At 42.4% G+C, this 140,655-nt stretch overlaps 12 protein-coding genes, 1 non-coding gene and 1 pseudogene across 21 annotated transcripts in view; 9 read left to right on the forward strand and 5 right to left on the reverse strand.

Annotated features, from left to right (window-relative positions):
- The window catches only part of LOC139421342 (GTPase IMAP family member 4-like), a 6,637-nt gene extending 4,743 nt beyond the window's left edge, over positions 1–1,894 (forward strand). Inside the window, exon 2 of the mRNA XM_071172120.1 lies at positions 1,062–1,894. Within this exon, the coding sequence (XP_071028221.1) occupies positions 1,062–1,894 (833 nt within the window). The remainder of the gene's footprint in view (positions 1–1,061) is intronic.
- A 2,721-nt stretch (positions 1,895–4,615) lies between these two features.
- LOC139421344 (sterol regulatory element-binding protein 2-like) lies at positions 4,616–19,416 on the forward strand. Of its 4 annotated transcripts, none has more exons than XM_071172125.1 (19): positions 4,616–4,956; positions 9,166–9,696; positions 9,881–10,035; positions 10,212–10,361; positions 10,593–10,868; positions 11,140–11,251; positions 11,342–11,493; positions 11,627–11,831; positions 12,027–12,202; positions 12,387–12,636; positions 12,774–12,943; positions 13,072–13,243; positions 13,355–13,472; positions 13,565–13,668; positions 13,939–14,071; positions 15,727–15,901; positions 16,439–16,615; positions 16,710–16,824; positions 16,988–19,416. In XM_071172125.1, the coding sequence occupies exons 1-19, from the start codon at positions 4,857–4,859 to the stop codon at positions 17,206–17,208; spliced, it is 3,492 nt and encodes a 1,163-aa protein (XP_071028226.1). In that variant the 5' UTR covers positions 4,616–4,856; the 3' UTR covers positions 17,209–19,416. The 4 variants fall into 4 exon arrangements, with proteins under 4 accessions (XP_071028226.1, XP_071028225.1, XP_071028228.1 ...); XM_071172124.1 differs by having other exon boundaries at positions 4,636–4,956; positions 10,212–10,355; positions 16,988–19,018; XM_071172127.1 differs by having other exon boundaries at positions 4,638–4,956; positions 9,881–10,029; positions 10,212–10,355.
- A 908-nt stretch (positions 19,417–20,324) lies between these two features.
- LOC139422240 (nucleolar protein 12-like) lies at positions 20,325–22,666 on the forward strand. Its single transcript, XM_071173416.1, has 6 exons — positions 20,325–20,524; positions 20,859–20,964; positions 21,118–21,166; positions 21,335–21,495; positions 21,582–21,676; positions 22,087–22,666. Exons 1-6 carry the CDS (start codon positions 20,412–20,414, stop codon positions 22,298–22,300), a joined length of 738 nt encoding a protein of 245 aa, XP_071029517.1. The 5' UTR covers positions 20,325–20,411; the 3' UTR covers positions 22,301–22,666.
- Positions 22,667–32,478: 9,812 nt separating this feature from the next.
- On the forward strand, positions 32,479–50,442 carry LOC139421345 (TRIO and F-actin-binding protein-like). Of its 2 annotated transcripts, XM_071172128.1 has the most exons (13): positions 32,479–32,879; positions 34,425–34,481; positions 35,054–35,122; positions 35,242–35,331; positions 35,466–35,575; positions 37,065–37,497; positions 38,176–38,410; positions 38,560–38,671; positions 43,899–44,058; positions 44,203–44,316; positions 45,264–45,350; positions 49,939–50,135; positions 50,263–50,442. In XM_071172128.1, exons 1-12 carry the CDS (start codon positions 32,874–32,876, stop codon positions 50,098–50,100), a joined length of 1,635 nt encoding a protein of 544 aa, XP_071028229.1. In that variant the 5' UTR covers positions 32,479–32,873; the 3' UTR covers positions 50,101–50,135; positions 50,263–50,442. The 2 variants fall into 2 exon arrangements, with proteins under 2 accessions (XP_071028229.1, XP_071028230.1); XM_071172129.1 differs by lacking the exons at positions 32,479–32,879; positions 34,425–34,481 and adding an exon at positions 34,715–34,804.
- A 2,482-nt stretch (positions 50,443–52,924) lies between these two features.
- On the forward strand, positions 52,925–56,958 carry LOC139421348 (NADH dehydrogenase [ubiquinone] 1 alpha subcomplex subunit 6-like). The gene is made up of 3 exons (XM_071172132.1): positions 52,925–53,086; positions 54,474–54,589; positions 54,856–56,958. Exons 1-3 carry the CDS (start codon positions 52,948–52,950, stop codon positions 54,985–54,987), a joined length of 387 nt encoding a protein of 128 aa, XP_071028233.1. The 5' UTR covers positions 52,925–52,947; the 3' UTR covers positions 54,988–56,958.
- LOC139421346 (protein FAM234B-like) lies at positions 55,907–64,463 on the reverse strand. 2 transcript variants are annotated; one of them, XM_071172130.1, is made up of 13 exons: positions 64,225–64,463; positions 62,606–63,145; positions 62,077–62,199; positions 61,570–61,821; positions 61,298–61,413; positions 60,951–61,110; positions 60,711–60,849; positions 60,432–60,632; positions 59,916–59,997; positions 59,655–59,819; positions 58,725–58,845; positions 58,389–58,618; positions 55,907–58,270 (listed from the first exon to the last, which is right to left on the reverse strand). In XM_071172130.1, exons 1-12 carry the CDS (start codon positions 64,259–64,261, stop codon positions 58,389–58,391), a joined length of 2,166 nt encoding a protein of 721 aa, XP_071028231.1. In that variant the 5' UTR covers positions 64,262–64,463; the 3' UTR covers positions 55,907–58,270. The 2 variants fall into 2 exon arrangements, with proteins under 2 accessions (XP_071028231.1, XP_071028232.1); XM_071172131.1 differs by having other exon boundaries at positions 58,057–58,270; positions 58,725–58,841; positions 59,651–59,819.
- Positions 64,464–68,227: 3,764 nt separating this feature from the next.
- Positions 68,228–68,382, reverse strand: LOC139423269 (U12 minor spliceosomal RNA). The gene has a single exon (XR_011635821.1). It is a non-coding gene; the product is annotated as a U12 minor spliceosomal RNA (small nuclear RNA).
- Positions 68,383–69,054: 672 nt separating this feature from the next.
- On the forward strand, positions 69,055–74,584 carry LOC139421349 (polymerase delta-interacting protein 3-like). 2 transcript variants are annotated; one of them, XM_071172133.1, is made up of 10 exons: positions 69,055–69,171; positions 69,932–70,038; positions 70,451–70,863; positions 71,191–71,253; positions 71,413–71,487; positions 71,683–71,910; positions 72,834–72,911; positions 73,055–73,184; positions 73,324–73,390; positions 73,569–74,584. In XM_071172133.1, exons 1-10 carry the CDS (start codon positions 69,104–69,106, stop codon positions 73,774–73,776), a joined length of 1,437 nt encoding a protein of 478 aa, XP_071028234.1. In that variant the 5' UTR covers positions 69,055–69,103; the 3' UTR covers positions 73,777–74,584. The 2 variants fall into 2 exon arrangements, with proteins under 2 accessions (XP_071028234.1, XP_071028235.1); XM_071172134.1 differs by having other exon boundaries at positions 69,086–69,171; positions 71,194–71,253.
- Positions 74,585–75,023: 439 nt separating this feature from the next.
- On the forward strand, positions 75,024–77,022 carry LOC139422241 (ribosomal RNA-processing protein 7 homolog A-like; annotated as a pseudogene).
- Positions 77,023–77,114: 92 nt separating this feature from the next.
- On the reverse strand, positions 77,115–83,890 carry LOC139421350 (zona pellucida sperm-binding protein 4-like). 2 transcript variants are annotated; one of them, XM_071172138.1, is made up of 13 exons: positions 83,830–83,890; positions 81,618–81,729; positions 81,404–81,525; positions 81,185–81,305; positions 80,933–81,067; positions 80,594–80,766; positions 80,359–80,438; positions 80,094–80,221; positions 79,763–79,946; positions 79,505–79,649; positions 78,361–78,430; positions 78,136–78,267; positions 77,115–77,336 (listed from the first exon to the last, which is right to left on the reverse strand). In XM_071172138.1, the coding sequence occupies exons 4-13, from the start codon at positions 81,213–81,215 to the stop codon at positions 77,167–77,169; spliced, it is 1,248 nt and encodes a 415-aa protein (XP_071028239.1). In that variant the 5' UTR covers positions 81,216–81,305; positions 81,404–81,525; positions 81,618–81,729; positions 83,830–83,890; the 3' UTR covers positions 77,115–77,166. The 2 variants fall into 2 exon arrangements, with proteins under 2 accessions (XP_071028239.1, XP_071028238.1); XM_071172137.1 differs by lacking the exon at positions 83,830–83,890 and having other exon boundaries at positions 81,618–81,862.
- On the forward strand, positions 83,354–89,249 carry LOC139421351 (WW domain-binding protein 2-like). The gene is made up of 8 exons (XM_071172139.1): positions 83,354–83,587; positions 84,403–84,511; positions 85,869–86,007; positions 86,404–86,496; positions 86,739–86,924; positions 87,196–87,279; positions 87,736–87,812; positions 87,926–89,249. The coding sequence occupies exons 1-8, from the start codon at positions 83,529–83,531 to the stop codon at positions 87,998–88,000; spliced, it is 822 nt and encodes a 273-aa protein (XP_071028240.1). The 5' UTR covers positions 83,354–83,528; the 3' UTR covers positions 88,001–89,249.
- A 935-nt stretch (positions 89,250–90,184) lies between these two features.
- On the reverse strand, positions 90,185–95,788 carry LOC139421352 (heme-binding protein 1-like). The gene is made up of 4 exons (XM_071172140.1): positions 95,635–95,788; positions 91,332–91,470; positions 90,589–90,769; positions 90,185–90,448 (listed from the first exon to the last, which is right to left on the reverse strand). The coding sequence occupies exons 1-4, from the start codon at positions 95,710–95,712 to the stop codon at positions 90,271–90,273; spliced, it is 576 nt and encodes a 191-aa protein (XP_071028241.1). The 5' UTR covers positions 95,713–95,788; the 3' UTR covers positions 90,185–90,270.
- A 492-nt stretch (positions 95,789–96,280) lies between these two features.
- LOC139422242 (protein FMC1 homolog) lies at positions 96,281–104,808 on the reverse strand. Its single transcript, XM_071173417.1, has 2 exons — positions 104,678–104,808; positions 96,281–97,939 (listed from the first exon to the last, which is right to left on the reverse strand). The coding sequence occupies exons 1-2, from the start codon at positions 104,804–104,806 to the stop codon at positions 97,736–97,738; spliced, it is 333 nt and encodes a 110-aa protein (XP_071029518.1). The 5' UTR covers positions 104,807–104,808; the 3' UTR covers positions 96,281–97,735.
- Positions 104,809–129,680: 24,872 nt separating this feature from the next.
- Positions 129,681–140,015, forward strand: LOC139421353 (activating transcription factor 7-interacting protein 1-like). Of its 2 annotated transcripts, XM_071172141.1 has the most exons (14): positions 129,681–129,949; positions 131,684–131,784; positions 132,242–132,449; positions 132,645–133,486; positions 133,893–134,092; positions 134,313–134,441; positions 134,556–134,630; positions 134,756–134,826; positions 135,110–135,291; positions 135,425–136,423; positions 136,549–136,674; positions 136,798–136,911; positions 136,995–137,062; positions 138,051–140,015. In XM_071172141.1, exons 4-14 carry the CDS (start codon positions 132,652–132,654, stop codon positions 138,558–138,560), a joined length of 3,309 nt encoding a protein of 1,102 aa, XP_071028242.1. In that variant the 5' UTR covers positions 129,681–129,949; positions 131,684–131,784; positions 132,242–132,449; positions 132,645–132,651; the 3' UTR covers positions 138,561–140,015. The 2 variants fall into 2 exon arrangements, with proteins under 2 accessions (XP_071028242.1, XP_071028243.1); XM_071172142.1 differs by lacking the exons at positions 131,684–131,784; positions 132,242–132,449 and having other exon boundaries at positions 129,682–129,949.
- The last annotated feature ends 640 nt before the right edge of the window (positions 140,016–140,655 follow it).

Genomic DNA, 140,655 nt, shown 5'->3' on the forward strand with positions numbered 1-140,655 from the left:
GGCCAAAGTGTTGCATTTCGCTTTAGCCCGCCATCCACACACAGACAGTTTTGGTCCCAGCCACAGGGCTCTATACAGAAACAAACAAGTACAAGCCTATATATAGTATGACAGCAGTTAGCTACCAGCAGCTGGCAGACATGTTAATTTGGTTACTTTAGCATGAATAATTTGACTGAAGCCCTCCTTTCATTGTTGGTAGCCATGGAATGTGCCCCGCAGATTGATGAGTAGATGCCAAATTTGCCCCTCTCATTCTCACAAATGTATCCCACTTTTTACGAAGTGTTTCATTTGCGTCGCAATAGAGGCATACTCACATTTGCATAGTAAGTGTTGCTACACCCTGCTACCACACAATGCTTGGCCATCATGATGAATAAAAATGCAATTGCTAGCTAGCTCCATACCACTAACACACAAGTTGTTTTTTATTATTATTTTGACCCACAGATATATGAAGGCTGAGCATGCATTTTGATTTCCTCACTGTGACAATGACCGCGGGGAGTTGTGGGATTGTTTCTGACGTTAGAGCTGATTTTGAGAGAACCTCTTTAACCCAACTTTTAGAACAATATTACAGTATTTTAAAAATTGATTTAAGAGTTTGTAATTTGGATAGGTTTTCTTGGGGGGCCTCTAAGTGACTATTATATGCGTTTCTATCATTGAGAAATAGCTGCTACATGACTTTGAAGTTTACTTAAAAAATATATATAATCTTACTTTCCCCGCTAGAACAACAAAAAATACTTAAATACATGTAATTTTGTCCTAGGAACATTTAATTGAAATACTGTAGAAGTCCATTCATTCCTATGAAGGATTGCTTCTTCTGGGGAGTGCCAATATGGCTGACCGGTGGCTTCAAAGCCTTTCATTGGCCAATATATATCTATATCCCTGGATTGCTAATGATATGTATCTATCATTGATGTCAACATATTGTTTTTATATGATACATGTATTTTCTATTTGTTTGCTAAATCTGCAGCTAATAATACTGTATAGCTGTTTAGTGTCATTAGAAATTAAACTGTATTTCCATGTCCATCCAGGAAGGGGAAGAGGGGAGGGAAAAAACCTAGATTACTTTTCGGAGAGCAAGGAGGAGGATGTGTCCTTAGCCACAGAGCTCCGTCTTGTCCTAATCGGAAAGACAGGATCAGGGAAGAGTGCCTCTGGGAACACCATCCTGGGCCGCAGGCACTTCCTGTCAGAGCTCCGTGCCAGCTCAGTCACCCAAGTCTGTGAACAAGGCAGCGCAGACCTGACTGAGGAGGAGGAAGGACAAAAGGTCAGGAGGAAGAGGACAACAGTGGTGGTGGTAGACATGCCAGGTTTTGGAGACACACGCTTCAATGCTGAGCAGACTCATTCTGAAATAGCCAAGTGTGTGGCACTGTCTGCCCCAGGCCCCCATGCATTCCTCCTGGTGATCCCACTGGGACGCTACACTGAGGATGAGGACCGAGCCATGTGGGAGATGGTCCATATATTTGGGGAGGGGGCGGTCCATGACCACACACTAGTCCTGTTCACTCGTGCTGATGACCTAGAAGGTAGGGGGATGGAGGGGTACCTCGGAGCCAGCGCCCCGGTGGAGCTGAAGGCTCTGATAGAGAGATGTGGGGGCAGGTACCACGTCTTCAACAACAGAGACCCAAGTGACGTGCACCAGGTTGTAGGGCTGATGGAGAAGGTGGAGAGGATTGTGGAAGAGAACAATGGAGGCTTCTACACCAACTCTATGTTCAGAGAGGCTGAGGCTGCCATTAGGAAGGAGCAGGAGAGGATGGCGAGAGAGAGAGGGGAGGGAGAAGGCAGGGAGAACAAGATGGCCAAAAGACGGAAGTGTGATCTAGAACGGAGTGAGAGTGGGTGGGATTAGAGGAGGGGGGCAGCTGTGGGAGGTTCAGGATTAAGGAAGAGAGACCTGGAGAGAGGAGGAGTAAATGAGGAGGGATGGAAGGTGGAGAGATGGACAGAGGAGAGGAAAGGAAGTGCTGCTAGCCTCCCGAGGGACAGAGGGGACAGGTGGAGGGAGCTGTTCAGGACCAGGCAGCGGGGCAGCGACAGGGCCTTGAGTAGGAGGCAGTCTTTCCTCTCTGCCCTGGGGCAGTTCAGGAGAGAGGCCGCCCTTTCTGAGAAGGTCCTAGAGAAAGTGAAGATCCTGGTGGCTGCTGGAGCCACTGGCATGGTCGTGGGGTCAGTGTTCGGGGCGGCTGCCCCTCTAGCTGCAGCGGCGGGAGCTGCAGCCATGGGGAACACTGTGGGCTTTGCTGCTGGGCAGCTGGCTGGGATGTCGGTGGCAGGCAGCACAGGGATGGGAAAAACTGTGGGCGCCATATTGGCAGCAGCCACAGGGAAAACAGCCATGGCTCTCGGGGCAGCGACCGGAGGAGTGCTGGGGGGATCTGTGGGCGCCCTAGCTGGGGCAGAAGCTGCCAGTCCTGGGGCAGCTGCATTGGATGCTCTAGGGCAGGTGAGCCTGATTGGGACTGCAGCAGTAGGAGTTGCAGCAGGGGTGGGGGGTGCCATGGGGGCAGGAGCGGCCCTGGGGGCTGCTCTGGAAGGTGCAGCTGTCAGCACAACTGCCCTGACAGGGGAGGGCACCGCAGCAGGGGCAGTAGGTGTGGCTAATGCTACTACTATTGGCTCAGTAGCAGCTGGGCAGCAAGCAGTGGCCACTGGGAGCAGTGTTGCAGCTCGAGCTGTTCAGTGTGCAGCCACCGCTGTGGCAGATGGGGTGGCTGCGAGTGGGCCTCTGTTCCAGGCCGGTGGGGTGTGTGGATCTGCAGGGCGGGTTGTTCCTGGTGCCTGGGGCTCCATGGGAGTGACAGCATGCATTATGATGGCGGTGGCAGAGATAGGCAAGGCTGCAGCGGGAATTGCCCAGGCAGGATGGCTGGTGGTGAAGGTAGTGAAGGAGAGGGTCAGGAACAGCAACAGCTCAGCAGACGCCAACTACACAGAGAAGAAGTCCTATGAGATCTACTGGAACAAATAAAGGACAGTTAGGCCTGCAACACCACCAGACCACAGAAGAAACAGACACTCTCAGTACCTTTCAAAATGTGGATTCAGGTTCAATCATTAAGCAACTTATCACAATTATCAATAAAAGCACATGTTGCAAGTCTTTGTTCCTTTTACTGGCAGTGGATGGTGTGATTTCCTCTATTCACTGTTAATAAACTATAACTCTTCTGCAGTGAAGTATCTTCCCACAATATTACTGAACTATCGTTTTAGCTTTGTTCAAGCACTTACTGTGGTTATTTGAGCTTTTTAGTATGCACTTACACCATTTGTATGATTACTTGTGATCCTATAGTTATTTTTAATTCATTATAGAATATGGTTTTCCACTGTATTCAATCAAATTAGTGGTAACTGTCTTTCATTAAAACAGCTATCTATTTCTGTATGCAGATTTTCATAAATCCGCCGATATAATCTACGACTAAGGGTCCAGTATTACAAAACATATTTTTTAGCTCTTATTCACAACTGAAATTATGTACTGTATGACACACATTCACATGATGTATTCAGTTGCGGTGTTGTGGCTTTTTGAAGGGGAAAGAATTGAAATGCATAATAAAATGAAATCTGATAAAAATGTCTGTCCTTGTCATTTTTTATTTTATACAGATCAACATTAATATTGAGTGCACATAATAAATATTCATTAATACAAGGATGTGGTTTTTAAGAAAAAATATGTCACCCTCAGCTCAGTTGACACACCAGGGAATTAGACTTTAGGCACACACACAGAAGTGACTGTGTTTAGTAGCAGTACTGAATCTAATCAAATGTAATTTGTCACATGTGCCAAATACAACAGGTGTAGTACTTACAGTGAAATGCTTACTTACAAGCCCTTAACCAACAAAGCAGTTTAAAGAAAAATACCTCAAAAATAAATGAAAGTAAAAAATAATCAAAGAGCAGCAGTAAAATAACAATAGTGAGGCTTTTTACAGAGGGTAGCGGTACAGAGTCAATGTGCGGTGGGCACTGGTTACTATTTCATTTATCTTGATATCACACTCCAGTCCCTGACGTACTAACAGTCATGCAACAAGCAACTTTTTTTAATGAAACAAGGCAGTATTTCTTGACTTTTTTGAAAATATGTATAAAATGTTACTTGTGTTTACAAAATGTAACTAAAGTATTTATACTTGAGGTCAGTTTCATACCGTCTAACAACTGGATTTTTTTCACACAAACGTGAGAATATTAATTTTTAATTAGTGATCTTTTAAATTGTTATTGTGTAATTCACATCCTGATGGTAGGTATGGCGTAACATCTGGGGATAGCCAGAACATTAATAATGTTGTTCAGATGGGGCGGGCTCATATATAAAGTCAGATATCATTAAATATTTATTAGGGTGAATCTCTTTGGATAGGCTCTTTCTTTAAAGAAAATATTTGGGCGGAGTTAATGCAAATTTCAAGAAAGCTTCTGATCGTTGACGTACTATCAGGCCACGGTAAATGTGAAATTTCTATTGGACAATGGTGCCTGGTCTCACGACAACAACAGCCAGGATTAAGCCAATCAGGAGTCGTCCTGGGTCACAAACGCTGTTTGTAAATGACGTAAGTAGTGGAAACAAGATGGCGACGTCTAAATTCTAAATGAGTTTATCTAAATAGAAATCGGCCTCTGGGGCATTGTTGAGGTGTTACCTGTCCTCTGATAGTTTAATAAACTTAGAGCTAAGATAAAGTGACGTTATGCGTTGTTAACGCTTCAAAGATCTCTGGACATCTTGGTTCTTTCCTTCAGCAACCTCCGGTTAAAGCCGGGGAGGCGAAGTTCTGAATTTTATTATGGACAGTAACGTTAGTGGGGAGTACATCTCGACCATGGAAAATATGGATCCGACTTTGTCAGAACTAGGGGACGAATTTACACTGGGCGACATCGATGGTGAGTTACTGTTTATGTCATAATTGATGAGAGAATATGGAATTATTTTGTGTGTTTGTCCACGAAAGTTTGTGTCCTATTTCTGCTTTCTGACAGTATTGTGTGTCGTCGTCGCGGTAAGGCCGGGAGTGGTGATTTGTATAATGTGTCAAGCAAGCCCGCTTGTTGATAGTCAATTGGTTACAATTACATATAGGTACTGTATTTAGACTAGCTAATTATGGTGCACATCACATTAAAGGAATATATAAATAATTCTATACTTTCTATCTGTGTCAAATATTGGCAGTAGGACAGTGTCGTCAACCATGAAACTATTGTGGATGCCATAGGATTGGAACTTGTTCACCCTTTATTTTGGGGCGTTGCATAGGATACTTATATACACTTAGCACTCCACAATTGTACATGTCTAAACAATAGTTTGCTTAAATGATTCTGCGTCACTGATTTAATATTGCAATCGCATTTTACATCAGTGAAGATTCAAGCATATTTTAAATGGGTGGTTGGCCTACAGAACAGTGGTCATGCAAAAGTTTAGTGTGTGCGTGTGAATAAACAACTCCTCAAATGTAACTGAGTGTGACTCAACTGTGAGCTGTGTCATTCAATTACCTGTAGGCAAAAAGTTCCTTATACTTTCCCAATGGCTTATTAGCCTATTTTTACTTGTTTCCTATTTATCTATATTCTTCATTACATTTTGTTCTGAGATGTTTTTTTTGTCATGCTTGTCTACCCCTCTCCTGGCTGTCATACCAGGGTTTGTTCATCAATAATGGAGAAAAAAGTGACTCACAATGTCTACTGGCTCATCATTAATACCCCTTCTGTTTTTTGACTGGAAAACATGTCTGCTGCACCCTGCTCATTCATAGGCTCAGCACATTGACTCAGTATGGAGATAACATCACCGTTCCCATCTTATCAAAACAGCAGTTTTACCCTTGGCACACTGTGAAAGGATGGAGCTTTAGACACAGAATTGACCAGCGTAGGTCACCAGATTCCAATTACTGAATGCTAAGTCACCGAAATGATGTGACGCTGTCATACAATATGGGATAAATGGGACCTATTGCAGTGCAGGAACTAAGAGAACCCAGGGACTATGCTATGTAATCCCTCTTTAGTGTTAAAAAGAGAAGTATGCAAAGAATTATGACCCCTTGACTTGGGTATAACAAAATAATGTGAAAAGGAGAATGTTGTGTATGAGTCTAACTCAATTTAGTCTTAAATTATTTATGAAAAATGTACTCCTCCCCACAATAAAGATCTGGTAAGTTGAATTGGTCAGATGTTATACCTATGTAAAGGAAAACATATCGGTAAATTGGAAATGATTGGGTAGCAATTGAAACTTTTAAAAAAGGGTACCCAGATGTAGTCTAAAGCTCTTAAATAGTTTGATGGTGGGCGACTCTGTATAATCTTTTGTTTTCCTCTGTAGGTTAGAAACTAATTTGTGTTTTAATGATACCTTTATATGAGATCTAGGCTATTTAAGTCTTGGAACTAAGGATCCCCTCAGAAGGTCTCTGCATAGCCGTATCTATCCTGCTGTTTGGGAAATATAGTGTGTCAAGGCTTGGAAAATAATTCAATAAGATGTTTGTTTCCAACATTAGGGCTGTTTTCCTAAATAAGTTAAATCCGCTATCTGTTTTGTTTCCTTGCCACAATACTAAGGAGTGATACTGGTATCATCCTGGCCCCACTATTCCCAATGCAATAGCTGCTCTGGTTACATAACCTATTTTCTCTGCTCTGAGCAGCCCTAGGAAACTGTCCCAGTTTTGACAGTTTTAGTTCTTTGTGTCACAATTGGCTTGGGGCTCTGTTTTGTTTTGTACCTCTGAAAGCAAAACCCCTGTGGAGCCTGTGCGCATGTGCATGTGAGTCTGTCTTTGGTGTGGTCGATGAAGCAGACAATTCTAATAAATGATTAATATTAGACTCTTATTATTTTTTTCCAAGCCTTTTTGAATGTGAGATGGACCCTATAAGCCATTTCTTCATCAATCGACCCATAATGTTATTACAGTAATGTTACTCTACAGTAATGTTATTATTTATTTAATAAACTTTTATTTATTCAGGGGAGGCCAATTTGAGGCCAGGGTCTCATTCCCAATGGTGCCCTGAAAACAAACTACTCACATGATAATTCAATGCTAGCATGCTAGTAGATACCCATAGACTTCAAGTCATTACTACCTCTAACTTCCTTCATACTGGACACAGAGACATGCAAATGGTATCCATGAGTTCATCTGACTCTGGGGAAGTAGGTAAAGGTCATCTTTTGATAAATGGTGTCCCCATAATCATAAATGCGATGCATTTATTGGCCTAGGTGTCTAGCCTTTCTTTATCGCAAGTGTGAGTTCAAGGTTGCAGCCCCTCATTGATAAAAGTTTGAATATTCTTTAACCCTGCATCTTCTAGCAGCGTTGTCTATACATAGGTCCCTACAGGACACTTTTTCCTCCTGTCACAGTGGAATCTATAAGACCATTCCAAAGTCCTTTGAAGCCCATGCTCTGGACATGCTTTCTGTATAAGGTGACATGTCTTTGACATTGTCATTAGAGAAGGGATTTTGGCAGTATTGCTAACAGCAGCCGTTTTAAACAGGACAAAAAGCTGTCATTTGAATAATGAGAAATGGCACCCTCTTCCCACTGATCACAGGCTTGTTATGCACCCCAGACAATGGTAAACCACATGAGAACATTTAGCCTACCATGTGGTCTTACGATAAATCGACAAGTCTTAAACACATCCTGCAGTAGAGGGCGTTCGAAACAGTTTCAACATGTAGGCTCTCATACTCTAATTTCTTGCAAGACCGGTTTGAAACTGCACGTTCAACTCCACAGCTCTTATCAGTACAGCCGTCCACAATCAAGACCTACTCCACCAGTAGCTGTAATGTTCTTACCAGGGTGCTCTTTTACCTCGTTCTCATGGTCTCTCAGGGCATCTGTACTAGATTACCATGCCATTTTTCAGGGCTAGTCGTTGGAAGGCTTTCCTCAAAGCATTAGCTGGCGCTCTCTTCCTTGACTCAATGCCGGAACAGTAGCAGTGTATCAAACCAAGGCCACCACTCCATAAACCTCTTAATTCCTTCAGTGACCTTGCCCTGGCAGTAAATAGCATTGTAACTGTTGTAAATCTCTACTGAAGGTCACTGTGGATTTTCCTCTTTCCTGTGATCTCTTCACTCAAGGCCAATTTCTAATGCAGGTTAATAATCTGCAGTGCCTTCAGAAAGTATTCACACACCTTGACTATTTCCACTGTTTTATTACAGCCTGAATTTAAAATTGAGGACAAAACTGAAAAAATGTCAGATGAAACTCCAGTTCCTCACAATAAAATGACAGTTCTTAATAAAGATTGTTTTAAAAAAACTCTATACGACATTAAAAATAATCATTTTGGGCAGTGCTAGGAACTCCAGCTCCTTAAGGCAGGCCTTTGAAGGCGTTGGAAAAGTCCCTAGTTGTGACAGGTTGTACGGCCCAGTACATCACTGGGGCCAAGCTTCCTGAAATCCAGGACCTATATACTAGGCGGTGTCAGATGAAGTACCAAAAAATTGTCAGAGACTCCAGTCACCCAAGTCATAGACTGTTCTCTCTGCTACCCCACAGCAAGCGGTACAGGAGCGTCAAGTCTAGGACCAAAAGGCTCCTTAACAGCTTCTACCCCCAAGCCATAAGACTGCTGAACAACTAATCAAATGGCCACCAGATTATTTACATTGACCCCTCCCCCTATTTACACTGCTACTCACTGTTTATCTATGCATAGTCACTTTACAAATTACCTCTACTAATCTGTTATCCTGCACATTTAACTTGTTATCCCCTGTATATCACCTCTTTATTGTTATGTGCATTTCTTGTGTTACTTTTTGTAAATATTTGATTAACTCTGTATTTCTTGAACTGCGTTGTTGGTTAAGTTGTATTTGGCTCTTGTGACAAATAAAATTTGATTTGACTGCAACAATGAAGCCCTACCTCACTAGAGGACCATATTAACCAATGGATTATGTCTAAGCCAAAGTCAAATTTGTTGTCTAGTCAATTAATTGCCATTGCACATGATTTTATGTCTAATAATAAAGTGCATTTTAGCTCACCCACAACCAGAGACTCATGAACCCCTTGAATTATTATCTCTCCTCAGAGATGCTCCAGTTCGTCAGCAACCAGGTGGGGGACTTCCCCGACCTCTTTGAGGACCAGATGGCCTCTGCGGGCTCCCTACAGAACGGTGCTGGGGCCACCCCACGCCCACCCCCTCAAGCCCCACAGACACCCCAGACCACTACCACAGTTTACCAGAACAGCAACGTGACCCCCACCCCCACCCAAACACTGGCCCCCCAGTCCCTGCCCCTCACCCCACCACAGACCCCAGTCCAGACATTCTCTTCAGGGCAGCATCATATCCGCGCCCCTCCCCTGCTCCAGCCCCGGCCCCAGATGCAGGCCATCCAGCCTCAGCCCCAGCAGCAACCCACCATCCAGGTCCACAGCCAGAGCATCCCCATGCAGACGCATAGCTTCCCTGTGCACACCCTGGTCCAGACCCACAACCAGGCTATGCCCATCCAGACCCAGGCCCAGACGGTGATGATCACATCCAGCGGTGGCCAGTCCCGCTTCATCCAGAACCCTGTCATCTGCCACCAGAGTCCCACTACAAGCTTCCAAGGTTAGAGCAACTTTTTTTTATTTTACTGAAAAGATTAGGTCACTGGGAAACGGTGGTTATTCATTAGAAATGCACTTAAAGATGTTTATCATGTGAAGATATTCAGAGTCCTACATGCTTTTCTATATGAATGGTGCTCTTTGATAATGTATCCATACTACATACCTCTCTTTTTTTCCCACAGTCCTCCAACCGCAGATGCAGAGCATAATGACATCACCACAGGTTCAACCCATGACCATCCAGCACCAGAGACTACTGCAGACGGGCCAGACCATCCAGACTCTCTCCACCGCGCCTACAGTCCACACCATGCAACAGCAGGTTCAACAGGTACCCGTGAGTATCAAGCTTCATACTTTACCATGTTTGAGTCCCTAATCAAAACTAGCTGCATCCAATCTTTATAAAGTCTCTCTAAATACGTGCAGATCCTAGCATGTTGTAACCATAGACCTTGTGTTGTGTATGGCATCACTGGTTGAAACTGATCCAGTGTCCCTGGTCTCTCTCAGCTTCTGGTCCACCAGCCTCAGATTCTGAAGACCGAGAATCTGGTTCTGACCACCCTGAAACCTGATGGGACACAGGTTCTGTCCACCATGCAGAACCCTGGGATCACCACCTTGACCCATCCTATCCAGACACAGACTCTACAGGTACCGGTAGGTCTCTATACTATCTGTCTGCTTCGCTCTCTCCCTTTCTATTCTCTCTGCTCAGGGTCTAATGGGGACGGTCACGAAGACCCAGATTAATCCTGAACTTGTACTGAAAATAACTTTAAATAGAGATGAGAAAAGAATTCCATTGAACATGCTTCTCTGCTCTGTCCCCCTCAGTATCTTAGCTGTTTCATATGTCACCACTGACCTTTACCTTAACTCTTCCCTCAGACTCTGATGGGCAGTAACATCCTGACCACTGTGCCTGTCATGATGGGGGGCGGAGACAAGCTGCCCATCAAACAGCTGTCGTCAGGCACCTCCCACTGTGTAGGTGGGAACAGGCAGGTGATGGACCACGGGATGGGAATGGTGATGGGTCCAGGGGGGGTGATGAAGGAGGGGGAGAGGAGAACCACCCACAACATCATCGAGAAGAGGTACCGCTCCTCCATCAATGACAAGATCCTGGAGCTGAGAGACCTGGTCATGGGCGGCGACGCTAAGGTCAGGAAAACCAAGTGATACAATAATCCAATATTGATTATCTTTGACCTTACAGGAACAGTGGGTTTAGTTTTATTTTGTGGTCCAAGTCCGATAGAAACTCAGAGGAGCATGCTAGAACAATTTGAATGTGAAACCTAATTAGGCTATATGCTAAACCACAGATTCTTGGTATTTCCTAGAGTACATGGAAGTCAGAGGAATGGAGTTGTACGTATAGGGCACTCTCACCAAATGTACACTGACACATTGCTAATGTGTTTGTACGCAGATGCACAAGTCAGGAGTGCTGAGGAAAGCCATCGACTACATCAAATACCTGCAGCAGGTCAACCACAAACTACGGCAGGAGAACCTGGCCCTCAAGATGAACAGCAAGAACAGTAAGTCCCCCATTTATTACTAGTTAATCCATCACAACTTCAGTTCATGTATGTAACACATTGGGCTCTCTCCCACTTCCTCTCTGTCAGAGTCAGTGGTGCTGTCTGACGATGTGGAGATGAAACCAGAGATGCTGATGATGTCACCTCCAGCCTCAGAGTCTGGATCAGGATCTCCTCGTGAGTTCTCTCCATACTGCATCGACTCAGAGCCTGGCAGTCCCTTACTGGACCATGAGCAGGTACTGTGATGATGATAGTCAAGAAACTGTAATGTTTTTGTTGTTGTGTGGAAATTGTTTGAATTGAATGTTGCAAAGGTTGAACACTTACATAGTAGTTGAACTATTCTCTCTCTCTCTCTCCTTCACTCAGGTGAAGAGTGAGCCTGGCTCACCCTCTTCTGTGGGAGTGATGGATCGCTCTCGTCTCCTCCTCTGCGCCCTCACCTTCTTCTGCCTCTCCCTCAACCCCCTGCCCTCTCTCCTGGGATCTGAGGCCCAGAGCAGCTCTAGCTTGACCTCTGCACACGGAGCCTCCAGGACACTGTTCTCATTACCCAGCCAGACCCAGAACTTTGGTCAGACCTTTAGGTTACTCTTACACTGACCATACAAGTCCTATTGCATGCATACATTCACGATAGGCTATTATAGTCAGTCAATATTTTTCTTAACAGTAGTAGTTCCCAGTAAGAGTTCCCGTTTGGGAGTTGTTTTGATGATGTATTGGAGTATATGTATCTTATACTGACTCCTCCCTCTCTTTCCCACAGCGACCTGGCTTTGGTGCCTGTTGCCATGGTTGACGGTGTGGATTTTGAGCGGTGTTGGGGCAGTGTGGGGCTGTGTTAGGGTCCTCTACCTCTGGGAGCCTGTCACCCCCCTCCACTCGCCCAAATCAGTCTCCTTCTGGAGGCAGCGTAAACAAGCAGACCTACATCTCAACAGAGTGAGTTCACATCCCTTTATGTCTGTAGGATTTTCCCCTATCTTATTGTTTTTCTCTGTACTTGTGTTTGAGTATCTCTTAAACTGGTGCCCTGATTGGGTAAAACCATCTCTTATCTATAGGTACATCAATGCCAAGTTCCATAAGTATTCATATAGATTTTCCCACCTCTCCACTCCTACAGGGTGACTATACAGCAGCCGTGGCCAGTTTGAAAACCTGCCTGTCAGTCTTGACCAGAGCCCTGCCCACCACCAGTTGGGACCTCCTCTTCTCCCTCTCCTGGAACCTAATTCGCTACTGTCTGCATCACCCCACCCCTCTGGGCTGGCTGGTTCGCCAAGTTGGTGGGAAGCACAAGGGGGAGGAGTCCAAGACCAGCTCCCGGGACGCAGCTCTGGTCTACCATAGGCTGAGCCAGCTGCAACTCACAGGTGACAACACTGAATAGTCTAGAACATTGAGCCTAGGTCAGTATCCTTTGTCATTGTAAACATGATAACATAACACAGTAGTACCCCATCCTCTGTCTGGAACTTCTCTCTCTCTCTCTCTCTCTCTCTGTGTGTAGGGAAGCTTCCCCAGAGCAGTGGCCTGTGGGCTCTGTCTCTGTCTATGAGTGCCGTCAACCTCAGTGAGAGCGCCCAAAGCAAGATGGCCCCCACCCAGCAGGCCCATATCTATGTCACCGCGGCAACAGCTTTGCGCACTGTACTGGGCCACCACCTCTCCTGCCTGCCTGTGAGTGTCTCAGGGCATCCCTCCATCCTCCATTACTAATCCTCCACATCCCTCCATTACTGCTATGGTAATGATATCTCTGATACTATCCACACACTGTCATCTTTCCCTACATGTCTGTGTCCCAGGGTTACCTTTTGAGCTGTGCTGAGGGTGTGGCCAGCCAATCAGACTCCAAGCCCATCCCTGACTGTTTGCACTGGCTCTTCACCCCATTGGGCAGGCAGTTCTTCCTCAGCTGTGATTGGTCTGTGAAGTCTGAGAGCAGAGAGGGCGTGTACACTTCCCAGAGAGACCCAGGTATGAACAATAAAGTTGACGGAAGAGCTAATAGTGTATACAGAAATGCCCTCATGCAACAATTGGGCCTTTTAATTATCTTTCCCTCCTTTTTTCTCTCTCTTCCTTTAGCTGACCCCATCGCCCAGCTGCATCGTTGTTTCTGTGAGAAGCTGCTGGAGAGAGCTGTGCACTCCCTCATCCAGCCCCACACTGACACGGAGGCAGACAAGCCCAAGAACGACTCGGGGTAAGGCCAGGGTCCTCACAGTGCCCAGTCACTCTCCTGTTTACCTATGCAAATTGTTTACTTTACTTTGTTTTCTTTTCTCTCTCTCTCAGGGAGTTCTCCAGTGCCTTGGAGTTTCTCCAGCTATTGAACAGCTGCACAGAGGAGTCCTCCTCACCTCCCTTCCCAGCCCCACCTAATCACACCACCATGCCAGGTACTGGAATGCACACGTTAGTGTGAACCACACCATGTTCTGTGTGGGACAGATTTCTTTACAGATTTATCTCATCTTTGTTTCCTACGAGATGATCTGAGGCTGTGAATGTGTATAGATTTTATTCTTCTCATATGTATCTTGAACACTAAAGAAACTCTTTATGATTAACATAATTGACTTATTCAATATAACGTGAACATTTTTTGCTTGACCTCTCGATGCCACAGTTGAAGTCTAATGTTGTCATGTAATCTCTTCTCTGCTTAGTGGCAGACCCAGTGAGTCGCTGGTGGGCATTGGTCCTAAAGGCTGCTGCCCATTGGCTGCAAGGAGATGATGTCGCTGTGAGGTCGCTGCTGGCAGAGGCAGAGCGCATGCCCAGAGCTCTCCATACCCTCGAGTCAGTATACTTTGTGTGTTTTATTAATCGTATGTACGAGATACACCTGGTATACAGTCGTGTCCAAAAGTTTTGAGAATGACACAAATCTTAATTTTTACAAAGTCTGCTGCCTCAGTTTGTATGATGGCAATTTGCATATACTCCAGAATGTTATAAAGAGTGATCAGATGAATTGCAATTCAGAGCTTGCTCAGGAATGGCAGCAGGCAGGTGTGAGTGCATCTGCACCCACGGTGAGGCAAAGACTTTTGGAGGATGCCCTGGTGTCAAGAAGGGCAGCAAAGAAGCCACTTCTCTCCAGGAGAAACATCAGGGACAGACTGATATTCTGCAAAAGGTACAGGGATTGGACTGCTGAGGACTGGGGTAAAGTCATTTTATCTGATGAATCCGGTTTCCGATTGTTTGGGGCGTCTGGAAAAAAGCTTGTCCGGAGAAGACAAGGTGAGCACTACCATCAGTCCTGTGTCATGCCAACAGTAAAGCATCCTGAGACCATTCATGTGTGGGGTTGCTTCTCAGCCAAGGGAGTGGGCTCACTCACAATTTTGCCTAAGAACACAGCCATGAATAAAGAGTGGTACCAACACATCCTCCAAGAGCAAATTCTCCCAACCATCCAGGAACAGTTTGGTGACGAACAATGTCTTTTCCAGCACGATGGAGCACCTTGCCATAAGGCAAAAGTGATAACTAATTGGCTCGGGAACAAAACATTGATGTTTTGGGTCCATGGCCAGGAAACTCCCCAGACCTTAATCCCATTGAGGACTTGTGGTCATTCCTCACGAGGTGGGTGGACAAACAAAAACCCTACAAATTCTGACAAACTCCAAGCATTGATTATGCAAGAATGGGCTGCCATCAGTCAGGATGTGGCCCAGAAGTTAATTGACAGCATGCCAGGACGGATTGCAGAGTTCTTGAAAAAGAAAGGTCAACACTGCAAATATTGAATCTTTGCGTCAACTTCACGTGATTGTCAATAAAAGCCTTTGACACGTATGAAATGCTTGTAATTATACTTCAGTATTCCATAGTAACATCAAAACAAAAAATATCTAAAGACACTGAAGCAGCAAACTTTGTGGAAATGAATGTGTCATTCTCAAAACTTTTGGCCACGACTGTACACCGTCCAAAGAAATTGTTACTGGCAGGTTCCTTCTGGACAATAAAACAACAATAAGAAATAATAAAAGATAAGAATAGGAATATAAAGTAAATGGCTCAGTAGAATAGAATAAACATTTTAGCACAAGTATAATACAGGAAGGTACAATTTAGTCCAATATTTATACATGTTTCGGGGAAGGGAGGATTAGGGGGCAAGTGTTTAAATTATGCAGTATTTAGTTATCTTAATAAGAGTCTGGTAACATCAGTTGTGCTAAGGTGTGGAGTATAAGAGCAGGTGGTCTCTGAGCCCGTTGGTAACAGACCTCATGCTCTGATACCGTCTGCCTGACAGTAACGTAGTGAACAGCTCGTGGCTGGAGTATGTGGGGTCCTTGATGGTGTTGCAGGTCTTCTTCATGCACCGTTTTCAGTAGATGTCTTGGAAGTGTGGGAGCATGGTCCCAGTGATGTGTATGTAAAGGACATTAGAAGCATTGCCATAATCCTATGTTGTTTTCCCTGTCATCCTGCAGTCATCCGTTGCCCAAGGCTGTGCTGCTGCTGTGTAAGGCGGTGCAGATGAGCCTGTCTCCTCTGAAGGGAGAGGGGGCGGTGGCCTGTCTGTCTCACTGCGACAGGGCCAGCAGCTACCTGCGCACCAGCATCTCTGTTCCCCTGTCCACCCAGTCTGGCAACTGGCTCAACAAGGTACTCTCTCCCAAAATGCGGGTGTTTGGGATGCAAGTGAAAATATGCACTCTCTGTGATTTCTATTTGAACCAACTCTAACCTTTGTGTATATACATGCAGTAAAGGTTGTAATGGAGTTTGGTTGATTCACAGTGTTCATTGGTCATATTACACATACACACCATGAACAAACATATACTGCACATGGTGACCGTTGCATGGGTGCTCGTTTGACTCACAAAAGCACAGGTACAAGCGGACTCTAGCTAGGTATAGTGGTAGTGCGTGGGTGGTAGGGGGTGGCTGTGGTGCATTGTAGTTGCATTGCATGATCCTGCAGCCCAGTGCAATGTGTCTGCAGTGCAGTACAGAGGCCTCCCAAATCTGCAGGCACCTGCAACATACCATATCCAGGTCGAGACACTGCTTACGGTGCATGTACTGTCCCATATGCCTCTTAGTTTCCATAACTCATTGTGTAGTCATTTATTACGTAGTTCAACAGTTTATTTATATTTGTTATGTCTGCCTTACTGTTGTCTTTCCTATCACAAGGGGGTGGAGCTCCTGGTCTGTGACCTCTTGCTGACCCTCAGGACCAGCCTATGGCAAAGAGGAAGCAGCAGCAATGGGGAGCCAGGCCCCGCCCCTAGCTCCCAATTGGCGGGATTCCAGCGGGACCTGAGTTCGTTGCGAAGGCTGGGCCAATGCTACAGACAGGCACAACACAAGGTAACTAGGGCTTCAGACCTGCTGGATTATTCATGGTTTATTCATGGCTATCTGTGGTGTAATGATGTATGTTCCCTCTCTTGTCCTCTCCCAGGTGTTCCTGCATGAGACCACAGTGAGGCTGATGGCTGGAGCCAGTCCCACCCGTACACACCAGCTACTGGAACACAGCCTCCGACGCAGGACCAACACCCCTGGATACACCACGAGTAAGGACACCCACACTTCAATTATTATCATGAATGATACCATTTGAAGTTGATATCAAATGTGATTTGATGTCAAATTAAAACAAATGTAGTGCTTTCCAACTGTACTGACCTTCTCTCTTTACTTTTTCCTCCTCCCCTCTTCTCCTCCTCCGCCCTGCAGCTGAGGGTGACTGTGTTCTGGGTGAGCGTGAAAGGGCTCATGCCATCCTGCTGGCGTGCCGCCACCTACCCTTACCCCTGCTGACACCACCAGGGCACCGCGCCCGCCTGCTGGCCGAGGCCAAGCGCACCCTTGAGCGTGTGGGCGACCGCCGCTCCCTACAGGACTGCCAGCAGATCCTGCTCCGCCTCAGCGGGGGCACCACCATCGCGGCCTCCTGATGATTCTCCCTCAGACAGATCTCAAATCAGTTAGACCCACACACATTAACCCTGACTTGTGATCTACTCACTCAGAGTCCCGATCAGTGGTCAGTGATGAGTTATTCTCCACCACATATTAGAAATTAGCCCACTCATACAGATCCCAGAACAGTCACCTAGCCCTATAGACATAGCACTGATAAATTATGAGTCAGCCATTTCCACACAGCATCTAATAGTCAACAACGCGAACAGTCGTATCTCATGGACATATCACTGTACAGGAGAGATACCAAAAGGGACCTTCAATCTTCACACTGCCAACCTGAACATTGACTACGGTTAACATTTTGGCAGTGTCATATTTACTGTCACACAGGCCTAACACACCCCCATATCCTCACAGAAGGAGAATGTATATAATGCAGCTCATACACTGGACCACTGCACATGGTTTCTCACATGCTCACTGGTATAATGCTAACACTGTAATGTTGCTAACACTGCTTAGCGTAGAGAGAATCTGCTTATAGGCCCCAAAGGGAAAAAGGGTCAAAATGGCTGCCATTGGGTCTCATCCACATACAATTCAGTCTCTCTCTTTGGTTGGCTAATTAGCCAACAGCTATTTTGAGTTTTGCCCCGTGATGAATGGACCTTCATCCACAAGAGGTTGAGCTCGTTGTGTCTTAAGCTTTTTTACAGAGCTGTAATGTCACAGGTAGATGACGGGCTGTACATGCACTGGCATTCCACAAGTTCTAGATGCTAAATGCTAAAATGTCATGTACGTCCAAGCTTCACAATGATACATTTAAAATGTATGTATTTTTGACAGGCCAATACAATAGTTCAACACAAGGAGACCGACTGTGACTTCAGTGCATTCTAGCTATGATAGTCACCCTCTAGCATCTACTGTAAAATTCAAAATGACTTGCTTCTCACAGTACAGTGCAGAGTAGTATCTATTTATGTCTACCTCATTGACTGTACAATGCCAGTGTACTCAAGCGCAATATACTGTAGTACCACACCAGTTGGCATGGTGACAGTTGACAGTAGTCGTACAATACACAGAGCAGCTTTATTTAGACTCAGCAGTGCAGTGCAATATTAATGGGCCAGCACTGTAAAAGTGCCATTCATTTTTCAACAAGAAAAAAGGTTCATGGATTGGAGCATCACCCTAAATGGAAAATCAAAGCCCAATTCTTTACAGGTTACACACACACATATATATACGCGCAGTCAGTCACATACACAGTATCACATTTGTGATTGTATATAGATTGTACATTCTGTAGCCATGTAGAGACAGCTGTCTTGAATAGAATGAAGCAGGATGTTCTTTTGTATGCGAGAGGGGAAACAAATGGGTAGAAAGAAGGTTCTATCAACTCTTAGAAGGTTAAATGGTTTGTGTATTGGCCACCAGCCCGGGGCCGGAGTGAGTTGACTGTTATTGACCAAACAGTTCGGTCACTGTCACTAGTAAGGTTGATTCTGACCAATCTGATTGGGAAGCTCTCGAGCATAATGGCCTTGATGTAGTTAACAATTATTTTGTTATGTTTTCAGTGTCAGAACTATCATTGTGGAATCTGTCCAATTGCTTTTAACTGTATTGTCTGTTGGCTAGACTTTGTCACTTTCGTCATTCTCATCTTTGAGTTCTGATTTTCTTATTTAATGGCTGTAATATTATACATGCTCAGTTTTTTTTTTTAGAGCAATCTTGTTTCCTTATTGTTTTATATTGTCAAGGCAACCTAGGGATATAAACTGCTGGAGTGACTTAAAAAAATATATAAAAATTATGCAGGAAGTACTGTTGTCCAAGTAATTAGTATGGCAGTTTTATAGGTCATCAATATTTGGCACATTGTAGTGTTTTTGACATGCACAGAAATGTGTTTACACTTTACCCTAATATGAGAAAGACCTACTGCATGTCTTCCAGTTCAACCCAGCCATATTCACCACTGGATGGTGTCAATTTACCCAACCATGTCCCTTGTATCTGCACCGTTATTTCACATTGAATTGATCAGACAGGTTAGTGTGGGCTAGTACGTGCTGCACAACCAACCATCTACAGTGAATGGATTTACTACGATTTCTAATGTTACAAAATATCTAATCTAATGTTTTCTCCTCTATATATTGTTTTCTGCATTTATATGTATGATTTAGTTTTTTAATAAAAGATTGCCATGGACAGAATGTGTGTGTTCGTGTCTTATTTTAAATCGCTATAAATGCCAAGCAGTAGGGATGCTACAGTAAAAAGGATGTTGCCAAAACAAGATGTTTTTAGACAGAACACTGTCAAAGCAATGTTAGTGTTCTGCATTACGCTCACACACTCATCTTGATCCTTATTTAGGTGTTTCACTGGAACTAGTGAATGGGCTGGTCAACAAAACTACATTGGTTTTGTTTATCCACCTGAAGGTGGGGGAAGAAGACCACCCACACTTTACTGGTCTCTATTCCTGCTTAGCTAGTTGCTGGTTCTTTCTCTCTGCCCCTCGGCTCCCTCTTCCTCAGTCCCTGCCCTTATTATTGAGCTCATGATGTATGTGCCCTCCTTTTCTGTCTCTATCTCCCCTTGCTGAAATCTTTTCTTTGACTTGGGCTGAATAGTGGTGTCTTACAGCCACTCCCCACAGTAGAAATAACTATTGTGTCTCCAGACTCGCTCTCTGTATTAATCTGTAGGAATGTCACAGCAGACTGGCCTGGCTCCCAGTATTTGACTACCCGGTGTCATGTTCAGAGTGGAAAGTGGTCTCTGTTTGAAACTTGCACAGCTACATACATTGGTCACACTGCTCTGGTGTAGGCAGTGTCCACCAAACAGATTATTCCACCCTGGTAGGCTTTGGTTTCAACAGTGCTACATTTTTGATAGCAGCCAATTGCTTTTTGTATTTTCAACACATTGTCCATAAATATCGTTGCAATATTAAAGTTGTTCACTTATCAATGTTTAATATATGCACGGCAATGTTATTTTACTTGCATCAGAATTCTGAATAACTAACATTTAATTTCGATGCACTTTTTTCAATTACTCTTCTAGAACTGGGCACAATTTCAAAGAACCAAAGTGCTTGGGAGGTTGTCCCAGTCGGACCACATTGTATGATGCACATACAAAGCAGGATATTCTGAAGCAAAAAGCCAGCTGAAAAACAAGCTCACGTGTTCTCAAAATGAAAAACTTGAAGAACTGGAACAAAAAGGAAAAAGGGAAGCATGATAAATTTAAACCTGGATCTAAGAAAAGAGAAAAATGTGTGGTCATGTTCAACGATAACGAGCGACAGTGAGTTTGGCATATTATAAACAGCACAGGAGTCCCAACGCATAGCAAGCTAACGTTAGCTAACTATAGAGCATCTCTGGCTAAACTAGCTAGATTGCTAGGTAGGTCTCATTTACATGGTCAGCTTGTATGATATGCCTTCGTCGTTGATAGAGAATAATACACCACATCATCCTGCCTCTGTCTTTGAGTAATGTGTTTAGTGCACCTCTAATTGGTTTGCCAAGCTCCCATTAATACTGTCAGTAGTTAAGTATTGGTGAATGCAAGAAAGTGACGACAAGTGACTTGTCATGAATGTACTCATCTGTTTGACTTATCGTATCTCTTGCAGGGATTATCTCACAGGATTCCACAAGAGAAAGGTGGAGAGGAGGAAAGCAGCAGTGGTGGAAATCCAGAACAAGATAAAGGAGGAGCAGAAGAGAGTCAAAGAAGAGGTAAACACCGGCTAAGAGAAGGCACAAAATTTAATTTAAGTGTTAAGTAGACATGGTGTGTAAAACTTGTCACTTTAGTAGCGTTTTTGATGAAGGGAATACTAACAATGTGGACAGAAGGGGGCACGAATCATATTTACTCTTTAATTCCAGAGACACAAGGAGTATTTGAAGTTGCTGCAGGAAAGAAAAGAGGCTCTCGGTGAGTTTGAGCGAAATAATCAAACATGTCAGCCAAGCTTGACAGAATATTGTTGGATGCCTTCACTTGCCCTTGTCTGCGATTTCAGGTTTAACCAGAAGTAAACATGTAGTGTGAATCCATTTCATCTGCTTACTTACTCTTATTGTTATGGTTAATTCTCCACAGATGAGGATGATGATGATGATGAAGAAGATGAATTGGAGGATGTGATAACGGGCACAACCGAGTCTGTACAGTACGATCACCCCAACCATACTGTTACCGTAACTACCATCAGTGACCTTGACCTCACAGGGGCCAGCCTCTTTGCACCAGCAACCAATCAGGTAAAGCGTTTGTTTCAGATTTCTACGTCCCTTGTTTTGAAATAGTTTCTCTGAAAGATATTCAAACTGTACATTTTCTTTTGAAGGTTACTGAGGAAGGTGAGGAGGAGGAGGTGGTGGAGGAGCAGGAGAAAATGGGCGCAATGCCAAAGAAATCTGGGAATCCCATCCTCAATAAAAAGTATGTTGTGTTTATCTTCACTCACATTTAATGAAAAACCCTTGTACTCTTTCCTTGTCAATAATGTTTAAAATATTTGAATGCACAATTTGTGGCTTCATATCCTAAAAAATGAAAATGTGTCATTTGACGTGTCTATCAATAACATGTATGTGTTATTGATAATGGTCATAATCACTGGAGGATTTTAAAAAGCGGGTAATAATTTATGCAATTTGCATTATTCCTCAACAACTGTGCTATATGCCCTGCTAATGAATAGTAATGAGCCCCCAATTCCTGTTCTATTCTCATTCTGTATTCAGTTCTGACAGCTAATTTAGTCTAATATGATGCCTATATAACAATATGAGCACTGTGGTGGCAAGTTATTCTCACACGTTATTATCCCCCCTCCTCCCTCTCTGCAGAATCTGCTCACTGAACGCCTCGCTCCACGCTCACCAGACGCAGCGGAAGGGAAGCAGGAAAGGGAAGCAGGAAGGCAAAGGACGAGGCCGGCCAACAGACAAGAAGCCAGGTGCCACAGACAAGAAGGGCAGAATTGAGAAGAACAGAGTTGGGAGGACCAGCAAGAAGCAAAGACGCAGACTGACTGGGAAGAGGGTACATCACAAGGACTGAGAGTTATGAAAAAATAGATTTGCAGTGTAAGGGTCTGTCTGGCCTCTTTGTCTGATCAGGATCCTAAGCAGCCATGATAGACATTTAGAGTTTGTATGGTACCAGTTTGGAAAGTCTACTGAGCAAACAAAATCACAAATACACAAACTGCACATATTCATTCTCATTGAAAGCCAATGTCTGCTTGATCCAGAGCGGCCGTTTCAAACACTGCCTTGTTTTAACCAATTGGACACGACCTGTCTGTTTCCTTTGTTAGGCTCTCTCCTTTCTACATGTTTGTTTATATGCTAACTGCTTTGGTAATGTTGTATTTCATACAATGTGTATATGCTCAAAGTTTGATTAAAAGAAAAGAATATATACGAATCACTTGCTTTAATATTTTTGTAGCGTTTATATCCTTGTATAAACCTATAGTTTGTGAATCCCTCTAGTTCTATAGCCTATTGTTTGATAGGAAACCTGACTCCTCAGTCAACATCCTTTTCAGAGCATCAGAGAATAGATCTTTACGTGTGTATTTCTAGACATAGTACCCCTATGCCCTCATTTGTTTGATTGATTTCAAGAAATGCTGTATAATCAAGGATTTGAATGTATGCTATTCTCATACCTTAGCAGTGTTTATTTATTTACACTAACCTGAGCTAACGCGGGCCATCTGTCACAAGCAGTTCATTTTGCTTTCTAAAGCTCATGATATCTAATACAACCTTCAATAGAGTAACTGTCATGCAACTGACTCCATATTGGTTCTAGATCTGGCAAACTGATAGGTTCTCTGTAAAATTAAGCAGAGCCAACATGGCAGTCAGAAGTGCATCAGTTTCATCCATTGTCAGAACAGCCAATCAGATCCATGTAAGAGTAAGAGCCTCAGGGGGATTGTGAGCAGAGGAAGAGGCATGTGCCGGGGGTCTGATGGACAGTATAGTATCTTTCTCTAAATGGCATATTCTCAGTTTAACTGACGGCTGAGGACTCTTCTGTCAGGTATCGTTGAAAACCTCTTCCTCTCAAATTCAGGAGAGAATAATTCAATGGAAAATAATATACATTAAGAAATCTAGCAATTAATTATTCAAGACTTTGACTTGTATTTAGATTTTCATTGCTGAAATGTTTTTAAATTGGGATGTTACCAAGTGCTTTCAGTGACGTTTAGTAATTATATTAATAATATGCTGGAAAGACTTCTATTATCTTCCTTTCTGTATTGTGTTTCACTATATCCCCTTGTGTAATTAGTTTTCACTTAGCTTAACTGTTCCGTTTTATCACACTAACCATGAAATAATGACCCTTGTGGATCAAATATGCTACAGCATTGCTTCCAGCTCGACTACAGCTACGCTGCAATAATATCCCATCAATGTCTTACACTGTGTACATTTCATATAAATGTTGAAAGGGTTTTAGCTGTTTTTTTCTCCTCATGGACTACTGTATATTCTTTTGAAATCTACAATTTTTCCTGAAGTACTACTGGTACTACTGTTTTACTACAACCACCTTTTTCTACTTTGTGGTGTTTTAGGCTCATTATTAAATACTGTGTTTGGTTATATCTGCCTTTACAGCCTGTGTTGTTCCTCAGTGATCTCTGAGGGGTGCGATGAGTGAGCGCCTGCCACCTCTTGCCGCGCCATGCCCCTCTCCGGCGATGACCTTATCTGTCCCAAGTTTCAGCCCAACATCTTCGACTCCTCCCGCTGCCACGACTGCCTGCGCCAGAAGCACCTACACTCTGGAACGAGTACAGGCACGGGTACAGCCGAAACACCACAGCAGAGCCTCACAGTGGAGAAGGAGCCAGGGCAAGCCACTGTACCTCCACCAGCACCACAGGCAGTGGAGAGGGATACCAGTGCCAAGACAGAGGGAGAGGGGACTAGAAGAGTGGTGAGTAATTATCTGGGCCTATACAGACAGGTGGAAGGTAAGATATGGGGTCATGGAAAGGGTCAGATATACATTGAGGTCAGACAGTCAAGGATCAATACACGAGAGGAAGTAAGGGAAATGGCTGAGTGGTAATGTTGACTTTGAGTCTACTTAAACTTTGGCTAGCAGACTTTTTCGTTCCGGAAGGGGAAGCTACTCCATTTAACCAGTAACACCCAGTGCTGAATTCACTACAAAGTGCTCAGTAACAGACGTTGGTGAGGCATGACCCTGTGTTGAGTGTAGTGAATAAGGAGGAACGTATGAGGGAAAAAAGATACGAAGAGGGCGGTGAAGAGAATGCTCCCATTACAAATGAATGAAGGGAGATCATTTACTGCCCTTTTGGGAATCACTGGTAACATTATACATGAAGGCAGGTTACAGAAAGCACCGGCCGGCCCACATCTACACATAGTATGTCATTGCAAAGGCGCATTCATTTATGAGGCCACGACTGTTAATTGGTAGCATAGCACTCTCCTTGTTTTGCCTCTGATCGCCACAAATTAGGCAAATATACATTTTGTGGAAGTCAGATCTTATCTCATTGCTTTTCATTGCTGTGTTACATTGCAATATCTTTTGTATACCTACCTTGTACTATAATATTATAAAGTTGTTGTTGATATTGCCATTAATTCAAGTCAAACTGAAGATGAGAATATGTATTTTAAGACAACCCAGAAGGGTTGTATATGTCAAGAAAAAAACTTATATGAAATAATAATGAGGAGAACTACAATCTAGGTAAAGTTACAACAGTGTAACTCTAATCGAGAGACAGACAGAACTTGTGAGTATGAGAGGGAGGTCTTGAGGAACAGAAGAGTGAGACAGAGGGGAGACACTATTCATGAACTTCCCCATATGGAAATTAATCTATAAAGAGAGACTTGGAGGTGTTGCGTTCAGGTTTGATAATGATGATTGTGTTAAACCTGTGTTCATTGTTATAATGTATCTGTAAATGAATGAGGCATTGTAGGCTTAGTGAGTTAAATTGTGCTAGTTCCAACAAAACGTTTAGTTTATATGGCTGCTCACTGTCTTATCTTGTCAGTGTTTGCTTTTCTCTCATAGTACAAACAGTATTTGTCAGTGTCTGCTATTTGTTTTTTGTGAAAATGGACATTGAATTTCGTTTAACCAGAATTACTGACAATTGCAGAAAGTGCTAGTTAACATGATATTAAACTTCAATACATTTAGTCACCTGTAGCTCTATTGGCTGATGTTCTGTTTTTGTTTGCCGTATGTTGTGAGTGGTATGTGTGTTCTCATTGACCTATCAGGAGGACTCTGATGGCCTGTCAGTGGTGAGCAGCTACTGTGATGTCAGCGGAGATCAGCTGGGTTACGAGGAATGCTCCTTGTGCATCCTGAGCCCTGACTGTGACCTCTACATCTGTGACGGAGACGACGACGACAGCACTGACAGGTTCTCTTCAGAATCTATTGGCTCTAGTGTGTGTCTGAGATAGAAGCTCCACTAAGGAGAAGTGCTTAGTACAAAATAATGTTTGTTCACTCTATGCACTTGTGTTGAGATATCTTTGGAGACTTGGCATTTCATTGGGCTTTATATTTAGGTATTTTGCAGGGGGGAAATGTCATTTACGAACTAGGTACGAAGAACGTCAAACAAGAAGCTCATTGAGCATGCTTTGTAAACCAAGTAGTCAATGAGCCCTATATTGCGATTCTAGTGGGACAATATATATACTTTCTCACTCCCTCATTCTCTCCCTCTCTCCAACATTATATCACGATCTCCTCTTCCAGCTGTCGGGACCAGAGTGTCTACGCTGATCTCAGTGGCTCCATCAGTGCAGAGGACGACTACCTGCCTCTCCGGCACCGCTCAACCCACCTCACCATGACCCGCCTGGACCCACCACCCCACCGAACCAACCCCAAAGCCTGGATGGAGGAGGACAACAGCAGGGGCACGATTGGCAGACACTCAGGTGAGGACTGCACTTAACCACATGTACAGTTGAAGTCGGACGTTTACATGCACTTAGGTTGGAATCATTAAAACTAGTTTTTCAACCACTCCACAAATTTCTTGTTATCAAACTATAGTTTTGGCAACTCTACTCTGTGCATGACACAAGTCATTTTTCCAACAATTGTTTACAGACAGATTATTTCACTTATAATTCACTGTATCACAATTCCAGTGGGTCAGAAGTTTACATACACTAAGTTGACTGTGCCTTCAAACAGCTTGTAAAATTCCAGAAAATTATGTCATGGCTTTAGAAGCTTCTGATAGACTAATTGACATCATTTGAGTCAATTGGAGGTGTACCTGTGGATGTATTTCAAGGCCTACCTTCAAACTCAGTGCCTCTTTGCTTGACATCAAAAGAAAATCAAAAGAAATCAGCCAAGACCTCAGAAAAAATATTGTAGACCTCCACAAGTCTGGTTCATTCTTGAGAACAATTTCCAAACACCTGAAGGTACCACGTTCATCTGTACAAACAATAGTACGCAAGTATAAACACCATGGGACAACGCAGCCGTCATACCGCTCAGGAAGGAGGCGCGTTCTGTCTCCTAAAGATGAACGAACAACAGCAAAGGACCTTGTGAAGATGCTGGAGGAAACAGGTACAAAGGTATCTATATCCACAGTAAAACGAGTCCTATATCGACATAACCTGAAAGGCTGCTCAGCAAGGAAGAAGCCACTGCTCCAAAACCGCCATAAAAAAGCCAGACTATGGTTTGCAACTGCACATGGGGACAAAGATCTTACTTTTTGGAGAAATGTCCTCTAGTCTGATGAAACAAAAATAGAATTGTTTGGCCATAATGACCATCGTTATGTTTGGAGGAAAAAGGGGGAGGCTTGCAAGCCGAAGAACACCATCCCAACTGGTGCACTTCACAAAATAGATGGCATCATGAGGATGGAAATTTATGTGGATATATTGAAGCAACATCTCAAGACATCAGTCAGGAAATATTGGTTACAATGGGTCTTCCAATTGGACAATGACACCAAGCATACTTCCAAAGTTGTGGAAAAATGGCAACAAAAAAGGACAACAAAGTCAAGGTATTGGAGTGGACATCACAAAGCCCTGACCTCAATCCTATAGAAAATGTGTGGGCAGAACTGAAAAAGTGTGTCCGAGCAAGGAGGCCTACAAACCTGACACAGTCACACCACCTCTGTCAGGAGGAATGGTCCAAAATTCACCCAACTTATTGTGGGAAGCTTGTAGAAGGCTACCCGAAATGTTTGACACAAGCTAAACAATTTAAAGGCAATGCTACCAAATACTAATTGAGTGTATGTAAACTTCTGACCCACTGGGAATGTGATGAAATAAAATAAAAGCTTAAATTAATCATTCACTCAACTATTATTCTGACATTTCACATTCTTAAAATAAAGTGGTGATCCTAACTGACCTTTAACAGGGAATTGGTACTAGGATTAAATGTCAGGAATTGTGAAAAACTGAGTTTAAATGTATTTGGTTAAGGTGTATGTAAACTTCCAACTTCAACTGTATCCTATTACATTCATAGGTGTTATTTACATGATGATGTTGTCAGGTACCTGTGTTCAATATCATGAGTTGAGGTGGGACTTATTGATAGTAGTGTGGAAGTATCTTGTAGAACTGTGTTGTGGACATCCTTACAACTCCTTGGAATGTATCACTAATAACAGTGTTTAGTATACCAGGTGATGGAGTGTTTTTCTTTTTAAGGGTTAAAAGAAGAAAGGAATCGTGAAAGTGGCTACTTCTCTCTGGGGAGGGTGAAAGGTGCCCGTTCTCTCAGGGATCAGAGCCCCCCTCCTGTTTACCGCCATTCAGAGAGGGGACACCCCCTCTACAGCAACCGGAGCCCTGAGCCCAAAGCTACCATCCCCTTCAGGAACCCTAACCTGGGGCTGGCCTCAGAGAGGTTAAACCCAGAGATACTAAACCCAGACCTGCCTCTGGAAATCCCTGAACCTCCTGACGCATTTGATCTCACCATCGAGGTTGAGGCTCAGGTGGGCCCTCGCTCCCCAAGCCCCACCCCTTTTAAGATAGCAGAATCCTTGGCCTCCACTAACCGGAGGGGTTTCAACAGCTCATACAGTAGAAGAAACTCCCCTTCCTATCAGGAGTCTGGAAAGTTAAATGCATCGAGACAAAGCTCCTCTCTGTCCCGCTCCTCTTCACCCTTACGAAACACCTCCCCATTCAAACGAAGTGAATGTACCACCTCCCTCAACAGACGGGGCTTAGACTCTGAGGGCTGGTCTCAGGGGTGGGACCAGACTTCTAGAGGTCCCCCCCAGAGCTCTTTTGGACGAGGTGTTGATATTAGAGGCTTGAATAAAAATGTAATATCGATGGCCAGTTCAGTTGGTTCCATATCACAGGTCAACTCTGTTTCAGATTTTAAAAGTGCATTGCGCAAGAATGAGGCAGACAGCTCCTTAAATGGTTGTGGACGTGACACACGAAGCTCCGCCCCTTCAAGGGGGGGTTACGAAAGCCCCAGACAATCCCTGGTCCGCAAATCTGAAACAAGTAACTCCTTAAATGGCCTTGACAGCAGAAGCTCATCTCCCTCAAGAAGGGCTTATGATGCCTCCAACCAAACCCTGCTTCGCAAATCTGATGGGAACAGCTTGATAAATGCTCATGGTCGTGAAAGTCGCAATTCTTCTCCCTTGAGGAGTTACGATGCCACCAGCCAGTCCCTCCTTCACAAATCTGAAACAAACAGTTCTCTCAATGGTCATAGTCGACACGGCGGCCGGTGTGGCTCTCCCATTAGGGAGGGTTATGATGCCGAAAGACAATCTCTGAGGAAATCAGCTTCTAGGAATGACTTAAATGTTTATGCCTATGAAAGTGGTAGCTCTTCACCTTCTAGACGTGGCTTTGACACTCCTTGTCAATTCCTGCTATGTAAAAGTGAGACACGTGGCTATGGAAATGGTCGAGGTCGTGACCGTGGAAGCTCCTCTCCCTCTAGGAAAGGCTATGATGCCCCTAGCCAGTCACCTCTGCGCAAAAGTGAATCCAACAGCTACCTGAATAGTCAAGGTCGAGACAGTCGAAGCTCCTCCCCTTTGAGAAAGGGATATGATCCCCCTGGCCAATCACTGCTTCATAAATCTGAGACGAACAGCTCTGTCAGAAGTCAAATTCGTGATCGTCCTACCCCCTCTCCCTCTAGGAGAGGCTATGATACCCCGAGCCAGTCATCACTGTGCAAAAGTGAATCCAAAAACTTTCTGAATAGTCAAAGTCGAGACAGTCGAAGCTCCTCCCCTTTGAGAAATGGATATAATGCCCCTGGCCAATCACTGCTTTGTAAATCAGAGACGAACAGCTCTGTCAGATGTCAAAGTCGTGGTAGTCGTAGCCCCTCCCTTTCAAGTAGGGGCCATGAAACCCCCGGCCAATCACTACTGCACAAATCTGAGAAGAGTGGGGCCCTCAGCGGTTGGAGCCGTGACAGTCACAACTCCTCACCATCCAAAAGAGGCAATGACCCACCAGGTCAGTCACTCTTCAGGAAAACCACCAGTGGTGGTGACTCCAGCCTCTCTTACCAGAGAAAAGACAGTTACGGTGATGCTTGGCCTGACTCTAACCCCTCCCCTGGCACCTGGCGAGGCTCCACCCACTTCCTACATAGCACCTCCACATCCAGGGAGGGCAGAGAGAACAAAACATCTGCCCCCTCTCAGAGGGCCTCTGCTGTCACCTGGGAAACCACTAGGAGTAGCAGTAGTAGGCAGGGTCTGGAGACTCGTAGCTCCTCCCCAAGCACAAAAGGATTGACCAACCGCAACCTAAGTCCCTCCCCTCAGATGCAAAGGCACACCTCGTCCCAGAGTTCCATGGAGTCCTCGGAGTCTGGCCAGTTGTCGGGGGAGTCAACGGAGAGGAGTAGGGAGGAGTACGCCATGATGGCCGATCTACCAAAGGTCAAGCCTGTCCTCCAAAGGGAACAGCATGGTCATGTTGGACAGACTCCAAACCGACCCTCAGGGAGACAGGAGCTCTTCAAACCAGCAAGGTTAGGGTTTTCCATTGTTGTCCGCAAGGTAATGCTGTGGTTTCTCCCTCTGTATTTCACCTGTGACATCAGCATTATGTCACTGACAGTTTTTTACGTATTAATATGTTGTATCTAATGTCACGTGTCTGATGTTTCAGCCACTCCCTCTCCAAGCATCCCTCCAGAGAGTGGCTAGATGACTCAGGGGACCTAGAGAGAAACCACATAGAATGGCAAAATGGCAGCAGAGGTAGACTGTCTCGAGTACACTCGTCCACCTCTTTGCACATGCAGGTGAGTTGTTCTGCCAATTTAGTGCCTTTTGAGAAGTGTACTGTAACTTGGTCAAAATAAACATTTTATTTCACCTAATTTTAACATTCTGTCATAAAGAGCACATGTTCAACTTCATAAAAAAGTAGTTCTCCCAAGAGGCTAAGTGCCAAATAAAGTAACCGGGTTGACGATTTCATCTTTCATCTTAAATCAGCCATAAATCCCCTTGTGACAGGGGGAATGGAAGCTTGTTGTGTGCAACACGGAGTGACAATTGAATGCAAACTTCACAAAAAATGACATTGTTAAAAATGTGTAGCCTGTCTCTCTATGGGTTACAGGGTTGATGTGTTATGCTTGACCTGCTCAGTTTTACACCACAAAACACCAGAAACATTTACACTAATAATTACAATCTCATCCTTTACAGAGGCCCAGCAGCCCCACTATAGAGGAGGAGGCCAGTCCATGGAGGGCACAACATAGCTCTTCTTTGGAACAAATGCAGGTACAGGTCTACTTGTGTGTGCTTTCTGTAGACTATATCAAATTGTATATTTTCTTTATGGAGGTTGTCTAATTTAATGCAGAAGGTGTCCCATGTACACAGGTCATCAGTCTACGTTTCCTTCAGTTTACATAAACTAAACTTCCTCTACTAAGGGGCATGGCATTTCTCATTTGGGTAAAATTCTGTCCTTCATCCTCTCTCCTCCGTGATCCGGAAACCGTTGTGGTTGAGGAGATGTCAATTCGTTAGTAGGCGAACAGAAGAGTGTCCTTCCCACCTCGATAGCCACCTTCCATTGAGGATAGTCATGTGTATCTTACCAGAGTCCTTCGCAGAGGAGTTTTGAAATCTGCCGCACCCCCCTTTGAACCAGCTTTCGTTTTGTCTGAGGAGAAAAGCATGCACATGTTCAAAAACAATATATAATTGTATCTATACATTCTACATGTCCCCTCTCTACACTGCCTCTCATCGATTACCTTTTTCAAAAGGAGGTGAGAGAGGATGCAGAAGTTGAGCAAATCCAATTGAGAAAAGGCCAGAGTAAACATTTACCTGCCCACATCCAAACTTCCTTCTCCGATCCTATTATAAAATGGCTTTTGTGTCTTTAATATTTATTGCCCTGTTGCTGCTTTGAATAATGGTCAACATCTAGTATTTATTTACTCACATGCTTATTAGTGTACAGTATATCTAATCTGAAAGTTTAGTTTTACAATGCTTTCCTCCTGCATGCAGTCTATTTTGTTTACAATGTTACAAACACATATCTGTCCATTTATTCAGGTTATGAATTCTAGAAGTTGCTGTAAACTGCTTGTATAAACTGGTATAGGGCTTCTCTGTTCAATTCAAATGCAGTGTGACTTCAATGCTTTCTTTTAACATTCCTACATTTAATTCAGACTTTGAAGTATGTCCGTGGGTTGTAGGTCTGTTTCTTTCACCTGAATCCTACTGGCGTTTCATAGAGTGAGCATTGTCAATTGTGGGCTGCTGGGGCATGTGTTTCAAATTCTTGGCCTGGGGTGTAATCACTAGTCCAAAAAGTTAGGAAGGTTTTTCAACTAAAACGAGAGTTTCTATTGGACAAATGCAGGGTTGGTCACTCCCGTGTGATACCGTTTAATAAACGTTTTGCATGAGAATCGGCGTAAAATAGCCTCCCAAGATTTTACCGAGTTAGCATAAATAATCTATCTACTCAACTAAGGAATGTCATAAATGCTTTAATGTGTATTTTAGTAGAAGCTATGTGGTCTGGAAGTAGGTGTCATTGGTTGCTTTTTTGGCAGTGTACAGTCTATATTTCAATATTCAAATGCTCTGAGCAGCCCACTGATCACTTGATTGGTTAGCTTGTTTGCTCAAACGATTCTTACAGATCCGCCCAGGAAGTGGCAAACAGGGCGAGAGTGCAGAACGAAAACATCTTAACACCTTAACAAACGGCAAAAAAAAGTTGTGAAATTGTGGGTTGTGTGTGTGTGTCAATGATGTCTATAATCTTCCGTTTCTGTTGAAATAGTCAATGGAAAATATATTTGAGCGATAGGATACAGTTCACCGACCCAAGAGGGGTAGAAATGGCGGGGTTTGTTTTAGTTTCTAGCCTTCCTGCTAGGCAGACACGTTTTTAAGCGAACGGATCAGCAGGTAGAAAACTGAACCAATACTTATTCAACCTCGATCACATTAATTACAAAATTCACTTTTTTGGACGAGTAGGCTATTGCAACAATATTTTTTATTTTAAGTGTTTGTTTTTCTCTCAACTGCCTCCTGGGTCCTACTAACATGACGGTACGTTTGCCTTGATGCCACTACTTGAATTGCATTTCCATTTTTTTTGGAGCCTATAACTGAACCGTGTTCCAAGACATTGTTGCACGAATGTTTAATTGTTCGCCGCAACCATTAGGCAACATGGAACATTGGTGATTAAAATGGTAACGTTTAAATTCGGGGAGTGGGTGTGTCTATTCTTGTGTTTCGTGGCCTTTAATTATTTTATAGTTTGCTTTCTGCACATAACGTTATGGGTTTTTTTGCGTACCTGTGGCTGTAATTTATGCCATTGCCAAGGGCTGCCAGGGCTAATCAAAAATGTATGCGTATGGTATGTGTAAGCGCATTAGGGTTATCCAATTGTTTACAGTTCTAGATGTCAATTGAATTAGAGCAACATTGAGCTCCATGTATTGACTGTTTGCATGTGCAAACGAACACCTCACCCCAGTCGTTTGTTTAGTTAGATCCCTTATATTTTATATACTATTTGAAATTGGTCTTTGAGGAATCTATAAATGCATGATTCTATAAACAACCTATAGTTTATTCCTTCAAATTAATAAGCAAGTGTTTAAAGGTATACTTCTGTGTGCAGGTGGGTCATCCTCATCCTGGCACTTTGTAAAACGTCTATTTGCTGAAATAACGTTAACAGCTTGCCTCCGAGGTTTCCTCTTGTTGTCAACTATTCGTTTATTGCGTCTAATTTCAAAATTATGTTAAAGTATTTATGTAGTCGAAATGCTTTGAGACACACATACATACACCAGTATGCTCATAGTTACTTAGAGGACACATTTTATCATCATAAGTCAACTCATGGGAAGGTCGTTCTAAGTCTACCTCATGCTGTAACCATACTGTAACCAGCCTGTTAATGTTCCTCAGGCCTTGTAATGGTTTGGCTGGAACAAAGCACAGTGGTGTTTACAATGTGACAACTTATGAGTTCCAGTGAGAACAGGCAGTGATGCCAGGTAGAGGGGGAGGGTTGAAGGAGATAAAGACCCAAACTGAGGAATGTAGATGGAAAAAGCTTCCTAATCTTGATCCAGGATCACCACCTCTGTAAAGTACCTCACAGGTTTTCCCCTGGCTACAAACTGAAAGGATTTCTAGAAATAGTTGAGACTGCAGTGGTTAAATGTCAGTAACATATTAGTCTGTAGATTAAATTACCTTCAAATCTCTCTACATAGTGTTCTGCTCTAGTTCCCCATGTCTCCTATGTTGATTGTTACTGTTACCTTAGCAATCATTTTTATTTCTGTCTTCTCTCTCATCACTCAAAGGCGTGCTTTTTTTTGTTTCCTGTTGTCTTTAACACTTCTAAAAACCCTCTCAACTTCCATGTCCTCACACATTTGAATGTACACGCAGGTGTTTGCCATGGTGCACTAACTGCATGAAACGCCTGCCCTTGTTTAACTTCTACATGGAAAAATGTTTGTCTTTGTATTGTGAACATCCTACCCTGGCATCCTTTGTTCTACTTTTGTGTTCGTCTCACTTCTTCAAAATGGTTCCCTTAACCTGACACTTTGTCTTTCCTTGTAGCCCGACCTCCTTAACTTCAAGAAGGGATGGATGTCAAAACTGGATGAGAATGGAGAGGTGAAGTCATGTTTTTCTTAATTTCTTATCACTTTCTTGTCTTATTTAGTCAGAAGTCATGTATCACTTATCTGTTTTCTTCTTTCTTTCTAGCTCTCTTCTGCTTTCTTGTTTGATTCCTCTCCTCCTTTCTCTCGCCTTCTTTCCCTCTCTCCTAATGAGAAAGCTTGTGCGTAAGGCGATAGCTGCAGACTATCCATGTGTTATCCCAGTAATAGCTTGGTGTGCCCAGGCAGGCACAACCGGTATGTTCTAGCAGGATAAGACTGAGTATGAAACGTCCTCATATGAGCTTGTGGCTCATTGTATCATCTGTGTGCTAGGTTTGTATGTTATGTGTTTGAACTCATTTTGAATTCACAGTACAAACACTTAGATGACCCATACATCACTTTAAGCACTCTTTTTATACTTGTCATAATGTCTTAAACACTCCATAGGTTTCATTGGTCCATGTTAACTTGATTTGAAAGATGTCTTGCTGTGAACTGTCAATTAGCTGCTTGTGTTCATTAATGCATCAGTTTGGTCGAATATTGCTGGTTTAACTGGTGGCATGTGTGTGTCTGCAGTGGAAGAAGCACTGGTTTGTGTTGACCGATGCTGGTCTGAGGTACTACAGAGACTCTGGGGCGGAGGAGGTATGTTTTCAAATGCTTCAAAGTTATTGACTATTGCAATAATTGTCTTAGGGGATACATTGTGAGTTATTGATATGTGTCTGTAGTCTTACTTGTTGGTTCCTAACTGTGTCTTACAGAAGGATGATCTGGACGGGGAGGTTGACCTGAAGTCTTGCGTAAAAGTGTCTGAGTTTGATGTAGAGAAAAACTATGGATTTCAAATACAGGTGAGTGTGTTTTTCACTGTTCCAATAATTTTCTATGATATGTGAGGATGAGTGACAGGTATTTGAATGATCTCTTTCCCTCACCACACCCTTTCCATTTCTTACTCTACTCTTCTCTCCTGTCTGTCGGTCAGACGAGGGAGGCAGTTGTCACACTGTCAGCTATGACTGCAGGGATCAGGAGGAACTGGATTGAGGTTCTGAGGAAGAGTGTTCGGCCCAGCAGCTCTCCAGACCTTACACAGTGAGTTCCTCCTCCCTCTGTGTCCCAGCTGGCAAATACACAAGTCACGTAAGGAGGCCTATTGTTTTGTTATACTGGTGTACAGGTGGGCTACTAAGTCCATGGGCAGTTGTGGATTACTTCAAGTCACAATCATGTGTAATGTTATGTTGCTTACATAGTGAATCACCAGGGATTTATTTTATGTAGTGATAGGGCTGTAGCGGTGACCATATTACCACCACACCGTGAGTCGCAGTAAGATTCCACGTGACCGTTGAGTCATGGTAATCTCCTCTTGTGCACTTGGGACGTGCTTTGGTAGTACCCAACTTGCTAACAACCATCAGGTCCTATTGGCCTGGTGCTCAGGGCTCTATTGTCCCTCTAACCACTCTGACAGCAATGCAGTTAAAAATCACATCCAACAGTCTCATGCTTTTAAAACTCACCTCGCTGTGATGATCAATTTGAAGAAAGAAGTTCAACAGCAGGTTGAAACTGAGAGTGAAACATGGTCGTTGTGGATGTTGGTTCAAAGCCTAACACAAGGAGTGCTTTCTAAGATTCATTCACAACACCATACTCATATTTGAACTTATGCGTAGGCCTATTTGAGTCCAAGCCGGAACAAAAACCCTGAATTAAAATTGATTGAGCTGTTATACAATACATAGCCTACTGCATATTACACATGGCAGAAAAACATTTTTTTAAATAATTTAAGATGTATTTGGTACGTAATTTGTCTAGCCTACAGTATACTCACTTGAGGAGAGTACTGTTGTGCAGCCTGAGGCAAGAAGCAGACTGCAAACTGTTTTTGCTACTTTCTCAAATCCTCAATAGCCTATAGTCTCATCATGCAGTCCATATATGTTTTGATTTCTAAGGCATTCTAAGTTTTGTATCATTCACAACTAAAGTTGCCAAATAACTTAAAATCTAGCGTATAGGACCTGTTTAAAATGATCGCTTTTAAGCTCATATGCGCACTCGTGCTGAATGGGGGAAAAATATACTTTCTATTTTATTCAGCTAAATTAAATTCAATTCTTACTATAAAATCATATAATATAAAATGATGGCACTGGACTTATCTTGTCAGCTAAATAAACAAGTATATAGCATGGAGCATAGCCAGATAACATACAGTAGGCCAACTCATATTCTGTTCTTCTGAAATACATTTTCTTCATATCAGGTTTCTTTAGACCTGACTAAAATAAATAATGGATTGTTGTGATGGTGTAAGTTAAATTGATTTATTACTTTATTTTTATGTAGATGTTCCAAAGGTCTGCATCAGTGGCTGGTATGCGTGGAGGCCTGGAGATGCTAAATGTGTTTAATTAACGGTCAATTACCGTGAGACAGGCAGTCTTTTGCATGACAATAACTGTCTGACAAAATGTAATGACGGCCATAGCCCTATTATACTGTCACTTTATCAATCTGCGCTCTCTCTCTCTGTCTGACTTTGTCTCTCCCTGTCCTTCCTCTCCTCCAGACTGCCTGACAGCAGTAGTGACAAGGAGAACTCTCGCTCCCTGGCCTCCACTCGTCGACCACCTTCTCGCCACGGTGATGCTGGATCAGAATTCACCACCTCCACTGTACGCCGATTTGACTGTGTCGAGCTGTCACCAGTGCCCGTCCCCTCCAGCCCTCTGCCAGCTACTCAGAGAGAGGCAGGGGAGGGGCAGGGCAGGGAGCACGCCCAATGGCAGGAGGAGAGGAGCAGAGATGTGACCAGTAGCACATGGGAGCAGGTGCTGTCGAGGAAAGGGCCGGGTGTAGGCTCAGACCCCAGGATAAGAGCAGAGGAGGAAATTGAGAGAAAGTGGTTAGAGTTTGAGCGGCTGCCACTAAAGGAGATGAGGTCACTACTGCCAATGGGCTCACGATCCAGCCATCCAGCCAATGAGGCGCTGCAGAGGGAGGTAGTGCGTGGAGATGTTTTTCAATTTGCAAACACAATAAATAAATGCAAATTTACTCTTCATCTAGATGATTCATCTACATATGAAGTGGAACTCTTTAACACTAGGCTTGCTCTATTATGCATGCGGGATGGTAATCAGGCCCTCTGCAGTAATACTGACCCTGTCATTCTTCAAAATACCAAAGAGGAGGGTGTAATAGGGGCTTAGTTAGCAATACCGGTTTGCCCGGAAAAATAAATTAAGACATTTCTCTGGTTCTAGAACTGTGAGTTTATCAGATGTCGATAGTGGAAACACTGCTGAAAGTCTCATTCCATCTTTGAGTGATGTGTCCTGTGATAACATTGTATAGTGTGCTGTTGACTACTGTGTCTTCACAGGGGTAGTTTTAGGACTCGTGCAGATCATACAATCATATCATATGGTTGTTGGAATCTGATCCAGATGAATGTACTCCTTGCACTGTCCCTTTGTCTATGATCCATACAGTCCCTAACATTGCCTTTGAGATGCATGACCTGCATGATGTGTGGGATTGATATGACTGCATGGAATATGGCATTCAAATCCCCCTTCACTACTCGCATGTCAGTTTGGTTCAACCCAGTAATTACATACCCCGCCGCCTCTTTCTTTCAGTGAGCTTTACCGCCTCTCTACCTTTGTGACACTCAGGTGGCGTCTCTGAGGCAGCAGCTGGAGCGTTTGCAGGGAGGAGGGTGTGGTGGGGGGAGGGTGGGGGGAGGTAGCTGTGGTCGGGAGGCAACGTGCGGCCGCAGCCTTCAGGCCATGGAGTGGGCCCACAAACGGGCCCTGGAGGAGCTGCAGAAGCAGCATGCCCGCGAGACCCGAGAGCTGGAGAGGGACAGGGACCGGGTGCTGAGGGAGGAGACCCAGGACACAGCACAAGGTCAGAGGTCACAGGATCATGGGGTCAGGGGTCAAAATTGTACATAGATGTCATTAGTTCCCCAGTTCAAGGACTTTTGTTGTTTTGTTTACAATTTTTGATTTTAGATCCATTAACATCACATCCTCCCTTTTCTCGCTGTGGTTTAGTTATGGAGACACTGAAGAAGGCCCACAGGGAGGAGCTGGAGAGAGAGGTGGAGAAGGCAAAGAGGCTTGGTGGAGGGAGTGCCAACACACAGACTCTACGCTCACAGCAGCAGTGAGTGCTCAAAACACAACTCGTTCCTTACACACACCTTTACATACATAGTACCCCCTTTCTTTGTATCATCAATTTAGGTGTGGGCGGTATATCGTTATTTGACTATATACCAGTGTTGATGCACGGACCGGTTTGGGTTTGTACTTCTTCTATAATGGTATTTGAATATTTGGTTTGTTAAATGTGATAAGCAACTCCAGCATGTGTAATGTCAGTTTTTGTAGTTTTTGTACTCAGTTTGCTACTTCAGTCGTCTCACTCCTCATGCTTCATGCCGCTTTCCATATCAACCCCTGCTCCCTGTCACTCAAGAAGAGAGCAATTGCTTAACCATGGAGTCACAAGCACTTTCTTGCTGTTCACTCTGCAGTCTGCATGGTCAGATGGAGGCAAGAAAATGTTGGCGACGATGTTGCTTTCCAAAAAAAAAATATGAATTTGCGTAATCTCACAAGGATCTATACTGGACCTTGTGCAAACTGGAAAACGCATATACCAAGTCCGCATTTATTATAGCTGGGGACTTTAATAAAGCAAATCTGAGGAAAATGCCACAAGCTCTATCAACACATCGCCTGCAGTACTCTGACTTTGTTACTCTCCTTTCTGGTAGGGCAACAAGCCCTCCCCCGACCTCCCTTCGGTAAATCAGATCACGATTCCATTCTGCTACTCCCTATAGGCAGAAACTCAAACAGGAAGTACCCGTGCTAAGGTCTATTCACTGCTGATCTGACCAATCGGAATCCTTGCTTAAAGACTGTTATGATCACGCGATCTGGGACATGTTCCGGGTTGCCATTGAGAAGAACATTGACAAAAGGCACCTGAAGGACTCAGACCATGAGAAACAAGATTCTCTGGTCTGATCAAACCAAGATTCAACTCTTTGGCATGAATTCCAAGCGTCACATCTGGAGGAAACCTGGCACCATCCCAAAAATGTCTAAGATCTAATCTAAATCAAATTAATTTATATAGCCCTTCGTACATCAGCTGATATCTCAAAGTGCGGTACAGAAACCCAGCCTAAAATCCCAAACAGCAAGCAATGCTGCAAGGAGTCATCATGTCAGGTAGTCCTGGGGCATGGACCTAGGGCTCAGGTCAGGCAGAACAGTTGAAACTGGAGCAGCAGCACGGCCAGGTGGACTGGGGACAGCAAGGAGTCATCATGTCAGGTAGTCCTGGGGCATGGTCCTAGGGCTCAGGTCCTCCGAGAGAGAGAAAGAAAGAGAGGAGAGAATTAGAGAACGCACACTTAGATTCACACAGGACACCGAATAGGACAGGAGAAGTACTCCAGTACTCCAGATATAACAAACTGACACTAGCCCCCCGACACACAAACTACTGCAGCATAAATACTGGAGGCTGAGACAAAAACCTGTTTTTCTTTGCTGTTATGGGCTAATTGTGTAGATTGATGAGGGGAATTTGCTGCAATGTAACAAAATGTGAAAAGAGTTGTCTGAATACTTTCCAAATGCACTGTATATACTCTGGACTTCAACATTTCTCATCCTAATATTTCTTACGTTTTAGATTTGTGTGTATTGTTAGATATTACTGCACTGTTGGAACTAGGAACACAAACAGTTTACAGGTTATTGAATTTAGCTCTGCCTGAAGTATCCCCTCCTGTGCAGTTTACCATTAAGCCTATGGTCAGGGATGGACAAAATACAATCACAAAATACAGACGCAAAATACCATAAAGGTCAATATATCAAAATAAACAACAAAATACAATTTATTTTTGTAATGTATGTCATTAAAATACATGTGCTTTAAAATACAAAAATGTATTTGCAATTAGCCGACCCGAACAGCAGCAACGTTCTCAGTAAGGGTTACCATGACTGTGATGCTAGTTGAGCAAGTCGATCTGAAAAAGTGTCCGCTAAAATGACCAAAATGTAAAAGTGAAAATGAACATACCAAAATAAACTGCAAAGCACACTGGTTATTATTATTGGCCTTGTTTCAGGGTGGAGCTCAATAGAATAATACTCAACATGCTTTGCAATTGTTCATTTTTTTAATATACATTTCTATTTAGTTCATTTAGCAGATGCTCTGATCATGCTATAGTCAAATAACATTTGGTCACATGCGCTGAATACAACCTGTGTAGACCTTACCGTGAAATGCTTACTTACAAGCCCTTAACCAACAATGCAGAAAATATTTACTAAATAAACTGAAGTAAAAGATCAAAATAAAAGGTAACACAATAAAATAACCATAACAAGGATATATACCGAGTCAATGTGCGGGGGTACGGGTTAGTCGAGGTAATTTGTACAATTACAGTGCCTTCGGAAAGTATTCAGAACCCTTGACTTCTTCCACATTTTGTTACGTTACAGCCTTTTAAATAATAATCATTCTCAGCACTCTACACAAACTACCCCATAATAACACAGAGAAAACAGTTTTTTTTAGAAATGTTTGCCCAGTATCCCCCCCACAATTATTATTATTTATTTTTTTAACAATTGTATTCAGACCCTTTGGTTTGAGACTTGAAATTAAGCTCAGGTGCATCCTGTTTCAATTGATCACCCTTGAGATGTACAGGCTTCCTTTTCATTCTGTCATTTAGGTTAGTAAATTTAAGGTACAACCCTAAATCCATGAACATGATCACCCTCATAGATATTATCCTGACCAACTTGCTCTCCAAATACACCTCTGCTGTTTTCAATCAGGATCTCAGCGACACTGCCTCATTGCCTGCATCCGCAATGGGTCTGCGGTCAAACGACCACCCCTCATCACTGTCAAACGCTCCCTAAAACACTTCTGTGAGCAGACCTTTCTAATTGACCTGGCCCGTGTATCCTGGAAGGATAGTGACCTCATCCCGTCAGTAGAGGATGCCTGGTCATTCTTTAAAAGTCATTTCCTCACCACCTTTAAGCATGCTCCTTTCAAAAAATGTAGAACTAAGATATAGCCCTTGTTTCACTCCAGACCTGACTGCCCTCGACCAGCACAAAAACATACTGTGGCATACTGCACTAGCATCGAATAGTCCCTGCGAAATGCAACTTTTCAGGGAAGTCAGGAACCAATACACACAGTCAGTTAGGAAAGCAAAGGCTAGCTTTTTCAAATAAATTTTCACCCTGTAGCTCTAACTCAAAAGTTTTGGGACACTGTAAAGTCCATGGAGAATAAGAGCACCTCCCCTCTGCACTGAGGCTAGGAAACACTGTCACTACCGATAAACCCACTATAATCGAGAATTTCAGTAAGCATTTCTCTACAGCTGGCGATGCTTTCCTCCTGGCTACCCCAACCCCGGGCCAACCGCAGCTACTTGCCCAAGACTCCCCAGCTTCTCCTTCACCCAAATCCAGATAGCAGATGTTCTGAAAGAGCTGCAAAACCTGGACCTGTACAAATCAGCTGGGCTAGACAATCTGGACCTTCTTTCTAAAATTATCTGCCGCCGTTGTTGCAACCCCTATTACTAGTCTGTTCAACCATTCTTTCGTATCGTCCGAGATCCCTAAAGATTGGAAAGCTGCCGCTGTCATCCCCCTCTTCAAAGGGGGTGACACTCTAGACCCAAACTGTTACAGACCTATATCCATCCTGCCCTGCCTTTCTAAAGTCTCCGAAAGCCAAGTTAACAGATCACTGACCATTTCAAATTCTAACGTACCTTCTCTGCTGTGCAATCCGGTTTCCGAGCAGGTCACGGGTGCACCTCAGCCACGCTCAAGGTACTAAACGATATCATAACCGTCATCGATAAAAGACAGTACTGTGCAGCTGTCTTCATCGACCTAGCCAATGCTTTCGACTGTCAATCACCATATTCTTATCGGCAGACTCAACAGCCTTGCTTCCTCAAATGACTGCCTCGTCTGGTTTACTAACTACTTCTCAAATAGAGTGCAGTGTGTCAAATCAGAGGGCCTGTTGTCCGGGCCTCTGGCAGTCTCTATGGGGGTACCACAGGGTTCAATTCTCAGGCCGACACTTTTCTCTGTATATATCAACGATGTTGCTCTTGCTGCGGGTGATTCCTTGATCCACCTCTATGCAGACGACACCATTCTGTATACATCTGGCCCTTCTTTGGACTCTGTGTTAACAAACCTCCAAATCAGCTTCAATACTTATTTTCCACCATAATTTGCAAATAAATAAATTAAAAATCCTACAATGTGATTTTCTGGATTTTTTTTTCTCCATTTTGTCTGTCATAGTTGAAGTGTACCTATGATGTAAATTACAGGCCTCATCTTTTTAAGTGGGAGAACTTGCACAATTGGTGGCTGACTAAATACTTTTTTGCCCCACTGTATTTCAAATTCCGGCTGTAACGATGTGGAAAAAGGTAATGGGATCTGTTGCGCATACAATGTTAATGAACATCACTTTTACGTGTGTGTGTGTGTGTGTCAATTATGATTTTCATTTAGCATTTGTGGTTAATGGGTGTGGGCAGAGGTTTCCATCTAAACCATTGTTGTACCAAAATCTCTTGAGAAAACAGAATTACTCATAACGAAGCACACCCACCCTCACCACCATTTTCACGGTTAAATTTTTTTGAAAGACTGTGTTGGTCTGCCATTTTAACACAACATGGCTGCGTCTGTTTTGACTGTGCACAGCCAGTGCAGTGTCAAGTTTTCTACAGAATACCAGTAGTGTCTCCAGTTAAGCTTTTTTTTATATATATATATATTATTTCCCCACTTTTTTTTCCTCCCCAATTTCGTGGTATCAAATTGGTGGTAGTAAGGCTTGTCTCAACGCTGCAACTCCCTTACGGACTCGGGAGAGGCGAAGGTCGAGAGCCATGCATCCTCCGAAACACAACCCATCCTAGCCGCACTGCTTCTTGACACACTGCACATCCAACCCGGAAGCCAGCCACGCCAATGTATCAGAGGAAACACCGTACACCTGGCGACCTGGTCAGCGTGCACTGCGGCCAGGCCGCCACAGGAGTCGCTAGTGCGCGATAAGACAAGGATATCCCTGCCGGCCAAAACCTCCTTAACCTGGACGACGCTAGGCCAATTGTGCATCGCCCCATGGACCTCCCGGTCGCGACCGGCTGCGACAGAGCCTGGGCTCAATCCCAGAATCTCTGGTGGCACAGCTAGCACTGGGAGGCCCCAGTTTAGCTTTTAATCTCAGGCGTAATATACAGTTTATATAAATTAAATGTTTATATCCTCTCTTGTCCCCTCAGGTTAGAGACCCAGGCCCTGCAGAGGGAGCTGTCCGGCCTGTCTGAGAGGTACTCCCAGAAGTGTTTGGAGCTGAACAGGGCTGAGCAGAGCAACGGGGAGAGGGATAAAGACATCACTCACAAGGAGAGCGAGCTGGAGCAGCTGAGGAAAGAGAACCAGGTGAGCCAAGAGTCTGGAGGTCAGCTGGTCCTGTGCATTTAGCCTAGTCTACCCTAACACTTGTGTTAATGACAAGCTCTGCCTATATGACACATTCAGTGGTTTGTCAGTACGTTCAATACTATCAATGTTTTCACATTTCAGGACCTACAGGCCCGTTTGACAGAGGAGATCAGCTACATGCGCTCCATCGTCACGGGCCAGGGGTCGGAGGGCGTTTCCCACGACAACCAGGACAGGCTGTCCTGTGAGCTGGAGGTGGGTCAGGAAGAGGGGAGGAGATAAATTGTAGAGCCCCTCAACCATAACAAGCCTCTCTACCTACAACAATGACATAGGGGGGGCGCTTGTCTCATGTTTGAATAGAAAGGGAAGGGTTTATGAAAGGCAGCGTGCAGTTGGTTATTATGTAGGGAAATGCTTGTGGTGTGAATTTTTATTGACTGCACACTGAAACACACTGCCCCCTGTTGGATGCTGTGCCCCATGGAGACACCAAAGGTGTTTTCAACACAAGTGAATTTGTTAAAGGGTGACTGCACATCCTGATTTGGTCTCGTTTTTTAATTTGGTTCATTTAAGAAATTCTAGCGGCCATGACTGAATTCAACCGAGAGGTGGTTTGATGTGTGTGTCGTGTGTGTGTGTGTGTTCGCAGGTGGGAAGAGTTATGTTGGCTATTGTCAGTTGGCTATTGTGCAACCGTGGCAAAATTGGTTTGACTTTGGATAGCCTACCTCCGGGGCTAGATGAATTTCTACAATTTATATTTGGAGGTTAAGTTATTGAAATTTGGAGCTATTGGACATATTTTCCCATGTACATTGTGTAATTTACCGATGGTCCCTAACTAGTCAATCCAAAGTTACCACAGGCATTACGATCGGGTTGCGTGCAGCTGTACTGCGAATTGATGAATACTTGCGCGTTGCCAGATGTGGGCAGGATTGAAACAAACCCAACCTTCATTTACGCTGTGTTGCGGTCACGACGACAAGTCTCACAAAACTCTGTTTTGGACGAGGCTGACATTATGACCAAAATTATCCTATTTACACTTTGTAGTCAATTATGACATTTAGAATACATGTTTCCTCTAATAATATGTTTTTAGGGACAGTTGCTCTTTGTCTGCTCAGTGTCTTAGATGTTGGGTTGATCACTCTTGTTAGCTTGTAATAATATTATATTTTGTTTTGTCACAGGTTCTTCTCAGGGTGAAGGAGAATGAGGTGCAGTACTTGCACAAGGAGATCAGCTGTCTGAGGAACGAACTTCAGTTCCTGAACACGGTACTGGTTCACTGTGTATTTGTGTGCAGGCATAAAGGTCTAATGTTTTCATCTGTAGACGGGTTGGCTGACAACGTCACAAATGATGTGTGTCTATTGATATGGCCAGAAGGCATGCATTATAATTCTGAACGGTCAGATGACTAGGGGCATGTCTATGTAAAAGGACCCATAAGCACCAACTTGAAGTTCATAGGAGCATATCAAATTGGGTGTCAAAAGAAAGATAAGAATCTATATTTTTGGGAAATGAAGGCATAAACTAGGTTTCCATCCAACCTTTTTATGTGAGTAAAAAATAAACATTCACGACAGGCCTGATGGAAACATAATTTTTTGCTAAACTTTCTAAATGTCGACACAACAAAATACACTAGACAAGGTGGCATCTTTTTGTGTCTGTAAAATGACGTGAGAAATGTCAGTGGAAAAGCTTTTATGTGCAAATATTGCTATAATAACCATCTTATGGAAGTAAACCTGGAGTCATGTGATGTGTGGTCTTCCTACTACGACTCATCAGGAAAGCATGCTGTTTAGTAGATTACAGATTAAATAAATGATGAACTTCAAAGGGTGGTGAAAATGCAAGGTGTTGAGCTTTATGCTGGTTTCCAATATTGAGGGTCTTGTTCTGGTGACATGATCATCAATGCTTGGCTGTTGTTTGACAAATAGAAATTCTCACTCTTTTGTCCATAATAATCTCACAATTTAGGGTAATCTGCGAGCGATTGGCTAGAGAGCATTTGCCAATACTAGAGTGGGTACATTCACTATATAACGCAAACTTTTTGTGAGAACCATAAGTAGAGTTGAAAATGTGATGGAAACTCATTTAACTTGTATTTTTTATTCGGTACCGCAAAATATATTTTCATGTGCATTACGTCATCACGCAGCCTTTTATCCGCAACAAGTCAATTTGATGGAAACACTTCTCTGATGGGAAAATTTGCATACTGTCTTGTTTTTATGCACATTTTTGAATATTCACATGAAAATCTGTTGCCAATTTGATGGGATCCTAGCTATTGATACATTTTCAACCGTTTTCCAACTTAAAAATGTGGCATAAGTGAAGTGTGGATAAACGGATGGAAAAGGGGTCTTTTAATACTTTTTCTGGTAGATGTTTTCTAAGGTATTAGAATACATCATCAAAACACAGAATGTTGAAGTAAAGACCCCTGCCAACTAATATCAACACTTTATATTTAATTTCGGAGAAATTGTTTACCTTTTGTAAGTCTAGGAAGTATTGCTTTGTAGTTTCATTACCAAAAACTAAGATATTTTCTAATTTCTCTCCCTCATGAGCAGGGAAGATAATGAAAGTTCATACAGAGCATTTGAAAAGTATTCAGACCGCTTGACTTTTCCCACATCTTGTTACGTGACAGCCTTATTCTAAAATGGTAAACATTTTAAAAAAATCTTCAATATACGCGCAATACCCCATAATTGTATGCCGTCATTGTAAATAAGAATTTGTTCTTAACTGACTTGCCCAGTTAAATAACTTTTTTATTGTATTATATTAAAAAAAGATATTTTTTTTTTGCAAGTGTTATAAAAAAATGCATAAACGGATTTACTTAATTATTCAGACCCTTTGTCATGAGACTCGAAATTGAGCTCAGGTACATCGTGTTTCCATTGATCATCCTTGAGACGTTTCTACAACTTGATTGGAGTCTACCTGTGATAAATTCAATTGATTGGACATGATTTGGAAAGGCACACACCTGTCTATATAAGGTCCCACAGTTGACAGTGCATGTCAGAGCAAAAACCAAGCCATGAGGTCGAAGGAATTGTCCGTAGAGCTCCGAGACAGGATTGTGTCGGCACATCTGGGTTAGAGTAACAACATTTCTGCAGCATTGAAGGTCCCCAAGAACACAGTGACCTCCATCATTCTTATATGGAAGAAGTTTGGAACCACCAGGACTCGTCCTAGAGCTGGCTGCCCGGCCAAACTGAGCAATCGGGGGAGAAGGACCTTGTTTAGGGAGGTGACCAAGAACCCGATGGTCACTCTGATAGAGCTCCAGAGTTCCTCTGTGGAGATGGGAGAACCTTCCAGAAGGACAACCATCTCTGCAGCACTCTATCAATTAGGTCTTTATGGTAGTGGCCAGACAGAAGTCACTCCTCTGTAAAAGGCACATGACAGCCAGCTTGGAGTTTGCCAAAAGGTATCTAACGGACTCTGACCATGAGAAACAAGATTCTCTGATGAAACCAAGATTGAGCTCTTTGGCTGAACTTCAAGCGTCAATTTTGGAGGAAATCGGGCACCATCCCTACGGTGAAGCATGGTGGTTGCAGCATCATGTTGTGGGGATGTTTTTCAGCAGCCGGGACTGGGAGACTAGTCAGGATCGAGGCAAAGATGAACGGAGCAAAGTACAGAGAGAACCTTGATGAAAAGCTGCTCTAGAGCACTCAGGACCTCAGACTGGGGCAAAGGTTCACCTTCCAACAGGACAATGACCCTAAGCACACAGCCAAGACAACGCAGGAGGGGCTTCGGGACTAGTCTCTGAATGGCTTTGAGTTGCCCGGACTTGAACCCGATAAAACATCTCTGAAGAGACCTGAAAATAGCTGTGCAGCAATGCTCCCCATCCAACCTGAATGAGCTTGAGAGGATCTGCAGAGAAGAATGGGAGGCACTCCCCAAATACAGGTGTGCCAAGCTTGTAGAGTCATACCCAAGAAGACTCAAGGCTGTAATGCTTCAACTAGGGACTGAGTAAAGGGTCTGAATACTTATGGCAATGTGATATTTCAGTTTTTTTTATACACTTGCAAAATAAATCTACAAACCTGTTCTACAAACCACTCTCTCTCCAGTTAATGTCACCTCTCCCAGCTCTTACTTACACGTGAGCCCCCTCTCTTTCCATTAACTGTAACCAGCATCCTCACCCACTGAGCACTGACCGACACGGGACGTCGAAATTTGGTCAGTCTACCCTAGCCTTGATGTTAACGTCCGCAGATAGATTCAGATTTGGTCAGTCTACCCTATCCTTGTTGTTAATGTCCGCAGATAGGTTCAGATTTGGTCAGTCTACCCTATCCTTGATGTTAATGTCCGCAGATAGGTTCAGATTTGGTCAGTCTACCCTATCCTTGATGTTAACGTCCGCAGATAGGTTCAGATTTGGTCAGTCTACCCTATCCTTGATGTTAACGTCCGCAGATAGGTTCAGATTTGGTCCGCCCATTATAGACGCATGTTTCACAAGTTTGGATAGTACAGTGAGTAGAACAGTGCAGTGAAATACAGTAGTACAGTACATTTATTTAAAAAGGTTATTTAACTAGACAAGTCAAATTCTTATTTACAATGACGACTAACACCGGCCAAACCCAGACGACGCTGAGTCAATTGTGTGCCAGCCTATGGGACTCCCAATCACGGCCAGTTGTGTTACAGCCTGGAATTGAACCAAGGTGTCTGTAGTGATGCCTCTAGCACTGAGATGCCTTAGACCGCTGCGCCACTCAGAAGCACTTGTGAAACAACATCCATATCCATAATTATGTATTTTTGTGTAGTATAGATCAGGGACCTATGATGTAATGTCGTTATTGTAATTCAGTTACCAGGTATAAATCCTCTTCACTTACTGTAGTTTAATAACCAAAACAAACTCAAGGTGCTGTGTCATAGCTGACACCGCATTCTTTCTGCAGACATCTTTGAATCTTCATTCGGAGAAGATATTTGAGTTTTTGGAAAACGTGGTCGCATATAAACCTGAGGGAGTTTTTACCATAATTCCTTTACCAACTTCGCATCTGCACAGTTCTTCCACTAAATTAGTTTATGTACAGTTTTCAGTGGAAATTGTGCATGGAGTTGTATGGTTGGTTAAACTTTGAAAATAATGTTTTTTGTTTGACATACAGTTTAAAGTGAGAAGAACCCGGAATAATTCCGTTACCGTGGAATTGGCAACAACAAGCTGCCATGTGGGGGATCACAGGTGGCTCGTTATATCTTATTGATGCCATGTTTTGACTGATGTCTATGCTAAAATGGCTCGAATTCGTTAGCTAGCTTGCCAACAACTGTAACAATGCATTTGAGAGACATTTTGAGATGGGAGTTTACATGTTATCAACAGTCTAAGCCAGGGGTAGGCAACCCTGTTCCTGGAGTGCCACAGGTATTGCAGGATTTTGTTCCAACTAGGCACCACACTTGACCTACTGAGCTAATTGATCAGCTCGGTGATTGCCTAAATTCAACACACCTGGTCTTCAGGTCAGTTCAATCAAAAAGTGTTGCAAACCCCTTCTGTTTTGTCCCATAGCTGCACACATGTTGGTTTTGTTTCTAAACAATGTTTAGGTGGAGACTACTTTAATGCTTCACACAAACTGGAATGTTAATCTACAAGTTAGCAAAGCTGTCTTGTGTGGTTGATGGTTCCAAGTCAATCACAAGAGAAAAGCAACAAGTCCTAAGGCTATTCTGTCTATCCCAACATTGTATTTCTGCCCTGAGTGGAAGAGGTATACTTTGTCCATCTGATAAACCTCTGTCTGTGTGCCCTTACCTCTATAGGAGAAGCAGTCGGCCTGTGAGCGGTATAAAGAGGTGCACGGGGAGCTGGGTGGTATGAAGAGCAGGAGTGAGCGGGAGATCCAGAGCCTTAGGGAGCACCTGAGATTGGCCATGGTTGCCCTGCAGGAGGGACAGAAACTAGGCAACAGCCTGGAACACTGAGAGACCGCCACAAGGGCTCTAGCTCAGAGACACAGAGAGGTATAGACGTAGCTCAATATTAAGAGCTACATAGTCATGCTCACACAGCTTTTAAATAGTTGATTACACCGATCTTCTATGATGAAACTGTGGTTGCCTAATAATATATTTTTTTGTTTTTCTAGTTGTGTGGGCACAATGGTGACTGAAGTAGGAGAGGAGCAGAAGTCTTCGCACCAGAAGATGCCGGCTCGGGGGACCACGATAGTGCCTTAGCTTTCAATCATTCAGCCAATGAGTGGCATAAACTAGTATCAGCTGATCGGTCATATTACACTGGGTCGCACAAATTTTAATCTGCACTTTTTAAGCTTTTTCTATTGTTGATGTGCAAGAGTGAGTGAATGAAAATATTGGTCTGAGAAACTGGATTATTTGTGTAAAGACTGTTGCTGTGATGTATTTGTGACCTGAAACAGCACTGGATTACCTTTCTCTGCATACCTACCTACATGTAGACCTACTATTTACATGTTGACAGTAGCCAACATATAAACGTTTGGTCAACATGTTGGCTACTGTCAAAAGTTGAATAAGGAAGCAGGATATAATTCTCGCCAAAAACCAAACTATTTTCATTTCAGAGCATGGATTTGTACACACTAATGAGTCATTCCATGCCATTTCAGCAAGCCATGACACCCACCATCTCAGATTGTTCTGAAATAGTTTCTGTAGTTGGCAATGGGTAAGATTGACATTCCTGAAACATTTTGTTGAAACTTAATTTGATCTCTGAGAAAGGTAAGTGATTGCACCCAAATTGGCAATTTTTTTTATATATACGATTCAGATAATATTCAATATAGTATCCAACATCCGATTGGGACCAAACATCCAACTAATGAGTGGGACATGAGGAATCTCATAACATTGTCAAAAACCCACCACACCCTATGTCTGTTTTTAACAAGTAGTATAAAGCTGCGGCTTGGGGTACTTCTCCATACTATGTAATGTATTCCCTATGAATCTGGTGATTTTTATTTTTATTTTTCTCTCTCCATGCTCAGAGAAATGAATAATTGAAGTCACTTGCGTTATTTACCATAAAGTAGTTTGAAAGTACTAGGTTTTGACCATTAGATGCCGTGGTCCTGCTATACTGCCACACTCTTATATATTTTGCTGGTCTCTTGTGTTTATTAAACAGGTCACAACATTTCCTTTGCAACTTTGTAAACAAAACCAATAGATTTGGCTCATTATGAAAATATATTGTGCGGTCATCCTCCAAATTTCAAGCCAGTCCTCTATGAAAGCAATTCAGTTTGTCATTTTATGCCTAATGTGTCCAGGAAACGGACACATTTTTTGAAGCGGTTTATTCCCTTCAAAAAAGGTCGGGATTAGTTCCTGTTTGACCGTTCCCGGTGAACAAGACAACCATTTACTCTATAGCAGTTCTAATGGTTCCAATGTTATGGTCTTCAGTGATATAAATCCCAAACATACAATGTATTGTTTTGTAATGGTATTGGGTCGGAATTAATGCTAAACGTCACTAATCGCAATGCTGTTCCCTAATAATTATAATTTTATTGAAAAACATGACTGCCATGCAATGTATTTTATTAGGGTTGTCACATTTTAGTCCCTAGCCCATTTCTCCATCAAAGTTTAGGACATGTAGAAAAAGTGTTCATATGAGAATTGCACCATAGGGATAGCCCTTTCAGAAAGCTGCCACTTGTTGGAATATTCAAGGAACTTGTTGAACATAACTGAAACTATACTGTTTGTTGGGGTAGTATTGGCATTTTGGGGGTCTTACTCACTGGTAGGAAGAAGTTAATTCCAATTTGGGCGCAATCAATAAAATCATGAGATTAAATTATATTTCAACTAAATGTTTCTGGAATGCTAATCGTATCTCTGACTAACTACAGAAACAATTTGAGACGGTGGCGTTTCAATCCTTTTTGTGCTTTTTGAGGTGGAACGACCTTAATGTTGTACGTGAACAATGATTGCTCTCGGTGATTGTCATTGTACGCATTTTACTTCGCAAACCTATTTGTCGCTTTATTCAGTGTAATATCATTTTACAATGTGGGTCTCTATTGTGAACAATAACAATTTACATTTGGGATTGATACAGAGAAAGTGGGTTGGAACTGTAAAATCCTGGGAAGCCAAATTGGAAATCGCACTCATTCCTCCAGTGTGTAGATAGATACAAGTCATCTGAATTTGCTTTTTGTTTTATATAGTGCCTTCTGTGACTGGATAATTGCTTGTAGAACTTCGATGAAATGTTGTCGTCTCGCAAGGATTCTTGATTTTTTTTTTTGATGAGGCTAAGAAGATTCATGTTGCGATCCTTTCCCAACCTCCCAACATTGTGTAGGCATGATTGATTGTGCCACAAAAATGTGTAGTGTTGCGTCAATGAGCCAATGTTTTTTTATCTTGTATTTTTAGAGATGATAAAGTAGACTGTCTTTTGACAATGTTTTTCATATTTAATGTAGGGCATGCGATATCTTTGTAAAGTACCATCCTTTTACAAGCAATAAAATGCATGTTAATACAGCCGTGTGAATCATCCATACTCAGCTGATGTACACTAGTCCCAGTTAGGGCTCGTCAAATGGCAGTAGTAAGGTCGGGCACTGATGTTGGGTGGTTAGTCCTGACTCGTAGTCGGTGTTCCAATTCATCCCAAATGTGTTCGATGGGGTTGAGATAGTGAGCCCACATGAAGCAGATACATGTCCCCATCTACACCAGGTGGCAGCACTAATACGTGTTTCAAATCAGAAGTATTAACGACATTAACCAGAGAAGAAAATAAAAGAAACAAACATGGCGTCCAGTGCGGCGACCCGGACAGCCTCTGTTGCTGCTAAAGTTGTCAAACCGATTTTCAGCAGGGATCTGGATGAAGCCAAGCGCCGAGTTCGCGAACTGTATCGTGCCTGGTACAGAGAGGTTCCAAACACAGGTAAAACCAGCTCTCCCTTTGTATTAGATCCACACGAGCTGGATCCCAGCGTCAAGGTCGTGCTAAGACAGCTAGCTAACGTTAACTAGCTGTAAGGCACTCTAGCTTCATATTTATTTAGCTCATTGGCTACATATCTTGTCGATTTAAGTGAGCTAACATATACTTTAAATCTATGGCCACACTTAGCTAACGCGATGTGTCCACTGAACAAAAATATAAATTGCAACATGTAAAGTGTTGGTCCCATGTTTCATGAACTGAAATAAAAGATCCCAGAAATGTTCCACACATTTGTTTACATCCCTGTTAGTGAGCATTTCTCCATTGCCAAGATAATCCATCCACCTGCCAGGTCAAGAAGGTGATTAAACAGCATGATCATTACTCAGGTTCACCTTGTGTTGGGGACAGTAAAAGGCCACTGTAAAATGTGCAGTTTTGTCACAAAATGCCACAGATGTCTCAAATTTTGAGGGAGTGTGCAATTGGCATGCTGACTACAGAGCTGTTGTCAGAGTTTAATGTTTATTTCTCTACCATAAGCCCCCTTAAATATTATTTTAGAGAATTTGGCTGTACGTCCAACCGGCCTCAACCACAGACCACGTGTAACCACACCAGCCCAGGACCTCCACATCCGGGCTTCTTCAACTGCAGGATCTGAGACCAACCACCCGGACAGCTGAGGAAACTGGGTTTGAACAACTGAAGTTTGTGCAGAAATTCTATCAGAAACTGTCTCAGGGAAGCTCATCTGTGTGCTTGTCGCCCTCACCAGGGTCTTGAGTTTGGCGTTGTAACCGACTTCAGTGGGCAAATGCTCACCTTTGATGGCCACTGGCATGCTGGAGAAGTGTGCTCTTCACTGATCAATCCCAGTTTTAACTGTACCGGGCAGATGGCAGACGTGTGGGAGAGCAGTTTGCTGATGTCACCAATGTGAACAGAGTGCCTCTTGGTGGGGTTATGGTGTGGGCAGGCATAAGCTATGGACACTGAACACATGCATTTTATCCATGGCAATTTGAATGGACCTTGATGAGATCCCATGGCCCACTGTCGTGCCATTCATCCACTGCCATCACCTCATGATTCTGCATGATAATGCACTGCCCCATGTCGCAAGGATCTGTACATAATTCCTGGAAGCTGAAAATGTCCCAGTTTTTCCATGGCCTACATACTCACCAGACACATCACCCATTGAGCATGTTTGGGATGCGCTGGTGTAAGACAGCATGTTCCTACATTTGCAGATAGGCCACATGATTAGCAATTTGATAAGTAGGGAGTGTGATAAGTAAATGCATTAATGTACATATTTCTTTGAGCTTGTTGTGGGAATTTTATAGGACGACATCTTGTCTTATGTTTTGTCCCACAGTGACTACCTTTCAGCTGGACATCACAGCTCGCCAGGGAACAGACAAAGTGAGGGAGATGTTTGACAGGAACAAGCACGTCAATGACCCTCGTGTGATTGACATGCTTGTCATTAAGGTTAGTCTACTCGGCTCCCCCAAGCAGTCAATGTTCTCTCATGCAGTTAGCCTAGTTTCTTAGTGGCACGGTGGGTTAGTGTTATACTGCTAGACCGAGATACAAACTGTCTAGATAACTGGGCTGTCATGCTCTACATCATTTTACATGTGACACATCCAAATCGTTCAAAGAAAACAACTTTGACAAGAATATTTACAAAGCTCAATGGTCACGTATCAAGTGTAGTGAGTGATGTTTCCTTTGCATACTTTTGTTTACAATAGGGTAAGATGGAGCTGCAGGAGACCATCAATGTCTGGAAGCAGAAGACCCACATTATGCGCTATTTCCATGAGACGGAGGTACCACGCCCTGCAGACTTTCTGTCCAGATTTTATGTTGGACATGACAATTGAACTGCTCCCTGTACTTTCCACCCTGTTTTGTCCAGTGTAACAGAGGCTTCCCCGTATTGAACTGTAAATATACACATGATACCCAATCTTGTTAAGTCCTCATTGTACAAATGTTTTCATTTTGTGAAAACAGTCATGGGACAGTTACTTCCCACTTGAAGTTGGAAGGCTCTCCTTGCACTGCATAGCTATTCCTCTGCTTTGCCACAGTAGAGGTACTTTCATGTGATACAGAAGTGTTTGTGCAAACTAGCCCTTATCATCACTAAGTTCAGAAGATGGATGCTGAGACCAAGGAATATCAGTATGGTTGTCATGGACCCTGTGTTTACCCTGTACCCACTCCAATTCAATAAGCCTCTGAATAGTTTAAATAGTCATGAATGACATGCCACTGACGGACATTACATATAGGTCAACTTTATTAGATCAGTTCATCAAAAACAAATGCAACAGGTTGGAATAAAAAGCACCAAGGGTTCTTGATAACCTATATCAGAAACCAGATAAATAGGGACACCTATGCAGGCCTGTCACCTGATTAAGGCCTTCCCAAATAAATCAATATCCCCAGAATGATTGAAAACAGAACAAATATTTCCATCAATGTAGAAGATATCACTGGCTAAATCAAAAGCAACTGATCCAAGGGTTTCCTTCTGCACACTGATCTATTTTATTTCGTAAGACTTATCTGTGCATGTATTATAACTAGGGAGGAATTAGTCCCATCACTTCTCTAAAACAGCTCTGTATCCAGGCAGGCACACATCACAATGGATGGGGAGAGAAGCACCAGAAAGGCTTTGTTGAGTTTGAGATCCTCAAGTCTTTTCAGCTGTCACACGTCTTCCCATTGTCTGAGAGGCGACACATTACGCTTTGTTGAGGGAGAACACAGTAATAGGCCTCATCTTCCGTGATGTCAAATGTCATATTTATTGCTTAAATGTTAAGAGATCGTCTGAAGTTGATTTTATTGATCATTATACATACAACATACCCAGGTCATATGTTGGAGCATACAGACCCTTCAGTCATCATCGTCATCATCCTCAGGGATGAAGATGTCATGCTCTTCCAGCAGCACAGCAAAGTTATTGCTGATCAGAGTTCCGACATACAGGAAGGGGATCACAACCACAGCAATCCGGAAAAGGCCAAATGAAGTCTGGACAATTGTCAACAATTCCATCACAAAAACATATCTATGTTAGCCTGCAATGCTGTGTGATTTTATAGACAATGACAATCAGGATAAAATAAAAAATTAATGTCATAAATAATTTACATGATGCATGCTTTACACATTTAAACAGGCATGTATTTATAACACTTCCAGTGAAATGGAGAGGTATAGGCTCACCGAGATCTTACCTGCAATTAAACATTCCTATTAAGTTATAAGATATAACGTTAATTACAAATACCTTTCAGGCACCTTTACTAAATTCCTCCCTCCGCCTCTCATTTCATAAATGACCTGCTCATATTTTCAACAGACATCACTCACCTTCTTGGGTTCTGGCAAAATACCACCAGGTGCTGAGTACACAACTGTTCGGTAATGAGTGCCTTTCAGAATGCATTAGCATAAAACCCAGAAAATGTTGGTCCATGACTGTTTTTCAACACCAACAGTCTGGCCTGACGAACCAAGCCCGAGGCAATCTTCCAAGCCTTTGACGCTCGCAGCAATACAGAAAGAGATTATTTTGGATGCACCCAAGCACCGCCCCTGAGCCTGCGCCCTCCTTTTACTCTAATATTTCTCATGATTAATTAAGTGTTTTTATGATAATTTATTGCAAACGGAGCTGAATCCATAGTACAGCTGTAGTACAAAACACTAAGAATTGCAGCAGTATATTTATTTCTTCATGTAATCTGTAAATGTTTTCCAGTATGTCAGCAATATTTTACAAGTACCAATAGCAATAAAATGCAGTTACCATACATGGCACTCAGCAATAATGTATCATCACTACAATAGTTATTGATTAAAGAAATGTAAACCTTTCAGTAAGTAGCATATCAGTAAATACTGTTGTGGAGAGTGGGGTAAGTTGAGCCTTAAGGTTAGTTTAGCCACCCCTTGTTTCTAAGAAACCATACAACATTAATCATGTGACCAAGTAGCAGAGGCACACGAGGTCTTCACCGATGACAGTCTGAGCATGCTAAACCTATCAAGAATCTTGCAGACCAGTTTCATGGGCTTAGTACACCATTAGTATTAGTATTTTTTGCATTCATGGGCTTTGTAGCCTCATGCAGAGAACTTGCCTTTGAATTGGCACATTGAAACAACATCCCTGTCCCTGACAACTGGTCAAGAAATGGAACGGTTAATAATATTGAATATAGTGATCTATATCTGAATGTAGACATACATTTCAGATATACAATATACCACACCCCCATTCCATGAATTAAACTTTGACCTACCAGCACCCACTTAACCCAAGGTAGCTCAACCTACCCTGTCCCTGTGCATTAGTAAGTTGTAAGTTGTGCCAAGAAACCACTTCTTTTGAATGAGCTGTTTTCAAAACTTAAATGTTTACATGAATTCTGATTATTTTCAGGGATACACAACATCCTGAAATATATGTAGATATCAATGTTGGAACAGATACTGTATTTCCCTTGATGTAGTGATGCTGAATGTAAAAAATGGCTCAACATACCCCACTCTACCCTACAGCCAGAATATGTACAGACCCCCTTTACATAACTGGGTAATTCTGCTTGAACACAGACCTCAATTGCCTAATTGAAAAAGTGGATATGAGAGGGGAATTAATGTATTTGGAGGAATTAACTGGGTAATTGCCTCTCATTCTGTAGATTAAAAATATACTAAACGAGTGAGGTGCCAATTGGGCAATGGACAACTTACACCTACCTACACACCTACCATTCAAATCATTGTGCTTGATCTCCAGAAGTTTCTTCTATGTACTTACTTACATATTTTGATTTCCATTCACCCCAAACAAGGTAAATAGTCATTGATATATTAAATTCAATATTCAATAAAAAGGACTAGTCATAAATAAATAAGTCAACTCATAATATATACACATATAATACAAATACAGCAAAATACATATTTTTCAGCAAGTGTGATGAGTAATAATAGTAATTAAAATCGTACTTTGGACAAAAGTGGAAATGTAAACAGCTTGAGATAAATCTCCTTCACTTGGTGTTTCCACAGGTTTGGTCCCGCCAGTGGTTTCCCTCTGATCATGTAGAACCAGCAAATGATAACTCCTCTCTACACAGGAAAACAAAATGGTGTGTTTCGTCAACCCGAAACTATACAGACACCACAAACATCATGTCATATAAAGCATATTCTGGACATACTTAGCTATGTTCCCTCCCCTTTTTACCTAATGGTTTTTGAAGGTGAGACGCCTGAAGAACTTGTTTATCTCAAATACTCCAGGTCTGACTGGTACCCCTGCGATGCTGCTCTCTCCCAGCCTCACAATCTGTCCAGCAGTGATTGCTGCCCTGAGGCTCATGCTCTTCACCACCCGAGACCCAGGCCCCAGGCCAGAGGTAGGCCGGGAGGACACGGTAATGTAGGAGGCATCCTTCTGCGGCTCCTGGTAACTCACTAAGACAGAGAAAAGGGGAGAAACAGTTGATCAGCAGTGCTACTAACAACAGCCATAATCATATGCACAATTATAAAATAATAAATACAGCACATCATGCATCACCTGCAGCAGTAAGAATGGTGTCTGTGGTGCTGGCGAGCTCCAGGAGGATTGTGGGATATGCAGGATGTAACATGAAGAGCTTTCGGATGACTGGCATGGCTTGAACCGCCCCTGGTGCTACCTGTTAACAGAGCAAGACTTAAAATAGATTTCAACTACTGAACCTCATAGTACGATAGGCACAAATATGTAATCCTTTACCTATCGGGTTGGGGTTAATTCCACAAATTACGGGAGACACCAAAAGGGATTTTCTATCTTCCGACTGCCAACCTGAACATTGACTATTGTTAACATCCTGGCAGCAGGGTTCTGGTTAATTCCACTAATTCAATTCTCTCTTCCTGTAAATTCAAATTAATTCAATTAAAATTAAATGTTTGTCAATTATCCAAAGTGTCTGCTAAATGACTACGGTCAGTCTTAGAATTCAGAGATAATTCAATTCCTTTCAATTCCAATGCTAGGTAAATTCCAAGAATTGAATTCCCAATTGAATATTATCGCTAACAATTCCACAAATTACATTCCGAAATTAAATTCCCTCAGGCTTTCAGGCTGATCATACAGCTTAGCTATACTGGAAATATTGAAATACAACTTTAAATGATTTTAAACAAATCCTGCAGTACATTTTTCAATACTAACTGCATTAATTCCATTAACTGGAAAATGTACAAATATTAAATTCCAATTCAAATAGTTCAAACAGTCTAATTTCATTTCCATAACTTGACGATTGTTGAAATTTGAATTGAATTCAACATAAATTCTCCACTTCATGAGTGAATTCAAATATTTAATGGCAATTTCAAATTAAATTGGAATTGACTCCAACCCTTGTGCCTATACTACTGAAGGATGAACAAACATAACACGTTCTCTCGTAGAAAATTTCTGCTCCTTGTCAGGATTCAACAAGGGACTCACAGTTGTCTTGGTGAGGTTCTTTGGTGGTCTGACAGGGTCACCGGCCCAGAAAAGGAAAGCTGATTGACCAGATGTCATGATTGAGGTACCTTCCAGGTCAAGGCGTGGACAAATAAACTCTGTCTCCCACAGACTACGCCCACTGGCTCCATCAACCACCTGAACCTGAGATTACAGAGAGATGGATGGTCATCTTTGTAAATATGTACAACAGTCTGAGAAGTATAATAGCTATAGGTGTGTTTGTAGAAGAGATTATACTTTTCTCATTCTAGGGGCCCCAGACTTCTGGATGAGGAGATCTGGGATTCCATCATCGTTGAATTGGCCTGGTGCTGGACGACTGAGACAATGATAAATGATTCAGGTTATTTTAGCTCTATAACTTTATAGGGCAGGGGTTTTCAAACCTCTCTTTCGGGGATCCCCAGTCGTTCCATATATTTGAACTATTCTAGAGCTAGCACACCCCATTCAACTTGTCAGCTAATTACCAAGCCCTTGATACGGTCAAGTACTTGAGCTAGTTCAGGGCTACAACTAAATTGTGAAACTTCTGGAGGGTCCCCGAGGAGAGGTTTGAAAACCACTATTATAGGGTATTTATACTTTATAGTTTTAGATATTGATATCTGTATTGTTGGGAAAAGAGCTTGCAAGAAATGCACTTCACTGCACTTGTGCACGTGACAAAACTTGAAGCTATCCCTTTTATGCTTAGTCATATACACCCTAATGATAAACTTCTCCATTTATCATGGTGACCATATTTCCTACCTGTGTATGGCTGAGGAGGTAAGAGTCCACTCGGTGTGTGCGTCCTTCTCTCTCAGCACAGAGAGCTTGCTGGAGAGCTTGCCACACACCAGCACCCAGTCACTGCGGCTGGAGTTGAGGTTGGAGATGGAGTCCAGGCTGTTGTGGTTGTTACACAAGCCAGCCACTAGGGGGACCAAGAACTCCACTTGCTCAGTTCCACTGGACAGAGAAAGTCAAACAGTTGTTCAAACAGGCACTCTATTGTAATTGTGTAACCGAGCACTTTCTTAGCCTTACCTGGAGATGTGTATGAGGGAGGAGTTGGTTTTCCTACGCTTCTCCCAGCCAGGTTCCTTCAGTCTCAGACCAGGGGATATTGGTGTTTTTCCAGTAGCCCGAGTGTAAATATCTCCCAGGGATACAGCCTCTACAGTGCCTGAGATAATATAGCACATACATTATCAGACATTTAGTCATTTCAAATAAGAAACATATTTTTTCAAAGTCACTGTGCTTGATATAAAATGAATCCCTTACCTAGTCCAAATAGAATGTAATATGCCCCCAGCTGTGTCTCATGAAACAGGGGACCAATCAGCTTTCCAGAGACATTAAAGGTCGTGAGGTTAAAGGTCACGGGATGTCCAAGCATAGCTCCAGTCAGCCCAGACAGCAGGAGAAGTGAGAGGTCAGACACCTGAAAATAAGTTTGAGACAGTTTGATGGGAGCATTCTAGACTGACTGGAAAATGAGTGTTGTTAACACAGTCACTCTGACGATTTGGGAGTATGGTCTATATTGTAATAATAATATGATTTATATAGTAACATTGTGTTATTACAGCAATAAATATGTATAGGTGCCAAGCCAGAGATTGTCATACCTGGTCAGCAGGTAAAGTAGCAATCAGCAAGTCAGGAACAGAGTCACCTTGGAGATCTGGCAGAGAAACTGCCTGGGACTGGATCTCCCCTGGTGCTACCGACCACAGCTTCTTCCCTGAGGAGGAAAATACAATAGGTTACTCCTTAATGAACATAAAACTATTAACATCAACACATTATTAATACATCTACACAACTGCTAAAATGTTCATGCTTGTAGCTGTGAAACTGAACCATTAAAAGCCATGCATTTCTGTGGTTGTTGTCTGACCTGTGGTGCCGTTGACAGCAGTGAGGTGTGCAGACTCGATGAGCAGACACACGGGGCCGCTAGCTCTGTCTCTCTGGGCAGATAGGGGAATGGCGCTGTTGGGGAGGGCTCTGAGGGCAGCGCCCCCTGCTGGCAGTGGTGATGGGTGGGCTTCGTACTGCAGCCCACACTGGATGGACTCCACAGGTTCCCTGAGGGCCCTCCTCCAAAGCACCTCACCACTGAATGCAGATAGGGCCACCACACTGTACTCTGGGAGAGACAGAGAGGGAGAAAGATAAGGGGGTAAAGGTGGGTGGGGTTTATTACGTGTGGCAAATTGTGTGTTCTCAGCAGTTTACTGGGGCTAGCAGGATTAGATATGGAGATTAATATTACATAATCACTGGTAGATTTTTATGGTGTACAGTGAGGAGGTAAGCTTGAGAGAGAATAACGCCTAAAAATGAGGGTTGAAAATATCCTTTTCGTTACTATGACAATGTCCCTTGCTGTTTCCATAGATACCTTTGTTGTTCCCCGCAGAACTGGAGAGATGGGTATTGTTGCTCTTTTGAGTGACTCCTATTAGCACATCCTCAACTGAGTCATTGTCAACATCCCACAGTGCAAGAGGAGGTGGGGTAACACCTGAAGAAGAAAACCACTGTTACAGACAGGAACGGTTTGTAACTACTATTTACTAAACTAGACCTGCGGTTGCTTTGCTAACATGCTATTATAATAATCACGGTAATGTGTAATCATAGTAATCCAGACTGTGTAATATCCACCCCCTGACAAAGACAGTCAGCTAAATCTGAGTTTTGTGTTCTCAACTGCTTTCTCATACAGTTGACTTTATTGTAATGTTGACTGTGTGCTTATCTTAATCTAAAGCACTAGTGTACTCAGAGTCTGACCAGTTGGACCTGACCTGTAGTTTTCTCTTTCTCTGCTGTGAGGGAGAGGTGTATTGGTATCAGCAACCAGCAACATATGGGTAAACTGTAGTCTGTTTCATGTGTATTGTTTATACATTAGACTCCTCACTCACCTCCCACATGATCACCCAGCTCTTTCTCCCACTGTGGCCGTTTGTCCAGTTCCCCATGCTGACAAGGCACCAGAAAGGCACACAGCAGCACCACCAGCATGGCACAGACCAGAGGCACCAGGAAAAACGCTGCCCGGATGGCTCCCCTCACCTTAGCCTTATTCCCGTCCGGGTCAGCACTGGCACTGACACCCAATCCAGGGCCACCAGAGGCCCCAAGCCCCCCTCCATCCTCTACTCCCTCATCCCTGTTTGTCTCCCTCTGGCTCCAGTACTGCATGCCCTTCTCCTCTCTCTCCTGCCTCTTTTTTCCCGGGAGCCGTTCTCTCCACTCATCATCGTCCTCCTCTGCCTCATCTTCATCCCCTACGAGCCTCCCTGTTCTGCTCCCTCTCAGCTCTGAGGTACCTGTACCCATGCAGTTGCCCCTCCCCAGGCCATTGCGAGGATAGTTGAGGACCAGGTCGTCCTCCTCGCTCTCGTCCTCACTGTCGGCCTGAGTGAGGGGGTCATACTCTCCAAGCTCCGAGCCCTTCTTCCCTGTGAGGGACATACACACAAAGACACACGGTTAACCTTTTACTGCAGGGGGCTAAATCAGGGTTACAGAGTAGTTTCTTGGTAGTCTTAAACAAATTTACGTTGAAACAAAAGTATACACTTCACACACATGGTTATGGGCTTAAAAAAATGAAGACACCTGTACCGTGTCAGATATAGAGTTGAAATGTGTTACATTTTGAGTTTGCATCCCAATATTACACTTTATATACATCACAGAAGACTGAAATATAACAAAACCATATGACATAGAAACACTGGATAATGTTTATTAATTATGATATTCTGACAAATATTAATAACATTCCACCCTTGAGGCCACTAGAGCTCGATTTGGTCATTTGACTGCAGGACAGGGGTCTACAGATCTGTTCTGGAAACAAAGCCCAGGTGAAAACTAGAATGATCTGATAGAGCATGGTGGTGCCTGATAGAACGATAGGCATCCCAAAAGGCCCGGGAAGTTACTCAAATATTGTTTATTTTAACACCAAATGAATTATGTCCTACCCTGGTCCCAGATCTGTTGTACCCTTGCCGACTCTATTGCTCATTGTTTGGCATGACAATAATTGCCAAGTTAAATGAAGGACCCCAATTACATGGCCTTATATGTAGTTATTTGTTGAACACGAGATTTAAGCAAGTAGCAAAATATGTTATACCAGTATTATGACAGTGAGCACTGAGCAATCAAGCGACTTCGATGTGGCACCTTACTGTACTGTACAGTAGCTAGCTAGTGCGGCACAGGATTGTGAATGATGCAATGTTTTTCTATTAAAGCTTGAAAAGAAACGAAATATCAAACATTGAAAATTAAGTGTCGATTTTCACCTCTCAATTCTGGAGTGTCATTAAACAGATAAAAACATTATTTTGTGTTATTGCAATCAACATTACTGTGGCTAGCTGGCTGGCTGTTCTAGCTAGCTCACATGAGCTAACAGAATGACACCAAAACAACAATGAGACACGACTGGTACAAAGACTACACAACCTCCTTTTCACCTAATAAATCATATCTATTTCACAAATAATTGCAACGCGTCTCTTACCAGGCAATTTGAGGGCACGGGACAAAGCTGCAGCCATTGCAAATTGTAACGGCGCTGTGCTACAGAATTTATCCTCTCATCCGACGGAGGCGCCAAAGAACTGTTGTGTGTGTGTGTGTGTGTGCCACACTGTGTGGACGTTTCGGGACTGTAGCGAGTGCATTCTGGGATACAACGTTTTTAATTATCAAACACAGTCGCAGAGAGGAAGAGGCTAAATCAGTAGATGCTATTTAGCAGTTGGGTGTGTTCATTGATGCCAAGGGAAGCCAGGCTTCCCCCATAAAAATGTACTAATAAAGAAATTTATGTATTTTCCGTCTCTGTGTTTTCATAATTTTCTTTCAATGCGTAAGAGGCTGAACGTATCTCACCGGAGAAAGTATCCGAGAGAGCAAAACAGCGCCCCTCTTTATCTGTATGTGTAGGCCACCTATCTCATGCGGTCTGGTCATAAAGGGTATGACATGTCTACCGCCCGTAGTATTGAATGCAAGGGAAGCCAGCGAGCGAGCATTTTGTCTCCCTTGATAAAAAAAAATCTAATAAAATAATAGCCAATCAGCGCTGAGATAAACTCCAAAAAGGTGTCAAGGGAAGCCAGTGTAGGTGAGTCAACATGTTTTTTTCTTCTTGCATGAACGCACAAACACACAGACAAATCAGAACCATGGACAGCCACATCATATTTAACTTACATTGATTGGACTAAATTGTTTTTGCTATATTTTAGTTGTCCCTGTATTAGACTAAGCATAGGTGATTTGATGGTGTTGAAATGTCGAAGTTGAAATGGTGCTGAAATAGTGGAGGCAGCTCCTGTTTTCATTGCGACTTGCAGTAACTCTCTGTGTTACTAAATCAATAGTTGTTTAGTTGTCCGAAAATGTCGGAAACATTACTTTCTTCGCCATGCTGTAGGTCATGAAACTGATTGCTACATGCAATATGCTTTGTGGACTTTTACAGGACAGAGATTACTCTCCGGTTTTGTGATGAAACAAAGGAGTGGTTGAATTTATTCTGCCACTGTGTCTTCTTATTGGCTCTGCCTTAGCCATACATCCCAGCACAATGCATATGAACTTACAAGTTAAAGAACAAACAACGCAATTATCACAACGCATACACTATATATACAAAGGTATGTGGACACCCCTTCAAATGATTGGAATTGGCTATTTCAGCCACACCCATTGCTGACAGGTGTATAAAATCAAGCACACCACCATGCAATCTCCATAGACAAACATTGGCAGTGGTGGCCTTACTTAAGAGCTCAGTGACTTTCAATGTGGCACCGTCATAGGATGCCTGTTTCCAACAAGTCGATTTGTGACATTTCTGCCCTGCTAGAGCTGCCCCGGTCAACTGTAAGTGCTGTTATTGTGAAGTGGAAACGTCTAGGAGCAACAGCGGCTCAGCCGCAAAGTGGTAGGCAACACAAGCTCATAAAACTGCTTAGTGCTGAAGTGTGTAGCGTGTAAAATGGTCTGTCCTCGGTTGCAACACTCACTACCAAGTTCCAAACTGCCACTGGAAGCAACATCAGCACAAGAACTGTAATCCAGGAGTTTCATGAAATGGGTTTTCCGTGGCCGAGCAACTGGAGTGGTGTAAAGCTCGCCGCCATTGGACTCTGGAGCAGTGGAAAAGCATTCTCTGGAGTGATGAATCACACTTCACCATCTGGCAGTCTGATGGACAAATCTGGATTTGGCGGATGCCAGGAGAACGCTACCTGCCTCAAAGCATAGTGCCAACTGTAAAGTTTGGAGGACGAGGAATAATGGTCTGGGGCTGTTTTCATGGTTCGGGCTAGTCCCTTAGTTCCAGTGGAGGGAAATCTTAACACTACAGCATACAATGGTATGTAGACGATTCTGTGCTTCCAACTTTATGGTAACAGTTTTGTGATGGTATTTTCCTGTTTCAGCATGACTATGCCCCTTTGCACAAAGTGAGGTCCATACAGATGGTTTGTTGAGATTGGTGTGGAAGAACTTGACTTGCCTGCACAGAGCCCTGACCTGAATACCATCGAACACCTTTGGGATGAATTGTAATGTTGACTGAGAGCCAGGCCTAATGCTCTAGTGGCTGAAAGGAAGCAAGTCCCCACAGCAATGTTCTATTATCTAGTGGAAAGCCTTCTCTGAACAGTGGGCTGTTATTTTTTTTATTTAACCTTTATTTAATTAGGCAAGTCAGTTAAGAACAAATTCTTATTTACAATGACTGCCTACACCGGCCAAACCTGGACAACGCTGGGCCAATTGTGCCCCACCCTATGGGACTCCCAATCACGGCCGGTTGTGATACAGCCTGGAATCAAACCAGGGTGTCTATAGTGACGCCTTAAATACCGAGATGCAGTGCCTTAGACCGCTATGCCAAAGGGGACCAACTCCACATTAATGCCCATGATTTTAGAATGATATGTTCGACAAGCAGGTGTCCACATACTTTTTTCAACTGGTGTATGTTGTCGTTTTTTCTGGCTTGGCTTTCCCAGTGATTTTACTCACGCATCTCTACTGCTCTTTAGTGGTTATTAGTACCAGAGATGGTTAGAATCTATACCGCCTCTGGTTATTACCCCTCCATGAAATGACTGACAAACAAACATAATTAACAGTTTTACTGACTTTCATGGTGCATTAATGGAACCCTGTTTCATTACGGACTGGAAAGGAGGCTACAAAATACAATTTTGTGGTTGAAATTATATTTCACCACATGAGAGACCTTTCACATTGATTCATCTGATTTTGCCTGTGTCCAGCTCTGCATGGGAAGGTGTTTTGCCACTGTGGTAGGTCTGGTAGTGACAGTAGGATGGATTGAGAAAACACAGATATGGGACACAAATACAAGGCATCATACTTAGTCATGCTCACACATGGTCAGGAAGGAAATTATATGACAAATAATGATCAGTTAAAAATCTTCTATATCATGTCCTTGACACCGTCACTGACACACACACACACACACACACACACACACACAGCTCTGTATGCTTCTATAACTGTATAGAGACATTTTGGTTTTACAGTGTTTCTACCTTTTTGTGTGGCCTACCATTTTCTTTTTATATTTATACAATACTGCCACCTCGTGGCACAAAGTTAAATGCACTCGGGTTTTGGTGGAAATTCCGGAAACAATTTATGGTCAATAACTAGTAGGTTTCCATCGACAACAGATTTTAATGTGAATATTTAAGTATCCGTATAAAGAAAATATGCGCATTTTCCCACCAGTGGTGTTTCCAAGAAACGGACTTGTTGCTGATAAAAATCTGGGCGTGATGACGTATTTTAATATTTCTTGGAAAGGAGCATCAATAATCACCGCGCACTTTCACCACCCTGTGAAATTCATCATAAATTATTTAATCTGTAGCCTAATAAACTGCATGGTTTCTCAAATCGTAGTGGGAGGGGCACCCATCACGTCATCTTCGTGTGACTCCCAAGTTTAGTTTGATATGATGGTTACTATACTAGATCAATATTTGCGAATATTTCCACAACCATGTTACCCATCATTCATTAAACATTTTTTTTAAAGGATCCTACCATGTAGAGAGGAACACATTACCTGTCTGCATTTATATAATTGTACCGAAACGTCCTGTTTCCAGTACAGTTCAATGTGTTTTCGTCGCATTTTCAACTACCGAGAATTGTCACAAAAACTATTTTGTTCAATAGCAAATGTGCCTACTCGGTCAAATTTTTTTTTTAATACAGTATGACATTATCCGCATAAATTTGCTGATGGAACGTGGTTAGAGAAATAGAAGGCAGAGATGTTCTTTATGTTGAAAAAGGTTTTGTAGAAGAGGTGCAGTAAGTACTATTATAGATGTTCTATTTTTAGTTTTTAGTTATATTTTTAGTACTTAACAATCATGGAAAATATAATTCCATTCTGGTTCTGTGTCACCTTGTATCAGTAGTATCCCGAAAGGGGTTTATATTTTACATGAGAGGTCGGGGCAGATCCATGTCCCGCAAGGCATCTCACAAAGTAGGCGAGTCACCTAAACAGGCGGACCTGTACCCGTTCAAAAATTGATCTCGCAAATCTAGGCGAGGACACGGGCGTCACCCCGCGTCGTTATTTTCCTTACTCATCAGTTTAAGGCATAACCAATCGATGGTCGAGGGCATTTGCTTACCTCTATATGCAGACTATTACACTCATGGTGTTTACCATTGGCGTTCACTTCAAAAGTATAAACCTACAGCTGCATGTTATTTTCTGAGCGCATTATGTGGTACATAATTGTACATTTTCCTTCCTCCATTTAATCAGGTAAAATATAGCTTTTCTTCGAGATTTTACTTATTTACACTGGTTTCAAGTGATTGTGAGCGCAAAGGTTGATGGGAAAGATAAAACGTTTCATTTACCCCCGCATTTTTTTTTTTTACTTCGTGAAGAGCAATCGATACCAGAGGTCTCTAAGGCTGTGTAATTGATTTGTATTTGTTTGTTTTATGTTACAAGTATAATCTTTTGTTAATTGATGACAAATGGCATTGGTGTGATCATTGACACTTCACATAACCTAATAGGCCTTTAAAACAAAAAAAATATGAATTTCTCTTAAAATAATACACTCTGGTTTTTAGATATTGCTAAACAAATGTAAGAGTTAAACAGATCTGTATTGGTATTTCAAACAATATATGTATGTATGTGTGTGTGTGTATACAATTTAAATATATCAACAATGTAGTTTTTCAAGGAGCTCTAGAATAAATATTTTATTGAGTTCGCCATTTTTGATCCAACTTGCCTTCCATAGTCTCTTCTCGTTTTTCTCCGTCCAGTTACGATCATTCACGCGCTTGAGTCAAAGAAGATGGAAGATATTTCTTTGGACGAAGTGATACGTCGACGCGGTTTCAACAACAAAGAAACAGTTAAAATGTATTAATTTAGCAATTTATGAGTTTGAATGCAATTTATGAACGGTATGCCTTGAGTTGTATCATTCAACGTAATGAAAAAAATCATTTTCCAGGAAGCCTAGGCTATTTCAATTCCTCAGCGGTCCTGTTCAAGGCCTGTACTCGCCGTTGGATTAGCTACAATCATGTAGCTACTATATCGTTTCACTGCAGACACTGATTTCCCTAATATCAACGAGCCAAATACGCACAGCTAGCTATTTGTCAGGGCTCCGTTTAACTAGTTAGCTAACAAGGTAAAACAAATAATGTTTTTATAAGCATTTGATGTCGGTAAGTTAGCTATCGACCAAAAAAGAACCTAATAAGGTTAACAGGTCGCTGGAATGTACGTTAGGTAGTTAGTTACCTATAAACTAACAATGGTTACACACGCGAAAACGTATAGTTAGCTAGTTAGTATACCTATATATATGGTACAGAGCGCGAGGCAGTCTTGTAGAACTTCTACCTAGAGCCATATGTAGTCAACTAGTTGTAGCCTAGTCCTCCATGATCTAATATTCACATTTTGGAAAACACAAGGAGCGCATATCAGAACAGCTAACGTTATACTATTTGATTTTGTATTTCGCTTTGAGTATACCTAGAGAGCCATACTGAATGTAGGGAAAAATCAAATAATATAGCTGGTCTTATACGCGCTAAATGTGGATATTAGATCATGTAGGATTAGGCTACAACTAGTTGACTACCAATGTCGACCTCTTGTCTTTCAGGCCTATGTACGGCAGGGGTGCAGGAGGGGTCGGGAGGACCTTTGATGCTCGACAGAAAATTGGGATGACGGATGTCAGACAGAGACTTGGTGGAGGAGGGGGAACCGGTAACCAAAAACCAGACCTGGATAATTTTTCAGTAGTATCAAATATTCAACGGAATTACTTTGTTGGAACTCAAACAATTATTTAATTCTGAACCGCTTTTGGAGCAATGCTCAAGGTAATGGGTGAAATAATAAATTTTGCCAGAGTTGAAGCAGGTATTCTTTGTGAGGACCTGCCTGTTTCCCTGTTGAAAAATGGTTATTGAGACTCAAGACATCTATGTATATGCCTGATCTGGATGTCTCTTACCTAAGCCCCATTACAAAATCATCTGTTTCAAACTACACATTTTGCTGTTGGACTACATTACGTTCTGTTAAGCATTCTTAAGGTGTGTTAGCTGGGGCAGATCAGACATTGGAATTGGTTCTTGCCTTCTGCTCACTCATGTTCTGCTCTCGTTTCCTCCAGCTTTTCAAGGGAAGGATGCCAGAGAGAAACTTGGCCAGAAAGATGCCCGCTTTCGAATCCGTGGAGGAGCAGGTGGGGTCCAGGATGCCCGACAGATGATCAACTCAAGGAAAGGAGGACAGAATACATTTAATGTTACCCCACAGAGTTTACAGCAGATACCAGCAGCACAGCTACAGACACATGTGCAGCAGATACAGATACACACTACCAACGACATTGCCAGTGCAAATGCCAGGCAGTTTACCCCCAACCTACAAGGAATGAACATTAGAGCTGGGGTTACACCACAGCTGGGGGGTGCACCTAAGAGGATGATGGATGCCCGTGATAGGCTGAGCCTCAAGAGGAGCATTGGAGCTCCACAAGGCCAAGGAATGGCGGCACCCATGAAGATCACCAAAACCATCCAGGTAAGTGATCAGGCTGACAGTTGGCTCCAAAGGGACAGTAACCACAGGTCCAGGATCTTCTCTAATATTATCCAGGCTTAGCTACTAGACAGAATTGGCCCACTTGTCACTCAAGATGTGCACGGATAAGAGAAAATGCAAATTATTGCATAGTTTATAGTGGTAAAGCATAGCCTCACTCCAAACATAGTTGATAGCTAAAGTTAATTGGAAATTAGTTTAAAATTCAACTCGGCTTATTTTCTATTTAGTTATTGGTAGCATGCTTTTAGAGTCAAATATATTAATTTACCTTATGAATAATGATTTTATTTAACTTTTTTTTAGCAGCAAAGGCCGGTAGGGATGTCAAGTGGGATCCATATGAACATGCCAAGCAGGGGTTCCCAGGTAAGGGGACTTTTTTTGAAAAGATACAAATCAGAAGGTTAGATGGCAGAATTGATTCAAATTTGCTTTAGAGTATATCAACTGAATTTGGTTGATTTCTCCTGGTCATGCGCCACTGCAATGCAAATGTGAGTGAGTAACTTACCATCTCTCGCTCAGTCTTTCTCAGGTGATGATGACATCCCTAGCAAACAGATGAAGACCACTACTGGCAACCATATGCTACAGTCACGGGTGCGAGGACTATGCTAGATTTTCTTAACTTTTCTCTTTCTGTTGCTTTACCCTAAATTATCTGTAATTCTTTATTATTCAATGTAACTCAAATATCCCTTTAATACTGCCACACTGGCTGTATTGGTGTCTCACTCTCAAAACTTTCCATTCATTAATTGAAAAGTTTCAATGCTTCCTCTCTTTCTCCAACAGCCTGGCACCCTGGGCTGCCCTTTCACTATGTCAGCCCCCATCACTAAAGTAGTCAAAAACGATGCGTACACCGCTCCTCGTCCCCCAGTGCCTGTGGCACCCACAAGGCCCAACCCTAGTGTAGGGGCCTCCCGCTCCTCTGCTCTCGCCTTACAGCCCATCTCCAGGACCCTCAGGCAGGCAGGGCCCACAGCGGAGACCAGCTCCCAGCCTCCTCCACCCCCACAGGTCAGTATCCACATGTCCATTCACCCAGCTACTTGAGCACTGGATTACATGAGGTCATCTCTATAGGAATGTGTTGGTAGGGATGCTAGCAGATACCAATAGACTTCCAGTTATTGTGCTAATGCTAGTTATCATTGGCTCGCAAAACTACCTCTAACTTCATACTGGACAGAGACATCCAAATGGTATCCACAAGTTCATCTGACTCTGGGGAAGTAGATAAATGGCCTCCTTGTCAGAAGTATCTCTCTAACCCAGCAGTGGGCAATTCCATTCCTCGGGGTCCTGGTTGGTGTCACAGTTTTGCCCTAGCTAACACACCTGACTCCAATAATCACCTAATCATGATCTTCAGTTTAGAATGCAGTTTGATTAATCAGTTGTTTGTTACGGATGGAGAAAAGGTGTGACACCGAGGACTGGATTTGCCCACCCCTGCTCTTAACAAGCGGTAAAATTAGTTCCAAACAGTACAATTTTGCTAGGACTGTCTGGGAGTGGTCTGAGTGAGGAGGGGAAAACTGAAAACTAGCTGTTATTGGCAGAGGGGTTTGGAACTCTTTGTCTATTGACTAATATACCGCAAAGTGAGGTCACCAGGCAGGCCAAAACTCCATCCCACCTCAACAGGCTGAAATTTCAAGTAGTCTTTTCAAACGGCTCCTACACTAAAAAGGCTTTATAATTTTCACAGTATTATTCCAACTTAGTTGGAATAGTTTGGAAATGTATATAAACCACAGGAAAGTCACATTTTGGACTGCACTGGGCCTTTATCATCACTAGTTGGCAGCATAGCAATCCTCTGGATCAGTATTCATCTATCGTCAACGAGAAAGAAGTAGGTTGAACGTAATGGCTTGTTGTGTTGGTGTGAGCTGTATATGTATTTGATTGTAAAGTGTTTTGGTGCACCCCTTCAGCCTACCTTCAGTCCTCTGGAGGGGACTAAGATAACAGTGAATAATCTGCACCCCCGTGTCACTGAAGAGGACATAGTGGTAAGTGCCTAATGCTGTTCAGTTCTCTGCTGTTTTAGATTCTCTAGCTGTGTGTGTAAATTGCAGACCTGCTTACGATGCAGCCATGACTCATTTATCACATTCAACTGACCTTTTTCCTGTGTTCTTGTGACGGTCCACAGGAGCTGTTCTGTGTGTGCGGTGCCTTGAAGCGAGCGAGGCTGGTGAAGGTGGGGATTGCTGAAGTGGTGTTTGTGAGGAAGGAGGACGCTGTGAGCGCCTATAGGAAATACAACAACCGCTGTCTGGATGGTAAGGGCCTTCAGCAAGGGCAACATTTATTTCAAGGTTGATTGATTTTTTGGGGCACCATCCTCTGGTAATGAGGCAGGTGATGATGAATAGTTATCTGAAAAGGCATTGGTTTTACTTTCTTTATTCTCTTCCCAAGGCCAGCCAATGAAGTGCAATCTTCACATACAGGGGAATGTCATCACTTCAGACCAGCCCATTCTTTTGTAAGTCTCTGTCATATTCATATTTCTCACTGCCCCCTTGGTTGCATTGCATGCAAATCAAACTTTCCAGTATTAAATTGTAGTCCACAATGTGCATGATTACTTCCTTTCCAATTGCAATGCACCTTGTCTTTCAGCATCACATAAAATCTTACATGGACCTCATTTTCTCTCACAGGAGGCTCAGTGACACTCCAGGCAGTGGAAGGAAAGAAGGCCTGCCCCTCTCTTTGTCTCGCCCCGGGGGTCGTCCAGCCTCCTCTCAGCCCACACCTGAGGTGGATCCCCAGACCATCCTCAAGGCCCTGTTCAAATCTACTGTCCAGACCCCCTCTACCACAGAGTCTCCTGGTTCACAGTGCACAGCCTTCCGCATTAAGATATAACTTTCTAGTACATCCACACAACAAATAATACATCCACCCTCCTGTTTGACAGAGACATCTACTGACATGATCAAATAGCATGATACTGTATTTGTATAACTTTGACAGATCATTGGCAGGTTGTAACATCTAAAATTAACACACTGATGCCGTCGTCCAGATTTTTAGGAAAGAAAAACATTTGTAGCCGTGGCATACTACATAGATAGATGCATGTCTCATAACGGACCAATGTGAGGCAGTCTGATTTGTTCATTTATTGTTTTAATCAAACTTGGTGGGGGGATAAACTGGACAGTTGTGGGTATTTTTTGTATCACATGGTTCACTTTTACAACTGTTCAAATAGTTCACATTGAACACCCCTCTTGGAATCATGAGATGTTTTGTGCTGGTTGGAGTCTTCCCCCCCCCCCCCCAACCAACCAATGGTCTCACTATGACCTGATGCACAAACTCATGAAGATACTTGTACTGTGAACTACAGGCAGCAGTGGTTCTTGTACTGGACATAATATTAATTTTGATTTCAGAATGACTTGTACACATGCTCGTATTTCGTTGTGGTATTTGGTTTGCTGTTCTCCTTTTTGTGGCATTCAGGTTCTATGCTTATTTGTGGCTGTTATTTTACTTTTTATTGCTTTTTGTGCAGCTTAGAGAAGTCATGCTAATTTGCTCAACTTATGTTCAAATTGTCTGTAAATTGCTTTTTACAGCTGCCTTTTATGTCAGTCATGAAGATATGGTAGTGAGGTCAGATCTATGTACAAGTTAATTACTCCCAATAAATATGTTGCTTTATAAAGATGTGTTCATATTTGTGTGTGTATATAAATCATTGGTTTATATCCTTATTTTGCAATAGAATGTTGATACTTTTGCATTTGTGTCTTTAGGTCTGTCTGCTAGACTGGGGTTCACAAAACCTTTTGGGGCTGGAGATCCCTTTTGTGATAGCAAATTCAGCAGGGACCCCCTTATAAACAGATTACAACACGAGTGCAATTTTTTTTAAATGGCCTACAATATGTGTGCATTGCTGTTTTAAAGCTTTAATTTGGGAATATAATTGAGTTTAAACATTTATAAATGGTGGCATACTGTGAATACCAATATCCCTGAGCCTCCCTAGGCCCACATTGCCCAGGGTTAAGGACATACATTGTAGATAAGTTCTAGTACATACATTAAATGTATTCCACAGATCCCTTGGCCAACCGTCGTATAATCTGTTAGTAAAGAAGATGGCGACGTCCAGGTCGAAACATGCCAACCAGACTTGTTATTCCAGGAGGTTTTACGGGTAACCATTGCTAAAATAACACACGTAAACGGAAAATGTGTTAACAAATATTTTGAGGTTAGTTAGTTCGCTCATGATCTCATTGTTTCAACCACGCTAGCTAACTCCACAATTTATGTCGAACTGCATTCCCTAAGACTATATCATGTAGCTTAAGCAAAGATTGTCTACTATGTTTTACTCTCAGGCTAAAGCCATTAGTAACCTCTGCGTCTCCCTGGAGTTGTAGACAATGTATTAGGGAGGACCTGCCTAGACAGATGTCTGTTTTGACTGTCTTTTGACTTAACACTGAGAAGAGTGGTTTTCTCTACAGTTCAGTACTGACATTGTTGCCCAGCACAAAATGTGTAAAAGAGCACCAAGTGCGAGCAGAGAAATCCACACAAAGACCCCTCGACAGAACACTGTTTGTCCTTAACATTCCTCCATATTGCTCTGAGGTACGTTTGGTAATTGACAGTCTTTACAACAATCAGTGTGCATGTGATTGTTGTACTATTAGCAAGTCTACAGAAAAATTAAATGTTTGTGCTACAGCTGTCTGTGGCCAAATAAGGTATAAAAGTACTAATATCTTTCTGCTGTCTTTCAGGGTGTCATAAAGGAGCTCTTCTCTCAGTTTGGTCCTGTTCAGTCTGTGGAGCTGAGGGAGAAGCCAGGGTCCTTTGAGCACTCAGGACCCAAGCTGGCCAAGTATTTCACACCAGCACAAAAACAGGTAGGTCCTGAATCCGGACAACGAAGCTCTGTGTTTAGATCAGATTGATTATTGAAGTGCTTATGGACACCCTTTCAGTATTGAGCCTTTTCTGTTTCCATTCCCCACAGAGGTTCAGAGTGGGTTACATCGTGTTTCAGAAGGCCATTAGTATTACAGCAGTGAAGTCCCATCCCCATGATGTCCCATTGGTTGTTTCCACAGAGCAGCGACCTGTGTGGACAGGTCTACAGAGTGAGTGAGCTTTAAAGTCCTCTTCTAGATGATTGGTCTTTCTTTTCTGAATGTATTAAATTGGAAAGACATTTCACCCAGATTTAATACCATATTTAACATGCCTTTCACTTCTCTCGCTTTGTTTCTTTGTCTTTAGAATGGATTCATCAGTACAAGCAGTCATTTGCTCAGCCAGACAAACTACAGGAGGCAGTTGACACCTTCATGCAGGATTACGATACGAGAAAAGAACAGGTCAGATTCTCCCTCTCAATCTCAACTCTTCATTTTGGTATTTGTTAACTTACTTTTTTTGTTTCTTACCCAGGAGGCAGAGCGACAAAAGGAGGAGGCTGAAGAGCAGCTGGAGGATGAGGGATGGGTAAAAGTTACCAGGGGTAAAAGCGGGACCAAGACCCGCCCCCACAGTGAGGTATGCAATCAGAAAGCTCTGCAGAAGGAGAGCAGAAAAAGGAAGCGGAAGGAGCTCATGAACTTCTACACCTGGCAGCACAGAAACACACAGAAAGAACGTAAGTTATGGTTCCAGTCATTTAATCACAACAGAAGCACAATGTGTGGTGAAATCAGTATTCTTTCATTTTTGTTCAGTCATTCTGGCTTCACTGCTAACTTTGTCCATATTACTCAGTCACTCTGCATTTTGAAAAGGGTTATTCTCTCTTTCAGACATCGCTGAACTGAGGAAAAAGTTTGAGGAAGACAAACAGCGAATTGCTTTGCTAAGAGCACAGAGGAAGTTCCGACCTTACTGAATCAACAGTTTCTTCTGAGATTCTCCCCACCATTGATGTCAATAAATCCATTTTTATAGTTTGTCACTGATACAGTAATTTATGGAGTCTACAAGTTTGATTGGTATTCGATTGAAAAGTTGTGAATCAATACCTTAGGATCACTTCAGATTTTCCAACACCCTTATATTCTGCTATTTCTGGGGCTGTAGGATAGGAGGCTTTAATATCTGATATTTACTTTTCAGGTGCAGCGCTATGCACTCAGTTTACGTGACCTTTACCAAAGTGTCAAATGCAAACTGGATGCATTGGAATGGACATGGCCAGTGAAGGTATTTAAAAGTAGTTGAAATAAATACCAATTGTAATTAAGTGTTCATATAGGTGCTTTATTGGGCTTGTTCAACCTGTAGGCCAGTCTCATTGTTTCTGGTTTCCATTTCCACATCATTTTCTTTCACTTCTGCCACTTGACAACTCATCGACCATGAAGACAACAGGAGGAAGAACAGGATGGAGGTACAGATGACAATGACAGAGTACATTGACACCTGAAATGCTGAGGGCCAGCAAGAGAAAATGTTAGTGTCAGTTTCATTCATACAGTAGCTGTGGGGTAAGTTGAGACACCCTTGTTTCTAAAAAACCATACCCAAAATGTGTCATTTGACCAAATATTTAGGAAGATGTCATTTCATGGAGTCTGAAGGAAGAAACCACATGGAAAGAGGTAATCAAGTTAGGTCCAAAAAAGTCAAATTAATTTGAGTTAGATGTTTCAATCTAAACCAAAATGGATCATTTTAAAGATTGTTCTATACATCAGTTGAAGTCTAAGCTTCCATGTGGTCCTAAACCTAGCATTAAAGTGCATCCTTGTAGCTGTGTGGGTTAATATAGTAAAAATGTTTGCCTTGGAGTAAGTTGAGCCAACGGCAAGTGAGCAAATTGAAGAGTTCTTCCCAGGCATAATGCAAGGCATTATTGCTGGTATATGTTAAGTGTTAAAAAAAGTACAATGTTTGTTAGGTGTTAAGCCTGTGTTTAAATATGCTTAAATTGATTAAGACTAAATCAATTGTGATTGTGTTTGGGGAAAAATAGACATGATTTTAAAAAGATGGTGGTAATATTTAATTCAGTACAAAAATGTGTAGGTAGCTTGACCCTGAGTAGTTGAGTCATGTTTTAAAAACGCTTAAATTAATTGGATACACATCCTGGGATACACATCCTGAAATAAGTAGATATGTTAGAAAGAATACATTTCCCTTGACAGAGTGATGTTGACTATTAAAAAAAAAAATATTAAAAAAGGCTAAACTTACCCCACTCTCCCCTATTTGGAATGTGCTTACCTATATTCAGATGATCACTATGATTCTGTTCCTGTCCAGAACCGTTCTGACCCAACAGCACAGGACCAAATGAGACTAACTGGGAGACTCGATCTGACCCAGACTCCCTCCTCTCCCTCTCACCATCAGGTGCTGGATGGAGGAGGATAAGACAGCATGACTATTGGATGAAATAACCCAATAAAGTGTTGGGGTGAATGTAAAACATAGGGACCTGAAACTCACAGGTGATGGAGCAGTGTTGTTCACACTCTTCCTCCTCTGTGCAGATCTCCACCCAGCAGTAAAAGTACACCTGAAAGACAAGATTCAGTAATCAGTGTTTCTCCCCAACCCTGGTCCTCCAGTACCCCAACAGAACACATTTACGTTGTAGTCCTGGACAAACACACCTCATTCAACTCATTGAGGGCTTGATGATTAGTTGAATCAGGTGTGCTTGTCAGGGCTACAATGAAAATGTGTACTGTTGGGTCATCGATGACCAGGGTTGGGAAACACTGCAGCAGATGGAGGACCAAGAGATCTTTGACAATTTATACTGAACAAAAATGTAAACATAACATGCAACAATTTCAACGATTTTACTGAATTACAGTTCATATAAGGAAACCAGTCAATTGAAATAAATAAATTAGGCCCTAATCTATGCATTTCATATGATTGGGCAGGGGCGCAGCCATAGGTGGAACTGGAAGGACATAGGCCCAACCACTTGGGAGCCAGTCCCAGCCATTCAGAAATAATTTTTCCCCGCAGAAGAGCTTTATTACAGACAGAAATACTCAATTTCATCAGCTGTCCGGGTGGCTGGTCTCAGACAATCCCGCAGGTGAAGAAGCCGGATGTGGAGGTCCTGGGCTGGCGTAGTTACACGTGGTCTGTGGTTGTGTGAGTGGTTGGACATACTGCCAAATTCTCTAAAACAACGGAGCTTATGGTGGAGAAATTACAAATTAAATTCTCTGGCAACAACTGTGGTGGACCTTCCTGCAGTCAGAATGTCAATTGCACGCTCTCTCAAAACCGGAGACATCTGTGACATTGTGTTGTGACAAAACTGCACATTTTAAAGTGGCCTTTTGTTGTCCCCAGAACAAGGTGCACCTGTGTAATGATCATGCCGTTTAATCAGTTTCTTGATATGCCACACCTTTGGATTATCTTGGCAAAGGAGAAATGCTCACTAACAGGGGATGTAAACAAATTTATGCACAACATTGAGAAATATGCTTTTTGTGTATATGGAAGAGTTCTGGGATCTTTTATTTCAGCTCATGAAACATGGGACCAACACTTTACATGTTTTGTTTATATTTTTGTTCAGTATATATTAGCAAAATGTTCAGATAACTAGGATAGACCTTACCTCCTCCACACTGGGATTGCCCGTCTCAGGGTCGAAGAAGGAAAATGTCTTGACATCAAACCTCCTGACCTGGGAGTGAGAATTTGTCTTCCCCCGACTGTCCACTGGGACGGAACTCCTCATGCTGTCCAGAGGGTTAGGACAGCTGTCAGGGAGAAGGAAGGGGGTGAGACTACTAAACCAACATTGACAGTCTTCATATTCACTGTGATTAATCTTGAGCCAGTATAGGAAAACTTTTGTCTCCCTCCCTCTCACCCATCATACAGTAGTGTCCATACGGAGTGTCTGGAGGCAGGGTAGGCAAAGCAGTCACGCACACGCAGGGAGAGACTGGGGTCAGGGGAGGGTGGAGTGATTGACACCTCCACATACACAGGCTTACGCAGATAGAGGGTCAGGGGCAGCTGGTCCTCAGGGAGGAAAGAGGTAAAGGACTCATCTGGAAAAAAGAAAAAGGGCCAGGATGATGGAGGTCTACCAGTATAACAGTGTGTGAAGTGACAACTCTTGATGCCATATACTTGCAGTGATTGGATATGGCATCCCTTGCTTGGTCTGTGGAAACCATATTGTTTTACTACAGTACCTGTGGCTATTCTCATCTGCACTCGGACAGTCCCCAGTGCAGTCACAGGTGGAGGGTTAGTTGGGTTTAAGGACCACAGATCAGTGTGGAGGAGAGCTGACCCCTCGTATTGACACTGGACCTGCAGACTACAAACCAAGTCTCATTCAAAACATTTACTCAATAGTAGTTTCAAGCAATTAGGTTCTGGCTAAAGCCATGATATGGTAAAGTAGTCCAAATTGTAGTGCACTGTCCACAGGCAGGAAGAGAAATAAGCAGCTACCTGAAGGGAGAATGTTTGCCTGTAATCTTTGGATGCAGTTCCTCAACCTCTACCTCATAGCTTACAACATCCCCATTCACCTGTAAATATAAGAGGGGGAACGAGGTATTTTTGCATACCTAAGAGTATTCAACATTACAAGAAAAATCAGCATTATACTACTACCAGAGGTATTCAGGACAGAAATATACTACTGTAGAATAGGGCAGAAGGCAAACTAGACCTACTGACTCACCATCATCTTTGTGCCACACTCCCTCACCCCGATTTTAAAGACAGCTGTATCTGCAGAGGTAGCTACAGGAGAGCACTGTGGCTGACCTTTGATGGCAAGGTTGTTGGGGTTGAGTGGGGGGTCAGTGTCTGTCGCCTTTACAGAGAACACAAAATGGCCATCCAGAGAACAGGCTGAGAGCAAGAGGAAGAGACAGAAACAAGGAGTTATTCTTGACATTTAATCTCTGAAATCACTATGCGCCAATCTCACCAAGACAGTCACTATCCCTCTGCTGATACTTTCTTTCAGAAGCATGTTCTCCAATGTACAAAATACACACAAAGCGAATTCCATTACTGTTCATTCTGTAATAGCAAGTTGAGTCATGATCATCATAGCAGCATCCCAGTTTGAGACAGCCATCATTGGAGACATCCTGGGGCCCACAGTCCACACGCAAAGCTCTATGGATGCTGCATTTTCCTGATCGTGCTGAAGGAAAGTAAATTGGAAGAATGACTTTTACAGAGGTGGTACTAAATGGTACTGTAATCACTATGTGGGATAAATCATCTAAAATTCACTCCCTATGAAATTATATAAACTCACAGGTGCGACCGATGATGGGTTTCTGGGCCATCTTCTTGAGTAGGGGGCAGCTAATATTGACCCTGTACCATTGATCCCCTGCATCCAGCTGGACTCTCAAAGATACAACCACTGTGTCACCCTAAAGATAAAACAAAGTGGTTTGATATGGCAATCAGTAGGTTTACACACAGACCAAGACCTCTCAATGCAATGAACATCAAAAATACATGACCATACCTCAACCTGTGTATAGCAACTGTCATATCGACTCTGGAAAGAAAGAGTACCATTCTTCTCTCCCCTTCTCACTCCACAATGTTCTTTGGCTTTTGGCACAGGCACACTGACTCCAGACCTGTCTGGGGAAAATGAGATCAACCAGCATACCATACATTCTAATTAAACAAACAAATCTGCAGATATAGAGGGCTAAAATATAATGGCTATTTACCTTTTACACGCAAGTTGTGAAGAACCGCTTGACCGAAAACTGCGCGTATTCGTCGGACGGTGCAGGTAACTCGAGGCAGGGCATCTTGTGCTCTAGTTTGAGCGGTGTTCTGCTGCACGAGAGGTGAAAGGCATCGGTAATATGGCGCAAAGAATGCAAATATTACACAAATCATAAGTAGCATCGTTAGGCTACAGGTTATGCTGTGTTTAAATTAGTTGAATGATTCACAATTTATCAATATAATTGTGACAAATGCAATATTTTGCGCGGTATTTGTGTAGTGAAGAAACGTGTCTTGTAAGACCAGTAATTAGAGTGATGATGCAGGACATTGCGTCAGGCTTTGTTAGCCTACCGGTGATTAAGTCAATTATCACAGTCTGGCTGTACGTTGGCCTGCTGTATGTGATACATCCGTGACTGAATGAATGATAACATTTTATTTTATGAATACATTTGATGTATTATTAAGGGATCCTTCCAACTTTTACCCAATTGTTTTCTTTAATAGCCTACTGTGGGGAAAAGTTTGGCTATATTGTGGATTTTCATTATAATTCTATGTTGAGTCCAAAGGAAAATGAGGACATATCGCCCTTGATTAAAAGGTCAAAGTAAAGTGAAGGTAGTGTATGGCACATTTGCACTGTGCATGCAATACTACGCAATTAATTTTCACCTCAGGGTCAGTAAATGCAATTATTACATAACAACCTCAATCCCCTTCTTTTCTCTCACAGTCACCATGCTCATTTCTCAGTCCCCATGGCAATGCTTGTACCGATTGCTTGTACCCACCCATTCTATGTTATGAGGCTTTTTAACATGAGCACTTATATTCATTGATGATGTGCTGCTTTTAATGTCAGTGTGTCCTTTGTTGTGTTTTATTGTGTATTTATTGGTGGTGTTATGTATTGGCTGGTTCAATCAAATGTGCCCTTTTGGGGATTAATAAAGAACTATCTTATCGTATTACATAGCCAGGCCCATCTTTTTGCTACATATTGGAAGCCACAAAATGAAATAGAATGTTGTATCTTTATGCTGTAAACACTGTGTTCAGTAAGCCTACTGTCACTGTGGCCATGCATGGTATTGTCCCCCATGTAATGCAGACACAGAACAGGATAAAAATAGCTATATAGGGCAACATTTGGAAGTCTACTTTTTGCATGTAGCAATTTGAGAAAGATCATAGAGCAAGATTACTTGTAAATTCATGTGATCTACATAATTGCAGCTAAATTAAAAGTTGTCCCACTGAGACAAGACAGGCCTCATGTCAGTTAAAAGTGGAATGGACATGATATACACATAGTTAAACTAAGTGATGAGAAAATATATTCACATTTAGGTTTTTTTCCTGTATTCCATCCTTTTTTTGGACCATACATAAGTCATGACTCATGAGTCATAAACTGATTACACAATTGGCCTACTAACTTTTCCATTACATGTGTTGGTTGTACAAGCAGAATTATATAATCCAATTTGGAATATATAGCCACCCTTTAGATGTTCTAGTATTGGACTACGACTGAGGCAAATTCGAAGCACATTCTATAAAAACATGACATAATGGATGTTTAAACAATAATCAATCATATATGAAAAGCATTTACTCTCCTTAGGCCTACTCAGCTCTCTTCACAACCACAATGCTGTATTATTTCATCCAAACCAATCTCAAATATCCCACCTAACCTCAACACACTAGAATTATATGACAAGCTCAATTCAAAGGCTTGTTGACAATATGGGAAACAATGTTGGCAAACAGAACATTGCAGTCACAGCACATGAAACAGCTGATCCTGTGACGTAACACTTTGAGGTTTTTGGGGCATTCCTCTCATTTCCAGTGTGTAGCTGTACCTGACGAAGAGTACATTAGACTATCTGGACATGGCTTTAAATCGAAATCATTCTCAAAACGGAGGAGTTTTGATAAACAACGGCGAGAGGTTAGTGAATCATTAATCGCCACGAAGCTCACTTTCTAAAGGTAGCTTAGTTAGCTAACTCGCAAGTTAACGTTAGCTGTTATGGTAATGTTAGCTAGCTAGCAAGATAGCTTCCGTACCTAGTGTTAATTAAATCTAGCCAATGTCAGTTAGCTACTTGGGTTGCTTTTTTTTATTTAGTCAGCAAGCGCTATTTTGTAGCGATAACGTCGTTAGCTAGTTTAATAATTTTAGCTAGCTACCAGTCAGCAACGTCGTTGTTGTTGGCCTTGCTGGCAGGAAAAGCTACCTAAGTACTAAGTCAGTCAGTCATCATTACGCATTTGAAACGTATTAAAGCTAACGTTAGCTAGATACATTTTCTTACTTTAGTCAAACTAGGTGTAAGAGTAAGCTAGCTAAATAAGTTTGTTTTCCAGGGAGGTAGACACAGCAAAGTCAACAGAGAGTGAGCCCGCCCGCCCCAACTACAACCTGAGTCTAAAGTAAACGTTGTGACAGAGTTTTAGGAAGTTGATAAAGTAACAGGAACTTAGGAAATATACGAATAAAGAACTTTTCTTAATAGTTAGATTTGGCACATTCTGTAAGTGTCAGATTTACCCAACCAACCAACCAGTATGTGAAATGCCAATAGTAGGCCTATGTTAAATGATGTAGACCATACAGAAAGAATCCCACTATGTCCCTTGACACTCGGTTCTGCTAGGATTCTACGACAGTATTTGTCCTATGGAGGACCTGTCATACATACCATACCTATTGATCAGTAAATTCACTACACATGCCTAAACTGAACATGTATCCTCCACTAGTGTGTTGAGGGAATGCAAGAATGTGGAGCTGTCCTTCAGTGATGTCACCAGCAAGACAGACCTGCTGAGGGGGACCAAGAAAGGGACTGTTTACCTCACTCCATACAGGGTATGTTTATTATCTGACCATGCTGGTCCCGTGTGCCTGTTGGAAGACAATCCTTTTTCTTCTATGAGGTTTAATAGCGTTTGGCATCCAATAAATGTTGCATTGCCGTCACCTACTAGACTGGAGTATAACTCCCTTATACTTAGCTTTAAAAAATCAATACAAAAAAAATCTACAAATACCCTACCATCTAACCCTGCACTCACTAAAAAACAAATACATCTCTGCAGCTGCCACCACAACCTCAATGTTCTATGACTTACGTTACATCCCTGCAGTACAGTTGATAACCATTGCTATAAATGCTAAAAATCCAATCTTACTGAAACATATCCCTCTGTACTGGTACAGTTCTACTACTCAAGCCACTCCTCTCAGGATCCCTCCCCCTTGATCCATCTTCCTCTACTTTCTTCAGTGCCTCAGCATATGACAACTTCTGCACTACTCTAACCCTGGAAACCTCAACCTGCCTCTACGGGACATTTCTGATCTCCAGCCTCATGGTCACCCCTACAATTAACACATTTCACCAATGACACATTCCTTTGTCTCATGCCCTTCTGCACACTTCTCACACCTAGGAACCTCCCTCCTATACACTGCTGCCCATAAGCTTGACACCTGTAACAATGTAATGTATTTGGCACAAAAGTTTTTACGGGCAAACTTATATATCCTAACATCACTTTGTTGGGAAAAGACTCAACATCAAAACTCAAAAAGGGGGCTTCCCGAGTGGTGCGGTCTACGGCACTGCATCGCAGTGCTAGAGGCATCTCTACAGACCCGGGTTCAATCCCATGCTGTGTCGCAGCCGGCTATGACCCGGAGACCCATGAGGCGGCGCACAATTGGCCTAGCGTCATCCGGGTTAGGGAAGGGTTTGGCCGGCCGGAATGTCCTTGTCCCATTGCGCTCTAGTGACTCCCTGTGGCGGGCTGGGCGCCTGCAAGCTGACTCCGGGCGCCTGCAAGCTGACTCCGGGCGCCTGCAAGCTGACTCCGGGCGCCTGCAAGCTGACTCCGGTCGCCAGCTGGATGGTGTTTCCTCCGACACATTGGTTCGGCTGGCTTCTGGGTTAAGTGAGCAGTGTGTCAAGAAGTAGTGGCTTGGCAGCATCGTGTTTCAGAGGACGCATGGCTCTCGACCTTCGCCTCTCCTGAGTCCGTAGGGTAGTTGCAGCGATGGGACAAGACTTTGACTACCAATTGGATATCGAGAAAAGGGGGTAAAAAATTAACTACAAATAAAAACTCACAAAGACATACGACTCTTCTGTTTCACCACTCACGCCATCCTGTCTGCAGTATCACAAACTGGAAGACTACCATTGCTCTGTTTGTCCTCGTTTCAGTTGGTGTTTGTGTCCAGTAATGCCAAGGACAGCCTGGGGTCTGTGATGTTCCCGTACTACCTGATGAAGGGCTGCAGCATTGAGCAGCCAGTCTTCGCCGCCAATTACATCAGGGGCACAGTGTCTGCTGAAGCTGGGGGTAGGCAGCAGTTTGTTGTCCTCCTGTAACATTCAACACCATCATGAGGAAATAACTGTAGAGCATGCAAAGTGTTTATGGCCTCCAGTCCCAGGTATGGCCTGATGTGTCCTAGGAATACATGTAGAAGTGAATCAATGACGCAAGTGTGATTTTCCAAGGCCAGATATTTTCCAAGGCTGACATGAATCTGTAAACCACAATCTCATTTTACTTACAATGTTTATGTGTCAAAGGTTTTAGCAGCAGTAGTAGTTTTTAGCAGCAGCAGTAGAAATTGAAGTGTGACATCTCCTCCAAAGCACTGATTATAATTCAATATCAGACGTGTAATTTAATGCAAAGACAAGTACACAGTGCTCATCAATGTTTTGACTCTACTTTCTTTGCTTTCAGGAGGCTGGGAAGGCCAGGCTAGCTTCAAGATGTCTTTTTCCAGTGGGGGAGCCATCGAGTTAGGTCAGCACCTTTTCAAACTGGCAACAAATGGTAAGTAATTTCATGACTGCCATGTTTGTCAGTACAGAGCCTATTTGTCATTCAACATACAGTATCTGCTTTACTCAGTTTATATTGTACAATTTAAATAATTCATTTAACATGTACATCACTAAAGAATTTCCTGATAATGCAGTCAAAGTTTGTTATATTTGTTAGGCTACATATTTGTTATACATGTTACTCTTTTAGTCCAGTCTGTATTTTAAGATTAACCCTCAACTTTGTTTTAGCATCTCGTGCCCCTCCTGCTCAAAACGGAGGTGCCTCCTTTGGCTATCCCTCTCCTGGAGTGATGAATGGCTACGGCCCACCACCTGTTCCTCAGAACTACCCGTATGAATCCCCACCCCAGCAGAATGGTTTCTACCAGCCTCCCCCAGGCAACATGGGCTATCCCTACCCTATGGCAGCCGCAGGTTTAAAGAACTTTATCATCGCTATAAAACTGTTTGTATGTTATGCAGGTTTGGGTCATAATAATTGAGAATCAAATGCTGTGATGCTAGCAGATTGAAGTTTACATTAGAGATTGCCTAGCACTTAAATACGGAAATATTTTGGATAATGCCTCCATTGTTATGAGTGTATGAATTTTATTGATTGGTATCAATATTTATAACTACTTCAAGTAAAGATGTGTCCCCAAGGCTGTTATGAGTATTTTGGGTATTCTCTCTTGTGTTGCAGGAATGTACCCATCTGCCCCTGCCTACATGGCCCCACCTCCCCCCTATCCTGGGCCGCCTCAAAACTGGGCTGCTCCCCCTGCAGGTTTGTCTCCCTGTCTCTCTCTGTATGTCTGCATCGCTGCATCTGTCTGATGCCATCAGTCTGCCTCAATATGAAGCACATGACGCATGGCACTAAGAAAGGAGTGCTGATGTCGTAACCGGTACACATCATATTAAAAGGGAGAAACAAACAAAATACCTCTCACCCCTAGTCTCCCTTACCCCATGAAACAACCCAGTTGGCCTGAACTCAGACCACCTGATTTACATATCAGTTGTGTGTTTATTTGTGGGTTTTGGAGAATTGAAATAGAGTTGGAAGTGTGCATCATTCAGTCCGGAAGATGTCTTGTCACGAGTATCTTGCTGCAATAGACTGTGCTAAGTGTGCTCCATTGTCTCTCCTACTCTACAGTTGTAGTAGCATGTGCCTCTGTATCAGTTACTATACATGTGCATTATTCTCCCCTCATTTTTCTCTCTCCCTGATCCTCAGGTAATGCCAAGGCAGCAGAGGCAGCAAGCAGCGCCTATTTCAACCCCAACAACCCCCACAATGTCTACATGCCCATGGTAAGGGACCTGTTATTCTCTCCATGTACATTCAGTGCATGCACTTTATGCTGTGTTTTATATTTTTTGTTCAGCGTTTTTAAGATATTCTATCACTGTTTATTCCCACATAGGAACAGCCTCCTCCCTATGCACCTTCTGCCCCTCCTGCTCCTTACCCAGGCTATCCAGAGAAGAAGAACAACTAAAGCTCAATAACCATCATCCCCTAATAAATGCAACAGCAAATTATTAATCGGATCATAATTATTAGACTGGAAAGGAAAGTATAAAGTACAACATTGACAAAAAGGCAATATTATTTTCTGGCAATTCACACAAGTAATTTTGAGGCACAACAATGTTGGGACATTTTCAAATGATGAATGTTTCCTTTTAATCATGAGTAAAGCTTTATTTCACCCCCTCCCACTCAGTTTATTTTGTCAATTGCCAAGTAAATGGTTATTCACGTAACGGATAAGTATTCAATCTTTTCAGTTATCATGGTCGGCTCTCTCTCCTTCAGTCTGTTAAAATGTGGAACTGTCCTGTACTTAGGAAAGGGTTTCTAACTGCCCTGTTGAGGTACATGTGATGGGCAGTATGGGGAATGTATAGGCATTAAATATTTACAGCATTTTTTAAATCCAGAGGTTTATTACCAAAATACATTTTATAACAATTTTCGATTAAAATGATGATGCATATTAACAAAACGACAATTTCTATTCCTACTAGTATTGTAAAGTATTTTTACATTCACGTTCACAGTAAGTGTTTCCATTGTGTTGGTGCGTGGTTTAAGTTTGTTCCAGAGAGCCTTGAATGAAAGCTGAAGTTCCCAGTGCTCTCATTGCACACCATACCTTTCTGGATTATTTCTGGCTTTTTATTGAAGGAAGTGCATGTTGTTTGAATATGGCAATTGGATGGAGTACTGACATGTACCGCTATGTATGTGAGATTATTGGTAATGTGCAATGTTCCTAGATCTCACAAATAACTTGTTGAGCCTAGAGATGATAACTGGTCACATGAATAACCCATGCCCTAGTCGAACCCTGTATATTGTATCGATGAATGCAAAGCCCGGCTGAAACCAAAACCCTACTCTGTGCAATTACACAAGTGTGGGGTTACTAGGCCATGTATTTATTTAGCCGCTAGCCCGCTACACAGTGCTTTCTTGCAGTTGTGACGAATTAACCTGTGAAAACCACTAATTTATTCCTGTTTAAACTGGGTTGTAGTGACTAACAGACCATAATAATTGCTATTTTAGTGCATAGTGAGGACATGTTGTACTAGTTTTAGGTTATAGGTTTGGTTGGTTTTAAGTATCTGCTTAAATTTATCAAATGTCTGAAATATCTTGTTTGTAAACCATACTCCTTATTTTGAGTTCTTCATATTGATTCAAAATCTAATAATAAATAAATGTTTATGTAAAACCTATCCAAAACAGTGGTGTGCAAGTACTTTAAGCATTCTTTTGTATTGAACTAAAAAAAAGAAAACGTCAGTTTTGCACAAAAAAATCGTATTAGTAATATCTTGAATAAATATGATATGAAACGCTATCAAATCCTGATGATATCGTCACTCCATATTTTCACAGAAAATCACACACCATACAGAGGTATTTCAAAATACAGTTTCAAGAATCATAACATTACAATTCAAAGACTCCAAATACAAGCACGCCAAAACATTCATTACACACAACTGCTGTCTTAAAGTTTTCATATCATCATCACAGAAGGATTAGACATCTCAAATGATAACACTTAAGGAATGACTAATATATTTCTCCTTCATACCCTCCCCACCAACTAATTCATACTAAGGAAAACATTTGACTATCACTACTCTATGGCTCAATTCCTAGTTTATTTCCAATTCCCTCCCTTGGGAAAAGGAATTGTGCTTTTTAAAAATTAATTTAATTACTTATTGAATACTTAACTGTCATTTTGTTTTTATGGTGTGTAAAGTGAAGCACAATTTAATTAGACTGCTGAATAGTGATATGTGTACAGTCTGATTTAATGTGCTTTTCTTCCCAGCACTATGAAGCATGTTTTAAGGGGAGTGTCAACCCCTGGGTGTACAAAATAAGAACTTAATGATGTACCACCTATAACACACAGCGGTACATTGTGGTTAGTGGCTCCTACCCCAGGCCACTTAATATCCACTTACTGATAATGGTATCGTACTATTGCACTACTTTGGACCAGTAACTATGTAGCCCGCTGCCCATCCCTCCCCTTTATGACCTTTCAATAGTCTAATACACTTCTTTGCATCACCTCTCCTTCATTTGCACTGATCTGAAAACAAATCCCCTGTTGTTGTCATTATTTTCACATATCCTATTTTTTGGGGATGAAGATCAAGATGTGGAGTGATCAGTGAAGATGAAGGAGAGGCAGTGACTATAGTTTATTATTAAGAGTCGGTCTTAATGCTTCCCTTATGGCTCCTCCTGTAGGAACCACACCTCGTTGCGTCGGCCGTAGGGTTTCATTGGCGGGTCGTAGGTGCAGCAGAAGTACTGTTTCCGCTGAAATGGGGCAGTCTCACCAAGAGTTTTGGTTAGGCGAGAGGCCTCTGCACGGTACTCAGTCTCCCCTGCGAAGCCTCCAAACTGCCTGTGAAGAGAAAGGGTAGGTGGATAGGAAAGGAGAGAGAAAGAGGATATGTGATCAAATAATTTATGATTATTGAATACATTTTGTGTCGTAAAGCATTAAAGAACAAAGTGAGGTGAAGACTGCATGGAGACACCCACAGTGAGTAGACAGTCATGCCGGGTCGATCCTCGATTCTGATGGCACTGTCGATGGGTACAGGGGGACTGACTTGGTAGTTGGTGGGAATCCTGAGGCTAACCACCAGACGGCGTGACATCACACCGTCGTCCCTGGGATATACTGTGATGATAACCGGTGCTGTCGTCCCCATTGCCTCCCCTTGGAAAACAAAGATACAGAGGACAGATAGAGGGGATTGCAGACAACTTATTGCAACAGTCTTATGTGTGCATCGAGTTCATTGCATCCTCTTAGGCCCAGTTTCAAACTGACCTCTAGCATCAAACAGAGTAGACACTTCTTCAGTCACCCTTGAAGATCTGAAAGTACTGAATAGGTGCCAGTAACATGGTAATAACACTATCGAACCCTCTGGTAGACTAGAAAGAGTTTTCGCCATATTACTTGCTTACATCAATTGCAATACTTTCAGATATGCACATTACATCGGTGGCTCAATTCAATCCGTAGTGCTTAAGACCTGCGCTACAGTGGTTAGTTCTAAATTTAAAGGCAATGTTTCCGCATTCATGGTAAACGCTGCATATGTCGGCTCAATCGGAAATTCCCTTCAAATTTCAATCGTGCTATAGGGCTGAACATCAGCAATATGGATTGAGCTGAGCCCCTAGATCTTTCTGAGCATAGGGCTCATTAAAGATGTGTCCACATATGAAGTCCACTGACTGACAGGACAGGCCCTGCTCTCTGATTGTCTCACCTTGGTCGTTGCTTCCCCCAATGTACACGAGCAGCTTCCTCACTAGCTCCCCAGTCACCTGGTCAAAGGTTCGCCCCTCTGAGCTCACTGAGGCATACTTTGCACCATCGTACCGCCGCACCTCATAGCTGACCCCCTCCTGGGAAAGAGAGCGGGAGGCCAAATGTGATTCACCAATGACACACATGTTGACAAACTGTTCAGAGGGAAGGAAGCCACACACTACTTGGGGGTTAGAGGGGGGTGGGGCTGGGGGTGCTGTGATTGGCGATATGCAATGGGCAGAATCTGTGTTCACTGATGCCGGTGAAACACTTGGAGTGGAAACGAACAGAGGACAGCCAAATGCCCCCAGAAAAGGATCTAAATAAAAAATATTACGTTGATTTGATTCCAGTTCTTTCCTGCTCTGCTCTCAGGGTCCCGCAGTGTTTAATGAAGCCTAAAGATAATAATGGGACAGAGATGCCTGTTCTTACATAAGACCAAACCATATAGGCGCCACACACACATGGCAGAGTGGGGTTAATGCGATGTGTACACACACTCACTGACTTGCTGCCTGTTCTTATACATGTTATGATGTACTTGTCCTAAGAGGAAGGCTTGTGCTGAGAAATATCACCCATGAAATAACAGAGGAATGTTACGTTTCACAATAATCACTCATTCCATAACCAGCCTTGAGTAAATCTGTTCCACTGAAAGGGACCTCAATGAAGGCCACATTTTTGAAACGCCAAATGTTTTGTTCAGATCCATTCCACTAAGTTATCCCTTGTTTTAAATCACTCACGCTGAATATGAATGCCTGCTACGTGACTAGACATATAATGCAATGTAAATACAACATTATGCACTGAAAACACTATTTAAAAGTGGGACGACAACATAATGACGTTTGTTTCCAACATTAGGGTTGTTTTCCTAAAGAAGTTAAATCTGCTTTGTGTTTTGTTTCCTTGTCACGACACTAACGAGTATCGCGATACTGGTATCGTCTTGGCCCTAGCAACCATATTGATATGGGATTCATTGTATTGATTGATACAGGGATTGAACTGTGTTGCTGAATAGCTAAAAGGTTTATTTTAGCAGAATTGTCTAGACACTAATAATTGACTCCAGCTGGTCTAATTGGGATGTCAAGAACTCGTTCATAGTGCTTCTGACTGGTGTTTGGTGTTCATATTGATGAAGACGTTGTGGCTGCAACCCATCCTTGAGACTGTGGAATAAATGTAAAGCTCATAGGGAATAACTACAGTAGATAGATGGGGTGACAGTAATGCCATATCTTTAACACGTTTTCTCACTTCACTGCAATTATGCTATGATGTGTCACTGGTGTCAACTGGCCCATTCCCATTGTGTTGTTCCACAATTTTTGTTATTTTGGCTCTGTACTCCAGAACTTTGGATTTGAAATTATACACTGACTCTGAGGTTAAAGTGCAGATTGTCCGTTTGAGGGTATTTTCATCCATGTTGGGTGAACCATTTAGATACAGTCCTTTTTGTACATAGTCCCCCTATATTAGGGGACCAAAATAATTGGGACAAATTCACTTATATGTGTATTAAAGTATTCAAAAGTTAAGTACTTGGTCATAGCATGCAATGACTACAAAAATTTGTTGGATGCATTTGCTGTTTGTTTTGGTTGTGTTTTAGATTATTTTGTGCCCAATAGAAATGAATGGTAAATAATGTACAGTATTGTGTCATTTTGGAGGCACTTTTATTGTAAACAAGGATAGAATATTTTTCTACATTAATTAATTTGGGCTCCCGAGTGGCGCAGCTGTCTAAGGCACTGCATCTCAGTGCTAGAGGCGTCACTACAGACCCTGGTTTGATTCCAGGCTGTATCACAACCGGCCGTGATTGGGAGTCCTATATGGCGGTGCACAATTGGCCCAGTGTTGTCCGGGTTAGGGTTTGGCCGATGTAGGCCGTCATTGTAAATAAGAATTTGTTCTTAACTGACTATCCTAGGTTAAATACATACAGGTTACATTTTGTTTTTATTATGTGGATGCTACCATGATTACAGATGATCCTGAATGAAATGTGAATATTGATGATCGAGAAAATGTAGAAGTGTTTAGAAAAATTATATTCTTATTTACAATAAAAGTATCCAAAAGTGCTGGAGTACAGAGCCAAAATAACAACACCATTCACTGTCCCAATACTTTGAAGTCCACGGTATATGTCACTGTGACCAACATTAACAATACATGTAGGTGACATGTTCCAACAGCAATAATTGAACACTTTGTTCCTGAGTTCAGTCTAAAGGTGCAATTAGCATGTGTGCTTAGCTGGAATCCTGCAACATTCGTATATAATTACTCTGTGTCTCAGCTGGGTAGACGTGGGCCATAATTATTGTGGATGTGCTAATATTAGCAATTCATTTCATATTCAACCCGCTCTCTTTCTTTTTCTAACTTTTAAACAAATGGTTTTAATTGGTTTGAATGTCACCACGCAATGTCATGGGAAGTTTGTAAACCTCTCACACAGAGAAGTTGACATTTCAGCCTTACATGACAACTATGGCCTCTATAACCATTCAGTTGGCTTGGAGTATGAGCCTGTCTTGTGTATCAAGAAATAGACAATGTGCTGTCATTATATAATAAGCATATTGTGCTGTCAACTCGTCCATCTAATCAAATGTCTTGTCATTACTAAACAATGCATGGTGCCAAGTAAGATAATTTCAGAGAAATTAAAACATTGCATAATATCAATACAGTGAAGAAAAAAAACATGAAAATAAAATGAATAGTACCTTTTTAGTAAAAAGCTAAGGGAGAAATGTAACCACTCTCAAATTCATTGACAGAGAAAGGACACAAGGACTGACCATCCATGATGACACAATTATAGTTTTACCATGTTTTGAGGCTATACAGTGTTTGTTTACATTTATGTTGTTTACAAACATTGGGGTGATGGGGTACGACAGTTGAACTAAGCTCATGAGGCATTTATGTTACATTCTTCAAGAATCAATGGGTACATTACATTAATTGATAAGTCCAAAAATTGATGTAACTACTAAGGATTCTAACTTTAAAGCCATCTCCTTCCATTTGTAAGCCCTGAAATATGACAGGACCCACCAAGCTGTGTGTGTGTGTCTGAGCATGTGCAGACAGTTCATCTGCATTCAATGTCAGTTTTAATTAAGAGTGTATGATGTCAGACTCAAATTCCTCTGATCGTGTGTTCGTGTGAGATTTCAGTGTGATCATTTAGGCTCTAGTGAAGTTCACAGATTTAGCACTGACTGATTTCAAAACTGCCAACAGCCTGTCTATTGCCTATTTAATGGCCACTCGTGCCTATTGATACAAAGACTCTCTTTTTCCTATTCCTCTTACAGCCTTTTTGGTCGTCTGGTTGCATGTTATAGATTGAAGTAGTTCCAGATTCATGATCAGTCTCTTTGTCAGGCCAATGTCTGTAGATGTGTTTGTCAGTGTCACTTGATTCCACGCTCTCTGTCAATTGATCTAGCAGTCGTCTTTGCCTCCATCTGCCTGGCTTTGTCTCGTCTCAAATGTAGTATTTAATGAAGAACTCTGTCAGGGTGCACAAGTAAATCATATGGAAGCTCACACATTACTAGTTTCACCAAACCCTTTCCCAACCAACCTCAAATTATCTGTCAGTCTCTTTCAGAGAACACAACCTTGCTTTTAATGACCTCAGTATTATTTATTTAACCTTTATTTAACTAGGCAAGTCAGTTAAGAACAAATTCTTATATTATGTCAAACTCTTAAGGAGGTATGGTCAGTGTAGCAGTACACACAGTGGTGCCACTACTGAGGTCATAGGGAACACACACACACACACACACACACACAGATCTGCCCCCACCTTCTACTGCGAGCTCACAGGTGCCAGGAGGTAAGGTGTAATTAACAATGGTTGGTTTCAAAAGGTCAAACACTTTAAAGGGATTGGCATTACAGAATCCTAAAAATGCATAACACATAAGCCTACTGATAATCAAAATATACTTTTCTTGACATCTTGGTAGACTGGGGCCAATAGGCTAGTTTCACTACAACCAAAGTGAGTAACAAATTAAAAATGTCTTATAATAAAACAATATTTGCGAGATACTGAAGAGATCTGTCTGTAGTGACCAGTTGTTTTATGCACCAAACAAGGCGGAGGTGTACAGTGGCGCGCGCGATCAAGTGATTCAATGCAATGCTTGACTGACAGACACACACACACACTAAAGTTGAAACTGACAGGGCAAGGTGTATCCTACCTTGGTCTCGCTGCTGAGCAATTTGTAGTCCGTTTCTTCGGTGTTCCCGAAAATTGTATTCTTTATCATTCCAAACATCGTGCTCTGGCCAGGTCACCACTCTGCTGCGCGCGTTGTCCCTTTATGCTATGTTATCGCCTGTGTTATTGTAGCTTTTGCTTCCTTTGAAATAACTTGTTCTTATTTCATAATCTAGCCTACCTTCTTATTTTTGTCCTCCTTTTAAAATCACATAAGGAGATTCACTTAAAATATGCTGTACACTCCTTTCCTTGATCCTCGGACCTTATTGGACAAATCAAATCAGAACATATCGATTCACGTGTTTATCTGATGTTGTTACCTAGTAGTACAACTAGGTTGAAATAGTGAATCTTGCTCCTAGCTCACTAGACGAGTTGACGATTTACAGCATCTGAGCCACACGAATATAAACAACTGTCTCCGCCCTCCCATCCCCGCCTCCACGCTTGGTTTTTCACAATTTCCACTTAATAGCTAGCCTACTTTTAATTGACGTATTTAGATTGTATTTAGATCTCCACTGCGTAAGGTTATACTGGCATTAAACATACACTGAATACTTAATGCCGCGGTGTAGCAGCGGTGCAGCCTACTTACTATATGCAGTAATACAGAATCCTGATTGAAATGATAACATTTAATTCGCTTTCACATACCACTTCAAAACATACACATAACACAATGTTGCACAAGCGTGTCACTGCTCTCTCTCCAGCTGTGTGTCAAAGTAATTCAATGTCTTGGGATGAATGGAGGAGTGGGGTGTAGAGACACGTGTTATTTGGAGACTTTATAACACTATAATTTGACGCTGTTGGTGTGCCACTATGCATTACATTTCCACTGCATGCGTGTGGACGGTGGGTGCTGCCGCGCATGTGCAAGCATATTTCATGTCCCTATGTGTCACAGCGTTCTGCGTAGCTCTAGGGTCAATCTATTTAAACCCACACAGAAGACAATGGTAGTCACCGTATAACAAATGGAATGGGGAGTGTTACACATCTTCACAGATTTAACTAAGAAAGGGGGATGAATAGAAGAGAATGAATAGTCCAATAGGGTCACAGTTAATGACGAGGCTTTCTTTTTGAACGATAATCCAGGATGAAAATAAGGACAAAGAACGAACAAAAATATATAATAATTCCCAGAAGGTAATACATGTCACTCGTATAAAAAAATAAAACAAATCTGCCAAAAGACTGCAGAGAAACATGTAGTGGAGGAGTTGGTAGAAATGCCAGTTGCCATAGACACAATAATGAAGCACATTAATATGCAAGTACAAAGCAATACAACTCCTGCTGTTTTCCATTATGCTGGTAATAATCTTCTTATAAACGCCTACATAAGAGACAAAATGAACAATATTGTTATACTTCTCTTATGTTGCATGCCCTAGCATTATCTAAGACCTTTTCTTTATTTCACTGTTGGCTGGTCTTCACACTGTTTAAACCACTGGCCAAAAGGTAGTGAAGAACAAAACATTTAAAAGATCAAAGGTCACCCAATGAGTTCACATCCATCTGACATAACATACCCTCTTTGTAATGCTTCATCTTTTAATTAACCAGGAATTTTAATAGCCTGATATCTTTTCAAATATAAATATGACTGAATTACTTCACATCAGTTTTATCTGCCGAGTATGAATGCTTTACCTGAACATCATACATTGTTCCAAGTAAACCTTACTGAATTGAGATCAAAAGGGATATTACTTAATTTTATATGTTAGATTGAATTGGTTGTTTTATTAGTAGATTATTAGCAGCCACTAGCAGCATATGGATTGCAAGAAAAGTGAGATGTCATGGTGACCTGATAAAAGTGATTCATACTTTAATTGGCAAAAGTTGTCCCATTATTTACAAATATTTTAATTACAGCCATTGTCTCAAGACAGACACAAAGTGAGGAGTGGTAGGGAGAGCTGGGAATCTCATATTTCTAATAGCTTTGATCCTCCCTTGTATAATAACAAATCACAGTCCTTGTTCATAGCAGCCTTCATCTCTTCCTCTGTTTTATAAAAGAGCAAAATAGCATTAGGTCCAGCGTGATGATTCCTTCACTTCTCCCAGCCCTTCCCCCCAGGCTGGGTGGGCAGCCTGAGTCCCACAATTCCTGACATCTCCTCTGTGTCATGCTGCCCTTTCCCATGGTAGATGTCGTAGAGAGCCATGTGTTGCCGTGTGGAGATAAGCAGACAGAGGTAGCTGTGCGAAGCATAGAGGGCCTCCTCCTGAGCAAGACAATATCTCTCCCCAGTGATCTAAAAAAAAAAAAGTGGGCAGAATTAAGATAAAAAGCCTGTATAAAGCATGCATAACAATGACACTAACATAGAGGACTAACATTGCCATCTTGAAGGTGAATTTATGCCGCAATTACACTTGCAAATATATATTATACATTTACTAAAGAAATATATAGCGCCTAGTGAAAGTAAACACCCACTTGTCTTCAGATTTTGCTGCCTTCAAATAAAAAAAGGGATTGCAGAGCTACATAACCTACAGTACTGCACAATTTCAAAGTGAAAGAAAGCTGTAGAACATTTTCCAAATTAATAAACAAATACAAGATGTCTTGATTGTGTGTCTTCACACCCCAGTTAATACTTGGTGGAAGCATCTTTGGCAACCATTACAGCTGTGAATAACTTTATTATGATTCTACCAACTTTGCACAGCTCTTAAAACTTCTTTGTGATAGGTGTCCCTTCCATGGGACAGTTGAGCTAACGTAGGCTAATGCGATTAGCATGAGGTTGTAAGTAACAAGAACATTTCCCAGGACATAGACATATCTGATATTGGCAGAGAGCTTAAATTCTTGTTAATCTAACTGCACTGTCCAATTTACAGTAGCTATTACAGTGAAATAATACCATGCTATTGTTTGAGGATAGAGCACAATTTTGAACATCAAAAAGTTAAACAAACTAGGCACATTTGGGCAGTCTTGATACAACATTTTGAACAGAAATGCAATGGTTCATTGGCTCAGTCTAAACCTTGCACATACTCTGCCATCTAGTGGCAACAATCGAAATTGCCCCTGGGCTGGAATAGTACATTATGTCCTTTCTCTTGCATTTCAAAGATGGTACAAAAAAAATACAAAAGAACAGTTGTTTTTTTCTTTGTATTATCTTCTACCAGATCTATTGGTGTTATATTCCCCCGAAATTTCCACAAACATCAAAGTGTTTCCTTTAAAAATGGTACTAAGAATATGCATATCCTTGCTTCAGGGGCTGAGATACAGGCAGTTAGATTTGGGTATGTAATTTTAGGCGAAATCTGGAGAGAAAAAAAAGGGGCGGATCCTTGAGGTTAAGGCAAAATAATATATATCCATTGTTTTTAAAAATCAACATTTCTCAAGCTCAGTACATTTGGTTGTGAATCATTGGACAGCAATATTTAATATCGGCTTTAAAAAATGATTTAAAAAAAATAAACTGACTGGACCATTCAGGAACAATCAACAACTTTTGAAAGCCATTCTGGTGTGTCTTCTGCATTAAAATATTTGTCCCACTGAAAAATAAAACCATATCCGAGGGTTAGGTTTTCAGAAGACAGAGGTGGGTTTTTCTGTAGCTTTACCTGGGCTGTGCTCCTTTCATATTTATTTTGACCCTAACAAACTTCCCAGTCCCTTCACTTCATATTACTGCCCTGTATGACAAAGTGAAAAGGGGGGGGGGGGGGGGGGGGGGGGTTGGGGGGACACTCCTAATCACCCATTCTGTTTGCAACAAGGCTGTTAAGTAATACTGCAAGACAACATGGCAAATTATTTTTGGGGGTCTAAATTAAAAACGAGTGAAACTCTCTCTATTTTCAAGTATTGGTGGTGACAGAATCATGTTATGGTATGCTTGTCATCGGCAGGGACTAGGGAGTTTGTTAGGATCAAAATAATATTTTTAAAGAAGGAGCACAGCCCAGGTAAAAAAATTAGAGGAAAAGTTTGTCTTCTCAAAACCTAACCTTGGGATAGGAGTTTTAAACAAATTCTAATGTGGAAGACACACCAGAATGTCTTTCTAAGACTTGGAGTGTTCCTGAGTGGTCTTAAAACTGCTTGAAAAACAGAGACAAGGTTTGAATATTGCAGTCCATCAATGATTCCCAAACAAATTTAATGAGCTTGAGCCATTTTGACCAAAACAAATGAATATACACTCAGTGGTCAGTTTATTAGGTACATCTAGTACTGGGTCAGATCCCCCTGTAGCCATGAAGGGATGCACCTGGTCAGCAACAATGTTCAGATATGCTATGGCATTCAAACGTTGCTCAATTGGTATCAAGGGACCTAATGTGTGCCAGGAAAACATTCCCCACACCATTACACCACCGACACCAGACTGTACCATTGACACCAGGCAGGATGGGGCCCATGGCCTCATGATGCTTTTGCCAAATCCTTACTGCCATCAGCATGATGCAACAGCGCCGGGATTAGTCGGACCAGGCAATTTTTAAACCACTCCTCAAATTGTCCAGTGTTGGTGATCGCGTGCCCACTAGAGCCGCTTCTTCTTGTTTTAAGCCGATAGAGTGGAACCCAGTGTGCTCGTCTGCTGCAATAGCCCATCCGTGAAAATGAAGAGTAGGTTGTGTAGATCTGTTGTGCGTTCCTAAATGCTGTTCTGCACACCACTGTTGTACTGCGCCGTTATTTCCCTGTTTGTGGCCCGCATGTTAGCTTGCACAATTCTTACCATTCTCCTTCAACACGCTCTTTTTCGCCCACAGGACTGCCGCTGACTGGATGTTTTTTGTTTGTTGCTCCATTCTCGGTAAACCCTAGACACCGTTAATTTATTTATTTTATTTAGCTAGACAAGTCAGTTAAGAACAAATCTTTATTTACAACGACAGCTTACCAAAAGGCAAAAGCCTCCTGCGGGGACGGGGGCCTGGGATTTAAAAAATAAATACACTATAAATATAGGACAAAACACACATCACAACAAGAGAGACAACACTACATAGAGACCTAAGACAACAACATAACAGCAAAACATGACAACACAGCATGGTAGCAACACAAAAACAACATGGTAACAACACATGGTAGCAGCACAAAAACATGGTACAAACATTATTGGGCAACAGCACAAAGGCCAAGATGGTAGAGACAACAATATATCATAAACAGCAGCCACAACTGTCAGTAAGAGTGTCCATGATTGGGTCTTTGAATGAAGAGATTGAGATAAAACTGTCCAGTTTGAGTGTTTGTTGCAGCTCGTTCCAGTTGCTAGCTGCAGCGAACTGAAAAGAGGAGCGACCCAGGGATGTATATGCTTTGGGGACCTTTAACAGAATGTGACTGGCAGAATGGGTGTTGTATGTGGAGAATGAGGGCTGCAGTAGATATCTCAGATAGGGGGAGTGTGGCCTAAGAGGGTTTTATAAATAAGCATCAACCAGTGGGTCTTGCGACGGGTATACAGATATGACCAGTTTACAGAGGAGTATAAAGTGCAGTGATGTGTCATATAAAAGGAGCATTGGTGGCAAATCTGATGTTCCTTACCATTCGGCCATCTAGCAGGTCATGTGTGAAAAGCCCAGGAGGCCGGTCGTTTCTAAGATACTGGAACCGGTGCGCCTGGCACCGACGATTATACCATGCTCAAAGTCGCTTAAGTCACTCGTTTTGCCCATTCTAACGTTCAAGCAAACATTAAACTGAATGCCTCGATGCCCGTCTGCCTGCTTTATATAGCAACCCATGGCCACGTGACTCACCGTCTCTAGGAGCTAACCATTTTTGTGAACGGGGTGGTGTACCTAATAAAACTAGCAACTGAGTATATAACCCGAAGAGTTGGGAAAAGTTGGTAGAACCTTATTCCAAATGATTCACTGCTGCCCAAGGTGATTCCACCAATTATTAACTCAGGGAGTTAGTGTTACTGTAATTTAATTATACCAATATGTATTCATTAATTGAATTCCCTTAATCTATTTTTTGAGAATTTGTAAGATTCTTGTTTGCATAAAATAGACGGAGACCAGTCTTTTCAATAATAGGTAACATCATTTATTCTCAGAGTTACCAGAGTTACTACGAGCAACAGTTTATATACAATAACATGACATCATTTCATTGCTTCTAGAATGAATCCCCTCCTCCCGACCTAGAATCAAGTGAGGTTAAAAGTTCATTCTAACTCACTAACACACTCACAGGTCACACAACATAACTGAATTAACTTTTGACCCCTCAACATTATCGATCACCACTTAGCTGACAGTTCTAATTAACAGAAAACCTAGGAATGCACTCACTGCCTTATCTAAAACACCCCAGAGCTAAGTTTCGTCGGTTCAACCATAGGTTAACTACCTTATCTGTTTACTTAATCCACAACCCATTTCTTTCTTCCTAGTTGGAATGGTGTTCATTAACTTTAATGACTCCTTGTCTGTGTCACACAATCCCTTCTTATGAACTCATATTGTTAATCAGATGTAATAAAACAGAGTATAAGTTTACTTAGTTACAGTTCTATTTAAAATGAGGATATTGTTTATTCATAATATTTCTAACAGTTAGAGACTTGTCCAATTTTTTTTTTTTTTCTTGATTAGAAAAATGTACTAACATTCTTTCACTTTGAAAATGAGGAGTAGGTTATTAGATCAGTAGAAAAAAATAATGTAATCTCTTTTAGGATTGAATTTTAAGGTAGTAAAATGTGAAAAAAGTTAAAGGTGTAGACTTTCTAAAGGAAAGGGGATACCTAGTCAGTTGCACAACTGAACGCATTCAACTGAAATGTGTCTCCCGCATTTAACCCAACCCCTGAATCAGAGGGGTGCGGGGAGGCTGCCTTAATCAATGTCATTGGCGCCCGGGGAGCAAATGTTGTTGGACACTGTATATTTTTGAAGTATTCAAAACATACAACTATATGATAACAGAGTCTAGAATCAACAGGATCCTGAACAGCTTCTACCGCCAAGCCATAAGACTGCTAAACGAGACTGCTAAATAACTAATCAAATGGCTACCTGCATTGACCCTTTTTTGCACCAACCCACTTGCACTGACTATGCACACACGGGACTCTACCAACACAGTAACACTGACATCCCAACACACACACTGACTTTCATACTCACCACATTGCTGATGCTACTGTCTATTACCCACCCCTTTGCTTAGTCACTTTACCCCTACCTATATGTACAGCTACCTCAATTACCTCTTACTCCTGCACATCGACACACTCCCTGTATATAGCCATGTTATTTTTTATTTGTTGTTCACTGTGTATCTATTCTCCCTGTCACTATTTCACTTTCTCTCTGGATTGTTGGAAAAGGACCCGTTCACAAAGCATGAGACAAATACAATTGGGGGGGGGGGGATGGCTGACTTTATTACGTTGCATACTACATCACATCTATTAACTAAAGAGGATGTAGTCGGTGGGGTCTGGGTGAATATATAGCCGTGTCCCCATCTCATTGTTGGGCTATGGCCTACAATTTAGTCAAGTATTCTTGGCCAATGTTTGAATGAAGCCTACATTTGTTAAGTTTATGAGTTTGAATGATTACTAACACATTTGCCAAGAAGAAAGGAATGCTATGATTAGATTGATATAGCTATATCAATCTTTTTTTTACCAGGCCCACATTCGCAAAAAAAAATCCAGCAACATCAGACCATATTCATTGACACTCACAATATGTCAATGCCTGTCAAACAGATATTCAATTAGGGATGCATATATCAGTGAACAGTGATCAGTGATATGTTGGACAGATCGAGTGAAAAAAAGCAGTTTTCCCACATGACATCTCTCCTTCTCACCATCACGCATTAGTTTCGCTTCCCCACCCGCCATTTTTAAAAACACCCCAAGAGGCTCATTGCCGGCTTGAATTATGCAGAAACAGGCAGCGTTTAGGTCATGTCATTTATTTTGTTGGAAGGGGGAGAAATTGTGCTTTACAATTGTATTGACATTACAGTTGATCTGGAAGTATTACGTTTTTGGGGCACTAAAATAAGGGCAATTGTACGGACCAAGGCGATGTACGAGTTTACGTGAGTTTACTATAATTAACCCTGTTGAGCAAAGATAACGTTATAAGCTGCCAGCTAGCTTCCTCTAGCTAGTGAGGCTCGACCCGACCGGGATGTGTGTTGTGAAGCTAGCCACAATAAATCCCTATGGGACTCCCAATCACGGCCGGATGTGATACAGCCTGGATTCAAACCAGGGACTGTAGTAACGCCTCTTGCACTGAGATGCAGTGCCTCTGACCGCTGAGTCCATGTGTTAACTATTTAACTGTACTGGAATGCTTAAAAGGCTGCAAAAATTGTAATTATCAGTCATCAGTATCGTTTTCTTTTGGCAAGAAAAATATCGGATATCGACCAAAAATGTCATTTCGGTGCATCACTAAATTAAATGTGAAATATTTTAGCCTGCTGTTATTTTCAATTTTCAGGGACCCCCAAAGCTCTCTGAGGCATCTACTGTTGAGAATTACTGTACAATTCTGCACTGCTGCAGCAAATGAACATTGACAATGGTTATTTATTATTGTCATCATGCCGATAGTCCTGCAATATCTAGGCATAAAAATAGTGCATTGGAGGAAAAGTAGCACTAATGTTAAAGTTAGACACACAGGCTCGTGACAGTCACCTTGGCTTGGTTAGCCAGCTACTAGTAACGTTAGGGTCAATGATACTAACCTGGTGCTGCCATTGGACAACGTTATCGTATCGCTGTAATTTAGCAAATTAGTCCCATAACAAAGCCACCAATGCGGCCTATTCTTGAGGATAACCCGTTGCATGATGGCTAAGTAGTGGCTGGAGTCGTTAACACATTTTTAACCACGGCAATCTAGCTAAGTTAGCTACATTAGCTTACGTTACCATGGTGGATAGATGTCGTGGTTTCATTAAAGTTGTAGCTAGTTAATAACCTAATTTACTCATCAACATGACTTACCTGTTTTTTACGGAATTGATCTAAAACATAATTGTATGCCAAAGAATGTTTGTATTTCGGTCCTTTAATCGCTCGTATCCCCCTCAGCATCCCCCGGCAAAGGCAGAGAGGTGAAGACAACGACGCCATGTTGGACTGGCTTGTTTGGGTGCACACCAATTATACATAAATCATTCGCGCTCACCTACTATTAGGAGCACAAATAATAACATCACTTTCATATAGTAATAATTAAAACCTTCAAAATAAAAGCCCACATTTCAAACCATTGCAATGTCGACATCTCATTCAAAAGATATTACACTCAGTGGACAGTTTATTAGGTACATCCATCTAGTACCGGTTCGGACCCCCCTTTGCCTTCAGAACATCCAGAATTCTTTGTGGGCATGGATTCAAGGTGTCAAATCAAATGTTTTTGTCAAATGCGCTGAATACAACAGGTGTAGGTAGACCTTACAGTGTAATGCTTACTTACAAGCCCTTTACCAACAATACAGTTTCAAAAAAGTAAATAGGAAAATGTGTTAAATAAACGAAAGGAAAAATAGTAACACGATAAAATTGAAATAATGAGGCTATAAACGAGGGTTACAATGTGCAGGGGTACGTACGGGTTAGTCGAGGTAATTTAGGTCATATGTACATGTAGGTAGGGTTAAAGTTACTATGCATAGATAATAAACAGAGAGTAGCAGCAGCGTATGTGAAGGAATGTGAATGTGTGTGTGTGTGTGGCATCAATATACCTGAGTGTATGTGTTTTGTGTGTGTGTTTGAGTGTCAGTGTAGTATGTGTGAGTGAGTGATTAGAGTCCTGTGAGTGTACATTGAGCATGTGCTCAGTGCAGATGTTGACTGTAATCCATATCGATGCACTTATTAATGAAGCTGGTGACTAATGTGGTATACTTCTCAATGCCATCGGATGAATCCCGGAGCATATTCCAGTGCGCACCAATTATACATTTATTATTCACGCTCACCTACTATCAGGATCACAAATAATGACATCACTTTCGTATAGTAATAATTAAAACCTTCAAAATAAAAGCCCACATTTCAAACCATTGCAATGTCGATATCTCATTGAAAAGATATTACACTCAGTGGACAGTTTATTAGGTCTGTGCTAGTGAAACAGTCCTGTAGCTTAGCATCCGCTTCATCAGACCACTTCCGTTTTGAGCGCATTGCTTCCTTGAGTTTTTGCTTGTTAGCAAAGTTATGGTCAGATTTGCCACATGGAGGGCGAGGGAGAGCTTTGTAGAGTAAAGGTGATTTAGAGTTTATTTTTTCCTCAAGTTGCACGTGACATGCTGGTATAAATTTGTTCAAACGGATTCCAGTTTTCCTGCATTAAATCCCTGGCCCTCTGGATGAGCATTTTCTTGTTTGCTTATGGCCTCATACAGTTCGTTGAGTGCAGTCTTCGTGCCAGCGTCGGTTTGTGGTGGTAAATAGACAGTTACAAAGAATATAGATGAAAACTTTCTTGGTAAATTGTGTGGTCTACAGTTTATCATGAGATACTCTAACTCAGTCAAGCAGAATCTTGAGACTTTAATATTAGAGATTGTGCACCAGCTGTTGTTGACAGAGACACACACCACCACCACTGATCTTACCAGCGCAGTCTCGCCAGGCATCCGGTTCTACGACCTCTGTAACGACGTCTCCTCTTCATACGAATGATAGGGATTTGGGCCTGGTCCGGGAGAAGCAGTATATCCTTCGCCTCCGTCTCATTAAAGAAAAACTCCTCATCCAGTTCAATGTGAGTAATCGCTGTTTAGATGTCCAGAAGCTATTTTTGGTCATAAGAAACAATGGTGGAAACATTATGTAAAAAAAAAAGTTTAAAACCCCCACAAAACAGCACAATTGGTCAGGAGCCCTTAAAACTGCGGCCATCCCCTCCGGAGCCATTCTCTTTTCTCTGTGAAGGATCGGGCACCCTGGAATGGGCTCAAACGTTGCTCAATTGGTATCAAGGTACCTAACGTGTGCCAGGAAAACATTCCCCATACCATTACACCGCCACTAGCATAGCAGAGGGAAGTAGTTTGCGGGTCTATATCGGTTCGCTAATTCAGAACTAGTAAAGGCCCAGTGCACTACTTTAGTTTAAAAAACTAAATGTATTTGTATTTGAGTGTTTACCAGCAGTTTTAACTTGAGTATGACAATTATCTGTACAAACAGTTAATCTGGTAATACTAGTTGAATGTTTAAAAAACGTTTTCAATTTCTTAAAATACTTTGTAAATGCAACTTATGTCTGTGTTAACTGAAATGGTCTATTCATTCCTTTTACTAGACACTCTTATCCAGAGCAGCTTACAGTAGTGAGTGCATACATGTTCATTATTTTTCATACTGGTCCCCCGTGGGAATCAAACCCACAACCCTAGCATTGCAAGTGCCATGCTCTACCAACTGAGCCACATCATCACATCACATCATCACAAACCACTTGATGTTGCAATGTACTCAATTACTGTATTGTGCATTGTTTTTCTTCATGGTGATGGAAAGTCTACAGGTACAAACCTAGATGACCAGCCAATGTACAATCCAGTAATGTACATTTCCATTAAGTGGTTTGTAAGTATGGTAAATTAATACTGCACAAAGAGTGGTTATTTTCCTATGTTATTTTATGAAGAAAAATATTACATTTGATGTGGATGTTTCTGTCTTTGCCCATAACTTTTGATGTACATGTTTGAGGACAGGCTTTTGTTTTTTCTGGATTCCATTAAAATGACAATTGCAGAGAAATGGACAGGGCAACAACTATTACAATCCCAAATATTGAATCCTGCAAGATACTGTTCTTAATTATACAACTATCTTTTTTGCCAAAGCAGAGATGCTGAATTATAATGTTTTGCCTACGCTAAAGATGGGTCGGCTAATACTAGTAAAGGCCCAGTGCACTACTTTTGTGAAAACATATAAATTGCAGCACCCGACTTACTGTCCCTCCTCTCTACCTCCCTCCACTGACAATAATGTCCAGACAGTCTTCCAGCTGAAGGTGAAACTTAAGTCACACTGCATTATTTCTGCCTTATGCACCAATTCATGTTGTGGCTCTATGACCAGAGAAAGTTAAATATTCCTCAATATTATTAAGAACACAAGCCGCTAATAATAACGCAAGCTTATTAGGACACTTTGCTATACTCAGTTGTAGGCCTATAGGTGCACTTGATTTGCTCTCTGTTCATGCTGGGTAAAGCGGAGTTCTATCTTCAGACACATGAAATGGTTCAAAATGGGAACACTTTGCCTTCCGCTAGGGCTGCTGAATTCCACCTACTGCAAACAGCGCAAAATGAATAAAAAAAAATAGGAAAGCAAAGCTTTATCGTTGTTTTTTTTTACATAAATGTTTGGTGATCAACTAGGAATGCCTTGGAGATCGACCAGTTGATTGTGAGGTGGATGACCGCTGCCCTAGACACTGTTGTGCGTGAAAAGCTCAGGAGACTGGCAGTTTCTGAGATACTGGAACCAGTGCGCCTAATATCTACGATCATACCATACTCAAAGTTTCTTAGGTCATTTGTTTTGCCCATTCTAATGTTTAATTGAACAGTAGCTGAATGCCTCTATGCCCATCTGCCTGCTTTGTAAAGTAAGCCACGGCCACCTGACTCACTGTCTGTAGGAGCAAACCATTTTCGTGAACAGGATGGTGTACCTAATAAACTGTGTACATTGTAATCAATGGCCCCTTTTATGGTGCTTATTGGTTTATTCGGATCCCCATCATTGCCGTGAATTAGTTTTGGACTGTGGAGAGAGCCCTGGTGGCATGTATTGTGGGGTACATATGGGTGTCTGAGCTGCATGTTATTTGATTATGAAGACAATCTGGAATTTTCATCACAGTTGTGGAAGAAAATGTATTTTGTTATATTATATGGCCTGAAGAAGGTGCAGGCCATCCTGTTCCTCTTAGTTTCTGTAATATTGCTAAATCACACGGTTTCAAGTTGCCCTTTAAGTTTTTGTAGTCTGTTTTATAACTGTTTCATGGTTACAGTTATCCCGTGATGTGTGGGAGAGTGGACGTGTCCTTGATATGATTTGTATTTCTCTTTCTCTACTATCTGTGGTGATAAGCAGAACTACCGGACTCATTTGAAGGCTATGTGAAACACCCCACCATCCTCGCTCTGTATAAGATGTCTGTCTGTGAGAACAAATAGCGAATTTAATAGATTTTCCCACGCATGTTCAAATAAAGCTTTTGTATATTGAGATTGGTTTTTCCACCACACAGTAATATTTATCATAATACAGTGCCTTCAGAAAGTACTGATACCCCTTGATTTATTCCATTTTGTTGTGTTACAGCCTGAATTCAAAATGGATTAAATACATTTTTCTTCTCACCCATCAACACACAATACCCCATAATGATGAAGTGAAAACATGTTTTTAGAAATGTTAGCAAATTTATTTAAAATTAAATACAGAAATATATAAAGGTACTCATTCAAAAATCATGTTGAACACTTATTGCGCACAGGGTGAGTCCATGCAACTTATTATGTGACTTGTGAAGCACATTTTTACTCCTGAACATATTTAGGCCTGCAATAACAAAGGGGTTGAAATACTTATTGACTCTAGACATTTCAGCTTTTCATTATTATTAACTTGACAAAATGTAGAAAAACACAATTCCACTTTACATTATAGGATATTGTGTGTAGGTGTCAGGACTTCTAGAAGTAGTGGGTGGAGGAGTCAGGCGCAGAGAGCAGGGTAGTTTGATAAGTGGATATATATTTATTCCCAAAGCAACAGAGTGTCGGTCAACGCCACACACACGGGCGCTAAAAGACCCAGTCCAAAACAAACAGGATGAAACGGTTTGGGAAATAAAATTCACAAAATATGCGCACACCAAATACAGAAAAAACAAGCCCGTACAAAAGCCGGCGGGCCTACCGGGTTTAAATAGCCCAAAACCAAAAACCCAAACAAGAAACAGGTGCAACTAATCAGACAACACTAAATGAAACAGAAAAGGGGATCGGTGGCAGCTAGTAGGCCGGCGACAACGAGCGCCCGAGCGCCGCCCGAACAGGAAGAGGCACCATCTTCGGAGAGATTCGTGACAGTAGGCCAGTGACAACAAATCTCAATTGAATCCAATTTAAATGCAGGCTGTAACACGACAAAATGAGGAAGAAGTCAAGGGGCGTTAATACTTTCTGAAGGCACTGTAACTTGAAAAGAAGCAGTTAATCTCTCGTCAACCCTCAACCAGGAAAGACTGGTGTCATGACCTTGGCCTGGGGGTAGGTTTATGACAGTCATAAATACCTCTTCCCCCCTTTTTCCTCTCTCTATCCTACTGATGTTACATTTGCAAAACCCTTGGTTAACATAGAGATTCTGGGAACATCAGAAAGTGGGGGGAAATTAACTATATTCTGGTAATCCGACCAATTGAACATATGCGGTGGTACTTAATGAAGATGATGTCAGTTCAGTTGTCATCTGAGACATTCTCATCAATGATAAGATGACATAAACTCTACAGTGGAAAGTCTACACATCAGAGTTATCGGATTCACATGGAATTGTTGTTCAATTTAAATGTTTGAATCTGAAATTATTCATGATGGGATGAAATGTGATTTTAGCTTCTAAAATGTGAGATTTGGGTTTTCATCAGTGGCCCACCCCTGTGAAGGGACATGGGCTATAAAACTTTTGAAACACGCCCTCCTCTCCCTTCCTATATAAAGCCTTGACGACAATATAACCTCCTGTTCCGAGGATGTGAGGACGACGGTCCGATGTCAGAATGGTTCAGATAATAACTACAGAACGAAGCCAACATCAGCGTGAGCTTTGGTTGTGAATGATATGAACTTTGAACTCTTATTCACTACAGAAGTGATACCTCCTAGTCGTTGAGTTAGCAACAGCAGGTTAGGAAGGAACAGACAGAGTATCCCGTCTACCAACGACGTTACTACAATGACGTTACTACAATAACGTTACTACAACGTATCCAATTTACCAGCAGAGACATTCTTCAAAGGACTCGGTTGGGCAACACGGCCTTCCATCTACCACCAACCTACCGAAGCACAGCTCAGAGTAAATATTTATTGCATTTTCCTTTTCCAAATGGGCGTTAATTTAGAACGCATAAGATACTGTATTTACGATAGCACAGCTTCGCCTTTGTTCCAGTCTCCCGCTCTTTCACTCAACCCAGCCCCTTTTCCTTTGTGTAACAAGCTGTCATATCTGTTCCGCCCGCTAGTGACGTTTTCCTTTATGACGGAAATTTGTAATGAAGTTATGATTTAATTATGTGTATGGGTGATTCTGTGTGATTAGTTAGGTATTTAGTAAATAAATAATTAAACCCAATTTTGTATTGCTGATTCAAATTGTTAGCCAGGGCTCTTGCAGATAACCAAGAATTCACAACTTTCAGATGAGACTGAAGTAAGATGAAAATTAATGTTGACTGCTATGGATGTAAAATATTGCTAGTTCTTTAAGAGTTTATTCGGAAGATAACAGCTCTATAAATATTATTTTGTGGTGCCCGACTCTCTAGTTAATTACATTTACATGATTAGCTCAATCAGGTGATATTAATTACGGAGAAATTATTTTATAGAATAGCATGTCTTATCAATTAATCAAGCATAGCCAAAGACACGACAATTGTAATACTTCTGACAGCCAACTGTCTAGCTCCGCCCATAACTTTTGTACTTCATAGCATTCCTATAACATGGATTACTGAGTCATTGTTAGTTTTACACTTAAGACATGACTCTGCCATTGTGCTGTAGAATTTCAGAATTTAGTCTTTTGTATAATAAATTCTATACATTAGTTTATACTGGATAAAGCGTACATTTTCGTTAACTTTTATTTTATTAGTTCTGCTCCAACATTCCCTCCATCTTGTGTCAACATCAGTTATTTTTCAGTCTTGGTTCCAATAGTTTAGATTTTGTTCTAATAGATTGTCAGATGGATATGCTTTCTGCAAGGTATTGAAATAAGATTCCCTCAAAGTTGCTCTGATGTCCAAAATATTTCAAATATAAATTTCATGATATGTAAGTTTTAAGATTATAATTTTTGGAATATATCTACTTTGGTCAGTCTAAAATTGCTTTTTAAATTCTTTCATGGAAATAAATGTATCCCCTGTTACCAAGTCATTTACAGATTCTATGCCTTTAGTTTTCCATGTGGATCAATTTATTGGTGAATTCTGAAAATCTATCCAAGGATTTTTCTATAGGGTTCTTTTTTTTAGGGATTGATATTGGTTCTTGTAGAATATGTTTCATTTTCTTCCTTATTATTTTGTTCTAAACTATGAGGACGTTAATGTTCGTAGCTTTATCCTTTGAAAATAGACATGTAAAAATATTCTGGGGATGAGCATGGGCATCTTCAATATGTACCAATTGTTCCTCTGTAGTGGATTAAGTCACTGAAAGCCTTGGTAAAAGCCTTGGATAGCCAAGTATACTTTTTTAAAGAATATCTTTGGTGGGGTAATTGGTTTTAGCAAAAATAAATACAAAAACTTTGGGAGCCATACCATTCTGAAGAGGTTTATTATACCTGTAAGTTCTATGGGAATAGAACTGCTTTCAAATTGTTAAGTAATGGAATAAAGTTCTCGCTATATATGTCACGGTCATTGTATGGATGAGACCAAGGTGCAGCGGTGTAAGCGTACGTTCTTCTTTAATTAAAGAAAGAACACTGAACAGCTATCAAAACAACAAAAACGACCCATGACGCTAATATGGCTAGTGCAGACAGGCAACCTAACATAGAATAGAACCCATAAATACCCTAGTCAAAATGGCTACCTAAATATGGTCCCCAATCAGAGACAACGATAAACAGCTGCCTCTGATTGGGGACCAATTCAGGCCACCATAGACATACAAATACCTAGACTTACAAAACCCCTAGATATATAAAAAACCCTAGACAATATAAAAACGAACATACCCACCCTAGTCACACCCTGACCTAACCAAAATAATAAAGAACACAAAGATAACTAAGGTCAGGACGTGACAATATAATTAGTTGTGTGTTGTCACTTATTAAGCATCCACTTTAATTTTATATCCCGGGATGTTAAAGTATTTTGAAAATGCTTTTAGCAAAGGAGGCATTGAGTTTCCGATATTAGTCAGGTATATCAGGAGATAAGTTTAGTTTCTAAGTTTAGTTTAGTTTATGTTTACCAATACCTGTTATGTTTCTAATTCTTTCTGCAGGTGGTGCAATTGCCAGTGCAAACAGGAGGGGGGAAGGGGGGGGGGGGTGGCATCCCTGTATTGTGCCCCTTTCTAAAGCATTTTCATTAGTTAATGTATTATTTTTGCTTTAGGACATTTATATTATAATAGTTTTATTACATTTATTATTTCAGCTGGAAAGTTTAACATCTTCCAATGTTTTGAACAGAAAAGGCCTTTCAAGATGTTTGAAAGCCTTTTCGGCATCAACAGCCATTATTGATAAATCTATATCTATATTGTATTAAACTGAAACATGTTCTTGTATTTGTTTGTTAGTGTCTATTTTTACTAAACCCTTTTTTATATGTATCAAGTCTGGTAAGACTTTAGCCATTCTATTGCATATAAGCTTTGCTATTATTTTATTGTCACATTTCATCATACTTATGGGTCTATAATCAGTAGGGGACTCTCCACATTTTCCTGGTTTTATAACTGAAATAACAGTTTGATACATGGAACTAGGAAGTACTGAATTGAGTGACATGTGTGTTGTTATTTTTGTAAATAGGGTTGCTACTTTGTTCCAAAATGTTGAACAGAATTCTATGGGAAAGCCTTCCATTCCTGGTGATTTTCTCCGCACGAATGATTGAACAATATCTAATATTTATTTTTAGGTGATCTCTGTTTTTAGTGTTGAGTCTAAGAAGGCTATAGGATCCATCCAAGTGCTGTTTAATTCTGATTTACACTGAACAAAAATGTAACATGTAAAGTGTTGTAAAGTGTTGGTCCCATGTTGTATGAACTGAAATAAAAGATCCCAGAAATTTTCCATACGCACAAAAAGCTTATTTCTCTCAAATGGTGTGCACAAATTTGATTACATCCCTATTACTGAGCATTTCTCCTTTGCCAAAATAATCCTGTGGTATATCAAGAAGCTGGTTAAACAGGATGATCTTTACACAGGTGCTCCTTGTGCTGGGGACAATAAAAGGCCACTCTAAAATGTGCAGTTTTGTCACACAACACAATGCCACAGATGTCTCAAGGTGAGGGAGTGTGCAATTGGCATACTGACTGTGGGAATGTCGACCAGAGCTGTTGCCAGAAAATGTAATGCACGTCCAATGGGCCTCACAACCGCAAACCACGTGTATGGTGTTGTGTGGGTGAACGGTTTTCTGATGTCAATGCTGTAAACAGAGTGCCCCATGGGGACAGTGAGGCTATGGTATGGGCAGGCATAAGCTATGGACAATGAACACAACTGCATTTTATCGACGGAAATTTGAATGCACAGAGATACTGTGACGAGATCCTGAGGCCCATTTTCGTTCCATTCATCCACAACCATCAACTCATGTTTCAGCATAATAATGCACATCCCCATGTCACAAGGATCTGTACACAATTCCTGGTGAGTATAGCCTGCTTACTCAGACATGTCACCCATTGAGCATGTTTGGGATGCTCTGGATCGACGTGTATGAAAGCTTGTTCCAGTTCCTGGCAATATCCAGCAACTTCGCACAGCTATTGAAGAGGAGTGGGACAACATTCCACAGGCCACAGCCAACAGCGTGATCCACTCTATGCGAAGGAGATGTCGCCCTGCATGAGGCAAATGGAAGTCACACCAGATACTGACTGGTTTTCTGATCCATGCCCCTACTTTTTTTTAAAGGTATCTGACCAACAGACGCATATCTGTATTCCCAGTCATGTGAAATCCATAGATTAGAGCCTAATGAATGTATTCAATTGACTGATTTCCATATATGAACTGTAACTCAATCAAATCTTAGAAATTGTTGCATGTTGCATAATTTTCTTTCAGTATATATTGTGGCGTACAGCAGGTCAGCCACCAGGGGGAGACTCGTCGAGGCCTGGTGACAGACGGAGTATACATCACGAGGCGATGGCTCCATTTCTGGACGTGCCAGGTCTCGACAGGCTCTCCGGCCAGGACTAATTGGGGCTGATTGGGACCTGGTGAGTAATCAAGGGATGATTTCTCACCAGCTGTGCAAGGCCCATAAAGCTGCCAGAGGGGCAGATGTGGCTTTTGCCGAGTATAAGATTATCATTCACCTAATGTACGCCTTAAAGGCATCCCAGATTATGTCAGGGTCGGCTTTTCTCTCTCCTCTGTCGACATTTGTAATGGTAAAGTTCACATTTTTTTTGTTTACGTATTTAATATATTTTGGGTCCAGAAGATGTATTCTGTTCATTCTCCAAATTCTGTCGCTAAGTGTATTCTATTGGTGTAATTAACCATGATACAGGAGAACGATCAAACTGATTGGGTGGCTGTTAGAGCAAGCAAAGCGTGCTTTAGTATTTTTAGGCAGTGGAATTACTTTAGGCTTTAGGAAATAGGGGTACAGTCTGCTACCATTCTCAATAGTTTCCCATCAAGGTTGTCTATACCTGGTGGCTTATCATTATTGATGGACAATAGTTTTCCACCTCTCCCACACTAACCAAATTCCAAACAGCAATCCTTTCATTAGATCATGTGATGACCCTCCCACTCTGTCTGCCGAATTATTTCACTTTGCTCTTGTTTTCCTTATTAGGATGTCGGTGGGCGGAGCTGGGAGGGTCGTCAGGATAAATAGACCTTTTCCCCATTCATTGAGAAGACTCTCTCTCTATGCAAATACACTGTTGGATTTTGGTTGTGGCATTTTTGTGGCTGTTTTGTTTGTTTGTTTGCTTTGGCAGCCTTCAACACCCCTCATCATCACATCTATGCCCGCAACCACTCACTTACACTACCGACTACATACACCATTGTTTATAGGTTACTTCAGTTATTAAATATATTTTTGTTATTCCTTATCTCCACGTTGTCTCCCTCTTTGTTACGGGCTACGAACTGGTTCGTGACAATCCTATATACAAAAATATGATGGTTCACTGTTCAATGTTGTCATTTCACTCCTGAGTTTATCCACTTTACTAGTGAAATATTCATTGAAATGATTGGCAATATCGAAAGATTTTGTTATAAATGACCCATCAACTTCAATGAACAATGGAGATTAATTGGATTTTCTGCCCATGAGATCATTTAAGGTACTCAAGTTTGTCATTTATCCAGGCTGTATTAAACGGCTGTGATTGGGAGTCCCATAGGGCGGTGCACAATTGGCCTAGCGTCATCTGGGTTTGGCCGGTGTAGGCTGTCATTGTAAATAAGAATTTGTTCTTAACTGACTTGCCTAGTTAAATAAGTAAAATCTTGGTTTGGTAATATAATTTCTTATTTTTGTTAATTTTAGTCACTACATTTATCAATTTACAGTATGTCAACCAATCAGCTGAAAAGCCTGACTTGTTTGCTACCTCTTCCTTTGAACCATACAATCTTTTAATTCATCAAGGCAGGTGGCTCTAACAGTTGCCACAGTTAGTTTCTTAACAGGTGTGTGTTTGTCAACAATTGGCGTCAATAATTGTAAAAATACTTCCAGTGCTTCATCTGGATTCCTCATACACTTCAGACCAATATTTGTTGATGTTTTGAGTCCTGAGAAAATATTTTTTATGATTTCTTAAAAATTACTTTAGGCCCAACTTTTAGCACTTTGGCTTTCCTTGTTATTGCCACAATATTATGGTCGATACAGCCAATGGGAACTGATATTGCTTTGGAGAAAAGCTCTGCAGCATTAGTGAAGATATGATCAATAAAAGTGAATGTCACAGATCCAACACTATTGGTTCACACTAGTTTGTTGAGTGATAACCTGGGTCATATTACAGGCGTTAGTCACAGTTAGAAGCTTCCTCTTGAGAGGACAGCTAGTTGCTAACCAGTCAATGAACAGGTCACTCAGAAAATAGACCTGTTAACATCACACACCTTATCAAGCACAGCACAAATATTATCCAAATACTGACTGTAAGCACTTGGTGGCCTATAGCAGCACCCCAAAATAGGAGACTTTAGATGAGGTAGGTGAACTTGCAACCATAACTTAGCTGTTGTGGTTGCAAGGAATTATCTAAGTGAGTTTCAGAGATTGCCAGTGTTATCCAACACCTCCCCCATAGGCATTCCTGTATTTTCTGTAGATGTTATATCCTTGCATTGCTACTGCTGTATCATCAAATAAATTATCTAAGTGAGTTTCAGAGATGGCCAGTGTTATCCAATGTAAGCAAGTTATTGATCTCATGAACCTTATTATTTCTTAGGCTACATACACTACATTACCAAAAGTATGTGCACACCTGCTCATCGAACATCTAATTCCAAAATGATGGGCATTAATATGGAGTTGGTCCCCCCCTTTGCTGCTATAACAGCCTCCACTCTTCTGGGAAGGCTTTCCACTAGATGTTGGAACATTGCTGTGGGGACTTGCTTCCATTCAGCCACAAGAGCATTTGTGAGGTCGGCACTGATGTTGGGCGATTAAGCCTGACTCACGGTCGGCATTCCAATTCATCCCAAAGGTGTTCAATGGGGTTGAGGTCAGGGCTCTGTGCAGGCCAGTCAAGTTCTTCCACACCGATCTCGACAGACCATTTCTGTATGGACCTCGCCTTGTGCACGGGGGCATTGCCATGATGAAACAGGAAAGGGTCTTCCCCAAACTGTTGCCACAAAGTTAGAAGCACAGAATCATCTAGAATGTCATTGTATGCTCTAGCGTTAAGATTTACATTCACTGGAACTAATGAGCCTAGCCCGAAACATGAAAAACAGCTCCAGACCATTATTCCTCCTTCACCAAACTTTACAGTTGGCACTATGCATTGGGTAAGGTAGCGTTCTCCTGGCACCAAATTAACAGTTATTGTGCTGATGTTGCTTCCAGAGGCAGTTTGGAACTCGGTAGTGAGTGTTGCAACCAAAGACATGTTTTTTTATTATTATTTTTTTTTTACACACTTCAGCACTCGGCGGTCCAGTTCTGTGAGCTTGTGTGGCCTACCACTTTGCAGCTGAGCCGTTGTTGCTCCTAGATGTTTCTAGGAGAGTCAAACAGACAGCACCTGAGCATAAAGCACCTAATCAGAAACAATAACGAGAGACAGATCCTCCTGGGATTTGCATCTTTACAAACCTAAATAATAGTAAATAAAAGTAAACTGTGTTTGTGTGCGTGCATGTGTTTATATGTGTATTAATGTCCTTTGTGATATTATCCACAACAGAAAAAAGGGGACATTCAATTGTCTGGTTCCTGGCTGCAGGTTGAAGGAGCTAGACCGGTTGGACAAGCACTTGGCTGCCATGCATCCTGCTGTTGTAAGTCATACACCTTTTCGCAGATCTTTCAACTTAACTTAATTAACTTACATTTACAGGATGCTAAAGTCACCAATCTCCTAGCAAAGAGAGAGGCAGCCATAGACGACCTCAGTGAACTGAGGTACTCCAATCAGCCATACGAATGACCTCTGACCTGGACCTCCTCATTCACCCCGCTGCTATGCTGTCAGACGCAGACTTCATGCCGGACACAGCTTCTGACAGCAGCCCTGAGGGGGAGTGGAGATGCCATCGCCACTTTCCCCAGACAACCAGATCCCGCTGCGCCGACCCAGGCATCACAGGAAGACCAAGAGGAAGTGTCATCTTCTCATGATGATGTCAACAATGAAACAAACAGAACGTCCCCAACCGGCAGCCCTCAACCAATGGTCATACAGCCCTCCTCCACCCTCCCCTCCAAAAGGTGCCAGAGACTTACCAGGAAGGTTGAAAAGGCACCAGACCCTCTTGAAAGTCTCCAACGCCAAGCTCAAAGATGCTAATAGGCAGCGCCTCTCTCAGCTCCAGGGGGGAATGTGCGACGAAGTAGTGGTGATGGTTAGGGTTTAGGGCAGGGGTAATTGGGGCTATGGCAGTCAATTGCAAAACATTCTGATTGTATTCTCAACTCACCACAAAATACTTTTAATGTGGGGCTATGACAGTCAATTGCAAATGAGTCTGATATAATTCCTATTTTTACCACCCCTAATGAGATGGGTGTGCTTGATGTATGTCGCGTCCGAGCTTCTCAAAATCAGGGGGCGTGGTCGACAGTGCTGTCCTCATCTCTCCCGTCACATCCAAACTAGATCGATATTTGTTTATAATGCAGACGAGAGCACTGAATCAGTGTACCATGAGTTTCAATGCTCTGAGGAAGACGGCACAGTATTCCCTTTGAGTCAGGAACCAGAACTCCTCCATAGTGACCTGTGAATGGGTTCTCTGCAGCATTTGGTGACATGACAGCTCAATCAGCTGTTCGATTTCACTTACCAGCATGTCAACAGAGCCAGGACCACAGTCAAATGGATTTTGCTGATGCGGTCACTCATCTGCAGATTTTTTTGTATTTCCCCTGCATGCTTGCGTTTAATTTGTTCAGTTTCCCAAATATGTCTGTTACATAGCTAAGGAGACATTTTATTTTTATTACACAGAAAGTCAACAAAGGCTGTTTTTTTTTACATCCATTGCGAATGAAACAGTTGCTCCAAAGTTGCTGGCTATCAACCTCCTCCTTATGGTGTGCCAGTTGGGGTTAGCACACTGTCCAACTGTTGCCTGCCGTGTAGCCTCCTGCTGATACATCGACAGCACCATGCCAGCCAAGGTGCCGGCATGCCCCAAGTGCCCTTGTTTTTTAACAATGTCCGGTACAGACAGGAAGGGTAGTGGTTGTTCTGGCTCAGGTTCAAGGAGCCATGACATTCCACTGAACCTGCCTCGGAGACGGTTCCTTAGACACTGAAGACCCTTCTCTGTGTGCTATCGGGACAGAGATTTGTAGTCTTCAGCCGGGCACAGGTCCTCCACTGACTCCACCTGGTTGGGCATGGCTGGCTTCCTCCACTCGCATTCTACATCCGTACAGCCGATATTGTGAACAGCAAAAATGGCCAATGCGGCCACATGGCTACACTTATGAGCCTCACGGGGGCATTTACACGTGGTAGAGAGAATCCCCTGGTCACCTATAGAGACCTGCCAAGAGGAACGATGTTAAGTGCCACATGCCTTTTAATGCATGTCTTTGAACACTTTGAAATGCATTTGTTTTAAGAAATGTGCTATTGATGACATTACAGCTGTAGAATATTTAATTAACACATTTTCACAAGGACAAGTGCAGTTTCCCCCATGGACTTTTAAATGATGTCAAGTGATAGAATCCCAAGTTACATCAATTTGTAGATGCATCAAAATGTTGTCTTTATTTCCCCTTTTAGACATGCGGAACATCAGGCTCACCCCAGAAAAAGCATTGCATGATCAATGCCACCCGCGGCAAAGAGATCTGCTGGAAGTGATGTACTCGCTCTCACTCTGGGGTGAAACATAATTTAAACCCCACAGATATAAATTCCCACTGTGTATAAGGATAAAATGCAATTTAAATTACATTGTACGAATGAATAAAACTGAGGAGATGCACTCAGACCAGCTATTGTGATTGAACTTACGTTAACTAAATTACTTTAGTTGGCTGCTTTGAGCAACACTTGAACGTAATATAACCTATTCTAAGAGCCTATTGTTTGTGTATGATCTTTATTAAATCGTTCACTTGTTTTTCAACAATGTCAGGTACAGGCAGGGATGACTGGAGCCTTCAGCAAGTAAGACACAGGGGTAAGAAATAATTTGAACATCACAGATATAAATTCCCAATGTGCCCATGATAAACTGCCCATGATAAAGTTAAGTACATTACTTTAGTTGGCTGCTATGAGCAACACTTGTATGTAATATAACGTATTCTGGGAGCCGAGTCAGTATGATCTACGTGGAATATTTTGGGATCATCGGCTTCTCTGAAAACAGGTACTGACAGGAGGATCAATATTAGTCTGCCAGAGGTCGTCACGCTGAATGGAGATGGTGATGGAGGCTTTGGTATTCCACACAACGAAGAAGCAGGTGTCCCTTCCAGTGATGTGGAGTTGACCTTGGACCTGGTGCCAGTAAGGATGGTCTTCACAGAGGCTGTAAGACCCTCCCTCCTTGAAATAGAAATCCTTTGACTTCTGCCTCTTCAATGGTAAGGTCCCTTGTACCTGTTAGATTCTAGCTTGAAATATACTTATTCATGTTACCATACTAGAACTTATACATTCCTTATACATGTACAGTAATCAATATGTTGGTGTCAATAGAGGGCGGATAAAAACTAGGTGTATGGAAAGGCCTGAGGAAGGGGACTGCAGAAAGTTTACATTCTGTAAAACAATTGTATTGTTAAATCCCATTGATCCTATGGAGGGAGGCAAAGGGCAACAGTCTGATTTTAGTCACTGATCAGGTAGGACAGCCGTGCATTAGGGAGGAGTGAGGAATTCGGCCGGAGGTCAGATCAGGTCAGGTATGATGAATTAAGGAGCAGTCCTATCCCACACACATTTTCACTCCCACAAAAGGTTATAGTATGAGGCAGGCCATGACTACACCAGTGAAAAGTCCCTTTAATAATGTCAATAGATTTTTAGATTCATTCTTATCAATGACATTCTAGAATTGAGTTATTACTCATTGAGGTAATCAGTGCTCTGCCATGGCCAGCGAAGAGCCCAGATCTCAATCTCATTGAGTACGTTTGGGACCTGTTGCATCGGAGGGTGAGGGCTAGGGCCATTCCCCCCAGAAATGTCCGGGAACTTGCAAGTGTCTTGGTGGAAGAGTGACGTAACATCTCACAGCAAGAACTGGCAAATCTGGTGCAGTCCACGAGGAGGAGATGCACTGCAGTACTTAATGCAGCTGGTGGCCATACCAGATACTGACTGTTACTGTTACTTTTGATTTTGACCCCCCCTTTGTTCAGGGATACATTATTCAATTTCTGTTAGTCACATGTCTATGGAACTTGTTCAGTTAATGTCTCAGTTGTTGAATCTTATGTTCATACAAACATTTACACATGTTAAGTTTGCTGAAAATAAACACAGTTGCCAGTGAGAGGACATTTCTTTTTTTGCTGAGTTTACATACCTTATATGAAGTAGTTCTAAAATTCCAGATGGCAAAATGAATGGGAACAGGTCGTCATCATATCAAAGGCAGGCGTTCAAGATAAAGTTGTTTTTGACTAAAATGAAAACGTGTCAGTGTCACTTTCACAAGAATGGAGTAATAACATGTTCAGCATTGCCTCAAATCTAGGTTGTGCCTTTAGATTCAGAAAATTAACAACTAAAGATTATTTTTTCACTTCTCTCATTGACTTCAAACCCTTGCCTGGTCTGTTTCGCAAGCGTTCCCAAAAGTCTCACTATGTTTCGCCTCCGGGTTCAGAAACTCTGTGTGAAGACTGTTCTCAAGGCAGGCCTGGTTGTAGCTACATACAGTATGTTCGAGTCGTGTCGGGGACAATTTTAGCTAAGGGAGAGATCAAAATGTACACAATACTTACCCAGAGGAAAATGAAGGAGGGTCATGCTTTTTCAATATCAGTCAGTGGGAGGGTTTAGTATTTTTTACATTTAGTCCAGCGGACGGTCATCTAATTTGTAATAATTTAAATGTCATATTGCTCAGGGTTCTAGATTTAGTTTCTTATTATAGTATCTCATGGGCTTCCGAGTGGTGCAGCGATCTAAGGCAGTGCAAGAGGCATCTCAGTGCAAGAGGCATCACTATAGTCCCTGGTTCGAATCCAGGCTCTATCACATCTGGCCGTGGTTGGGAGTCCCATAGGGCGGCACACAATTGGCCCAGCGTTGTTCGGGTTTAGCCGTGGTAGGCCGCCATTGTAAATAAGAATTTGTTCTTAACTGACTCGCCTAGTTAAATAAAGAGTTAAATATAAAATGTGCCTGATGATGCCCCTAATCTCTGCTGGGCAGCAACATCTCGTGTGGTCTCAAAAAAACTATCCATAGCTTATAGGCTACAGGCCTAGGCTATACAAAGATTGTGCTCGGAGAAGCCCGTTATATTGCTAACAAAATGTACTTCTTTAAGTTTTTGCCCTGCTGGGATGGTGGATGTAAAACTAGGCTACACTGCATTACACACTACAATGGATAGGGATTCCCAATCAAGAGCCCCCGGCCTGCCCTGCTCTTGCTGATGTAAACCCTTTTGTACTGCCTAGCCAATCAATGACTGTGCTGTGTATGGTGGCACTTCAGGTGGGCAGGGAATTTGTTTAAAAAAATTAAATATCTGTGCACGTGGACTAGGCCTACTGATGTCTTGTTCAGTTTGAGAAGGAGAGCATAAAGACGAGGAGGAGGACCAGAGTTGAGTGCGCCATCATGCATAAATTAATTTTGTCCCCCTACACCAAACGCGATCACGACACGCAGGTTAAAATATAAAAACTCTGAACCAATTACATTAATTTGGGAACAGGTCAAAAAGCATTAAATATTTATGGCAATTTAGCTAGTTAGCTTGCACTTGCTAGCTAATCTGTCCTATTTAGCTAGCTTGCTGTTACTAGCTAACTTGTCCTGGGATATAAACATTGAGTTGTTATTTTACCTGAAATGCACAAGGTCCTCTACTCCGACAATGAATCCACACATAAAACAGTCAAAAATCATTTCTAGTCATCTTTCCTCCTTCCAGGCTTTTCCATCTTCGAACTTATATGGTGATTGGCATCTAAACTTTCATAGTATTACTACACCGATCGGCAACGCAGTTCGTCTTTCAATCACCCACGTGGGTACCTGCTTCTATAAACCAATGAGGAGATGGGAGAGGCAGGACTTGCAGTGCGATCTGCGTCAAAAATAGAAAGGAGTTCTATTTTAGCCCTTGGCAACGCAGACACTTGTGAGCAGTGTGGGTGCAATAATTGAAAAACAGATTTCTACATTTATTTTGGTCAGCCTATTCCTAAGGGTTGAATATTTTCCCAGTATTTTACAAATGTTCCATCCCGAGAATATATAGTGCATTCGGAAAGTATTAAGACCCCTTGACTTTTTCCACATTTTGTTACTGTAAGGAAGTCTGTGTGTAGCTGGTGTATAGGAGTCAGACACAGGACAGCAGATATGAGTAAATAAACGTATTTTACTCAACATATATAAATGCAATACAAAAACAGAGCCCACATTAACAGACCTTCCTACATACAAACAATCACTCACAAAAACCATGGGGGAAAAGAGGGTTAAATAATGAACAAGTAATTGGGGGATTGAAACCAGGTGTGTAAAATAAAGACAAAACCAATGGAAAATGAACTGCCAAGGTGCCAGAACCGGCTGATACCCCAACACGCACTGGAAGGGTGAGAGGTTAGCGGAGGAGTGGCGGAGTGAGTTTTTTTTACTCTCTCCACCTGCCTGTTACTCTCGGGCTGAAAACCTGAGGTGAGGCTGACCGAGACCCCCAGACGTTTCATGGCCTCTGTGCGTAACGCCCGCTCGATGTCCGCATCCAGCTCCCACACCATCTTTGCCACCAGGCAAGAGGCAGGAAGTATGGGAGTGTGATCCATTGACCGCTCCTCTGTCATACATCTGGGACAGTGCGTCTGCCTTAGCGTTCTGGGAACCTGGTCTGTAGGACAGAGTGAAAACAAAACGGGTAAAGAACATGGCCCACCTTGCCTGGCGAGGGTTCAGTCTATTCGCCACCCGGATGTACTCCAGATTGCGGTGGTCAGTCCAGATGAGAAAGGGGTGTTTAGCCCCCTCAAGCCAATGTCTCCACGCCTTCAGAGCCTTGACAACAGCCAACAGCTCCCGGTCCCCCACATCATAGTTTCGCTCCGCCGGGCTGAGCTTCTTCAAAAAGAAAGCACAGTGGCGGAGCTTGGTGGCGTGCCCGAGCACTGAGAGAGCACGGCTCCTATCCCAGCCTCGGACGCGTCCACCTCCACTATGAACGCCAAAGAGGGATCCGGATGAGCCAGCACGGGAGCAGAGGTAAACAAAGCCTTCAGGTGACCAAAAGCCCTGTCCACCTCAGCTGCACCGGTGCCCCCTTCGGCAGTGAGGTAATGGGAGCGGCTACCTGACCAAAACCCCGGGTAAACCTACGGTAGTAGTTGGCGAACCCTAGAAATCGCTGCACTTCCTTTACCGTGGTGGGAGTCGGCCAATTACGTACTGCTGAAATGCAGTCACTCTCCATTTCCACCCCTGACGTGGAAATGCGGTACCCTAGGAAGGAGACGGACTGTTGGAAGAACAAGCATTTCTCAGCCTTGACGTACAGGTCATGCTCCAACAGTCGACCAAGCACCCTGCGCAACAGGGACACATGCTTGGCGCGTGTAGCTGAGTATATCAGAATGTCGTGGATATACACCACTACACCCTGCACGTGCAGGTCCCGGAAAATCTCGTCAACAAGGCCTGGAAGACTGATGGAGCATTCATCAACCCGTACGGCATGACGAGGTACTCATAGTGCCCTGAGGTGGTACTAAATGCAGTCTTCCACTCGTCCCCCTCCCGGATACGCACCAGGTTGTAAGCGCTCCTGAGATACAATTTTGTGAAGAAGCGCATTGACTCGATCGCACTGGCGATAAGAGGCAGGGGGTAGCTGTACCGCACAGTGATCTGATTGATACCTTGATAGTCAATACACGGTCACAGATCCCCATCCTTCTTCTTCACAAAAAAGAAACGAGGCAGGTGAAGTGGAGGGCTGAATGTATCCCTGTCCCAGGGAGTCGGAGACATATGTTTCCATAGTCACCGTCTCCTCCTGTGACAGAGGATACACATGACTCCTGGGAAGTGCTGAGTCTACCAGGAGATTTATCGCACAATCCCCCCGTCGATGAGGTGGTAATTTAGTCGCCCTCTTAACAAAGGCGAGAGCCAAATCGGCATATTCTGAGGGGATCCGCACGGTGGAGAACTGGTCTGGACTTTCCACCGTAGTCGCACTCTCGTGACCACCACTTGAGAGCCCTCTTGCCACGAAATAGTGGGGTCATGACAGGCCAACCAGGGTAAGCCCAGCACCACGGGAAACGCAGGAGAATCAATAAGGAAGAGACTGATTCTCTCCTTGTGACCCTCCTGCATAACCATGTCTAGTGGAGCGGTGGCCTCCCTAATCAGCCCTGACCCTAATGGTCGACTATCTAGGGCGTGCACAGGGAAGGGCATATCAATAGGAACAAGGGGATCCCTAAACTATTGGCAAATGAGCTGTCAATAAAATTCCCAGCTGTGCCTGAATCTACCTTCCTTATGCTGGGAATGCGGGGAAAAATCAGGAAATGAAATAAACAGATACATGTGAGCAACAGGGGGCTCTGGGTGAGCCTGGTGCCGACTCACCTGGGGTGACACTGCTGCCTCGACTTCCTGAGGAACCCCCCCAGCACCGACCAGCAGTGTGCCCTCTGCGGCCACAGATGGTGCAGGGAATGGCCCCGCCTCCAGTCACCCTAAGTGCAGCACCTCCCAGCTCCATGGGCATCGGAGCGGAGGTGCTGGGGGATGGAACTGACAGGCCACGATCCGGACAGCCGCGGGCAGTCGGCAGGTTGTCCAGCCGGATGGATAGGTCCACCAGCTGGTCCAATGTGAGGGTGGTGTCTTGGCAGGCCAACTCCCGACGAACATCCTCGCTCAGACTGCACCGGTAGTGATCGATCAGGGCCCTATATTTCCATGCTGCGCTGGGGGCCAGGGTCGGGAAGTCCAAGGCGAAATCTTGCTCGCTCCTCATCCCCTGCCTCAGGTGGATCATACGTTCACCCACCGCTCGACCCTCAGGCGGGTGGTCGAACACTGCCCCGAAAGCGGTGGGTGAACACCGCATCTCCTTCGGGTGGACGGTCGCCAGGTAGAGCTCCAGCTGTAGTAGAAACCCCTGGCATCCGTCCCATCAAACTCCCTCGGGAGCACAAGTCGAATCCCGCTGGGACCGGGTGAAAGAGAGGTGGACAGTGGGACCTGCTGTAGTGGGTTTGGTGGAGGCGCTGGGAAAAACCTCCTCTCTCCAAATGATCCATCGTCTGCAGCACTCGATCCATGGCGGTGCCAAGACATTGCAACATGGTCGCGTGCTGCTGAACGCGCTCCTCCACTGCAACCGGGAGGGCGTCTGTTCCTGCTGACTCCATTCTTCGGGTGAGTGATTCTGTAAGGAAGTCTGTGTGTAGCTGGTGTATCGGAGTCAGGCGCAGGACAGCAGATATGAGTAAATAAACGTATTTTACTCAACATATATAAATGCAATACAAAAACAGAGCCCACATTAACAGACCTTCCTACATACAAACAATCACTCACAAAAAAACATGGGGGACCAGAGGGTTAAATAATGAACAAGTAATTGGGGGATTGAAACCAGGTGTGTAAAATAAAGGCAAAACAAATCGAAAATGAAAAGTGGATCGGCGATGGCTAGAAGGCCGGCGACATCTACCGCCGAACGCCGCCCGAACAAGGAGAGGGACCGACTTCGGCGGAAGTCGTGACAGTTACATTACAGCCTTATTCTAAAATTGATTAATCCCCCCCCCCCCCAATCAATCTACACACAATGCCCCATAATGACAAATAAAAACTGAAATATCACATTTACATAAGTATTCAGATCCTTTACTCAGTACTTTGCTGAGGCACTTTTGGCAGCGATTACAGCCTCGAGTCTTAGGTATGACGCTACAAGCTTGGCACACCTGTATTTGGGGAATTTCTCCCATTCTTCTCTGCAGATCCTCTTCAGGTATGTCAGATTGGATGGGGAGCGTTGCTGCACAGCTATTTTCAGGTCTCTCCAGAGATGTTCAGAGAAATGTCCTGAAGCCACTCCTGCGTCGTATTGGCTGTGTGCATAGGGTCGTTGTCCTGTTGGAAGGCGAACCTTCGCCCCCAGTCTGAAGTCCTGAGTGCTCTGGAGCAGGTTTTCATCAAGGATCTCTCTGTACTTTGCTCCGTTCACCTTTCCCTCGATCCTGACTAGTCTTCCAGTCCCTGCTGCTGAAAAACCTACTCACAGCATGATGCTGCCACCACAATGCTTCACTGTAGGAATGGTGCAAGGTTTCCTTCAGACCTGACGCTTGACATTCAGGCCAGAGAGTTCAATCTTGGTTTCATCAGACCAGAGACTCGTTTCTCATAGTCCTTTAGGCACCTTTTTGGCAAACGCCATGCGGGCTGTCATGGGCATTTTACTGAGGAGTTGCTTCCGTCTAGCTACACTACCATAAAGGCCTGATTGGTGGAATGCTGCAGAAATGGGAGAACCTTCCAGAAGGACAATAATCTCCACAGAAGAACTCTGGAGCTCTGTCAGAGTGACCATCGGGTTCTTGGTCACCTCCCTGACTAAGGCCCTTCTCCCCCGATTGCTCAGTTTGGCCTGGCGGCCATCTCTAGGAATAGTCTTGGTGGCTCCAAACTTCTTACATTTAAGAATGATGGAGGCCACTGTGTTCTTTGGGATCTTCAATGCTACAGACATTTTTTGGTACCCTTCCCCAGATCTGTGCCTTGACACAATCCTGTCTTGGAGCTCTACGTACAATTCCTTTGACCTCATGGCTTGGTTTTTGCTCCGATATGCACTGTCAACAGTGGGACCTTATATAGACTGGTGTGTGCCTTTTCAAATCATGTCCAATCAATTGAATTTACCACAGGTGGACTCCAATCAAGTTGTAGAAACATCTCAAGGATGATCAATGGAAACAGGACACACATGAGCTCAATTTCAAGTCTCATAGCAAAAGTCTGAATACTTATTCACATAAGGCATTTATTTTTTAATAAATGTGTAAACATTTTTAAAAACCGTCTGACCAGCCATCCAGCCGGCCCTACCCAGCTGTCTGGCCAATAGCCTACTTTATTGGAATCTCAATTGCTCAATCCCTCATTCATAGCTTGATTACTTGTGTTGCCCATGTTTGAATGGGCAACGAGCAGAAAATGTATGACAAACAAAAACAAATGATTCTCACTTGATGTCCAAGATAAGTAATTTCAATTGAGCCAATGTTGTGGAGATTGTTGCTGTGTAAGATATTTGTTTTAGCCTATAAACGTTCATTCATAATGACAGGATACCTAACTAGAACACTTCATTTAATAAATTTAAAAATAGATATATTCGACAGCTGCCAAAATGGCTGACTGAAAAGCTTGACATGCATAATGAGGTTGCAGAACCTAAGCTGTTGATGTACTGTAGGCTTATGTGTTAAACTATCAATTGAAAAGTATACATTATAAAATGCATACAAATATTCGAATACTAATCAAACAGTAAGAAAAAGTAGTAGTAAACACGCAGAAGCAATATGAGATGGTATTGAATCGTGTTAGTTTATTTCCCTCTGGGTATAGTTCCTCACAAGTTAGTAATGAGTATTCTGGGGACAATATTCAGGATAATAATGTTTTGTGCTAAGGACGAAAGAGAATGTCTGAAGCACAAGGCAGGATGGATTAAGATGGGACTGTTTTGTATGATGAGTATAGAGTAGGAGAGTAGCTAAAAAAAAGTAGATGACTCCTTTTCATGAAGAATGGTGCAATTGAAAGTGCCTTGAAACACCTATGTTTCCCTTTTCTGTTGTGGAATTATGTTAATTCATACACCAACACTCAAACAAACCGGCCCTAAGGGGTGGGTTTAGTACTAAAATAAGACATGTGAATCTTAATGATACTTCTAATTGTAAACTTGAATATTTAACATACACTGGTCCCAGTTTCTCCAAAAATGGTAGCCCCGCCTTCCTCTGTCTGGATTTCCCTCCACACTTCCTGCTTTGTTTGAGAGGGACCGAATTGACGGACTGAATAGGCTAGCTGTGGAGTTTAAAACATACGAATATGGGCTGGGAAGTTTAGAACATACTAAGAATGTGCTGGTTTTGAGTGATTGTGATTCACTCCCAGTCAGTGACAACAGACAGGATAAGGATAAGCCGCCAGGTCAAGTTAGGTTGTTAAATTTCTGTGCAAGTTAGCATTTGTTGATTCAATTTAGCACTTAGCAAGTTCTGGTCACTACAGGATCCTGTTTTGAAACTGGATGTAAAGGGTGAGTGACCTCATGTGTTTAACATTGAGTTACTGCATTAAGATATACTTTAATCTTGGTCTGTAAACTTCACTGAATGGATCATTTTATGTAAGTGGTGATGTATTGGTGAGGCCATTGAAGGCATCTGCATACCTTACTGATGTAGCAATTGTTGGTCCGTTAACGCAGCATTTTGACTTAAATATACTTACATAACTTACTTAGTAGTCCTCTTCATCTTCTACCGGTGGAGTGTCTTTTGCCACAGTCCGTGCCCTGTCCCATGAGACCCATCTACTCCAGCACAACCACCACTGTCCATCAATATGTGTCCAAGCCATCATATCCTGAACGTCTTGATTTCAAGGGCAATGTTCCTACGGCCAGTCTTCTTATACATGTTCCATTAGAGATCATATTTTGTCAGTGCAAAGCAAACCATTGTGTGAAATATACCACTTCATAATTGAAATATCATAATACTCAACTTCAAGTTGTTTGAGGCACAGGAGTGTGATTTCTGGGCTGGAACAAAAGCCTATGCACTCCATGGCCCTCTAAGTAATGTCAGGATCAATAATTTAGCCAGCTAACTGAGAAAGATTGACTTCAAATGTAAACAGTACTGACTCAATATTCTCAATAATACATCATTTATTTTAGCTCTTTTGATAAACCAGAAAACAAACCGCTATATCTGAGAGTTTGTTAGTTACCTGGCTAACTTATTGATTCTGCTTTGTGACATACACTGTAGGACTAGGCTGACCACGCCTTCCTTCACTTAGCCAACACCTGGTGCGACAAATCAACAGTAATCAATTAGTATGAAATTAAATTCAGGTGTGCAGACTGATAGTATCTACTGGACTTTTTCACTGGGAAACTAAAATCAAAAGTCGTACTTAGTCTAGCCCTTGATACTTAGTCTGAGTGTCCACAGGTGCATTTAATTGTCTCCTTTCACAGGGTAATCTAACTGGGCTAAATAGAATTTCATCCAAATGCAAAGGGAATCCCCCATGAATGTTATCATAGGAGGACTACCCCATACCCTTGGGTTTGACAAGTCAATTCAGGTCCATGCTGTCAGAGGGGGGGTTCACATGGAGCTAATCTCTGAATCACAGAACTAATCTCAATTGTGTCAAATTCTCAATTAGGTTCTGGGGGGGAAATTCCTGAAAAAAATATCAGAAACAAGTAAAGTCTCCACCCTCCTAAACAGAAACTCTTTACATGGAGCAAATGCGTCGCATTACATTTTCAGCTGCAGGTAGTACTGGATTTATATGATGGGGCAGTTTTAAGGAATGACATTCTTTGAGGGCAACATTACTTTTTCAATGATGATTTGAAAACTTGTACTAATGTCATTACAGATTCTTCCAACTCAATGGGGTTTATTTTATTGCTTTAAAAAAACTGAATCTTACTGGCTTTAAGAGCTGTCCTAAATTTGTCAAGATGACATGGCTAAGATGGCATGGCACTATGCAAGGCACCTTGATTGTTTGATTTGTTTTCATTCCTATTTTGATGAGAGGCAGTGGTAAGTATATGCAGAACTTACCGCTTAGTTGACTATAGCCTGGAAACCTTATGTTTTATTTTAATGGAATTCTACATTGGGTATAAATTAGTGTTTGGATCAGGAAAGTTCCCTCTCACGACCTCTACAAGCCAGAATGTTGAATAAAATTGTGTTTTAACTTACTTTACTGCTTGTCTGTGTGATTGGTCTGTTTGCAGGTAGGAATGTGAGACAATATCCACAGGAAAGCATAATTCAATCCTCTTTTCAAAGTGCTGGTAGTGTTCAGATTTGTCACCTGAAGCATGCACAGAACCACGTAAGCATGAGCCTGGCAAGTATGCATGCGTACATGTATTTATCTTGTGTGAGTGCTTCAATGAAATTCAACGTCAGGTTTCCAGGCTAGGTTGGCTATTGCAAGTGAAGGGTAGGGTTCTTGTATCCTTCCTTCTCTCCACCCTGCTGCCTGCAGGCTTGGAGAAACTAGCAGCCTCTGTGAATGCTGCTTAGGTGACATGAAAGGTCAAAAGCGGTGAGGGAGGAGCACCCTTCTCAAATGGAACAGTAATCTGGGCTGTAAGCTCCTGCTGTCAACATAGCAGCATGGTGATTCGTTCAGAAACATCTCTTTTGCATAAAATATGTCTGAATTTTCAAACTAGCTTTCATTGGGAAGGCGGATCAAGCGTTTTAAAAAAATTGCATGTGAAAACAGAATCCTACTCGTTACTCCACCTGCACCTGCTTAACCCACTTTTTTTGTTTTGAGCCAGCGTCGGCCAGAGCAGGGCACCTGACTCACGCCCAGGAGGCAGCCCGGTTCCAAAACAAATGCAATCGCTTTTCACCCGGTGCAAACACCTCCCATCGGGGCCAGATTTGAAACCCATCACTGAATCGCCTGCTTGAGTTGCCTGGCAGGCTTTGCACTCTACCAATCAGAGTTGACAGGGTGTAAAAAGGAGGAGGAGCTGCATGATTGTGGGTGTTTCCTATCTTGGACTCCCACTTCTATTTGAATTTAATACACTTCATTAATGAAGAGATGAATGAAAATGTTTCAGTTTTTCATTTGCATGAATCAAAAGCATTGAAATGCAATTAAGTAGAGTAAAACAAAAACAGAATTGTACATGATTGACCTTCTTTTGCTCTCTCATCTCTACCACCTTTCAGGTCAAGCATGGATGTTGCTGTTGCAGAGGAACCCCTGAGGAAAATCTTCAGAGCAAAAAAGACTATGAAAGTCAGCGATCGACGGCAACTGGAATCCCTTCACACCACTCTTTCCTCTCCATGTTCTTTCCCATCCCCACCTCCGCCATCAATGGTAAATGGGAAGCACTGTGAAGCTGTGTCTATGGAAGTAGATAAAGAAATACATGGAACTACACATATCACCACTCATGCCACTTCCTCCCTGACAGCCACATCCCTAACCACTGAGACCTCTGAGGAACCAACAGCCTCTGAATTACTGGTTTCTTCATCACAGAACCTACACTCTGATGTAAAAGATGTTCAGGAAGAAGGAGAGGGGGACAAGGAGTCTACATTACCCAGCCTCGAGGTAGAAGACAAAATGAAGGGGGATAGAAATTCCAAGGAGGATGTTATTGTTTCCTCTCCAGTGAGTTCAGAGAAAACAGAAGCAGTAAGAGAGAGACAGGTTGATGGTATGGAAATGGACCTGGTACCAGGTACCACTCAGGACACAGTGCCCATATTGAACCCTGCCGCCTCCCTCCTCCTGTCTTCCAACACGGCTGTAGAGTCTGTCTCTTCCCCTTCGCTCTCCCCATCATACACGGCAGAGTCAGACCAGGAGGTCAGGCCAGGGTTCCTGGTGCTTAGTGAAGATGATGATGTCCAGGATGAGAGTGATGAGGAACAGAGGGAACATGAAGGAGGGGTAGAAAAAGTTGAGGTTAACATGAAGAAGCCAGAACAAATTCTAAGTGGTGCTCCAGTTGACTCTCCGTCCCCTTCATCACCAACGCCCCTTCAGATTGATGAAGGTAATCTTTTCCAATCCCAACTAAAGCACCAAAGTCATTATGTCAAGTTTAGATTGTATGTTTATTAAATTTTTTAAACCTTTATTTAACTAGGCAAGTCAGTTAAGAACAAATTCTTATTTTCAATGATGGCCTAGGAACAGTGGGTTAACTGCCTTGCAGAACAACATATTTTTTTGACCTTGTCAGCTCTGGGATTTGATCTTGCCACCTTTTGGTTACTAGACCAATGCTCTAACCACTAGGCTACCTGCTCCCCAGATGTTAGCTAGGTTGCATGAATTTGTCATATTTCTGACTTCAACTGGCCTGTTGGATAATCATTTATTTTTCAAGAAGTTAGCATAGATTATAGCGGTGTTTTGATAGTTGGATGATATTATAATGTGTTGTGTTCTCTCTAAAGAAGAAGAGGAGGGTGCTGCTCTACAGAAGAAACGATCCTTGTCTGGAGACTCAGAGGATGGTGGTGAAAAACAGGGAGAAAGAGACTTGGAAGTGGTGGAGAGGCATAACAAGAGGCCCAGAGTAGACTGTGAAGAGCTGGAGGCTCATGTGGAGCTGAAGATCAGTGGGAGCTCTGAAAGGCAACACAAGCTAAAGAAGGTTGGTCCTCAATTGAGATGTTTTATTAATTTTTAAAATGTAAATAAACCACATCTCATTTCCCAAGTTGTAGTCATGTATCCTGAGTTGCATGGCATATTTTCTCGTGTTTTGGGTGTTATTTATAAAAAAATCTCTGGACCGATTTTAAGGTTAAACAAATCAAATAACCTTCCATCTTTTTTCCTCACTTGTCCATTAAAATCCCTAACCTCTGTAGGTGGTGCAGCAGCTTGTTGAGGAGCAGTTGTGTGTTCTGCAGCTCACACTATTTGACAAGAGTCTTCAGGGGCTCAGAGACAGACTGGACAAAATAGAAAAACACCCGAGTGCACTCAAGAGCCTGCAGGTCAGTTGTCAGAAGATGAGAAATAAAACACAAACAGGGTAATCTAGAGATAAAGACATTGGAATGTATTGCCCATTAGACAAGCAAATCCATGTTCCACGTGTGTCCTTTCAGGCAAAGATTGGCCGACTTTCTAAGAAAGTTGGAACTGCCATCCAGGCCAGGGAGAATGCCAAGACACCTCCAGAGGTGAGTGAAAATGGAGGCAATTGATCTTTCAACGATGACTGTGATTTCAGAGGGAACTTGCTTTTTTGAAAGATTGATGGTACCATTGGAACTCTATACAAAGTGCTCTTCCCTATATTCATCAGGTACCGTTGCCACCTACCTCTACTCATGCCACAGCAACCACCCCAGCAGAATCAGCAATTCTCGGCCTGAGGTAAGTCATTGGTTTGAAGTGTAGCAGCGTGTCCCAATTAATCAGAGGAAAAAAACATTTCACCAGAGGGTAACCCAAAGAAATAGGTGCATTGACAACGAAGATTCAATTTGTCATTGAGTTATTTGGGATAAAAGCAAATGATTGGATTTACAGTGATGTCATACTGTATCTCTCAGCATCCACTTATGTTTGTGTTCACCATCATTCTCCACTGAGCAGCCTTTTGATCAGCTTCCTGAATCCTCTGCCTGTAATCATTTCCTCTCCTCCTTGTAAACAGAACAATGGGGAACAACACACCGGATCCAAAGCGTAATGATCAGAGCAGTCAAACCCCTACTCCTGTACGTAATGATCAGGGCAGTCAAACCCCTACTCCTGTACGTAATGATCAGGGCAGTCAAACCCCTACTCCTCTACGTAATGATCAGGGCAGTCAAACCCCTACTCCTGTACCCACAGGTGAGTAGGAGGGAGTTAGTCTGTTGGCAGGTTTCTCTTTATCTTAATCTGTGTGTTTTCTTTAACCAACTGATAGTATTATTGTATACGGTCTCTTCTTTTTAAAAATCTCAATTTCTTTCTCCTCCACAAGCCTCCTTGCTACCTTCCCCCTCTTCCACAGCCTCAGCCGGATCTCAACCCACATCCCAAACCTTGATGCTGAGCACCTGTGTTACCCCAACACCAGGCCCGTCTGCCTTCCCTCTCCAGTCATTCCTCATACAGCTGCCTGGTGGAGGGACAGCCATCCTTACCAACCCAACCAACTCTCAGCTAATCCCAGTGTGCGCACTTCCCGCCATGACGAGTTCCACCGTGACACCCACCACTGCCTTCCTCCTACAGAGGACTACTCCCTACACCCCTGCTGCTCCCAAGCCCCCCTCTGCTTCTGCCCTCTTATCTCATTTCGCTGCCATACCCACAACCACGACTACACCCACTGACACACCAGCTGCCACAACGTCCCACATGACCACACCCATAACCACACCCACATGCAGGGCCACAACCACACCCTGGGCCACAACCATAACCACACCCACATGCAGGGCCACAACCACACCCTGGGCCACAACTGTAACCACACCCACATGCAGGCCCACACCCAGGGCCACAACCGTAACCACACCCAGGGCCACAACCGTAACCACACCCAGGGCCACAACCGTAACCACACCCAGGGCCACAACCGTAACCACACCCAGGGCCACAACCGTAACCACACCCAGGGCCACAACCGTAACCACACCCAGGGCCACAACCACACCCAGGGCCACAACCACACCCAGGGCCACAACCATAACCACACCCACACGCAGGGCCACAACCACACTCTGTGCCACACCCAATGTCTCCCACCCTGGAGCCACTGGGACAGTCAGCAGGCCCAGCTCCGGTGTGTCTGTCTCCGTCTGTGAGTCCATTCGGCTTGTGTCTGTGACGAACTCCACTTCAACTTCATCCTTACCAAGATTCTCAATGCCAGCCACCACAGGCACTCAACCCTCTGTGCGACCAGCTGCCTCTGTGCATCAAGCTGCCTCAGTACAACTAGCTGCCCCTGTACCACAGGTGCCTGCGAAAACAGGTTAGCTTACACCTCAGAAGTTTGGCTTCTTATCTTGGAAGAGTAAATGTAAATAGTTTGTTTTGCCCGGATTCTCAGTGTCATTCTAACTGAGAAGCTGTTTTCCTACACTCCTATGTATGTAGGTAGTGAATCTACAAACCCTCCTTCAGACTCCACACAGGCATCTCATCCTGACAAATCAGAAGCATTCATAGACCTGACAGAGGAGGAGGAGGAGGAGGAGGAGGAGGAGGATGATGATGTTCTAGGTAAGATTGAAATTGCCTTTCCCACCCGCTTCCTTTTGGTGAGCAGTATTTTATGATATTATAGAGGCCAGAAGTGCAGTGAGTTGTACATCTCCTGAAGTTGTCCCCATGTGTTGTGTGCAGTTACTGGAGTGCTGAAGGCTCCGATGGCTTTGAAGGCCTCACCCTTGCCTTCAACAGCGGGTCAGCGAACAACAGCCACACAGCAAACCTCCACTTCAGTCGGCACACAGGCCGGTAGGTGGTGTCTTGTGCCATCACTGTCTCTGGTTATGTTGACAGAATACCCAGATTGTTTTTCTCTTTATTTATTGTTTCAGTGAGGTCATCTCTTGGTCAGATGTCAGGTGTTGGATCTCCGCATGCTGTTTATCATCGCCCCCTGCAGGTGAGACGACCAAATATTTGAAAGCAGAGCAACTGTCTTTCAATACATGCGCTGCGTTTCAAACTCATAAGACACACCCTCTTCCACTTACCCTCGCCTTATGCAATTGGGGGAATACCCGCGGCCGTATTTGTCGTCAGTCCAAATGATTAGCCAAGCAAGGGAAGTTGGCAACATAAGCCCCTCAGCCCTTGTTTTTGATCGAGTTTGTGAGTGTACAATTATGTTCACTCCGGGGCCTGAAACGCCCCATAATTCAATTTGCGTTGATTGTACATCCGCTAAGAAAAGTCAGCCTAAACTTAAAACCAACATTAATATGGAGAAGTCAACATACAAGTGTAAGTAAAAACAAATGTAAATAAGTTAGAAATGGTGCTACTAATGCACATGACGGCATAAACACTTATCATAAAAGTAGTGATGTTTTTGTTTGGTTAGCTTTTGGAAATGATGGCTTGCGCACAACTTTCCCTGACATCACACTTATACATTGTAGTTTTTGATGTATCTGTTATAGCAGGATGGCTAACATTCGATGTCTGCGGAGGCGTTGTCTTCTAGCCAAGATATGAAATGCAAACATAATTGACTGTAGAGCATATAAGGCACACACAACAGCTACCAGTGGTTCCATGATGACTAAAAACAACCGTGAGATGAACGAGTGACACATTTCCGGGCAAGAGCGGTCCATTTAAAATTAATTCCTTCTTCCATCGCCCCTTGCCCTGCAAGTGTCAACTTGTCAGACGTCATGATACGTCATCAGAAGTGTCCACTTAATTTGAGGGCTGAGGGGAGAGGGTGTGTCTTTGTCTTTTAAGTGTTTGGAATGCAGCCATGGAATACTGCATGTTCCAGAATGTTTTCCAATTGGAAGAAAATGTACATATTGGCCTATAATCAACCAAAGAGAGTCAACATAGCAAATGAATGTGAAAGGCTGAGTGAAAGTTGTAACATTTTCATCAAATTAATCTTTCAGGGCTCCCCATCTAAAAGTGTTGCCTTGGCAACATCCACTTCTTCATCTTCCACATCTTGCCCCCAGCCCTCTCCCCTTCCCCCCTTGCCTGTCCCACCTCAAACTATCAGCCTGCCCCTCGAAGCGGCCAGCACCAGCCCTCCACAGCAGCCTCTGCTCAAAATAACCCGGGTTCCGAGCCAGAATGACGGCATCGTGCTCTCCTGGTCTGTGATTGAGGTAGACAGGAGCTGTGCTGCCGTGGACAGCTACCACCTATACGCCTACCACCAGGACCACTCTGGCCCCAGCACACACACCTTACTCTGGAAGAAGATCGGGGAGGTGAAGGCCTTGGCTTTGCCCATGGCCTGTACACTCACACAGTTTGTCTCTGGCTCCAAGTACTACTTTGCAGTCCGTGCCAGGGACGTGTTTGGTCGCTTTGGACCGTTCTGTGAGCCTCAGTGCACTGACGTCTTAACGTCCCCTTCACCGAAAACTCCAATTGAACCACACGCTAAGAATTAAGTTAAAATGTATTGTGTCAAGTTAAAACAAGAGGAGAAATGTTGATTCTGTAGATTTTTTTTCTGGTTACTTAGAAAGCCAAAGTGAAGAGTTCAGTAAAGCTTCTGGCAAAACTAATTGCTCTGTTTTCAAATGAATGTGTTTGGTATTTGTTTTATCAGAATTGTGCACTCAAATCATATTTGAGCCCAGGTGTTTACAAGAGGGACTTATCATTGGAATGTTACTGGGAAATGTTGTTGCCCATCTTGGTGAAATCGGTTGGCCCCATGTGACCACTGTCTGCCTGCCGTGTGTCTGCCTACCACATGGGAGCAGCATTGTACCAAGATGGTATCTTCAACACAGGACGAGAGGATTTGAAAATCAAATCTGAAATGGCCTGGTCCCATTTCTGAAGGATTATGGTCAAAGTATTCTTCTCCTTCTAGTTTCCTGAAGGTATTTGAAAACTCAAACTTTTCTTTGCAATTGTCAGTCTAACTGAAAGAACATACTATGAAGGCCAGAATGACCATGTTATTATATGGTAATACCCAGTAGTTTTGTGTCTCATGAGAAATGAGCCTGCTAAAGCCTATGTGACCTCTCTTTTCCTCCTGCTCAATTCCTGCTACTGGGAAGGACAAGTTCTACAGTTAAATTATACATGAGCTAGGGTCTCCTGTGTATGTGGGCACGTCCTGGGACATTTTTTTTAAATGGATGTAATTTAATATAGTTTTTTTACCTTTTTAATTTGGCATGAACAGAACCAGTCATGATTTTCATATTGTCGAACAAAACTTCAAAAAGTACGCTACCTGCGCACGTCAACTCCAAAATAATTCCAGCATCCTAATATTTGATGAATAGATGAATGGAAAGAGACATCTGTTACGAAACACCAAAAAGTGTAATGACATTCTGTGATTTTCATTAGGTCTACACTTTTGTAGCCTGAATTTATTGATCCGTCTTTGACAAAAGGACGTTTTTTTTTTTTGTAGAAAGATGAGTTGGGGCGACTGAAAAGGGCCTGAGAGATGGAACTATCCCAGGATGACAAGTGCAACCACGTGGATATATATATATATTTTAAACCATGACCGACAGGGGTGTTCGTTTAATTTGGAGTACGCTTTTATTTTAAGATTTACCTCTAGCAGTACAAATTGCATTTTAAAGAAATAGTATAATTGTTTAATTAGTATTATTTAGAGACCCTGCCCCCCACCCCAAAGTTTGACTTTGTTGCATTTAGGGGGACTCATGTCTCATTCAGGGGTCTGAGACACTCCTGGGTCCCATCCAATTTATACTGTCTGTTGATCGTTTTATGCTCTGTCTGATAGGGACATGTAAAGTCTTAATGGCTGGTTAGAAACATGTAAATAAATGCATTGGACCTGACAACAGAAAGGACCAAGAAATATTCAGACTATTGTAATTGTTCATTAAAATGTTTGTAAACTATACTGGTATATTGATACTTGACTCTAGGGGGAGCTAGTCCCTTATCAGTTTTATTCACACTAACACCAGTTCCTAGACATTTATTGGAAAGGCACCCCCTCCTCCTCCTCCTCCACTCTCTCAATGCATACTAATGCTGCTAGAGGACCCTCCTCCCTCCCACCCAGATTTCTCAGGGATGGGCGGGAGAGGGGACAGATAGCATTTTCAGTTCAGTAAGGCAGGCAATACTTATAGCCCCATGTCTTTTCAGTAAGCAATATTGATGAGCCTCTGCAACATGTCTAACCTGTGTGAGTGGTATGTACTAGACCAGAGCTAGAGGAAAATAACATGTTTTCATCTGGATGGGGAGGCTTGTTTTGTTGAAAGAAGAAAGAAGATGAGCTGGGAGGGGGAATAACTGGCAACTGCCATTCCCCCCTTCCACATAGAGACAAGAGAAAACGGAGGCTACTGGAGTATTTGTTTTTTTCTTTCGTTCTTTGTTCTTCTTCTTCCTCATCGCCTTGCTGGGAGGTGCTTTATCTTTTCATTTGCTTGCTCTCTCCGTCCTCTGCCTCCTCATCTATTTCTCCATTTACCTGGTCTACAATTTCATCTATTTATGAACGAGAAAAGGAAGGAAAGAGATTTTTTT

Source organism: Oncorhynchus clarkii, chromosome 12 (genome assembly GCF_045791955.1).
Source record: "Oncorhynchus clarkii lewisi isolate Uvic-CL-2024 chromosome 12, UVic_Ocla_1.0, whole genome shotgun sequence".
In the NCBI taxonomy this organism is placed as follows: Eukaryota; Metazoa; Chordata; class Actinopteri; order Salmoniformes; family Salmonidae; genus Oncorhynchus; species Oncorhynchus clarkii.

Excerpts from the sequence above, each read along its gene's own strand:
- LOC139421344 (XM_071172125.1), top strand. The coding sequence starts at position 4,857 with ATGGACAGTAACGTTAGTGGGGAGTACATCTCGACCATGGAAAATATG. Across the intron at positions 4,957-9,165 it reads TACACTGGGCGACATCGATG|AGATGCTCCAGTTCGTCAGC; the intron begins GTGAGTTACTGT and ends ATCTCTCCTCAG. Across the intron at positions 11,252-11,341 it reads CAAGATGAACAGCAAGAACA|AGTCAGTGGTGCTGTCTGAC; the intron begins GTAAGTCCCCCA and ends CCTCTCTGTCAG.
- LOC139422240 (XM_071173416.1), top strand. The coding sequence starts at position 20,412 with ATGAAAAACTTGAAGAACTGGAACAAAAAGGAAAAAGGGAAGCATGAT. Across the intron at positions 20,965-21,117 it reads AGAAGAGAGTCAAAGAAGAG|AGACACAAGGAGTATTTGAA; the intron begins GTAAACACCGGC and ends CTTTAATTCCAG. Across the intron at positions 21,167-21,334 it reads GGAAAGAAAAGAGGCTCTCG|ATGAGGATGATGATGATGAT; the intron begins GTGAGTTTGAGC and ends AATTCTCCACAG.
- LOC139421345 (XM_071172128.1), top strand. Across the intron at positions 35,332-35,465 it reads ACTATGGATTTCAAATACAG|ACGAGGGAGGCAGTTGTCAC; the intron begins GTGAGTGTGTTT and ends TCTGTCGGTCAG. Across the intron at positions 45,351-49,938 it reads AACTTCAGTTCCTGAACACG|GAGAAGCAGTCGGCCTGTGA; the intron begins GTACTGGTTCAC and ends TTACCTCTATAG.
- LOC139421348 (XM_071172132.1), top strand. The coding sequence starts at position 52,948 with ATGGCGTCCAGTGCGGCGACCCGGACAGCCTCTGTTGCTGCTAAAGTT. Across the intron at positions 53,087-54,473 it reads CAGAGAGGTTCCAAACACAG|TGACTACCTTTCAGCTGGAC; the intron begins GTAAAACCAGCT and ends TTTGTCCCACAG. Across the intron at positions 54,590-54,855 it reads TTGACATGCTTGTCATTAAG|GGTAAGATGGAGCTGCAGGA; the intron begins GTTAGTCTACTC and ends TGTTTACAATAG.
- LOC139421346 (XM_071172130.1), bottom strand. The coding sequence starts at position 64,261 with ATGGCTGCAGCTTTGTCCCGTGCCCTCAAATTGCCTG. Across the intron at positions 61,822-62,076 it reads TTCTGCGGGGAACAACAAAG|AGTACAGTGTGGTGGCCCTA; the intron begins GTATCTATGGAA and ends TGTCTCTCCCAG. Across the intron at positions 60,633-60,710 it reads TCCCTCATACACATCTCCAG|TGGAACTGAGCAAGTGGAGT; the intron begins GTAAGGCTAAGA and ends TTCTCTGTCCAG.
- LOC139421349 (XM_071172133.1), top strand. The coding sequence starts at position 69,104 with ATGGAAGATATTTCTTTGGACGAAGTGATACGTCGACGCGGTTTCAAC. Across the intron at positions 71,488-71,682 it reads ACCATATGCTACAGTCACGG|CCTGGCACCCTGGGCTGCCC; the intron begins GTGCGAGGACTA and ends TTTCTCCAACAG. Across the intron at positions 73,391-73,568 it reads TCAGACCAGCCCATTCTTTT|GAGGCTCAGTGACACTCCAG; the intron begins GTAAGTCTCTGT and ends TTTCTCTCACAG.
- LOC139421350 (XM_071172137.1), bottom strand. The coding sequence starts at position 81,801 with ATGCTACTTATGATTTGTGTAATATTTGCATTCTTTGCGCCATATTAC. Across the intron at positions 80,222-80,358 it reads GGCAAACATTCTCCCTTCAG|TCTGCAGGTCCAGTGTCAAT; the intron begins GTAGCTGCTTAT and ends CTTGGTTTGTAG. Across the intron at positions 78,431-79,504 it reads GCAATCCCAGTGTGGAGGAG|GTGTACTTTTACTGCTGGGT; the intron begins GTAAGGTCTATC and ends CTTGTCTTTCAG.
- LOC139421351 (XM_071172139.1), top strand. The coding sequence starts at position 83,529 with ATGGCTTTAAATCGAAATCATTCTCAAAACGGAGGAGTTTTGATAAAC. Across the intron at positions 86,497-86,738 it reads TTTCAAACTGGCAACAAATG|CATCTCGTGCCCCTCCTGCT; the intron begins GTAAGTAATTTC and ends ACTTTGTTTTAG. Across the intron at positions 87,280-87,735 it reads CTGGGCTGCTCCCCCTGCAG|GTAATGCCAAGGCAGCAGAG; the intron begins GTTTGTCTCCCT and ends CCTGATCCTCAG.
- LOC139421352 (XM_071172140.1), bottom strand. The coding sequence starts at position 95,712 with ATGTTTGGAATGATAAAGAATACAATTTTCGGGAACACCGAAGAAACG. Across the intron at positions 91,471-95,634 it reads TGCTCAGCAGCGAGACCAAG|GAGGGGGTCAGCTATGAGGT; the intron begins GTAGGATACACC and ends TCTCTTTCCCAG. Across the intron at positions 90,449-90,588 it reads GGCATGACTGTCTACTCACT|GCAGTTTGGAGGCTTCGCAG; the intron begins GTGGGTGTCTCC and ends TTCTCTTCACAG.
- LOC139422242 (XM_071173417.1), bottom strand. The coding sequence starts at position 104,806 with ATGGCGTCGTTGTCTTCACCTCTCTGCCTTTGCCGGGGGATGCTGAGG. Across the intron at positions 97,940-104,677 it reads ATCAATTCCGTAAAAAACAG|ATCACTGGGGAGAGATATTG; the intron begins GTAAGTCATGTT and ends TTTTTTTTTTAG.
- LOC139421353 (XM_071172141.1), top strand. The coding sequence starts at position 132,652 with ATGGATGTTGCTGTTGCAGAGGAACCCCTGAGGAAAATCTTCAGAGCA. Across the intron at positions 133,487-133,892 it reads GCCCCTTCAGATTGATGAAG|AAGAAGAGGAGGGTGCTGCT; the intron begins GTAATCTTTTCC and ends TTCTCTCTAAAG. Across the intron at positions 136,675-136,797 it reads GGAGGATGATGATGTTCTAG|TTACTGGAGTGCTGAAGGCT; the intron begins GTAAGATTGAAA and ends TGTTGTGTGCAG.